Genomic DNA, 121896 nt, shown 5'->3' with positions numbered 1-121896 from the left:
ATGCGCACACGCACACAGAGTCTCGGCGCCGGGAGGAGAGACGTGCGGCTGGAATCCATCGCAACAGTTTCAGAACCGCACGTCTCATTCACAGGTCAGACATCACAATAATAACGAGCGTGAACATCTTATTTATGGTTATTATGTTGTTAAAAGTAGCAGCTGCGGCTCGCCTTCCGTTCTCGCGCTCGCTCCGCACAGCGTCAAGGTTCCCGCGCTGATGACGTGCGATTGTCTGCGCGAACCAGTTGCGCGGCGGTATGCAAATATAGATTGACAGACAGGAAGGACAACCTATCATTACATTCGGACCGAATGCAATGATTGGTCGATCCTTTTTTAGTCCTGTCCCTTCCACAGAAGATGTGTGTGTATATATATATATATTTACATTTAGACCACTTAATTTTCCATTTTCACCATTTCCACCATTTTCAACCAGTATAACAAAAAATGTTTCTGGAAAAGATTGCAGACCCTACCTTTAATTGTATTCATGTATTCACACAACTTTATTTTTAAGAGTTTATTTGTTTCTGCTGTATTCTTCTGTGGGTTCAATCACTCTTGTTTTACTACCGGCGCTGTCCCTGAGAGTGGGTCCTGACGAGCTTGCTCCCTGAGAAGTGGCAGCAGTGTGTTTGGCAGCCGCGCACTTCTCCACAGGAGGGTCGTCTCTGTGTTTGTGTGTGTGGTCTTGTGTTTTCACGGGGCTCGGTGGAGGGTCTGGCCCTGGATTCGGTGCAGGTTTAGGGACGGGATATACAGTACTGTGCTGTTAAGTAAGAATGCTTTCAAAATAGACATGTTAATAGATTATATTTATCAATTAACAAAATGCAAAGTCAGTGAACAGAAGAAAAATCTACATCAAATCCATATTTGGTGTGTCCACCCTTTGCCTTCAAAACAGCATCAATTCTTCTAGGTTCACTTGCACACAGTTTTTGAAGGAACTCGGCAGGTAGGTTGGCCCAAACATCTTGGAGAACTAACCACAGTTCTTCTGTGGATTTAGGCAGCCTCAGTTGCTTCTCTCTCTTCATGTAATCCCAGACAGACTCGACTGCCAATTCTGAGCTGATGTCACTGCTGGACATCTTCCGATTGCGAAGGGAATTAAGCATGATGTGTCTTTCATCTGCTGCAGTAAGTTTCCTTGGCCGACCACTGCATCTACGGCCCTCAACGTTGCCCGTTTCTTTGTGCTTCTTCAAAAGAGCTTGTTTTCATTTTTGTCCCTCTTGTCTGTTGCCTTAGAGAAGGCTTAAAGGTACTTTACTGTACTGAAATTCACTGTGTTGTGAATATGTTGTACTGCATTGTGTACACTATACTGTAATATATTATTCTGTACTGTAATTAATCTTTAAATGTATTGAACTCTGCTGTGCTGCACTACACTATAACCTCACAAGAACTCCGATAGTCTTTGGATAGATAGATTTCTTTAATTAATTTGAAGCAGATTTATATATATATATATATATATATATATATATATATACACTCACCTAAAGGATTATTAGGAACACCTGTTCAATTTCTCATTAATGCAATTATCTAACCAACCAATCACATGGCAGTTGCTTCAATGCATTTAGGGGTGTGGTCCTGGTCAAGACAATCTCCTGAACTCCAAACTGAATGTCTGAATGGGAAAGAAAGGTGATTTAAGCAATTTTGAGCGTGGCATGGTTGTTGGTGCCAGACAGGCCGGTCTGAGTATTTCACAATCTGCTCAGTTACTGGGATTTTCACGCACAACCATTTCTAGGGTTTACAAAGAATGGTGTGAAAAGGGAAAAACATCCAGTATGCGGCAGTCCTGTGGGCGAAAATACCTTGTTGATGCTAGAGGTCAGAGGAGAATGGGCCGACTGATTCAAGCTGATAGAAGAGCAACTTTGACTGAAATAACCACTCGTTACAACCGAGGTATGCAGCAAAGCATTTGTGAAGCCACAACACGTACAACCTTGAGGCGGATGGGCTACAACAGCAGAAGACCCCACCGGGTACCACTCATCTCCACTACAAATAGGAAAAAGAGGCTACAATTTGAACAAGCTCACCAAAATTGGACAGTTGAAGACTGGAAAAATGTTGCCTGGTCTGATGAGTCTCGATTTCTGTTGAGACATTCAGATGGTAGAGTCAGAATTTGGCGTAAACAGAATGAGAACATGGATCCATCATGCCTTGTTACCACTGTGCAGGCTGGTGGTGGTGGTGTAATGGTGTGGGGGATGTTTTCTTGGCACACTTTAGGCCCCTTAGTGCCAATTGGGCATCGTTTAAATGCCACGGCCTACCTGAGCATTGTTTCTGACCATGTCCATCCCTTTATGACCACCATGTACCCATCCTCTGATGGCTACTTCCAGCAGGATAATGCACCATGTCACAAAGGTCGAATCATTTCAAATTGGTTTCTTGAACATGACAATGAGTTCACTGTACTAAACTGGCCCCCACAGTCACCAGATCTCAACCCAATAGAGCATCTTTGGGATGTGGTGTAACGGGAGCTTCGTGCCCTGGATGTGCATCCCACAAATCTCCATCAACTGCAAGATGCTATCCTATCAATATGGGCCAACATTTCTAAAGAATGCTTTCAGCACCTTGTTGAATCAATGCCACGTAGAATTAAGGCAGTTCTGAAGGCGAAAGGGGGTCAAGCACAGTATTAGTATGGTGTTCCTAATAATCCTTTAGGTGTGTGTATATAAACTTATGTAAACAATAAAAACAACAAACACACCCACTGGTTGTGTGTGTGTGTGCGCCTCGGTGCTGGTCAGTAAGGGTGTGTGTTCCGCCTAGTAGTGCACTGCCAAAAGCACAGAGAGAGCACAACAGCGCAACTTAGTGGTGCTTCGGAGACTTTACACTACTTTTTTAATCCGATGGTTGTAAATGTATAGGCTAATCCTTTGAGTTGCTACATTTTTTCAGATTCATATTGTCGTAAAAGACACCTATTAAATCTGAAACACTTTCACAATAGACATGACCAATTAGCTAATTATATTGGTCTTGTATTGATCATGTCAAATACGGAGCCCTGGAGGGGGCATGAAGAAAAAAAAAAATATATATATATATATATATATATATATATATATATATATATATATATATATATATATATATAAGTATATTGGGTAAGTATATTGTGGGAACGATTTAATTATATCGTATGCACGATTTAAATAGTATATAACGATATAGGAAACTATGTCATCACAGCGCATGTACAATCTACAGTGCAGTGTAGAGTAGGAGCAGCACAGCTATGTTTGAGGTAAGAAGCTTGATTATGAATTTCAAGAAAGCTTTACACTGTGATTCAAATATGTTTTGTTATATTACACAATAAAACAATCGCTGCCGAATTAAATCATGATTAGTAATTAATCAATCAGAAAAAAGAGCGCTACGTGTGAAAAAATCTTCAGCAACTAATATAGTTTCCTTTATGCAATTAAAGTACGCTTAAACGCATTATTATTTTTGGAGGTATTCATTGCTACTTATCTATGAATATGAGGTTGAACATAACTTTGATTTACCAGAATATACAAAATTAAAGTAATTTGCAGGTAAATTAACACTGGTATTGGCCGCTACATTAACACCAGTAATGATAATGCACATGTGTCGTATATCTAATATATGTTCATGTATGTTCAGTGATTGTAAACCTTAACATTGTAATATTTAGCCCACTATATTTACCCACCAAGGCGTCATGTTTTATTACATTTGAAATGCGAGTTTGTCCATTTCTGATGCACTAACTCACAACAGTGGGACAGATAATTAAAAATGATCAGATACTTATGTAACTTAAGTAATTATAATAATAAAATAGAATTTCAACAATGCTGTAAATACGAGGTTGTTTTATTAACTCGTATTTAGTGTGCATAGTGTACATACGTATTGCATATATTGATATATATTTGAATAAATACAGTAATACCTGACTGATTGCGTCCTCAGACAAACATTAACAGTCTTGGGTTCGTATCTGGCGTATTTAGTAGCATTAGTCAATAGGTAAGATTTCGATTTATTGGGTTAGGACTGTCCCAGCTAACACACAACTTGTGTAAATTACGTTGCTAAAATGTTGTGGCAACGTTGTGTTTGCAGGGGTACAACTAGAAATGTTCTTAATTATTAACGACGTGCTTCCGAAAACTTGACTGTACAGACTATTGACCCAGCCAGCACTGCTGCTGCTCCCAGATTGCTCCACTTAAAAGACATAGTTGCGCACCTCCGTGAAGTTGGCACCCCATATAATTAAATAATCACCAATTTTATTACATTAATTTGTGATGTGTTTGTGCTGTTAAAATGAACACTTTATCTATTTCCATGCCTTAGAAATAACAAATATGATTCGGGGCTGTGACGTCACTCTCCACCCCATCTCGCTCAAATCGCTCCAAACCGGTGCCATTCGTTTGTGCTCGATTTGTGCTGTTTTGTGCCGTTAAAAGAAACAATCGGACTAATTCCCTTATATAGAAATAACACAATTATCTCCCGGATCTGTGACGTCACTCATGCATTTACCTCATCTCGTCCAACGCACTCATTTTCTGACTCGTTCGTCTGTGCTCTCGGTGCGGGTTTCTTACCGTTGCTGTCATAGTTTATTTTTTATATATTTCTTATATTGACAGTTTGATCATTGGCAGTAACTTCAAGCCTCAAATCCAAATCACATTTGCCCTGTATCTGTGCTCGTGTAGCACAGTTTGAATTCACCTCGTGTATATTGGTACTGAATATAATGTTGTTTGTGTTCTGGTCCATCGCTAAACCAAGTATCTCGTTCATTACCATTATGTTTTAGGAGTTTATTCAAAGTAAAAAGTAGACTAACTTTACCTCAGTGAATATATCGTTAAGGCCACTGCGTTACTTATAATGACCGTTTGCTCAATTAGTTAGTGTGTGACTTGATACAAGTGCAGCTTATGTTCACAATGGTTATTGCATTATGCAAGGACGATGATGGAATGATTGGATAGGATAACAGTTTCATATGCGCTTTCACTGCCGTTCTTCAGTGCATGTAATCAAGCAATCGCGCACCCAGAGGGCTGTACTACAAAGGAAGTTTAACCTACTCATATTTAACTCGGGGTTATCAAGGAAAGTCAGGGCTGACAAACTCTGATTGCCTAAATTTATGGCAAGCCGTTGTGACATTTAATCCATAATTGCTGATAACTGCATAATTGCAATACAATTGCTGATATCAGAAATACAATTCTTGATATCAAGAATACAATTGCTGATATCAAGAATTAACTGCCAATTGTTGATATCAACAATTGTATTTTTGATATCAGAAATTGTATTTTGGATATCAGAAATTGTATTTTGGATATCAGAAATTGAATTTTGATATCAGAAATGCATACTAAATAGCATCCGGTTTTGGCTGCTTTCCGTGTTATAGTTACTCCCCTTCTTGGGAAAAGCCCCCAGTAGATGTGAGTAACTCAGCTCTCAGACTGGCCTCCTGTCATTGTTAATGTCTGACACTGTTCACTGTGAACACCTCAGCAGTATTGCCATTCTCTGCTGGCAATTTTGTCTGTTTATTTGTGTGGTTCTCCTTGATAGTTTGTAGAAAAAAGATTACACACACGCACATCTGAATACCAGGTCAAAAATGATCATATCAAAATAAAAAGAAATGAATGTGTTAAAAACCTGAGAAGCATGGGCTAAATAAATACTTTTTATGTTTTTTTTTTTGAGCTATAAGTAAGTGTGCGGGTATTCTTTTCTTTTCCGTTGATAGTTTGTTCCATGTGCATTTATCGTATATCAAATGAAAGAACAAGTTGTGGCCTTTCGTATTATAACAGAAACTCGAGCAGATGCACATTAGTCCTGCACACTGTGAGAAATGGCCGATTTCACAAGCCTGCAGCTCAGGCCAGGGAGACCCGACATACGAGTCAGACATCGTTTGAAGGTTCTATGTTCTATGTTTCTATGTTGTATTTTATTTTATTATTTATATTTTGATAAACGTATTTGATACATGTATTTATACTGATCTGAAAATAATGTGGCGGAGTGTAAAAGCTTAAGTTACACGTCAACTGATGTTAATTAGTATGCACGTTTGATATCAAAAATAGAACCGGATGCTATTTAGTATGCATTTCTGATATCAAGACTTCAATTTCTGATATCCAAAATACAATTTCTGATATCAAAAATACAATTGTTGATATCAAAAATACCAGATCATTCTTGATATCAGAAATTGAATTCGTGATATGAAGAATTGTATTCTTGATATCAGCAATTATGGATTGCCATATACGACTTGCCATATAAACTGGTGTTAAACGGTGATTAAGATGCCGGTTAGTTGATTCGGGCGCAGTGTGTGCGCAGTGTCTGTGCGCTGTATAGTGCCGGAATAATGCAGGTTATAATGTCACGATATGAGGGTTTAAAGAAAGGTTAGCGGCTAAATGTAACACCGTGGCGCCAACAAAGACAGGGAGGCTTGTTAGCAGCATGCAAGTGCCACCTTGAGAGCTGCGCGGCACACCGTATTCCTGCTCACAGGTTCAGCATCACCGATGGGACACGCTGGCAAAATCCCGCACAGCAAGACACCCTGTCTGTTCACAGTGAGGGCATCACTCCGGCGACTGGCATTGACACGTCTGGCCCTATAGCGGCAAAGACACTGAATTCCCTCGGATGAGAGTCGATATCTTCCATAGGGAGCATCCTCGGGGTGAGCTGGAGGAGCTGCCGGTCTCTACACACCCTCGCCCTGCGGAGGGAGCCTCTCACAGCCGGGCCCAGTGTCGACTGCGTCTTCCAAATGTCCCGGCATTTTTCCCGAAAAGACTGTGGGCGGATGGGCGGTGCTTATATAGGGTAGCATCGTATATTCCCATGACAGCATAGCTCGGGTAAAACTTATCCACCTTTCGCAGTATGGGTTACACAAAGTTACTGCTGGAGTAACCTGGAAAAGCCAGTAACCTCGCCTCGTAGTACAGCTCGCAGGAGAAAGGTACCATGAAATGTCCCTGCCAGGACTCAGACACCGCTGCACTCTGATGGGCCAGGAGGAACTGAATTACGATTGGCTCTCATTGCCGCCCGGCCATTGGCTGCTGAGTCACCTTCTGTTTTAAATGTTTTTGGTGCATTCTACATCATTAGACTGCTAGCGAGTAGAAGATTATAAACACCAACATACACTTTGAATATTATCCTTCATTAAAGTGCAACATACTCATTCCCACATTATAATAAAACGTTCCCATGATTTACATAGTGGGGGAAACAAGTATTTGATCCCCTGCTGATTTTGTACGTTTGCCCACTGACAAAGAAATGATCAGTCTGTAATTTTAATGGTAGGTGTATTTTAACAGTGAGAGACAGAATAACAACAAAAAAATCCAGAAAAACACATTTCAAAAAAGTTATGAATTGATGTGCATGTTAATGAGGGAAATAAGTATTTGTCATAACACACAGGTCATAACACACACACACACACATATATATATATATACATGATCAGCCATAACATTATGACCACTGACAGGTGAAGTGAATAACACTGATAATCTCGTTATCATGGCACCTGTCAGTGGATGGGATATATTAGGCAGCAAGTGAACATTTTGTCCTCAAAGTTGATGTGTTAGAAGCAGGAAAAACGGGCAAGCGTAAGGATCTGAGCCACTTTGACAAGGGCCAAATTGTGATGGCTAGACGACTGGGTCAGAGCATCTCCAAAACTGCAGCTCTTGTGGGGTGTTCCCAGTCTGCAGTGGTCAGTACCTATCAAAAGTGGTCCAAGGAAGGAAAAGCGGTGAACCGGCGACAGGGTCATGGGCAGTCAAGGCTCATTGATGCACGTGGGGAGCGAAGGCTGGCCCGTGTGGTCCAATCCAACAGACGAGCTACTGTAGCTCAGATTGCTGACAAAGTTAATGCTGGTTCTGATAGAAAGGTGTCAGAACACACAGTGCATCGCAGTTTGTTGCGTCTGGGGCTGCGTAGCCGCAGACCAGTCAGGGTGCCCATGCTGACCCCTGTCCACTGCCGAAAGCACCTACAATGGACACGTGAGCATCAGAACTGGACCACGGAGCAATGGAAGAAGGTGGCCTGGTCTGATGAATCATGAGTTCAAGGTGTTGACTTGGCCTCCAAATTCCCCAGATCTCAATCCAATCGAGCATCTGTGGGATGTGCTGGACAAACAAGTCCGATCCATTGAGGCCCCACCTCGCAGCTTACAGGACTTAAAGGATCTGCTGGTAACGTCTTGGTGCCAGATCCCACAGCACACCTTCAGAGGTCTAGTGGAGTCCATGCCTCGACGGGTCTGGGCTGTTTTGGCGGCAAAAGGGGGACCTACACAATATTAGGCAGGCGGTCATAATGTTATGGCTGATCGGTGTATATGTGTATATGTGTATATATTTCATGTCCCCTCCAGGGCTCTGCATGTCAATTAAATTGCAGCTATAACACAGAATATACGGTAAATGTCGAACGACCGCCTTCTCTCTAGTTGTGTTATTATTTTTCCACTGCAGCTATTATACAGTGTTTACGGTAGACCTGAGCGGCGGCCTTTTCTGGAACAATCACCCAGGCTGGCGGCTGCAGGAGGAGGCGGTGCCAGCAGGACGGGACTCGTATCCGCCACCGCACCACACAGGGCAGCGCAACCAAGATGGCGGCGGCTGTGGCAGTGTCCTCGGCGGGGCGGCAGAGCTACGACAACAACAACACCAGCGGCTCCGACGAGCGGATGGAGGCCGACCCCGACCACCGGGCCTGCGGGGAGAGAGCCGAGAGCGAGAGCGGGGCCCGGGCGGCCTCCTCGTCCAACGGCAGCGGCGGGGAGGAGGACTACGGCGACCTGCGGGACAGGACCGACCCCCATCGGCCGGGGGACGGCGGGAGGGAGCAGGAGGTGTCGGTGGAGATCGGGGAGACCTACTTGTGCCAGCGGGCCGACAAAACGTGGCGTAAGGCAGCCCTGTAGTTGCCGTCCTGATTAGCTTTATTATGATCATTATGACTGCGGCTGTTTCACTGGTTGCGAGTCAGTGTTTACACGCGTTGGTGTCACAGTAAGCTGTACCTGTCGGTGTGTATGATGTTACTGCTGGTGTTTTATAGTTTATTTTTCCTTTGACATCATTGTGACAAAGTGCGCACTCATGTGCTGCTTGTCCTCTTTACTGAATTAGCGGATGAACGTGTTATTGTAACCCGCTCTCACAGCTGCGCATCCCTGCTGTCTGTGCGGATGTTTAAGTGCATAGCGGTCGGGTTCGGGTAGCGCAGACGTCCGCAGCTCTGCGCAGATCTGCGCTGCTCCTCCAATGGCATCGCTGGGATTGTGCGGATTGTGCAGAACTGCGGACATCTGCGCCACAAGATGCGTTTGTTTTGGTAGTAGTGCAGTTATTCCAGATTGGCTGATTTAAGGGTTTCACACAGTTTTGCAGGGTTCATGTCAGAAGGTTGCATGAGATGAGTTGCCGCACAAGGAAATGTAACACTGATAAAATCGAAATATGTCCCAAATCATAACTTTTGTATATCCTGTACAATTGTATATTTAAATTAGCAATGTATATTATTACCACTAGCAATACCAGCTTTGAAATATATTCGTATTTTTTTTCTGCAATTACAATCAGTCGCTGTTTACCTCCCTACTAGCTACTATACAATATCCTATAATTTTATTCAGACATTGTACAAACAAGTAATGTACTAACAGTAACACTTGTGAATAGGATCCAGATACTGTTACTACAGTAGAACTTCCCCCAACAAATGATTCAAGTTGAACACCAAAAACTGCTGTACATAGAGCATTTTCCTGATGTATTGAAGCTAAATAGTTTTACTCTTAAAATAATAAAATTAAATATACAGCAGATAAAGTGCCTGTATATTGAAATACTGTTTTATTGTTTGAAGTATTTTACATTACAATAAAAACATTCATTCAAATTTTAATACTTATGATAAAAAAAAAAAAAATCAATTCTTAAAATCACTTAAAAAAAATTAAATCTTTGTGATTTAACAAAACAAAATACTAAACTTCAAATAAACAAGTGCACAAAACAAACGTGATTAAAGCAAACTGCTAACCAACATAAAAGTCAAATACATTGAAAATAACTGAAAATGCACTGGACAAAATAAAGAAACAATTAAAAAGGAAAAAATAAAAAACAAACCAAAACAGTCCAATGCATTTAAAATTAAATCCAAAACGGTCAATGTATTTGACAAATAAATAGAACAAAACTAAACCAATAAAAAAAAAAAAAAACTAGTGTTTTTAAAAACAACTAAATCTTTAAAAACAATTAAAATTCATTTTTAAAATTCAATTTAAAATATAATCTTTTATAAAAGAATTAAAAGATCTTGGCTCGGGCTCCAGCAGGGGGAGATGGTCGTCCCCGGAGGTGGGTGCCTGTATATTGAGCTGTAAAGTTTCTTGCAGTTACCCTGTTATAGAGGCGCCATTATTTTTAAAGGGACAGTACACATGGGGGGCCATACCAAACATCCTCATGGGCCGCAATATGGGAACCCCTACCTTAATGGTACACAACAGTTAAATAGCTGGAGTGTGAAATAGAAGTCACATAACAGAGCTGTAGTAAAAGTATAATGTATGTAGTATAATTGCTTTACCCAGGTTGAGTGCTGGCAGGCAGGCTGACCCACCTCCTGAGACCGGCTGATGTTGACATGGGTCGACCTGTTTCCTTGCTGTGTCTGGACTTTCACACTTAGGAGCCCCAAAGTAGTTTGGAGTCTTAAGAATATATTCAGGATGTTCTGCTCAGTTTCTCTCTCTCTCTCTCTCTCTGTCTCAGACTCTGCGGAGGTGATCCAATCCAGACTGAATGAACAGGAGGGCCGAGAGGAATTCTACGTTCACTATGTGGGCTGTGAGTGTCACCTACAAGAACATACTGTACAGTTTACCGTTTACACCAGGCTACTGTCCCACCCCCACTTTTCCACCTCACCTTCTCTTCTCTCTCCCTGCTATCACCCCTCCATCTGTCCACCTCCCGTTCTCTCCCCTTCTCAGTTAACCGGCGCCTGGACGAGTGGGTGGGGAAGAACCGGCTGGCGCTGACGAAGACGGTGAAGGATGCGGTGAGGAAGAGTGTGGAGTGTGGGGGGGAGCTGGGGGAGCAGCCCGAGAGGAAGATCACCCGCAACCAGAAACGCAAGCACGACGAGATCAACCACGTGCAGAAGGTGAGCGCGCCTCTGCTGTGTACGTGTCTGCGCCTTGGACTCTTGTCTCCATACTCAACTAAACTGTTAGTTTGCGTCTTAACTCTTGGGGTTTAACACACTGTACTTGTTTCTTCTGTTCCAGACATACGCAGAAATGGACCCAACCACGGCAGCACTAGAGAAGGAGCACGAAGCGGTGAGGGAAAGAATGTGTCTGTGTCTTGCTATGTGTATGTTAGGGCTGGGCAATATGATGATGTATATCGTGTAACGATAGAAAAACTTCTGTCGTTTCATATTATGCTCTATCATTTATTTAGTTGTCGCAAATCCCACTTTTCGTCATTTGGATGACGCTTTGCGTTCTTCCCGGTTCTTCTACACGTGCTGGATGCGGCAAGAAATGTGCATTAGAAACGCAAACAGACATGGAGGAGAGTGAACTTGACACAGAATAATCAAAATAACTGAAAGGTACTTAATGCATAAGCGCACATGTTGCGCACCGGGCTAAACTCAATCTGCAAGCACCTCCCCACCCCCGCTAATTTAGATGTATATAATTTGTATAAAATTAAAGAATAATAAAGTTTGTTTGCATTTTAATAAATTGGATAGCAATGCAAACAGATGCAGAAAGTTTTCTTTTTATTAAGATGATGAAGTGGTACAACAGCAAAGGGCGTCTGCCAAGAAAAAAATATAATAATTATAACAATTTTGTATTAACACATGCTGTACCGGTAAGCAGAATCTAAACGTGACAGTTTGAGAAGAAATGTACCTCTCAGCAGGTGTTAAATGCACCACTATAAACGCGGATGTGGTAAATCTACCTGAATCTATACCATTTTACAGCGCATGTGTTGCGTGATTACTATTACTTGTGTTATTGTTGTTATGTGACAGTAAATCATACTGTGTATATATATATATATATCCCATAACAACATAACACACGTAATAGTAATCACACACCACTTGTGGTGTAATTTGTTGCATTCTGTATATATTTACCATGACAGCCTGCATGTGGTATTTGTTAGCATATTTAATGATTAACAGAATACTTGTAGTTTGAATGTCGTGGGTCTTATTTTGAAGCTTGAATGGATAAAACCAAGAAATATCGAGAGATATACCGTGTATCACCCAGCCATAGTGTATGTGTGTTTGTGTTTGTTTCCATGTGTGTCTATCACAGACAGATTTCTTTGGTTTTAGTTATTTTCTTGTGCCAATCTGTATCGGCGTATTTCTATCTCACTCAAGCTCTCTCTCACTCAGATTACAAAGGTGAAGTACGTGGATAAGATCCAGATTGGCAATTTCGAGATCGATGCCTGGTACTTCTCCCCGTTTCCCGAGGACTACGGCAAGCAGCCCAAACTGTGGATCTGCGAGTATTGCCTGAAGTACATGAAGTACGAGAAGACCTTCAGATACCACCTGGTGAGCAAGAGAGGACAGCTGGGAGAGGGAGAATTTGAGAGAGGGAGTGGGAAGCAGGGAGGTGATTAATCTGACCGATCTGCTCCTTCCCCCTGCCAGACCCAGTGTCAGTGGAGACAGCCCCCCGGCAAGGAAATCTACAGGAAGAGCAACATCTCGGTGTACGAGGTGGATGGCCGTGACCACAAGGTAACGCCACTCTCTGTGTTTCTCTGGTGAGGTGTGTGTGTGTGGGTGCGGGTGTGCGCGCACAGCTTGTGTTAATTTAGTGTGTGTCTGTGTCTCTCTGGACAGATCTACTGCCAGAACCTGTGTCTGCTGGCCAAGCTGTTCCTGGACCACAAGACGCTGTACTTTGATGTTGAGCCCTTTGTCTTCTACATCCTGACTGAGGTTGACCAGCAGGGGGCGCACATCGTCGGCTACTTCTCCAAGGTACCGGGAGCACAGTTATAATAATGATAATAGAGAAAAAAGTATCAGTATCTGATAATATGGGGGTATTTATAAATGAATAGAAGTATAGATTGGCACTTGAGCAAAATAATGATATAAATATAATGGTAATACTAATGAAAATTATGATGATGATTATTATTAATGAGAGGACTACTCGTCAAAAGATTTACCACCAAAAGGTAAATCGTTTTAGTAATGAGAGGACACACATAATTGGCTACGTTTATATGACACCGGGGTACTGAGAATTATGATATTGGTAACAATGAGAATCATCATCTTCATTAGAGTAATATTCATAATAATGAGCTACACCTCACTGGGTCACTAAATCTCATCTCAATTAATCAATCCTAGTTAGTGAGGAGGACATGGGAGTATGATAACGATGATAATTGGCCAGAGGGTGCTCAGATCGCTGGGCACTGCCTAGGGTGCCGAGACTCAAATGCCCAGGTCGCATGAGTGTTGTGGCCCAGCTTTGGTGTTGAATAGAGGCGTTTTAGACAGCGTTGTCAGATTTACTGTTGTACTGAGGAATGTGTGTAACAGTGTTCTAGTGGGACTGTAGTGTAACTTTGTTTGGGATACTTGCAGTAACGGAGAGGGACTGGCTGTGTGACTAGGTTTTAACCCCTGATTCATGAATTTACATTTATAATATTTTCTTTAGGAAAAGGAATCGCCAGATGGGAACAATGTTGCCTGTATCCTCACTTTACCCCCCTACCAGAGGAGGGGCTATGGAAAGTTCCTCATTGCTTTCAGTGAGTATGGGGTGGGGGGGGGGGGGAATTGTGATATTGCGAATAGCCTTTCACCTCTCTCTCTCTCTCTCTCTCTCTCATATCTCCTCATCCCTTACTCCATCTTGTTTCTCAGCTATGGTATAGACGTAAATTAACAGGGTCTCGTCATTCTATGTAGCTCAAATTAACCTCACCCTCTCTCTTCCTCCCATGCTTCCCTCTCTCTCTCCCCTCACCCTCCCAGGCTATGAGCTGTCGAAGCTGGAGAGCACGGTGGGCTCACCAGAGAAGCCCCTGTCTGACCTGGGGAAGCTGAGCTACCGCAGCTACTGGTCCTGGGTCCTCCTGGAGATCCTGCGAGACTTCAGAGGGACACTGTCCATCAAGGACCTCAGGTCAGCACAAACCCACGCACTCACACCACCACCATACACTGAGACGCATACCGATAGCGCTTTTCCACCAACATGGTGCCCGTGCTGGTTCAGAGCCGGTGCCTATTTTGGAACCACTCCACATGTTGTTTGTTAATGAACTGCTCATTAACTGGTCCTTTACTGGGCAGAAATGCGGTGTTACGCCAAATCCAGTGCCCCTACGAGTCATGTGTCCCTGGTTGGTTTACGCATGATTCATAATTTATGAATACATTCATTTTCTTAACACATATTTTACAGTAAGAGAAGATCAAATACACAATAACTTCTGTGTTGATGAGTGCAACTTTAACTACGTATGCATATACAGATTGATAATCACAATGTACATAGAATTACATCCTAAAAGTTTAAACACATGAAGAAACACAATTTACATTGTTGTTGCTGCTGTATTTCAACAATTGCACAAACAGTCACTGCTGTGCAAAGCACTAAACTCGCTGTTTGCAGCAACGCTGTTGACAGTGATGCGCTTTGCAAGCGATCACATGCCAGCACAGTGCTGACAATGTATTATTATTATTGTGTATTTCTTAGCAGACGCCCTTATCCAGGGCGACTTTCAAAACATAAGAGCACTGCTGCGTGTCTGACAACAGGGCCAATGCAACAATGATTTGGGACCATCATCCCAGACTTCATCAATAAGCACAATTTCCCATCAAATCATGATGGCATTAACATCACTTGAGATCGTCCAACAGTTTATTGATCTGCCCACGACTGCGCCACAAATACTCCCAAAACAACCGCATTCATAATCAATAGGCTAGCCTATAGTCATTGTTTTTAAACAAGAATAAAAGTAAAATGAAAATGTATGGACTCATACAAAGTATATTCATATTAAACTGTATGTGCGGTGATGAATGCATGTTAACTCCAACTGGTATTTTATTCAATAGTGTCTGAAATAGCGAATCGGTGTAAATCCCTTAATACATAAACCGCTGTCAGGTTCTCCACAGAAACATTGTTTGTGGTCGACAATTATGAAATACTGTAAAAACACCATCCCGAAGTGGAAAAAAAAATCCACAAGTGAGTCAGAGGGGGTAAAAAACGAAAAAAAGAAAAACCCTAGTCTGGATCGTAGAGGAGCCCATGAGAGAGAGAGAGAGAGATGAATACAGACCCTCACATTGGCCCTAGAAAACCCCCTAATTTCTCCCTTAATACAGGCTCCCCTTCCCCCCCCACTCTGCTGTGCTGAATCTGCTTCAGTGTTCTGACCGTCTCTCTCCCGCTCCCTCTGTCAGTCAGATGACCAGCATCACGCAGAATGACATCATCAGCACGCTGCAGTCTCTCAACATGGTGAAGTACTGGAAGGGGCAGCACGTGATCTGCGTCACCCCCAAACTGGTGGAGGAGCACCTGAGGTCGGCGCAGTACAAGAGGCCGCCCATCACAGGTAAACTTCACTCTGTCTGTCTCTCTGTGTCTTTGTACACCACTACCTCGCTCTCCCACCCACTATCACAGGTACACTTGTCTGTCTCTGTCTGTCTTGGGAACACCACTACCTCTCTCTCCTGTTAGAAACCTCAGCTACTCCTTATTTTTGGAATGAGCTTTAAAAAGATACAAAAGAAAAATGCTTAATCAACTTTCTTATTGGTCCAGCCAAGCAGGCCATTTACAAACCGAAAGTAGACCGGAAAGGTTGTGATGTTGGGTGTTTTCCAGATGCCCAGATTGAGGGCTGACTATACGTGTTACTGTATGCTGTGAGATATTGGGACTTTCCCCACTAGCAGGATAAAGGTGTGGGTGTGTGGAATTGGGGTTTGGTACGTATTTAATAGATCCTGTCATTTTCTAAACAAAAACATGTTTGTAAAATAGCTAAAGCATATTTTAAAAGTCAGGTCTCCCTTCCTCATCTACCTGCTTTTGTTTCTCTCACTGTCACAATCTCTTCCTCTCAGATGTCTCTCTCTCTATATATATATTCCTGAGTTTCTTCCTTTCTCTGTCTTGCTGTCAGTTTGAAATTGTTTTGCTCTTTCAATCTTTCCTTATGTCTCTACATTTGTGTTTTGTGTCTGTTTCCACCCTCCCCTCTGGCTCTCTCTTCAGTGTTTGATGGTCATTTTTTCACTCCCGTTTAATTCTTTCTTTCTCTCTTCTCCCAGTGGACAGTGTCTGTCTGAAATGGGCTCCCCCGAAACACAAACAGGCCAAGTTTTCAAAGAAATAACGGAGAAGAAGAAAGGGGGAGGGGGAGCGAGAGAACGAATGAGAAGAGAAATGGGTGGAGAGGGGTCAGATGGATGTGTATTACTTTGGTTGTCTGTTGTAAAAACTATTTTCCTGTACATAACGTTCACTTTTGCATCTTCTGTGTATTTTTAATAAAAAAAAAAAAAAAAAAGTCAAACCAACCATCCAGCATTGTCTCCCTTCATTTTATATTAAAAACTGACAATTTTAGTTTAAGTCAGTCCTGCCAATATGAATACCAAGTCTGGGTCAGTGGAGGCTTGTGGGCCCTGATGTGCAAGAGCTCAGTGTGTGCCAACGCTAATGATAACTGACTCCACTTCAACTCACACCAGTAAGACTACCTTAATAACCTATTATGATTTTCATTAAGGGAGAGAGAGAGTAGAATAGGAAGGATAGGACGAGAGAGTCAAGTCAAGACAAGTTTATTTGTATATCACATTTTCATACACAAGGCAACTCAATGTGCTTTACATGAGATTTAAAAAAAAAGTAAGTGATATATCAGGCAGGAGGAATGAAAGCATAAGAGAGTGTGAGGAAGGGGAGAAAGAGAAACAATCGGAAAGAGGAAGCTGAGAGAGAGAGGGTGAGTCGTGTTTTGGTTAGTATCGGGGCGTTTAGTCACCGGAGCGGTCTGTCCAGTCTGTATATAAATAGAGCACAGAACAAAGAGCGCACACTGACGCAACAATAGCATCCCTTGCAGCCGTCTGTGTTTGCGTTCGGGTAGCGCACATGGCCGCAGTTCTGCGCGGCTCCACCAATGGGAGCGGTGGGATTCTGCAGATCTGCGCAGGACTGCGGAAATCTGCGCAACACGAACGTGTTCTTGGCGCAGACCGACGCTTGCGATCAACACAAATGCGTCCTGAGTCGAGGCAGCAATAAAAAAACAAGTTGAGTTTAAATAATTGTGTACAGTAATACTTAATTTCGGGATCACTTCATGTAGACACCGCAAGGCTCCTAAAGAGGGGGACCTGATATAAACGACAAGACTTTGACCCCCCAAAAGGCATAATTCATCCCTGTTGAAAGTCTTATGGGGAGAGTGGGATGGGAGCGTGGATTTCATTACTTGTGGTATACAAAGCCTCATTGATATCTGGTGTATGCGCAGTTCATGACTGATTTATACAAGCGCATATTCGGTTACAGGTTGAACAGGAGAAATGGCATACCGTGAGATTGGGCGGCTCTTTGACGTGATATATCGTACAGATGTTTGTGGTTTAAGAATCCTAATTGCCGTTTGTTTGCTGAATGTAACCTTATATTTTTGTTTGTGTTGGCTATAGGCCAACAGAAAGAATAATATAAGGTTACAGTCAGGTTACATCCTCTTTCTGAATAGTCCGTTCATTAACAATAAATATGCAGAAATAAAGCGGAAAATTCGGCGCATGGTTAAATAATAAACTAGATATTTGGTACATGAAGAACATTTTAAGGCATATATTGGTTTGTACTTTGTCTATTTCTATTCTTTCTTTTGTGGGGGACAAATTCATCTGCTTAAAAACGATGTTTCTGCAAACCAGAGTTAGGCCTAAACTATGAAGTACATTAGACGGGATTAAAGTTACTATTTGGTGAATAAATATGGGCATAAACTTAAGAAATTGCGTTTTGCGTCAAGGTCAAGTCAAGGTTGTTATGGATGTTTCATGGAGGGGAACTGCCCCGACGTATTGCAAAATCGAAAACTATTTTAAAATAAGGTTAAAAGACACAACATATTTCACTTTATAACGTTTTATAATGTTTGTATCTACTTTTTTTATAGACTTTGCCTGATAATAAAATTTATTATGTAATTACCTTTTTTTAATGGTTTTATTGATCTGCATGTATAGTCCTCTCCTGTGATTTTGTGGTGAGACTGCGAGACAGCTGTTGCAGTTAATTGGGCACCACATATAGACTTTAACCACAATTCGGTGATGTCACCTGGGGCATCCGATTAATAAAAAAATGCGACCAGTGAGATCGCTTATCCTTATCTCTGAGGGCTTTAACGTGAAAACATCAACTGCAACAGGATAAGGGATGCACTTTGCTCTGCTGACTGTATAACAGAAAGTGCACCCCACATGATCATGCTTCGTTACTTCTACAAAAGTTTAATATCACCGAAGCAGCCAACACGTTTTTATACCGAACACATTTAAAGTGCTAACAAAGATCAAGTACAAACCAGCATTTAGGCTACCTTATTTTGTTTATTGATCAGTTTTACTGTAGCCTACAGCATGCAAATATGCGCAAGTTAGTTTTATTAGCCCCATGAAAATGCGTAGTTGTTTTGATGGTGAAGGATGCACTCAGAGACCAGATTCTTACTTGAACTTGCAAAATATCTAGATTACAGTCAGTGAATAAACATAAGATTTAGCACACAGCTGACAAACATCATTGTGGCGCACATCCTCTGGGATCACCTTGCACACTGCCCCGTCATTACACAGCAGACCGCCGCTACACGGGATCCCATATTTGAGTCTCGTTCATGTAAACAACGTGACGTTTCTGTGAATCTCTCTGAACCGGGGAGGCGGGTCGAAAGGGCCGTCTGGCGTCTCTCATTGGTTAGCGAGCTTACCTGGCGCAGGTAATTGAGGTGTATATGTGCAATGTGGGGGGTGCGCTATCAGTTTACTGGTCTGACCGCATTTTTGCGCCGCTGCTGTGCGCCACTGACTGAAATATAAAGAGCAGATTCAGTTCTCAAGAAGCTCTGGGATTACTGGTTTCCCGTTTTCTTTGTGCGGTATTTTCTGCGTTGTCGGAATTTGTGCTCAAACTACCGAGGGAAACCGAGGGTAGGCGATGCTTTGTTTTGAAAACCGTGTGTGTGCGTGTGTATGTATATATATATATATATATATATATATATATATATATATATATTGTAGGCTATGGATCTGGAACCTGTTGGACTGTAGTGTTCAATGGCTGCTTTGTGTCGGGGGTCTGTGTGTTAAATGGGGGATTATGGTGTCCGTGTCTCCGCCGAAAGACTTGAAAGAGACTGGGAGCAGTCCCGTGTGACAGTAGCCTATACATTAAAGTGATTCGTGGATAGACTTTTATAGATAATCACAGTTATCAGCCAAACGTAAACCCTATCATGCCTTTCCAGACACTATCAGCTGTGTCCAAGAATAATCACTTATTACGAATAATTATTTTAATGTATTAGCTGCCTCTGATTGCAGAGAAACCAGAGAGGTATCCCACCATGCCCTGGACATTGGAAATGACTCTCACTCTGCTACTGTTCACACTTGGTGAGAGATTATTATTATTATTATTATTATTATTATTATTATTATTATTATTATTATTATTATTATTATTAATAATAATAATACTTTCTATACAGTATGGTCTGTCTTTACTGCAGTGTGGTGCCTGTCTGGAATTAACCCCTCTAGTCTCCCAACCCTCTTCCTCTCTTGGTCTCTCTCACTCTCTCCCCCTTTTCTCTTCTCCACAATCTAGTGTTTCAGGAATGAGTTGAACTGGTCAGGCACTGTGGCGTAAGAAGGGGAAAGTAGATTTGCGTGCTAGACCGATACTCTGAGATGCCTACCAGCACAACACACAAACCAGTTTATTACCTCTGTAAACCCACAGCTGATTCTGACATGCACTATGTTTGGTATTTGGAGTAGATCTGATTACCTGATTTTAAAAGGTCACGCCCCCCCTCTGCCTGCAATTAAATCATGTATGTGTATTTTGTATGTAGTACATTGTGCTCTTTTTTTTTATAGGTCTAAAGGTGTGTTGTATTTTCTTGATCTCACTGTGTTGTGATTTCTCAAGCATGTATATCTAAGGCAGTGGCTCTCATCCCTGGCCCACTATTCATCTGGCCTCTGTTTCAACCAAGCTCTGGATTTCTTAATTGACTGTATTATTAACTTAATTTGGGTTCTTGAATTGTTCAACCAACAAAACGTTTGAGATTTCAGTGCCCGATATGATTTTCAATTTCCTGTGTCAAATAAATAAGGAAGCTCAGATTAGTGCTTGCATTTATTCTTCAGTTAAAGTGCCAGTCAAGTAATTGAGAGTATCGCTGAAACAAACACAAAGTAGGACAGCGGGGCCCCAGAAGCAGGGCTGAGAACCACTGAGGTAGTGACAGCTGAAAGGCATCTTGGGATAGTGGGTCTGCCGAGAAATTAAAATGTATTATTATTATTATTACTAATCATATACCTATACCATAGGAAACTCTGGAGCCCTGTACTGCTTGTCCTTAAATAGAAAGACCGACATACTTTAAATGGATAGGATCGGGCAGTAACAATGGGGTTGGGGTCCTATGTACAGGATCTGTATGGCAACATTGGTTTAATTTTAAAATGTTTTCGTTTCTGTCCACTCCACTCTTCTTTTTCCACTATCTCTCTCTCCACTCTCCCTCTTCCCTTCTTGCTCAATCTCTTCCTCCCCTGGCCACATTGCATCATTAATCCACACGGTGGGAGTGCAAACTTTGACGCAGGTGAAACTTTTAGTGCTTAATGACTGATTTAAGCGCTCATTAGACCGGTATAAAAATTATGTTGGTTTCCTAAGAGCCCTGTTACGGCATTTTGACATTTGAGTGCAGAACCATATTGACTTCTCCCTCTGCCCCGTGTGTTTCTCAGTCAAACCAGTTGTCTCTTTCACAGAATCCAGTCAGTGTCTGGTTGGTAGCCATTGTCTCATGTGTTCTTTTCATTGTTTTCCTTGTAGGACTGTGGACATGTGAAGCACAAGGTAACTGAATCTGTAATTGTTGTGGCTTTGGTGATCGGAAAGGGTTTTACATTTACATCTGTCTTTGTTTTACTGTAGTGTATGTTACTGTTTGAATTAATGTCTCCTCTCCTCCTCCCTCTCTCAGGGTGTGGGCAACCACCCCTAAACAACCGTATCGTGGGGGGTCAGAATGCACCGGAGGGGGCGTGGCCATGGAACGTGGACATCCAGCAGCAAGGCGTGGGGCACGTGTGTGGGGGCTCCCTCATAGATAACAGCTGGGTGCTGTCTGCTGCTCACTGCTTCCCCAGGTTAGTACTGTGGTGACCTCTGGTCTAGTCTTGTTTACTTATTTAGCGGTTTGTTTAATTGTTTACAGTGAATTGTTCTGTTCATTCTGTACTTTACTGGAGTGGATTATAGTTTTGTGGTCTGTAGTGTACTCAGTGTCGGAGTTAATGAATCGGGGGCCCGGTGCAGACTGCGTTAGTGGGGCCCCCCACTCCAACCATTTAGAGCCAAAACTGATTTGTTTAGGCAATAGTGTCCTCATTTTTGTTTGAAAAGAAATGTTAATAAATACAAATTGCTAGCTCCAACAAACTTATTTATAAACAGAAAATCTACAAATAAAAGTTTATCAAAGAATAAATCTAATGTTAAAGTTACACATTATTAAAGTTAGGATAGGAAAGAAATGTTCCACTGACACACATTACAAAATAACAAGTGCAATTCAATGTAACTGGCTTAGCAAGCTGTTGATGTCAACCAAACACATGAAAAAACAACAACTTTAATGCAACTGTTATGAAGCATTATAAGGGTTAAAATTAAATCTTTACTTCATAAATGAATTTGTCAATTTGTAAATGAATTCAATTAATTTATTTAGCTGTTTGCCAAGTGGTCTTTCAATTATATTTTAAATAGGAGTTTGTATACTTTGTACTAGTAGTTTATCTAGCTGTAAATTTTTGATTTGTTTTTTAAATATAAATTTCAATGTTGATTTTTCCTAATATACACCGATCAGCCGTAACATTATGACCACCTGCCTAATATTGTGTAGGTCCCCCTTTTGCCACCAAACAGCCCTGACCCGTCGAGGCATGGACTCCACTGGACCTCTGAAGGTGTGCTGTGGTATCTGGCACCAAGACGTTAGCAGCAGATCCTTTAAGTCCTGTAAGTTGCGAGGTGGGGCCTCCATGGATCGGACTTGTTTGTCCAGCACATCCCACAGATGCTCGATTGGATTGAGATCTGGGGAATTTGGAGGCCAAGTCAACACCTTGAACTCGTGATTCATCAGACCAGGCCACCTTCTTCTATTGCTCCGTGGTCCAGTTCTGATGCCCACATGCCAATTGTAGGCGCTTTTGGCAGTGGACAGGGGTCAGCATGGGCACCCTGACTGGTCTGCGGCTACGCAGCCCCATACGCAACAAACTGCGATGCACTGTGTGTTCTGACACCTTTCTATCAGAACCAGCATTCACTTTTTCAGCAATTTGAGCTACAGTAGCTCGTCTGTTGGATCGGACCACACGGGCCAGCCTTCGCTCCCCACATGCATCAATGAGCCTTGGACGCTCATGACCCTGTCGCCGGTTCACCGCTTTTCCTTCCTTGGACCACTTTTGATAGGTACTGACCACTGCAGACTGGGAACACCCCACAGGAGCTGCAGTTTTGGAGATGCTCTGACCCAGTCGTCTAGCCATTACAATTTGGCCCTTGTCAAAGTCGCTCGGATCCTTACGCTTGCCCATTTTTCCTGCTTCTAACACATCAACTTTGAGGACAAAATGTTCACTTGCTGCCTAATATATCCCACCCACTGACAGGTGCCATGATAACAAGATTATCAGTGTTATTCACTTCACCTGTCAGTGGTCATAATGTTATGGCTGATCTGTGTATATCAATCAGGATGGTGTGACCACCCTTTGCCTTCAAAACAGCATCAATTCTTCTAGGTACAGTTGCACACAGTTTTTGAAGGAACTCATAAGAACATAAGAAAGCTTACAATCGAGAGGAGGCCATTTGACCCATCGTACTCGTTTGGTGTCCAAGGATCCTATCCAGTCTATTTTTAAATGTTCCCAAAGTTTCAGCTTCAGCCACATCGCTGGGGAGTTTGTTCCAGATTGTGACGGCTCTCTGTGTGAAGAAGTGTCTCCTGTTTTCCGTTTTGAATGCCTTGAAGCCCAATTTCCATTTGTGTCCCCGGGTGCGTGTGTCCCTGCTGATCTGGAAAAGCTCCTCTGGTTTGATGTGGTCAATGTCTTTCATGATTTTGAAGACTTGGATCGGGTCCCCACGTAGTCTCCTCTGTTCCAGGGTGAAAAGGTTCAGGTCCCTCAGTCTCTCAGTAGGACATTCCCTTCAGACCTGGAATAAGTCAGGTTGCTCTCCTCTGAACTGCCTCTAGAGCAGCGATATCTTTCTTGAAGTGTGGAGCCAAATTTGGGGCCAATCGGATGCCTCCCTGATGGTATTGCATGATGGATGAGTATCTGCCTGTACTTCTCAGCATTGAGGAGACCATTAATTCTGACCAAATCCCCAACTCCATTTGCAGAAATGCAGCCCCAAACTTGCAAGGAACCTCCACCATGCTTCACTGTTGCCTGCAGGCACTCATTCGTGTACCGCTCTCCAGCTCTTCGGCGAACAAACTGCCTTCTGGTACAACAACATATTTCAGATTGTGACTCATCAGTCCAGAGCACCTGCTATAATTTTTCTGCACCCCAGTTCCTGTGTTTTCGTGCATAGTGCATAGAGTCGCTTGGGGAGGTATGGCTTTATGGCCGCAAGTCTTCCATGAAGGCCACTTCTGACCAGACTCCTCCGGACAGTAGATGGGTGTACCAGGGTCCCACTGTTTTCTGTCAATTCTGAGCTGATGTCACTGATGGACGTCTTCCGATTGCGAAGGGAAGTAAGCATGATGTGTCTTTCATCTGCTGCAGTAAGTTTCCTTGGCCGACCACTGCGTCTACCTCATCTGGATACTGTGGACAGTTCTGGGCTCCACACTTCAAGAAAGATATCGCTGCTCTTGAGGCAGTTCAGAGGAGAGCAACCTGACTTATTCCAGGTCTGAAGGGAATGTCCTACTGAGAGACTGAGGGACCTGAACCTTTTCACCCTGGAACAGAGGAGACTACGTGGGGACCCGATCCAAGTCTTCAAAATCATGAAAGACATCGACCACATCAAACCAGAGGAGCTTTTCCAGATCAGCAGGGACACACGCACCCGGGGACACAAATGGAAATTGGGCTTCAAGGCATTCAAAACGGAAAACGGGAGACACTTCTTCACACAGAGAGTCGTCACAATCTGGAACAAACTCCCCAGCGATGTGGCTGAAGCTGAAACTTTGGGAACATTTAAAAATAGACTGGATAGGATCCTTGGACACCAAATGAGTATGATGGGTGAAATGGCCTCCTCTCGATTTCAAGCTTTCTTATGTTCTTATGTGTTCCTTCAAAAACTGTGTGCAAGCGTACCTAGAAGAATTGATGCTGTTTTGAAGGCAAAGGGTGGTCACACCAAATATTGATTTGATGTAGATTTTTCTTCCGTTCACTCACTTTGCATTTTGTTAATTGATAAATATAATCTATTAACATGTCTATTTTTGAAAGCATTCTTACTTTACAGCATTTGCTCACACCTGCACAGTACTAATTATATATATATATATATATATATAATTTTTTTTTTTTAACCATACTTGGTCAGGGCCCTTTGGATTTGTACTACTTGCACCCCCTTAAAGCCGTCACTGTTATCTAGAGTTATGTACTGTACTGTCATTGACTATAGTATTCTGTACTATCGTATACAGTCTGTCTGTGGGTCTTTTTTTTTCCTCTGTCTGCCAAACATCTGGAATCAACCCCCTTCTCTCTGCCCTTCTCCCCCCAAGCTCAGTGGACAGCTCGATCTACATCCTGTACTTGGGCCGCTACCAGCTGAATGGCATCAACAGCAACGAGGTGAGCCGGCGTGTGCAGCAAGTGGTGGTTTACCCTGGATACATGGAGCCGCAGCAGGGGTCCGATGTGGCGCTTGTGCAGCTGGATAGCCCAGTCGAATACACCGACTTCATCTTGCCCGTCTGTCTGCCAGACCCCAGCGTGCTCTTCTCCGATACCATGGACTGCTACGTCACAGGCTGGGGACAAACCACACAGGGCGGTGAGGCGGGGGCGGGTGCACAAGGGGAAGGAGTTAGGGAGTGAGTGAGTGTCTGTCTGTTTTTGTACGTCTGTCCGTCCTTCTCTGTCAGGATCTAAGCAGTGATGATGCTTAAAAAGATTAAGCGGGTTGGTGTGTCTGCATCAATTTGTCGGTCTCTGCATTTCCCTGCATTTTTTTCCCTGCATTTCACTACAGTCACCTGTAGTGTCCAGTTAGTCAGGGTATGTATTAATCTCTCTCCTTCCTTCCTCAGGTTCTTTAGCCAACATAATACAGGAGGTTCAGTTGCCCATCATCAGCCTCTCCACCTGCCAACAGATGTACCAAACCCCAGTTGCAGGGTATGATACCATGAGTATTCTGAGCGACATGATCTGTGCAGGGTTCCAAGATGGCGGCAAGGACGCCTGCCAGGTATAGATGATTTTATACATATATAATATATATTTTCTTCATCCAAGCATTTCAGTTTCTTATAAAGTTAAACAAAATGGACACGCCTCATTACTGATTTAACCAGCAGTGCCAGCACACATGGGACACACAGTCCTCAAGGCCAAATGCATTCGATATGTCGTCCACTGTGCCAAACGACACGCCCAAGGTGAATAATGAAATTCCACAGGACTGCGGGCAAAGTTTCTGCGGAGACGCAACACTGCTCTCGCTCCATTGTCTCAGATTGTTACCCGGGCACGGACTACAGCTGATCACTGTGTCCTGGTACAGCTGCTTTCAGAGACTGCAAGAAAAATGAACCGGCAACTGAAATGGTTTAATGCATAAAATAATTAAATGAAACCAAATCACCCCATATTAACACTGAGAGGTGACAAATGAGAGGCTCTTAAGCCCCCACAATCCTCTGCTCACAACATTCATTGGTTAAATTTGAAGAGTGGCTGACACTCCCCAGGGTCCTAAACTTTATATGAATAGAGCTCCAGGTTTTGACATTTCGCTGCAGACAGCTATGATGCCTTTGGAACACGGAGGAATGGTATTAGGGGTCTAATTCGGGGGTCTTGTGGGAGAGGAGGCGGGAAGGCGAAATGGAGATAGGGAAGTTGGGAGGATTGGACTAACTAGGCCTTTGTTTAGGATTCAGTGCAGCATTTTTGCTCTAATGTCCTGTATTAACTCTTTCATCCTTCCCATCTTTTCTCTCTCCTTTTTGTCCCCCAACATGTCTCGACCCTCCCCCTTTTGATCTCCCTTTCCATCTTCCTCCCATCCTCCCCCTCTCACTCAGGGAGACTCGGGCGGCCCCCTGGTGTGCTCCATGGTGAACAACACCTGGGTGCAGGCGGGGGTGGTGAGCTTCGGCGAAGGCTGTGCCATCGCTAACCGTCCAGGTGTCTACGCCAGGGTGACATCCTTCTCCAGCTGGGTACAAAGCTATCTGACCGATATCACGCTGGTGGGCCGTGCGGCCCCCACTGCCTTTGCTCAGCCTGCCATCGTCATCCTCGCCCACGGCCTAGCCTCTGCACTCATCGCCACGCTGCTCAGATAGAGAGAAATTATGGGTGGAGGTATGGTGGGAGGGTGGAAACTAAATTAAGGGAGAGAGGGAATGGGGAGATGGAGGGATGGAAAGAAGATGAGAGAATGGTGGGAAGCTAATTCTTCAATTCACCGGACCAATGGAAATCTAACCTGCATCTGAGCTCTGACTACACACAACTGGACTCGTGTACTTTTTGAAGGGCTAAGAGGTGTCCCAAGGCACCGGGTCTTATTTACAGGGTACTTCTAATTTTTACGAATTATCACTTTAATTATGATTTTGTTTTTATATATGTCCTTGTCACAGTTGAATTTGTAGTCATGTATTGGTAAATTAAAGAAACAAACATGGAGTCTGTGTGGTGATTTATGAGGGAAGAAATTTTGATTTTTCAAAATATATGTATTTATTGAAAAGCCACCTAGTTCTCTTTTTACATCCTGTATCCATTTAAAGAAAGGGTTCCCAAATGTAACCCTTAATGATGTTTGGTATGGCCCCACCAAAGCCAACCCTTTTCTGAACCTTTACAATATTTTTTTTACACGTTATGAAAAAAGTTACAAATTGCACATGTAATTTGGGGGAAAATAATAAAACCACAATTCAAGTTCATAAATATTCTGTAAAAAAAAAAGTGTAGGAACTAAAACGGTAAAATTTAGGATCTAGTCTGTTTTCATAAATGGTTCATTTTCTAGTGTAGGCCCCCCATTCCATGCAACCTCCAGAAATTGGCCCTCCATCACCAGACATTGGGAACCCCTGATTTAAAGTATACCTTGCCTGAAACCCAAGTTTCTCAACTCTAACCAGGTAAGACTCCAACAACTAGGCAACTTGTCTTGAGCTGCTGGAGTCAAGCTCCATGAAACACTGCCCCTTGCTGTCAGGGGGGTGCAGCCTGTGAACCCAGCAGTGTCAATCTTGGAGCTGTAGTTTTGCAGACTCCCCTTCTTCAGAGGTGATTTATGAAGGTGAGGTTATTCCTCTGTTGCTGTAAGATGTCAACCAGGCCCGAGGAGCAGCTCTTCAAATATCAGGTATAGAAAGAAAAATAAAAGTATGCTTGCTTTGAAAACATTTGCATATGTAAACTTTAAACAAATTGAACTGGGTTTGCTTTCTGGACATGCAATGTAGTGTAAATGACAATCACATCATTCTCTCTCTCAAGGACCACCAGTTAGCAAGGAAATTATTAAACAATATCTTTATTTAAAAAAAAAAAGGGTTCAAAGGAAGAATACAAAAAAAAGACAACCTAAAAATAATATAAATCTAGTGAATAGTCACTAAGTCGGGCAGAAACACTGATCACAGCCTTTACTGTCTGCTGGGAAAGTGTGGGTGGAGGAAGGGAGGGAGAGAGCCAGGATGAGGGAAAAGGAGTGGGGGAAAGAATGTTGGAAGGAGGAAAAGGGATGGATAGAAATAGAATGGCAGAGAGAGAAATTGAAAGGGACAGAGCGCTGCAGACCCTGTACTTAATACAGAGAAATAGTGACATAGGGAAGGAAGGAGTGAGATGGGCTAGAGAAGTCTTGAAGCGAGAGTGAGGAGATGGAGTTAGAGATGAACGAGTAGATCTACCCTGTAGAGAGAGAGCAGGTAGCTTCATTACAGTAAGATGTTGTACTTTTAACAGCTACAAGTCAGTCTTTTTCTTGTCACAGATTGATTTATCTTTATTTCAAGGCTCAAATCGTGAGCCTGCGTAGATGTATGCAAGCAATTTCGAGGAACAGCCAATCAAGGGTCAGGAAGGGTGGGCGTGTCAGAGAGGATCATGGGAGACCCCAACTGCAGCTCCTGCTGAAGTGATTCCAGGTCAGCCGGGGTCATCTTGTGTACCTCCAGCCAATCGGAGAGCAGGGAAGCAGAGAGGGGGGCGGAGTCACTGTGACTGGCGAGAGAGAGCGAGACATTAACACAAAGATACAGGCTGGAAACAACAGTGTTAAAATTACGGTACATTTTAACCTTTGAAGGTTCTGAAAACATGACCGAACAAAGGTTTGAAGCTTCGTTTGGTGCTAATTTGCATAATGTATTCAATGACGTCACATTAGATACTAGTGTGTAGATTTGAATGAACCGCCTACTTTTTTTTTTTTTTCAGGTAATCCACTGAAACAAAATAAAACATCCCCCTTTAGTTTAAAATGCATTTTTGAACAGTAATCATGTTGGTATTTGTTTTTTTACAAGAACATTTTTATATTGATTTTACTTGCATGAAACATGTTAACCTTCCAGTAAAGGCATCTTACTCATAATAAACTGTATGCGCGGTGATGTATGTTAACTTTAATTTGTATTTTATTAATTTCTTTTATTATTATTGTCAGAAATACCAAATCGGTGTGAACCCCTTGATGAATATACCCCAGTGTTCAGTACTATACTGAAAGTAGTAAATACTAAAGACACTAAGTAACCTTAACATTTGGGTTAACTATAATAAGAGTTCAGAGTTTGTGTCAACATTATATATTGTTAATATTATTATACATAATAATAATGGGTCAATTGCAACGACCTTGCAGAGTTAGTATGAAGCTGTGTACTAAACACGGGATCATCTCCAGTGCACTGCTTTCAGTTCTATGCAGTTGACGTATTAAGCCTAATAAATAACACATAATCATTTCAACTTAGGTTGGTGATCCCTGAAAATGCTTGTTCCTCTGTGATATACAAACTTTCAATTGCAAATTTACATTAAGCTTTTAGGGGGTCTTCTTTGCATTTAGCAAAAAATCCAACAGCAAATGTTTGTCGAAACATCCGTTTTACATTTCCATTATATTGTACAACACTGTGCTGTAAAGATCACGGATAAAGAAACAACAAAGCAGGATAACAGTGGTCCACAGGCATGCTGGCAGGTGAGGCATAGACCAAACTCATCATTCCAGGTGCAACAACACATTGTTTTATTACTGCAGCACACAAAGGTCTCAATGACTGAACACACACAGATGACTCGTTCTGCCGCCTCCCTTCACATTTTATCCCCTCTCTCTATGCACTTTGTATTGCACTTATGTTGTAAGTTTCCCTGGATAAGGGCGTCTGCCAAGAAATAAAAATAATAATAATAATAATAATAATGCTCCTCCCGACCGCACCTCATTAATCCTTTATTGGGTGCGGTGGCATGCTTCAGTATTCAAACATTGTCAATTTCTATCACAGAAAGAGACCATCATGACAGACAGACAGAGTGAAATGTCCAGTGATACAGATCAAGACGGTAGAGAGACAGGGAGCGAAAGAGAGGAGACGGACACAGAGGGAGAGGGAGGCAGAGTTCTCTGCAGCAGCATACCTGTCTCTGCTCTCTACTGGCAGGTCGAAGGACTGGTTGAGGAACTCCTCCAGGTCAAAGCCCACGCCGTACCCAGCGCCACTGCCCTTTGGTGTGACCGAGAACACCGGGGGCAACATGTCCTCCACCTGGGGGCGAGAGAGGGAGAGGTTAAAGAGCACTGACTGGACACTAAGGTGTATTAACAGTCACTCACTATAGAGCTGTTAACAGTGACTGACTGGACACTATAGAGTCGATATTGCTTGGACGCTACAGCACTGTAAGTCTGACTGATTGGGCCCACAGACCTGAGACTTGGACAGCTGTAAGGTGACGGTATGTATGTCAGGGATGCTGGTGGAGGGCTGTCCTGGCATGGGAAGCTCATGGCCGGGTGCAGGGATCACCGGGGTCCCAGAGTCAGGGCCATGGGCCTGGGAAGTGGGCCGCAGGGCAGGGAGGGCAGCAGACGCCGGGCCTTTATGCAGGTCTGTGTTGGCTGTACTGGTGGCGGAGTCGGTGTGGTTGCTGGTGGGGCGAGAGCTGCCGCCTCCTTGATCATCCCTGCCACAGTTCCTGTTCTCAGCTATGAGGGCGGCTTCCGAGGAGAGGCCTTCCCCTTGTGAGAATCCTGGGCCTTTCCTGAGGTAGGCACCCACAGGCAGGAGCTCGGGATGGGGCTGGCTGCTGGGGTTGGAGTTGGGGTGCGTGGCAGGATGGATGAGATTTTGGGAGGGCTGTTGCTGACTTACCTCTCCTATTCCTCTTTCCCCTCTCCCCCCCAGGTCCCCTGCCCCATCTGGGCGACGCCATGTGTGTAGTGGGGGGAACACTGGTGTCCCAAACTGACACTTGGCTTTGGGGGTGCCATCCTCACTCAGGGAGCCAGTGCCCAATGTGTTCATGCTCTCCCCGGTCTGGGCTGGGTACGATGTGGACGGGGTAGCCTGCTGGTAGAACTGGGCAAAGTTCTGGGGGGCTTTGGGACCCGAGCACTCCGCTACTTCCCGTTTCCCCCGAGGTGGCTCGGGTTTAGCCAAAGGCAGCCCGTTGACAAGCTCCTGTAGCTCCCGATTGGCTTGGCTGGCTGGAGGGAGGCCCTTCTCCCCTAGCTCCTTAAGCCCGCCCCCAACAGCACCCCCTTCCCTGATTGGCTGCCCCCTGCCATCCATCATCCTCCTCCAGCGCTCCAACAGGCTCTTGTCGTTGTCGCTCAGCAGCACCCCTCTCAAGGACTCCCCCTTCTTGCCCTCTCTCTTCTCCTTCTCTCGCAGCCTCCTCTCACGCTCTTTGGCCCGCTCCTGCCGTCGCCGCCTCTTCTCCTCCCTCTCCCTCTGTCGCTCCTGCGCCGTCACGGGTCTCCGTGGCTCTGAGCTGCTCCCCCCGGACCCCAGCATGGAGACGGCACCCCCAGATGCCCCCCCGAAACCTCCCTCTGCCCCAACCCCACCCAGGACTGCAGAACTGCCATCTACAGAGAGAAAGAGAGAGGCAGGGGGAGTTAGAGAGAACGGATAAACAGATCAGTAAAGTCATTACAATGTTAAAGGAAAAAAAGGCAACGACACAGAGATGACAGAGACATTGAAGCCACAGTTGCTGACCTTTTGCCCGCTGTCTCAGTGCGGATTTCAGCAGCGCGGCTTTCAGAGCAGCCTTGGTGTCGTCTGATATCGCCCCCTCCCTGCGTGGGACCCCCCCGCTGCCAACCCCAGGGTCCCCCTCGCATGGCCGCCCACCCTTGCCCCGCTGGGAGCTGCCCTGAGCCAGGGAGCGAGACAGAGACTGTGAGAGGGACTGCACCTGGGCCAGGGAGAGAGAGAGGACGGGGGGAGCGGCAAGGGTAGGGGCAGGGGCAGAACAAGGGGGCGGTCCCAGCTGGCTCCGCTCCCCTTCCCCCTCTGGTCTCCCGGCGAGAGTGGAAGGGGCCGGAGTGGCGGGAGGAGGCGGTGGCGGGGCCGGAGGAGGGGTTGGGACAGGCGGCGTGTCTGGGTCGCCGAGCGGCGTGGTCAGGTCGATGGTCTCAGGCTGGCCGGGGTCAGAGCTGGCGCTGGGCATGTCGACATCGTGGCAGCTGTCGCTGGGAGGGGGCAGGGCGGTGGCGGAGCAGACGGGAGTCACTGGGGTCAGGTGGACGACGGGGGAGGGGGTGGAGGCGGTGACGGGGCGCAGCTGGGGGCGGAAGGAGATTTTGCGGCGGATGCCCTCACGGCGGGTGTGGAAGTCCTGAATCTCCTCCAAGATGGCGTCCTTGATCTGCTCCCGGGAGAGGGGCAGCTGATCAAACTCAAAATCGAAGGCCGGAACGCAGACGGGCTCGTCGTCGGGGTCGTGGTACTTAGCCAGGTAGGGGTGGCGCAGGGCCTCGGTCACCGACATGCGCTCCTGGGGGTCAAACCTCAGCATGGCAGCCAGCAGATCCAGGGCGGATGATTCAGCCTCGGGGAACAGGGAGGTCAGGGGAATGGGGTCACGGCAGGGCAGGCTCTGCACGTAGGCACGCACCCTCTCGGCCCCGATCGCCCCGATGACGCCAGCAGGTGGGGTGCCCAGCACGGACAAGATGAGCTGCAGCTGGTGCACGTAGTTCTTGCCCGGGAACAGCTGTCGGCGGCCCAGCATCTCGGCGAAGATGCATCCCACGGACCACATGTCAATGGCCAGGCTGTAGTGTTGGAGGGACAGCAGAAGCTCTGGGGCGCGGTACCACCGTGTGGCCACGTATTCTGTCATGAAGGACCGTGCCGTCGCCCCACTGCCGCCATCCGCCCGCCCACTCAGGCCCCGTGCCATGCCGAAGTCGCCGATCTTGAGCTCGCACGTCTCATTCACCAGCAGGTTGGAGGGCTTCAGGTCGCGGTGGATGACGTTGGCCGAGTGCACGTACTTGAGGCCGCGCAGCAACTGGTACAGGAAGTAGCGTGCATGCTCCGGGGTCAGCGGCTGCCGTGAGTGGATGATCTGGTGCAGGTCGCTCTCCATCAGGTCTAGCACTACGTAGCTGGAGAGAGGGAATGAGAGGGATAGAAGGGGAAGAGAGAGAGAGAGAGAAGGGAGTGAATCAAAGAGGGAGAAGAGGAGCCTTGGTAAATACCTGCAAAGACTGTTATAAAACTGTTATAAGACTGTTATAAAAAAAAAAAAAAAAATGCGAGAGAGAGAGAGAGAGAGAGAGAGAGACTAGGGGATGGGGTGGAGGGGGAAGAGAGAGAGAGAGGGAGGGACAGAGAGAGAAAGAGGGAGAGGGAGGGGGCGGGGCCACTCACACAGACTTGAAGGTGCAGTGGGGCTGCGAGGGCTGCAGGATGTCCTTGATGGCGATGATGTTGTCATGTTTGAAGTGCTTGAGGATCTTGAGCTCGCGCAGCGTGCGCTTGGCGTTGGTCAGCATGTCAAAGGCATTGGGAATCTTCTTTATCGCCACCCGCTGGCCTGGAGGAGCAAGGAGGATAATGAATCAGAAACCTTTTAATAACTGACTGACTGCCGCACACTGGTGCTGACTGACTGCCTGCCTGACTGACGCACTGACTGACGCACTGACTAATTAATTGACTTGACTGACACTGACTGATCAATATCCTGAGTGACTGGAGTGGTGGACAGTCAAGAGAGGTTTTTAAGGTCACTTTAATTAAACCTAACCGGTTTGCAAACTTAATAATTTTAATTGGTTTAATTTTTAATGCTTAATTGGTTTAATAAATGAATGATTTCGTTAAGTAATTGAGATCTCAGGAAGAAGACAAATCACTGGTCTGACTGACCTATTGACTGTTTAAGTAAGTTGCTAGTAAATTATTCCGCTCCGTAGATAATTAGGAGGACATTCAGAGATGAGAAAGCAATTTGCCCCACCTGTGTCCCGCCTCTTGGCTGAGGAGACAACGCCATAGGCTCCCGTGCCGATGGTCTCGATGATGTCATACTCATCGCCCACCTCAAACTTCACGTCCAGCGAATGGGCTTTCAGCAGCGCCAGGTTCCTAGCAACTGTGCTGGTTGCCGCGGTCTCTCCTTGCTCGGGTTCTGCCCCACCTCCCTGGGCAACCGCAGGTTTCTCCTCCACTTCTGACATCATTGACTGAAAAAGAGAGTTTGACTCACTGAGAAAGGCAGGGAGGTTAACACACAGACACTGACTGAACAGTGGGCTGAGAAACATAGTAAAAAACAAAAGGATTTACAGAAACAGAAGGATTTACAAGTAGACAGACAGCCACAGGACAGTACAGGTGAGAGGCAGCCATCTTGCCGTCTTCCTAATTTCAGCCAGTCTTAGCATTCCTGTTTTTTTTTAACTGCCTTAATTGTATGTAGTTTGCCTTAATTTAAGTCAATTCAGTACAGCTGCTGAGTTGGTGAAAGTAAACAGGTTGAAGAAAAGGTGATTTAGACTAGGACTAGCAGGATTTCAATTAAGTGAGTTGTGCCAGGTGGATCCAGTTGGATCCAGTTAGGTGTGAATTGGGGGCAGGTAGCAGTGGTGCCGCTAAGGGGTGGGGCCACCCAGATACAATCACTGCCATGAATACATGTTGATACTTGATGAATACAAGTTGAAAGGATACACACAATTTAGGAGAGACAGGCAAAATCGAAGAGGTGGTGGGGTAGCATTATATGTGAAAAATGACATTGAGGCAGAAGAACTCAAATTAGATCATAGTAACAAAACAGATTTGTGTGGGTTAAATTGTGGAATAAAAAGGATTAGCTTTGAGGCATACTTTCAAAAAACAAGGACCAAGTCTACAATTTTAGAAAAGCAAACCTTGAAAGAGGTAGACTGGAGCACACTGAATACAAATTCAGTTGAAAATTGATGGTTATATTTTAAGAATATACTACTTGAGGCTCAGGAGAAATTTGTACCAAAAAACATTGACCAAAATGTATAGAAGTATTCAAAAAAATATCAAGACAAAGAAAATGTTGTATAGCGCATACAAAATGGATGGAAACAAAACAAACTACAAAGAATATGTTGAGCTGCAAAGAGATCTTAAAAAAGTGATCAGGAAGGGAAAGAGGGAAATAGAAAAAACATAGCTCTTGGAGCTAAAACTAATGCAAAGAGCTTTTTTCAATATTACAGCAAGAGGTCAATAAAGGAGGAAGTGAAACAGATAAAGGGCAAAAATGGAGGTATCTTGGAAAATTTACAAGATGTAGCAAATGTTCTAAATGAGTATTTCACAGAGGTTTTCACAAAAGAAAAAATGGATAACATGCTACGGGTTAACAACCAGTCCAGTCAAACCCTAAGAGAGATCAGGATAAATGAGGAGGAGGTACTAAAGGGACTAGCAGAATTAAAAACAAACAATTCACCTGGGCCAGATGGGATATTTCCAACAGTACTTAAAGAAATGAGGGAAATTATTTATAGGCCGCTAACTCAATTATTCCAAATGACACTTAGAACAGGGGATGTGCCAACTGACTGGAAGACAGCAAATATCATACCAATCCACAAGAAAGGGACAAAACTGAGTCAGGAAATTACAGACCAATCAGTCTCACCTGCATCACCTGTAAAATGTTGGAAAAAATGATTAGACAGAAAATAGAGGAGCATCTTAATGAAAACCAAATTCTTGGAGACAGTCAACATGGACATGTTTAGACGAGGCAGATCATGTCTTACTAATTTATTTTAGTTTGTTTCTAAACTATATTAATGATCTGGACTCCGGGATACTTAAAAAAACTTGTCAAATTTGCAGATGATGCTAAAATAGGTGGCTCAGCAGATACAATCTTTGCAGCACAGGCTACTCAAAGGGACTTAGATAATATTCAGTTGTGGGCCGACACCTGGCAGATGAAATTCAATGTGGACGAGTGCAAGGTAATACATGCAGGTAATAAAAATGTCCACTATAATTACACTATGGAAGAAATAGAAATAGATGAAGTAACACATGAGACAGACCTAGGAGTCTATGTGGACTCCTTACTTTCCCAATCCAACAGTGTGGGGAAGCAATAAAAAAGGCAAACACAATGTTAGGGTATATTGTCAAAAGTGTAGAATTGAGAACAAGGGCAGTGATGTTCAGACTGTACAATGCACTAGTTAGAGCTCATCTGGATACTGTGGACAGTTCTGGGCTCCACACTTCAAGAAAGATATCGCTGCTCTAGAGGCAGTTCAGAGGAGAGCAACCAGACTTATTCCAGGTCTGAAGGGAACGTCCTACTGAGAGACTGAGGACCTGAACCTTTTCACCCTGGAACAGAGGAGACTACGTGGGGACTTGATCCAAGTCTTCAAAATCATGAAAGGCATCGACCACATCAAACCAGAGGAGCTTTTCCAGATCAGCAGGGACACACGCACCCGGGGACACAAATGGAAATTGGTCTTCAAGGCATTCAAGACAGAAAACAGGAGACACTTCTTCACACGGAGAGTTGTCACAATCTGAACAAACTCCCCAGCGATGTGGTTGAAGCTGAAAATTTGGGACCATTTAAAAAATAAACTGAATGGACACCAAATGAGCACAATGGGTCGAATGGCATCCTCTCCTTTGTAAACTGTCTTATGTTGTTATGTTCCTAAATGTGGATACAGAGATAGGAGGGGCCACACAAGATAACCCTGGAGAAATCTAGATAGTTGAATAATAAAAATTACACTGCGGATAATAATACCACCATCCGCATTTAATATCAAGAGCATACAATTACCACTACTACTACTACCAATAGTAGCAACAACCAAAATGTTGATCATATAACCATTACTGCTATTTCTACATAAGTGGTCGTACTTCTGATTAATAATATACAAATAGTTATTAGACAAGCACGACACAATAATAATAATAATAATAAATACATACATAATATCAGCAGCAACAATCTCTCTAGGTAGTGCATGCCATTCGCTGACAACTTCCACGTACGAGTTTTAAAGGTGAATGCTTTGGTGACTGTAATAATATTATTATTATTATTATTATTATTAATAATAATAATAATCACTAATATTACAGCTACTACAGGCTCTAGCCTACTCCTTTATTACTCAGTCACCAATTAACAACTTTCAATCACATTGTGGCAGCGATACGGGATAATAACTCGCCCACAATACCTCTAATAACAACAACAACAATAGGTTTGGTGCCGGGGGTGTTAAACAGCGGATATTATGTTACACATTACGTCTGTGCGGTGTTATGTTCGTCAAACCCGTAATGTCAAAGGCAGAAACCCCAGTAACTAAACTATTGTAATTATATCTGATAATGCCTCGTCCCCCACCCTCCACCTACCCCATCTCCCAGTCTGTAGAAAACTAGTATCGGACTGAAATGAACTGGGAGGATAATATGACATGTGTATCCAAAATGAATTAACTCCGTACACATAACGTAAGCAGTTCAGTAATGTACGTTAACATGTTCATTGTCTAATCAGAAACAACAGTTATTTACTCACAGGCTCGGCGGTACCATGCCGCAGCCGACTGCGTCTCTCTTTCTCACACTCACTCACTCACACACACTGCTTTTTACACTTTCACTTCCTGGTGTACTTCCTTGTTCTCCGTGACTGGCACCAGTGGTAGCCAATAGCAGTTGGCCCGCCCTGCAAGTTGACCAATGGAAGGACACCGGGGGGAGGGACGGGGGGCGGGGCGTAGGCCGGCTGCCAGGATCACTGCGCCAGGGCGGGGTCAGGTGTAGAGGCTGTGTTTGTGGTGAGGCTGGGTCAATCCCTCTCCTTCACTCATTTTTATTCTCTGTGTCTGTCTATTGGTATTATTATAACTAGTAGCATACTAGCATACTAGTTATTAAAGCAACAACAACAATAATATTAATAAACAGTTTGAATGAAAATAATAGTTACATTTAGTGTTCTGGGTTCATGCATGGACTTCGGTCATAACTTTATTGTTTGGTGCCAGTAATAATGGTGCTAATAATACAGACGTGTTTTGAGACAAGTCCAGTAAGCATTACAATGCAATATCAGTTCAGAACAGAGATTTGTAACAGTTTAACACTAACAGTGATTTTTTTTTCAACTGCAGTATTATCTGCAAATGCAAGTTTTGAAAAAGTGTCACATTAAAAAATCACAAATAAAAAATAAGAATTGTATATAGCTGTAAAATGTATGAGAACATAAGAAAGTTTAGAAATGAGAGGAGGCCATTCGACCCATCGTGCTCGTTTGGTGTCCATTAATATCTAAGTGATCCCAGGATCCTGTCCAGTCTATTTTTAAATGTTCCCAAATTTTCAGCTTCTACCACATCGCTGGGGAGTTTGTTCAGATTGTGATGCCTCTCTGTGTGAAGAAGTGTCTCCTGTTTTCTGTCTTGAATGCCTTGAAGCCCAATTTCCATCTGTGTCCCGGGTCCGTGTGTCCCTGCTGATCTGGAAAAGCTCCTCTGGTTTGATGCGGTCGATGCCTATAATGATTTTGAAGACTTGAATCCCTATGTAGAATGCACATTCATAACACATGATTTCAACTGCTTTGCTACCTGGCCTGGATTCACCATTTCACTTAAAACAATAAATAATCAGAGGAGAGTCAGTGTAGAGCAACAGCTTTATTAACAGGGATGCAGTTTTAACTGGCACAACACACATCTCTCTCACTACATTTCACTCAGTCTGAATCTCAATGTGAATCGAATCCGAATTTGACCGTGGGGACAAATTTATCCCCTCAAGCCCATCTCCCCAATCACTGTTCCCCACTATTCGTATGTGCGGTTAACCTTTGACCCTGGTATCCACAGGTTCTTGCTCAATACTCAGATCCCCAAACGATCCTGCCACACATATACCTGACAGACACACACGTTGCAGTCCTTCATGCCACACAAAAGTCCCAGATTTCTACAATATAATTGATTTCACAAGTGAAGTGGGGGTTGGAGGGGATTTGATAGTGAAGGTGAGATTTGTGTTTCCAAATATTTAGTTTAGATAACAAACAAAGAGCAAGGTCCATTGGTACTTTGTCTTGTGTAATTCTCAAACAAATAAACCACACTTCCCAGAATGCTCTGCGCCCAGGAAGCATGTCCCGCCCCTTCTGGCGGGGGCGACCAATCAGCAGGCGGACTGAGCCGGCGAGAGGGGAAGGGGCAGCCAATAGGCGAAGAGACTGAAGCCTTTAACACGTCGCCTGTATTATTTCCCCCTGAATTAGTTCTTTCATAAGACGAAGAGTGTAGTTGGTGGAAAGAAAGCAATAGATTATGTAAAAGAAACTAATAAATTGAAAAACATACCGGGGGAAAGAGAAAAGGGAAAGCAAGGCAAACCAGGAAACTGATAGGTGCACAGACAGAAAGAGGGACAAAGACAGACCGGCATTCGCACGCATTTGGAGGCGCCAGGCAGGACTGACCGAGAGGCGCTGCAGGGTCACGCCGCGCTGCGGGCATGTCTGGGCGGCAGGTCGCGTCGGCGCTGCCCCGCTGGGAGAGGGGGGTCCGGCTCCTGCTCTGCGCCGCCGGGCTGGTGCTGTCAGTGTACGCCTACCATGTGGAGACGTCCCGGGAGAGGGACGCCAGCTACCGGGCCATGTGCGACTTCAGCAGCTCCGTGAGCTGCTCCAAAGTGTTCACGTCCCGGTGAGACGCACAGACGACACCCCCCTCTCTCTCTCTCTCTCTCTCTCTCCACCTCCCTGTCACTTTCGATTTTGCATGTTTTTTTGCATTGCATTTGTTTTTTTGTCTTGTATTTGTAAGTTATTGTAAACAACAGCAGCAGTGTTGGTTGTAGTAGTAGTAGCAGCTGCAGTGTTATGCATTTGCTTATTTATTTGTCAATTGCAACTCTTGTTCAATAACACCATTCTGTTGGAAATGTCAAAGCAGAAATCATTGTGTTCTGCATTTTAACTCCACACTAATGCACATCAAAAACCTATGAACTGCAGCGGATTATAATAATTGAATACGCCATTCAGGTTTAACCTATCTCTGTCTATTAGCAGTTAGTTTTGCGCGGTGGTGTATGTATGTATATATCGCACTGGTCAGTTGGAATTTGCCAACGTTCCACAACTCCTGATTGGCTGCGCGGCAGATCAAAGGTCTGACTTCCCAAAACTGCCACGTTCATGGTGCCTGTAGCAAATGCAGGCCACTAGCATGGGAGAGCTTCAGGCTGTGCTGCCATTGGGGGAGTCTGTTACTAATGCACTTAATAGCTAATGAATGAACTGGCCCCTTTAACAAAATGTGAGGCAGTCATTTGTACAAAGACTGATGTGGCTTGCTATTCAACACTGTAGCAGTATGTTCTGTTATACACAGTGTCACTGTATTGCTAAATGCAGGTTAGCTTCGCTCAGTTAGGGCTTCAATATGATTTTCTGCGTATTATTTCCAGTTTAGTGTCCGAGCCCATGTGAAATGGCACTGCAATAGCATTTAGTGCAGGAGATCAATGGGGAGAGGTTGTCTCTGTTTTTGATATGAGTGTGTGTTTGATTTGTGAGATCTTATTTGGGTCTAAACAGTGTGAGGTTTGCTGATGGTGTAATTCCCTCTTCTCTCCAGGTGGGGGCGTGGTTTTGGCCTTGTGGCACCTCTGCTGGGGAGTGACACTGTGTTAAACCAGCCCAACAGCGTGCTGGGAGTCCTCTTTTACCTGCTGCAGCTGGGCCTTGGTAAGACTACCTATAGGTCTTGGACGACTGTTTGACAACAATGGCCGTCTAGTTGTGTATGTGTGTCTGTAGGCTGCAGCTCTGCCACAGTATTGTTTGTCTGTCTGCTAGAGGAAGGACTTGGCATTATTTATTCTATCTTTTTTATTTATTTATTAGCAGACACACTTATCATATTGTGTGTGTTCGCTCTCTGCCACATCCGAGCCTCAGTAAAACTCTGTTTACCTGCCTGCCTCATGTATAGTGCACCTCTCAATCTGCAGGTCAATCATTGTCCAGCAGGGCAGCGCTCTGCCTGGTTCTGTCGTCCTGGTTGTCCGTGGTGGGCTCTCTGTACCTGGCCTGGATCCTGACCTTTGTGCTGCAGGATTTCTGCGTGGTGTGTGTCAGCACCTATCTGCTCAACTTTGTGCTGCTCTACATCAACTTACGCAGGCGGGTGGCACTGCAGCCCAAAAAGGACAAACGGAGCTGAGCCGGACAAGCTGACACAGGGAGTCTATTCTCCTGCTGACTGCCAGAGAATCTGTACTCCTGCAGTCTGACACTGAGCATATACACACCTATTGTAGTGTAACCGCACGTACACTGTAACAAAGTGTACCGTGGCCCAAACAAAGTCAATAGACCCCTAAGAAGAGTGTGAGCCCATTGCTGAATACACATTATGCCCTCTATTCAATTAAATTAAATTCAAAGTGCTTTATTGGTATGACTGATTTAAGCATTTATTCAAGCAATAATGACCATTGTCAAACAATTACACACTGGGGTGAACAGGCGCACAGTGTGAAGGAAAACTATACCAGCTATGAAACTGGTAACAATCCCATCTCTGGGATAACAGAGATACACAAACACAACATCTACCCCATAACAAACCTGTGAAGAGGTATGTAAAGGGAAAGCTGTAGTGCATACCTTTAAAACATTACAAGAATTTATAAAAGCCTGCTCAATGTCTTCAAAGACTGCTGGGACAGATTATTTTAGAAAAGCTTTGTAAACAGTGTCTACAGTACATTCACTTAAAACAATCCTTTCTCTTAAAACTCTTGGAACCAGTTTTAGATGGGTTGGGGGAGTGTCTGTGTCAATTAGTTTGATCTTGTTACGTGGAAAAAAAATCAGTGTTACTTTACTTTTATTCTTTCACCCCCTGTTCCTCCCATCCCCCAAAAATAAAATATTTTTTACAGTCTTTAAAGGGTGAGCGATTATTTTGGTCTGTTTCATATACTGATTTGTACAGCTGGATTTTAACTGGGTAAAGTGCCTAGCTCAAGGGTACAACAGCAGTGTCCCTCCCCTGGGATTCAACCCCCAACCTTCTGCTCAGGACCTTCTGCTCTCTTCCACACTGCTGTTGTGAAAATACCTCCAAAGGCAAATTAAGTGGCATTTGCATCACAATGTGCCAAAGATGTGGGAAAAGTGAGTGAAGGAAAAGCATTACTTCACAGTAAAAGAAAAATGCATGTGTGGTATGATACAACTTTGATTATTTTGAATGCCTTCCTTTCATATCTATTATATACCATGTTTTGCATTCAGACTCTCAGCACAGCTGTCTAATGCAACCATGTCATTTTAAGAAGGGTTTTACTGCCTTTCCTCTGAATAATGGACCACAAACATTTTGATATAGATTATGTACCCAACACTGTAATGTAGAACATATACATATGTCACACAATGAATGCTTGTTTTCTTACACACTGAGGGCTCATTTCACAGACCCAGATTAGCACTAGCTCTGGTATGGTTATCCGAAATTAATAATATGGCTCTGTGAAGCAGGTTTTTCCTGCACGGTTGAGGCCCGACCCCATTTGTGACCACAGCTTTGCTGCAGATTATACTACTTTACCGTGAACATCAAGGGGTGTTCAAACATACATTCAAATATTTTAAAAATATATTCATTCTTAGTAAGTTATTAAACATTATGTTATCCTCTTTATAAAGCTAAACATGTAGTTTCAATGCATGTATTGGTACATATTACACCTTTTACAAATGTATGTATTGTACCGCCGAAGCAGTCCCCCCCGTTTGGAGAGCCAGTGGGCCGGCCCGAGCCTAGGTTTTAAAGTGCTGCACAAAGAGCCGGGTGGCGCAGTTTGTCCTGGAGCGGCAGGCTGTGGGAATCTGTCTGCCCCGTTTGCGCATTCACCTTATTTATTATTATTATTTTCCCCCCCCCGTTTCATTTTAAAGACAGCATTTAACCCAAAGTTTGTTTTTTAAAAACAGCAAGAGACACGATCCCGGACATGGCGTCGAACGGTAAGTTATTCATAGTAAACTGATGCATTTATATTGGTTTTACTGAAGAAAAGAACCGCAACAGTGTTTAGGCCTTTAATAGTAGATTCAAGGTTGGATTTTAACGGTCAAATAAACAATCCAACAAATGAACAAATTAAATGCATTCTACCGTTAAAAAAAGGAAGTTGTCTGTTAAACTAATTGCTTTACATGTATTACAAATACTACACTATAGTTGGCGGATTCAAGGATACAGTATACAAAAAATGTTTTATTGTATGAATTCTTCCCACGTTTTATTTCGGGTTTGGTTTTGAAAATGGCTCATGTAGACTTCCCTTTGTTACTTTGTCTACACAACACTCGTGATTGTATATACAACTTGCCTAGTTTTATTGTGGTCTGCTTGCTATATTCCGGTGTTTTGTTGGGGATCCGGATGAGTATCTGGAAGTTAAACTGGCGCATTTTGCAGACAAAGGATTTCTCATTCTCTACTGGCCGCCATTTTGTCAGTTTGTATGTACGGAGAGCGTCGAGCCAGTAACCGTGTCGTGTTTGTGTCGGTATCTGCCGTGGGTCGTATTAATAACGACCAACGCCGGGCCACCTCGACTCGCTGACCTCGTTTCGTTGTGTTTTTTATTATTAATCCCCGAATCCTCCGGCGATGGAGTCGGATGGAGTGATTGGGTCCACGGCTGCACGCCTGCGTCTATGGCGCACTTCTGTCATCCGGGTGTTTTCAGCGTCTCATTCATTCGTGCAAGATGGACTCTGTTCAACCAGGCTTTCAGTTCACCAGTGCGACCCCGTTTCCCTTCACGTTAAAGTGCGCTACTGCGGTGACTGAAGGCCGCTGCCAAACGCTTTGTGTTTTGTAATGAAATGCTTATTAAAACCAATCCACGCAGTCTGTTTTGCGATGTGAAGGGTTTTTTTATTCAGAGAAGGGTCTTTGTACACTTGGGTGTTTCTTCTGTGTAAAAACTACAACCTGTGTAACTTTAGACACAACATCTGACCACTTTCTGCTTTTCTTTTCAGATTATTCCCAGACTGCTGCCCAGGGGTGAGTATTGTACAGGATCTGCCTCTACACTTAAATGCAATTCAGTTTGTGCCTAGAATATAACGTTTCTGCGCTCTTCTGTGGTATTTGGCACCCTTGTTGTGCTTTTGGTGTCTGACCTCTGTTGCGTTCTCAGGTACGGCTCCTACGGTGGGCAGGCCAGCCAGGGCTACAGCCAGCCGGCTACTCAAGCCTACAGCCAGCAGGGCTATGGAGGCTACGGCCAGGGCACAGAGAGCAACGCTGCCCCGTACAGCCAGGGAGGATATGGCTCCACCTATGGCCAGTCTCAGACAGGTACGCATCGCCAGGGTGTGCATGCACTGCCCCCCCTGCGGTTTCCCAACACTGCTCTAGTTTTTAGGCCATGACTTCCTGTTTTGAATTGGCGAGTGAGTCGGACCTCTCTGGTCCATGGTCTATAGTCCCTCCCCTCCTCTTCCATTCGTACAGCTTCCTTACTGCTGTGTCCGTGTGATCTAGGGCCTGCCCTGTTTATTCCTGCTATATTAGTTTTACACTACCAGTCTGAGCACTGAGGTCTGTGATCAGTGTGTATTAACACTCTGCCCTGCTTTCTTCCTCCAGGTGGCTATGGAGCCCAGCCCCCATCACAGGGCTATAACCAGTCCAGCCAATCCTACGGCTCAGGGGGCTACAGCAGCAACCAGCCACCCCAGAGCAGCTACAATCAGCAGTCCTCTTACCCGGGCTATGGCCAGCAGCCTTCCACAGCCACCTCTACTGCCAGGTAACTTGCTGCACAGTATACACACTGGCACTCCTGCACAATAGTAATTTAGTTTCTATAGTCACACTAGTGCCCATCAAGCATGAGTTATCAGTGATGGGTGTCTTGGTGCTCCAATATAAAGATCTCCACTGAACAGTAATGTGACCTGACTAATTAACTGAATTGCAGCACCAAGATGGATGAGGAATGAAGATGGGACTTTGTGTGTAGGCTGTTCTATTCCAGCACCTGTAAAGGTCTGCAATAAATGTCAGGAGTGGATTTATTGCATGCTGTGTTACAAGAAACTGCTGTTGTCAACTACTTCCTGCTCGATAAGGAATTAGTCGGCTTAAAAATACACAAGCTCTCTCACAAACATACAGAGAGGAGTAATGTAAGCAGCTGGTGGACACTGGGCATGTGCAGCAGAAGCAAGTACTGGAAAATTGTGGCCCTTTGCCCATTTAGAGGTCAAGGAACTGGGGGAGACCCTGGGGAGCTGCACGTTTGTACTCCTTTTGAATGGAGGTGGAAAGTTGCTTGCAATTGGCTGTGATTAAAATTCCCTCCCTCTTTCTCCAGCTATGGTAGCAGCTCCCAGACGGCGACTTATGGGCAGCCCCAGAGCGGGGGAGGCTATGGTGGGCAGCAGGGGGGCTACGGCAGTGGCAGTCAGCAGCAGCCGCCGCAGCAGCAGCAGCAGCAACAGAGCCAACATGGTGGGGCACCCTACAGCCAGCAGCCCAGTTACAACTCTCCGCCACCCCAGAGCTACAGCCAGCAGGGCCAGTATGGTCAGGGAGGAGGTGAGTGCCACACACTACTACAATCAGTCCTGGTCACCCCAGATCCCGGAGAGTTGTCTTTCCTGCAGTTTTTCATAGGTCTCCATAAAGCAATTGCTAGTTTTCATTAGGCCTGCTTTGAATAAACTGCTTAGAGGATTTTGAAAGCCATTTGGAAGATACTCTCTCTCCAGGACCTGGGCTGGCCAGTCCTGCGGTACAGGAGGTAAAAATATTGGCACTACACAGATTGGGATGCTCCGCAACTCCAATGGTGTATGCCTTTTGTTATAAAAGAAACCTGGGCTTTTAGTCTTCCGAAATAGGGTTGGACGAATGCTGTTTTTCTGTGCAGATATTGTTAGTCTCGGATTTGTTTTGTGACTCGGTGTGGTAAATGTCCTGGTGAGTCTTTGATTGAAAGAGTCCCCTTTTTGCTCGTATGCAAATTTGCCACAGTCCAGTACTTTCCATCATCTACATTCATCCTATTCCTCTTTCAGGATACGGACAGGATGCTCCCCCGATGGGCGGAGGTGGTGGCTATGGGGGACAGGAAGGAGGCTTTGGTCAGGATGGGCGCGGCCGGGGCCGTGGGGGCGGTGGTTTCGGAGGACGTGGAGGGGGATTTGACAGAGGCAGCCGGGGCGGGCCTAGGGGCCGAGGAGGAATGGGGTAGGTCCACCCGCCGGTCCATCGAGCAGTCGCCAAGGCAAATGTATTGCAATGCTGTACTAACACTTCTCAGCCAATCATGTTGCACAGAGACTGCATAACAGCCATTCGTCTACAGACTTTGGTTGGTTGAGGGGTGGGAGTAATCATGGGCTGAAGCCACTTGATGGAAGTGATGGTTGAACCAGCTGTCACCCAGGAGCTGTTCAGCCTTTCATATTAACATGTTACACAGTGTGACAGAAATGCACACCGTGTTAACTTGTTAAGAGATTGTACTTCATGATGCATACTTTCTGACCAAGAATATTAGTGTCTAGTCTTTTTTTTTTTTTTTTTTGGTCAAGGGCCAAAGTTACTGTAAAACTAATCTAAAGGTGTTAACTGGTTACGGGAAGTATCTTAATTACTCAGTGTGGAGATTGTGAAGAAGGGACAGGTGGAGTCCCTCCTTGTATCAAGTGATTACCAAAACAAAAAGTGGTTCTTGTCACTCGGTGTTTGACTATAACTTGCAAACCTAATTTACACAGGGAACCTCAATGGTGTTTGTCTTAAGATTCAAGTTTCAATACACATTCAAATCACTGGTTAATTCCTGCTACATTTTTTTTTTATATTCTTGAAGTGTATGAGACTAAAGTACATTTTAAATGCCACATATGGGCTATAACATAATGTTTGACCTTCTCCAGACACCTTTATTCTGGGTACAGGTTTGGTATTTATATCCATTTGTTGTTCAGGCCACAGAGGTAAACTTTTTTCTTTTTTTTATTAAACCTTTGAAGAATTGAAACTACTTGGTTTCACATCTGTGTTTGTGGTGAGCGGTGAGTTTCACATTTTTCAGCAGGGGTTTGAGTAAACTCTCATGGCTGAAGGTTATAAACTTAACACTCATTGAGCGTCTCATCGCAGGCTAATTTTAAAAGGAGGGAGGGGGAGGAAAACAGTATGTTGAAAATGAGTTTCTCATTGCCTGTTTGGGTCAGTCCTCACAACTGTTCCAAAACTAAATGACAGTCTTCACCAATGTGTAAGAGTGAAACCAGTGAGGGTACCTCTTAAACCTCTGCTATGTACAGGTGCTCCAGCCTGCTTTCAGAGTTAAGCACAGGTTAATGTTTAGCACTTCCTGTCTGCTTGTCTTGTCATGTGTTCACCTGATTTTTATACACTATTTGGTCAAACCTACAGGGAACTATTTGTGCTTCACCATAGTACATAGAAGGTATTATGTCCGTAAATGTATACTAAAACTATTCTAAACTACTACAGGTCACTTGCTGGTCGATGCTGTGTGATTTTGGGTTATTGATCCCTTCTAATCTACTTTGTTTTTGCAGGCTGTTTTTTGTTCTGTTGCTGTTGTACCTGCCTTTTAAATGAATGCTACACTCTACATTTCACTCTACAGAGTTGAAATTGGGTTGGTGTGAGACTGACAGATAAATTCTGTAGGTTACTTTACTCCCAATTAAAACTTGTGCTAAATTCATACTCAGATTTTAATGGATCCTCTTCAGATGTAAGAATCATACTGGCTCAGTATTAAAAGGCAGGTAGATTAGCAGAACAGTGTTTGTACACACACTGACTGGCCAACTTAGGATCAGTGTCCTATTGGGTTAATTAGTTGCAAACCAAAATGTCAAGGTACTTTTATATTTAATAAAACCACTGTTCATGCAAATTTGATCACCGGTTAAGCTCCTGGTATTTCACAATGTGTTCATTAGCATGGTTACAAAACTACCTAGTTTTAACAAGGGAGAAGCTTACTGATCAGTGGTGCTTTGTGAGACGTGGCTCCAGTGAGACTTTCCTTTATCAAGTGGCCAAGCAGTGAGTGTTTCTCTATGGTAAGGGGCTGAAATCCCTGGTCCTGGAGTACCTCATCTTCCAAGGCTTTCATTCCAGCAGAACTCAATTTAAACTATTCATATAGTTTCAGACATTTAACTTTTGCAGATTTCCTGTTACGTGCACAGTATGAAAATACTTCAATTCTGAGTTTAAAGGTTTTTCTTTTTATCAATTGGAGTTCTGTTGGAAAGAATCTAACTTGCTGCAGTAATCCAGGACCAGGACTGAAGAGCTCTGCTCTGTAGAAATTATCTATTTAACCCCCCTCCCTCCCCTTCACCTTTATCCCACAGTTCCAGTGCAGTTGTTGACTTGCTTTTCTCTTGTATGTTTAATGAATCTCTACATCTCTTGTCGCAGGGGTTTTTCAAAAGCTTTACTGCAACAAGCAGCGCCATTAACCCAAAAACCACACCAACAACACACTTATCCTATTCTGTGTATGGGGATGTCAGGGTGTATTAGGAATGGAGAAGGAGAGTTAGACAGAGGGAGGTTTAAGTTCCAATTTTGAAGTGGCACAATTTAAATCGGTTTGCCGCCAGAACTTCTAGCCAGAACCTATGACTTAATCGAATACGCTACACCCTGTAAGAACTGAGAAACTAAAGGAACAGAGCCGTCATGTTTTTTTTCTATATATAAATCTGAACTGGTCCATTCCTTTACCCTGCTGAAAAAACCAATCGTTCTACCCAGTGGTTTTCATAATGCACTCAGTTTTACAAGTGTCCATTTCAGTGTTTTGAGAAAGGGGGATTGTATTTCAAATTCCTAGGTAGGCAGGTGGGTGTTTCAAATCAGACTTTGAAACTTAACACATCCAGTTTCTTTAGCAAAGTTGCTGTTTGGGGACCAATGTGATCCTTAAAATGTTTTAGGGGGTTTTGGTTCTAGTGAAGTGTCTGGTTTCAGAACATTGATGCACTAAGGTGCCTGAATCCCAAAATGTAAAGTACGATGGGAAATGTGGTTAACTTGTTTAGACCACACTGGCTTAAATGACCAGCCAGTGTAAGGGAGGGGGAGGTGACCAACTGAAGTGAGTGACAGGGAGAGAGTGACAGAAAAGGTGAAGGAAAAAGATGGGAGGGAGGGAGGTGTGGAAAGACCTGTGTGTTTAAGATAAAAAAAAAAAAAAAAAGGCGATGAGAAACCGGCCCCGTCTTCAATACGTCTCGCTTTTCTCTTCATCAGAATGGGGGATCGAGGAGGATTCAATAAGTATGGTGGTAAGTCCAACAACCAACGCAATAGTTTGCATTTCACAATTTGGGGGGTGGTGAGGGTGGAGCAAGGGCTGTGGTTCTGTGGGAGGGGATTGTGGGGTTGGGGGGTGGTGATTTCAATCTGGACAGCCCATTTATTGATGTATTCAGTCCCAGGTCTCTTGTACAGTTTTCTGAAACATGTTCTACATTGCCAACTGAGACTTTCACCAACTCGCATGCACTTCCATGTTTTATTCATGATCGGAGGTTGTGCTGGTTCTAGTACAGCTCTCGAACCAACCAGTGTCATTCAGGAATGCATTATCATGGTATTCTATCGCATCTTGTAGGTTTTTGCTCTGGTAAGGGTCATAGTTCTGAACTGCACAAAACCTACAAACGATCTCTGTAGTTGTTGCCTGTGAGGGTTCAAACAGTTCGTGGTTTACCTGCTTACTGCTAAAGGTGGAGAGGAGTAAAGCTGCTCAGCCTCGTGCCTGGGTTCATGGGGGAGCTGAAAGAGCAACTTGAGGTTGCAGACTGTCTTGCCAGACTTGTGGTCTGAGTGCTGTGGTTGTTCTCAAATATAAATAAGCAAATGTGTGGTGCTACTCAATCACGTTCTGATTTAAATTGCAATCATTTAAAATATAAATGGTTCTAGTCTTTAACTTTTGAGATTCAATCAGCCAAGGACACTTGACATAACCTTGTGAACATCCAATAAAATGCCACATTATAATAGCTGGAAGGTTAGTGTTCTCCGTGATAGAGGAAGTAAGTTGAATTAAATCTCCATGGTAAAGGCTTTTTAATGAAGCTTGCCAAAAGGTCTTCACCCTTGAGTTAAAGGGAAGGGGAGTGTTCTGGTTTTAATTTTAATGTCTGGCACAATATTTTATCTTCAATATTTATAATGTGAATGTAGGTTTAAAGTTAAAGGATTCAATGAGAAATGTTCCTTTCTACACAAGTACAGCTCATCCAGTGAATTGATTCTGGGTGGAGTGGGTGGGTGTTTACTGGGTGTTTTGTCAAATAAGGTTGCCGGAATTGGAACCAAATTTCAGTCAAGTTGGTGTGGATTAATCAATTTTAAATTTAAAGCACGTACACTTACATTTTGGTTTCAGATTTAAAGTAGAGGGCAGTTTTATTATTTTTTTTTTTGAAAAGGTGTACAGTTCAATATAATGCTAATCTGTATAGGCTCCAAGACCATAATATGTAGCTCTGTGACTTAAAGCTATAGGGTTTATTGTAAAGATGCAACTTTTAATATCTAAGTGAATGTTTTAAGGATGGTCTTGTCCTGTAAGAACAAACAAACTCTCTAGGTGGTTTGTCTCGAAGTATTGTCAATCTCTCCGTAAGTCTTTTAAGAACAGGCCATTGTCGGGTGCGTTACTTAATGGTGTGGTTTCTGAGTGGATAAATCACGTACATTGGTAACTTTCAAGTTGTGCACTGACCTGAAAATAGATCTGTATAGGAGTTGGGTCCTTAAAACCCTGTGGTGGTTTTGTATCTGTAAAATGAAAGTCATATTGGAAAGTTGCTCTCCTTCTAGATGGCTGTATACTGAACATTCCCAAATGTAGGTGTGCTTCACGAATGTGCATCTTAAACATTTGCTCAAGGTGATCACTTCAAGGGGAACAATACTTGTGTACATGTTTTGCAAAAATCTAACATTACACAGTGTGTAAGTGTAGAAGGATGGATTCAAGATTCTCAATGTTTGGGTGTGTGAACCACCAGTGTTTCTGGTGTTTTGGTTTTGAGGTAAGAAGTTCAGGCTGTATACTTTGAAATGGTGGTATAAGCCTGCAAGGCTTAATTTCATTGTGTGGGAGGGGTGGGGAATTGTGTGGTTTCATATTGAAACTCCAGTATCTCCCAGTGTGTTTTGCAAGTGACTCTGAGAATGGGTCCAGTACCCAGACTGGGGTGGTTGTAACAAATGTATGTAAAGGTTTAGATTTGAGAGAGGCAGGGGTTAAAAAATGTTGGGGTTCTCAAACATTCAAGTTTACAAGGGTGGTTATTAAAACGCATGGTTTCACTTTGGTTCCAGAAAACTTAAAGCTGTAAAAAGTGATGGTTTTTAATTTTACATTCACCGGTATTGAACAGTCAACTTGTATAGTCCTTTGTCAGGGGTGTATTGCATGTTACTTGATTTTTTTTTTAAGGACCTTGGTGTAGAACTTAAGAGGAGGGGGGGGAACAAATCCAAATGGTTTCCTTGGAGTGTTAAATGGAGAAATTAAGTTTCATAGTCCTGTTTGTAATGGAAAAATGCATGTTGCTCACTAGGTGTTGTGACCTTGGTAATACTGTTGTCGCAGGTTTCTTTAAAACCATATTTGAAACAAATGGACTGTGGCTTTATCAGTGGATACAGCTGAACATGTCTGAAATCTCATGAAATGCTATGTTCAAAAATGGTCTACCTATTCCCTGGGTTCAGAGTTTATAAAAGCAAATGGTTACTTTGTACTTCATACTTATTTAAAGGGGACTAATGCATGTCTTATTGGGAATTAACAGAAGAGTTGAAATTGTAATCTTTTAATGGTATCATGTAGTGTAAACCTAATGTGCCATTATGTGATTGTATAGAAACGCGCACGTTTTTTTTTTTTAGGGCATCTTTTTATTAAGGGACCACTGCATGATCCCGGTGTGGCTGTACTACTGTTAACGGGTGTGTGGATGGGTTTCTGTTCCTGGGACAATGCCCATGTTCATGGCAAAAGGCAATGTGTGGAAGACTATGTTGCTCAGTCATCAGTCTCTCTGTACTTAAGTCTTCTCTCCCTCTCTTTCCCTCTCCTTAAGGACCTAGAGACCAGGGACCTGGGGGCCCCAATCCCAGTAAGTACTCTTGGAGTTGGTAATTACATTACTTTTATGGTGTAATGCATTGCTTGAGCCTTGTACGGTCTTGCTTTTTTGCTGTGGCACTTGTTTCCCTGTAGTTTCAGTTCTGCTGCTCCAATGAAGTTTCTTATGGGGGGGTTGCAGCCTTCCCACACTAATGCTGCGCTATAAATGCACAAATCCATGTGTGCTCATTGACACCCAGTTATAATGTTAACATCCTGTGGTTATACTTCTGGCTGATTTAAATCACTATTGGTGTAACGGACCTCTCCCTCTGTCCACTACAGTGCAAGAGCAGGATAACTCGGATAACAACACCATCTTTGTCCAGGGTCTGGGAGACAGCTGCACCGTGGACTCGGTGGCTGACTTCTTCAAGCAGATTGGTATCATTAAGGTACAGCACACCCAGATCGTTCTCATCAAGTGTTCCGAGTTTCTGCAATAAACCCCCTTGCTTGTGCCGCTAACCTGCTATGGTGTCCCATAGTGTCTGCTTCAACTGTGTCCCATTTCTGCTCCCAGATCAACAAGAAAACCGGCCTGCCTATGATCAACCTGTACACTGATCGGGAGACGGGGAAGCTGAAGGGAGAAGCCACGGTCTCCTTCGATGACCCCCCCTCCGCCAAGGCAGCCATCGACTGGTTTGATGGTGAGGGTATTGAACATTTTCCTTATTCTACTATGGGTGGGTGAATGGCAAATTAGGGGTTCAGTGAATTTGCCTTATATCTAAACATTCCACAAACACCGCTGATGGTGGTGTTGGTTGCCCCCCCCCGAATAGGTCTTAATTGAATGTCTCTCCTCAGGTAAGGAGTTCAATGGAAATCCTATCAAGGTGTCCTTCGCTACACGCAGGGCGGACTTCGGACGAGGCGGCGGCAACATGAGGGGCGGACGAGGCCGGGGAGGTGAGTCCTGTACGTTGGTCCAGCCGCCCGTCCTCTCTCCTATCCTGCAGTTTCTTTGCTGTATTTCCCGTTTGATCTGTTAAAGCTTCACATCTGTGGCATCTGTACTGCCTGCTGTGTGAAACCCTTGTGAACCACACCAAGTAACCATGGTCTAGTTGATCTGCATTTACTGTCCACTCAGTCTTTATTGCAAAGCTTGGTGCAGGGTCCACCTACACAGTTGGCAGTTACGTTTAATGGTACCTGTATTAACCCCCCTGCTCTACGTCTTCATCTCGTCTCAGGGCCCATGGGTAGAGGAGGAGGTGGGTTTGGAGGTGGCCGGGGAGGCGGCTATCCCAGCAACAATGGAGGTGGTGGCGGCGGCGGTGGAGGAGGAGGAGGACAGCAGAGGGCCGGAGACTGGAAGTGCTCAAACCCGTGAGTTGTTGGACCATTACCTCTGAGACCGATGCCCTTTGGTTTGTGTTTGTGCATCTAGAACTTGGTTGTCTTGCACTAATTGAAGCATTGTCTATTTTTAACCTACCTTTTATAGTATTTGTTTTGTTTAAGTGGATGTTAAGCAGTGTCTTTACCTCTTCCAGGGTACAGATCCTCTCAAGTGCATCTCTACCAGTTAGACCTGTAGTCCCCATTATCAATATTAACCTTTTGCTCTTCCATGCAGGGTGTGTGGTAATCTGAACTTCTCCTGGAGGAATGAGTGTAATCAGTGCAAAGCCCCCAAGCCAGAAGGGGCAGGAGGGCTCCCCCCAATGGGAGGTGAGTGTCAATGCAAGGACTTCTCAAATGTTTCTCCTCTTTCCCCCCCCCCATATTTTGCTTCCTTGCTCTACAGTGGGTTAGTCCGTCTTTTGATCACCATTTAACACAATAGTATTCCTATGCATACCCCTCCCTTTAGCACACAGCAAGGGCTTAACGGATATCTGCACTTGGCAACTCACTGTACTTGGATTTATGTGTTATGTACAAAACGCATTGCCTACTGTGCTTTGAAATGACTGTGTAAACGGTCGCCTTTGAGGGTGTCTGAAAAATCTTAACCCTGCCCTCTCTCACCCAGGTGGATATGGCGGTGACAGAGGTGGCCGTGGTGGATTTGACCGAGGTGGCTTCCGTGGCCGAGGGGGAGACCGTGGGGGCTTCCGAGGGGGCCGTGGAGGAGACCGCGGCGGCTTTGGTCCGGGCAAAATGGACGGCAGGTAAGGCCAACCTTCCCTGTACAGCAGTGCTCAAACTAACATTGTTTCTCAGACCTCAAATATCTCTAAATACCAGATGACCAAAATGTAATGTTGATTAACAGGAAATGAACGCTTATTTGAGGCATAGATCTTTACCCACAATAACCTACAACCCTGAAACCTGCACATGCACTACAGACCCCGTCCTCTCCAGTTTTCCATCCTAATGGGATGAAGGGTGTTGCATCGCCAGTAAGAAATTTTGGATGAGTTTTGGTTTTATTTAATTGTGGAAAGTTTATCCAATTAACTTAATGACTGAAATGCAAGGTATGAACTGAACGGTCAGAATTTCCATATCAAACTCTGCATCGGTCTGGGAATTGCACTGAGAACCGCCGGTCTGAATGAACCCTGAATTTTAGAAACCTCCGTCACGAGGTTCTTGCCTCAAGCTTGCATAATGCAGACTATGTTGAATATTAAGAGATGTCTTGCTTAACACAGTTACTATAGACTTCACATTGTTTACAGGGGCATTCCTGCTCTAAACTCTGTTTGCTTTTTCTTGCAGAGGAGAGCACAGACAGGATCGCAGAGACAGGCCGTACTAATCTCCTCTGTCGATCACTGGGACCAGTATTCCACCTCCTACCCTCACCCCTCTGACGTCCTCTGTAAAATCCCCTCCACCCACCCCGGTTTCTTTTTGTTTTGTTTTTTATATACATTGTGTTTTTAAGTTGTTGCTCAGTTTGTCCATGTCTGCCCAGCCTTTGGGAGTCCTGTTGAGTTTTTTGTAAACTTGCTTGTTTTTAAAATCTTGCCATTTTGAATAACTGTTGGGTTTGAAGAAAACTACATGAAAATCAAAATTAAAAATTTAAAAATGACATGACTTGCTGGTGTCCTAGCCTTTTATTTCCTTAACTTTGTACTGGTACTGTACTGCTCCCCTGAAACCAGAATGGGTATTCAGTTTACAAATGCCCTGACTTAGCAGTTTAGTAAAGGTAATCTAAACCCTTTACATCTTTCTACCCAGACGTTACATTTCCTGTAGCACAGGGTAGGCTCTCAATGACTATGTTCACATGCTCAATATTTGGTCATTCAGAATCAATGCCGAATGGACATTCATGAGGTATATTGTGGGTACTTGTTTGTGTCAATCGTATAACCTGAAGAAGCTAATCTGTGACCGGTGTTTTGCCATGCAGTTTGCCTTTTCTCTCCTGAGAGTCGTGATGCTTTGCATTATGTGTATCTTGCTGGCTTTAGTCATTTTCTTGTACTTGAGATGAAGCAATTGGAAACTCATCCTACTATTCAGATGGCGATGAAGTAGAGGTATTGACTTCAAATGTCTTGACTGTGTACAGCAATAAATCTACCTCTACCCCAAAGTCATGTTTCCAGTGGGTGAAAAGGCATAATAAGGACTGGTGGGGAAGAGTTGTCATTCAGAATTTAAATTTGGTCAATGAATACTAATGCAATTTTAAAACTACACAATTACCAGTCTTCAGTATTTAACAAGGATTTCCAAATGATGGAAATATGTACAAGTTGTAAACATTGCTCAAATGATCTAAAGTGAAGGTCAATTCTGCATTAGCAGATGGACCTAGTCTTAATTCAGTTTGGTAGTTTGACAACACTGATGTGTGGGAGTAGGGGAATGTGATTTAATTTGGCTTATTCTCTTTACTTCCGGAATGACTGGTCTGGAGCCCAGTCAAGCCTGTCAAACTGCTAAAAGTGTGAGATGGCTCCCTGTATCACCTGCACAGAGTTTTAGGTGCAACGTCTAGTGTCCGCTAGTTGGATGTCGGATCGGATGAAGGTTTTGTATGCTTCAGATGACCAACGGCCGAGAGACTTAATCAGGTGATCTGGTATTTCTTTGTGTGCAGCGGATGAGACTGCTGCGATACAAATTAAGTGGCCAGAAAATTGTTTGGTGGGGAACATCGGTTTGTGTCCTAGCCTGCCGGAGATGAAAGAGGAACAAGTGCCATGTAATGACCTGTCCTTTCTTGTTTATGAATAACGGGTCGCTGTGTGTGGATCCTTAGCAGTGCTGGAGTTGTTGGAAGGAGGTGAGAGGTTCCTAGGGGCAGAATTGTGTCTGAACAAATACATGAAGGCACCATTTCATAGCTTAACTGTTTTGCTTCGTTTAAGATGAAAAATGAAGGAGTCTGTGGAAAGGATGCTGTCCAGTGAGTAAGCGAGCAAGGGGTACAGAGGATGATTTATGGGAATATTATGTTGGGAGGTATTGTCGCTGGGAGCGGAGTCAATGTTCTGAATTTCTGAAATTGTAAATGACTGAGAGAGTCAGCAATGGTGTTTAAATTTGCTCGCAGATTTGAACTTGGTTTGTGATGGACAGCCATGAGAGGTGTTTAAACAGTTTCATTACGTGTAGTGATTGTGAACGTCCTTTATTGATGATGTGTACGATTGCTAATCTGTATGAATCTACAAGAAGAAGCGAGGGTGAACAGATGGGAAATGAAGGCGTGACCCTGGAGAATGATGCGCATGGCCTAGTGTAAATGGCCAAGGAGGGATAGCAGCTCTTGTTTGGTGCAGTGGCGAGACCGAGAGTAAGTGGACAGGTATAGAGAGATATGATTGATATTCTCGTGGGGGAGGGAGGCGCTGGAGGTATGTAAATCCAGGCTGATGCCCAAGAATTCCAGGCATCGACGGAAGGGGAGCGTGGGGTCTGAGTTGGAGAAGTAGTAGTCCAGGATTGAGAACGAGAATTGTCGAGGGAGGCCAGAACCGAGCGGCTGAGGCGAGGTTCAGGAGACAGGCTTGAATCGCCGATGGATCCAGAAGCGGAGCCGCGCCGGGCAGCCAGAGGCGCGGAGAGTGTGGACCAGAGCCGTGGCAGAGGAAACACTGAGGTGCGCCGTTGATGAGAGGAAGAGCAGGGGCTGCGGCTTGGCGAGCTGGAGAATCAGCAGGAGCACTGGGTTCCAGAATGGAGGATCCATTGCTTAAGACAGTGGCTCTCTTACTGTGGTACCATTGGAGGTACGCCAGACTACCCTGTAATTTATTGTGTGCACAGAAAAATTTGTAATTAAAAATTAAATTAAAAAAAAATCTATGTAAATTCTTAATTTGTAATGTATTGAATTAGTTTAACAAAGCTTGAGACGGGTTTTCATATTTTCTATTTTAATGAAAATTGTTTATTACGTCTGTGACGTTCCTGTTAGCTACGTCGGTACTGCATGCACTAATACTTGAATGTTTATACCTCTCTCGAGCTCTCAGAGAGATAGTGTAGCGCCAAATTTGCCAATAGAACAATCGAAAATGAATACTTCGCAAAAATCAACTATTATATCATGGCTGAAAGGACAAGACTAAGAGGACTGAGCCCAGCTCTGATAGATCAGACACACATGTTGAGAACGAGGAGAATAATAAATCGGTCACCGACACTAGTTCTGCTGCTGAACCAGATACAGACAACACTGCTGTTGTTTGCAAGCATCAAAAAATGGTAACAAGGCGGTAAGATCCAAATTATCTAAGTTTGGGATTTACTTACACTGGGAAGGAGGAAGAGCCAAGACCACAGTGTGTTGTGTGCTGTGAGATGCTCAGCAATGAGAGCATGAAGCCGCGCATCTGAGGCGCTACTTCACCACAAAACATGCACTCTTGAAGGATAAGCCTGTTGATTTTTTTTAAACTTAAAGATCTGAAGCAGCGCAAGGAACAGTGCTACTCCAGTTCCCAAAGCCCAAAAAGCATCTTACCAAGCTAATCTGCACATTGCTAAAGCAGGTAAGTCCACACTATATTGGTGAAGAACTTTGTTTACATTGGCAAAAGAGCTGAACCATATTATGTGTGGAGAAAAAGCTTCTAAACAGCTCGACCTGGTGCCCCTTTCCAATGACAGTCACTCGCAGAGTTATTGATATGGCAGTTGATGTCAGAAGTTCACTGATAGAGCGCATTAAGATGAGCAGATGCTTTTCACTGCAATTAGATGAGTCTACTGATGTTGCCGATTTGGCTCGTTTATGTTAGATATGAGTTTGAGGGCATGTCCCATGAGGACTTTCTGTTCTGTAAGCCACTCCCAACAAGAACTATACAGGGGAGCATATGTTTCTGCTTCTGAATGAATATATCAAAGAGAATGGCATCGACAGGAGAAAATGTGTTGGAGTTTTTACAAACGGTGCCAGAGCGATGACAGGCCGGCACAGCGGTGTAGTTGCATAGATTCGAGAGGTCGCTCTGGATGTGAAGTGGACGCACTGCAGCATCCACTGCGGCGAGGCACTGGCAGTCAACAAAATGCCTGATGATTTAAAATCTGCGCTAGACTCTGCTGTCAAAATTGTGAATTTTATCAAAGCCCGGCCAATGACTTCACGTCTGTTCAGTGTGCTCTGTAATTAAATGGGCAGTGAACATGTACAGCTTTTGCTACATACTGAAGTGAGATGGTTATCAAGGGGCAGAGGCTCACAGGGCTCTTTGAACTGCACTCCGAGGAACACATTTCTACATGACCAGAAATCTCCTTTGACAAGTCTATTTGATGATCCAGTATGGCTGGTACAATTAGCCTACCTGGCTGATATATTCTCACATTTGAATGAGATGAATATGGGACTGCAGGGGCTCTCTACAATTTTTGATGTGTCTGACAAGATCACTGCTATGAAGAAAAAGTTGCAGCTTTTAGTTAATAAAATCAAGGCAGGCAATGTCTCTGTTTTCCTAACTGGAGAACACACATGGTGTGGCACTTGATTGTTGAGCACCTCTTGTCATTGGAAGAACAGTTATCAGAGTATTTTCCAGTAGAGGCCACACCACAGTGGATCAGGAACCCCTTTACTGTTGATGTCATGGGAATACCCGAGGATCTGTCCTGTGCTGAACAGGAGAACTTGCTGGAGTTAACATCTGATGATACTTTGATGTCAGAATTGAAACAACTGTCACTGTTGAACGTCTGGATCCAAAGACAGAGTGACTACCCAGCCCTCTCATTAAAGGCTGCGGTTTTTGAAGCCTTTTGCTACTACCTATCTTTGCGAGAAAGGTTTCTCTGCTCTCACTGCAATCAAGACAAAGTATCGCAACAAAATGAATGCTGACCCAGATCTGTGTTTGAAACTCACTGCCCTCGTCCCTGACATTGCAAGGCTTTCCTCGGCTAAACAGGCTCACCCCTCTCGCTAAAATGGTAAGAGCTCAGTGCTCTTTATTTGTGCATGTGTGTGCGTGCGCTCATGTTGGTCATTGAGATTTTCTGTGGTTCCTATGAGAAGGTGACTTGTAGGTGGTACTTGGATGCTTTGGTTTGATCAGGGGTGGTAGCTGGTTCAGAAGGTTTGAGAACCACTGGCTTAAGGAATCAGACGAGCCGAGGTGAAGCATGGGTAGGTGGCGATCACTGAGTCAGGGGTGCAGCGCTGAAGCAGGGCAACAAGTTGATGCCAAACAATTCAAAACAACGAACGCTAGGGGTGTGTGTTGATGATGGGGTATTTATACTCTTTGACCGGAAGTGAGAGTGATGACATCTGAGTTGTCTTACTCCTGGAAAGGAATGAATAAATTCCACTAGTTAAATAGACTGTTGTCATTTCTACTGACCGCTCAGTTTGCTTCAAGACGGGAAGCGGAGTGAGTGAAAGTGCTGTTTTTAAATCTCAAACTGCAGCAGCGCCTGATCCGTGATTGTGTGCAGTTGAACCTGTGGTCTACCTGGCATTTGGTAAATGAATTGTGGTTTGTGAGACCATGGTTAAGAACTCAAGCTCTTGCCCCACCTTGGATTAAGATGTGGCCAGACTTTCTTGCTCATGCCCTTAATGGCCAAGGCCCTGAGAAGGTAAAGTTGTCCAGTTCTAAGAGATTTAGGAGGAGGGTTGGGTGTGTTGCAGTGGGTGTCCTGGGTGTTTGACATATTCTATCAATGTCTTCAGATACCATTGACTGTCTGCTTTTCTAGCTACTGCTGAATTTGCCGAACAAAATTGGGTAAGCACACTTCTGTTCTTTTAGGGGTTTTCTCTGTCAATCCATTTGTGTTGCTGTTCACTATCTTTTCTACCTAGATAAATTGTTCTCACCTCTGGTACTGGACTCTCCCCATGTCTATTCATGGAGCTGTTAATTGTAATGCTAGGTATATTTCTTCTAACAAAGTGTAATGTTGATATAATAGTTTTAACTTGGAAAATCCACAGCAGTTTTTTTAAATAATTGATCAAATCAAGAAATTTAACTTAAATGCGTGTGTCTACATCAATTAAATTCACGCAATAATGCCCTTCACAACAAATCCGCACAATGCATGCCTGCACCGCTACAATAGTCACTGACCATATGAGTCAATAAAAAATATGACATAAACAAACAGATCTATGATTTTATTTGTGTGTTCTGTTTTCTAAGGCAAGAATTCATAGTTGGTGGTGTTCAGACTGTCCTTCCTAATGCAAAAATGAATTTTCAGATTGTGTGTGAGCTGTTTGACAGTTTTTCAGTCCACCTATGAAGAGTGCATCAAGTCTAGTACTAGTTGCTTGTTGGTGGGTGTATGAATGCATTACGATGCAAGTGTTTCTGAGTGGGTATCTGTCTGAATATGTATGTACATCAGTGTCTTGTGCAATAGTGCACTCCCTCTGTAATGGTAACAGCTGCTGTGTGCGTTTCCTCCAGGAAACCTCCTCCCATGGCGATCATCGGAGAGGAGAGAGCAGCTCTCATCACACTCTCTCTCCTGTGGCTGTCCCACGGTGAGCCCTTTACTCTCTCTCTCTCTCTCTCTCTCTCTCTCTCTCTCTCTCTCTCAAATTCAGTTGCACACACATACATACACCCTAACACACTCCCATCCAGTCAGAGATCCCTCCTGCACAGACTCCTAAGAGTGAGTTTGGTCTGAAAATGGATGGCCACTAACGACAAACCCATATGTGACAGCCCGAATACATGGAGGGGAAGGAGAGGGTGATGCACTTTAAAATAGAGGGAGGGACATGAGAGAGAGGAGAAGAGGGAAAGAGGGAGTTTGTCCGTTTCTCTGTCTTGGCGTAATTTCTTTCCTTGTGTTCGTCCATCGATTAATCGTCTCTGTTCTCCACAGGTGTTGAGGGGACAGAGAAAGGTGAGTCTGTGTGTCTTGTCTGTCACCAGCGCTAAACCTCGGTGGAGTTTTATGGCATTGCTCTAGCTGCACTTTGTGTTTGTCTTCTGGATTTGCAGTGCCATGACTGTATTATGCTTGTAATTAATGTTTGTATTACAATGCTGTGATTAAGGTGGTTGTTTTATTACTTTTTGTTTGCTGTATTATTATTATTATTTTTTTAATGTTACTTGTTTCTTTATTATTATGAAAGTGTCTTGACTGAATGCTATATTATTAGTGTTACTAATAGCAATCTATAGCGTAGTTACACTGTCAAGTGCTTTTTACAGTGTTATTCCTTTGTCATGGTGTTACTGTTGGTATGTTGTTGCAGTGTGTGGGCAGCGCATGACAGGCAGGGTGGTGGGGGGGGTGGATGCCCCGAGGGGGAGCTGGCCCTGGCAGCTCAGTGTGGAGGTGGGCGGAGAACATTACTGCGGAGCCACTCTGATACACTCACACTGGGCCCTGACTGCAGCACATTGTGTACAGTGAGTCCTGACACACACCATCGCACACACACACACATACACATACATGCACACACACTCTCATACACTCACACTGGGCCCTGACTGCAGCACACTGCACAATGAGACATACACATTTATACAGCCGCTAGACACTCAAAACCACACAGTGAAACACAGTCAGTGTCCCTGTATTAATTTATATCTCCTCTTTCTGTCTCTCCTCTTCTCTACAATTTTCTCTCCCCCTCTTCTGTGACTCCATCTCTCTCTCTCTCTCTCTCTGTCCCTCAGTGGTCTCTCTCCCCGTTCTCTGATGGTGGTGGCTGGCCGTTGGCGTCTGTCTGAGCAGGGGGTGTTTGTCAGTGGTGTGTCCCAGGTCATCACCCCACCATCCTACTCCTCCCCTGAGCTGGGCAGCGATGTGGCTCTTCTGGCCCTGTCCCCCCCCATGCCCTCCAACCTGCCCACCGTCACCCCTGCTTGTCTGCCTCCCCCTGGGTACTCACCTCCGAGCGGCGCCAAGTGTTGGGTCACTGGCTGGGGGGCTGTGCAAGAGGGGGGTGAGTCTGATTGTCTGTTTGTCAATGTTACTATTACCCTTATCCAGGGCGACTTACAAAACATAAGAGCATTATAAAAGTGCAATACAGTATAAAATGACAGATTAAAACATAGTACAAATTACAAGTTCAGAATTATATAAGTGCATGAGAAAATATACAGTTAATACAAGTCCTACATCCTAAATTTGTGAGCTAATAAATGCAGACAAGATGTGAAGTCATAGTTAAAAGCTCATAGGGGACATAGGGGAAATCAATGCAAAGCAAAAGCAAGTTGTACGATGAAAACTAGATATAAAGTGCAATTTAACAGGAGAACTGAGCCACACAGGGGAGTAACAGATAACTTACAGGTACAGTCTGAATAGGTGTGTCGTGAGTAATCTCCGGAAGGTGGTCAGGGACTCTGCTGTCCTGATTTCAGTGAAAAGGTCGTTCCACAACTAAGGGGCCAGGGATGAAAAGGAGCGGCTGCAAAGGAAGGAATGTTTGTGTGCCTGTGTCTCATGGTTGTGTGTGTCTCTGTGTTCGACTGTTTCTCTCAATCTTTGTGTCTCCTTGTTCCAGTCATCTGCCTCTCTCTGTCGCTGTGTCTGTTTGTCTAAATTTTTCGTTCTCCTTTTATGTCTGCTTGTCTATAGATTAGTGTTCGTCTTGTCACACCTCCCTCTCTCTTTTTCTCCCTCCCTCTTCGTCTCTCACACGGCTTCTCTCTTTCTTAATGATACTCTCTCTCACTTCCTGTCTCTTTCTTTCTCTCTCAGTGCCCCTGCCTGCTCCTGGCACCCTCCAGCAGGTGGCAGTGTGGCCCATGAGTGCCAGGCAGTGCCAGTGTCTGTATGATCTGCCCAGCACCGGTTACCCCCTACAATACAGCATTGAGCCGGGCATGATGTGTGCTGGGTATCAAGATGGGGAGAGAGATGCCTGCCAGGTAACATTAACAACTGCCAGTGTTGGAACTGTCGGAAGTATCTAAATAAAGAGAATTGCATTCATCTCTGTCAGGAGTGCCTCCATTTCCTATATTGGGGTCTGTACTGGTCCCTTTGCATCAGGTGTGTCTCTAGGGTTTATATCAGGGTTTGTATTTGTCTCTTTTTTGAGATCAAACTGTGGTTGCATTTTAGCTACTCATTTCGTCAGTCCTCTCTGCATGGAACTCTCTCTCTCTCCTCTCTCTTTCTCTCAGGGTGACTCAGGGGGTCCTCTGCTGTGCAGTGAAGGGGATGTGTGGCTTGTCGTCGGGGTAACTAGTTTCGGTGATGGCTGCGGACGTCCCAATCGGCCGGGCGTGTTCTCGGATGTGCCGCACTTCTCCGCCTGGGTCACTGAGAACACAGGGAGCAGCGTGGGCCCCACACTGCCCCTCCCCACGCACAACCACTCCAACACTCAGAGTGAGACCTGCCCAAATGCCACTGTACTGCACACAGGTACCAAGAGCAAGAGGCCGATGGAGAAACACACACTGACTGCCTGACTGACACACAGATACATCCGCGCCCTCAGTGTCTACCCTTTGCTCTCCCTTTCTCTTACAGATTGTGGTCGCTTGCCAGGGGCAACAGGAGGCCCCAGGCTTGAGTCTGGTTCTGGAGATGCCTATTGGCCCTGGCAGGTCAGCGTGAGGCAGTTTGGCCTCCACATCTGTGGGGGTGCTGTGGTGTCAGAGAGATGGGTGCTCACAGCTGCTCACTGCTTTAGCAACAGGTCTGAGTTAATGTGTCCCTCTGTCCCTCTCTGTCTTTGTCTCTCTGCTACTTCTCTATATAGTTCTATGTGTTGTTGGGGTTTCTGTTAATTTATTAATTTGTCTGTCTGGTATCTCAGTTAATTTCTCTGTGTGAGGTGTGCTTCTAGGATGTATATTAGAGTCTATATCAGTCTTCCTGTTGTATTATTTATTTATTTATTTATTTATTAGCAGACACCCTTATCCGGGGCGACTGTAATGTAAGAACATTATAAAAGTGCAATACAGTCCAGAATTACAGATCAGAGCATAGTACAAATGACAAGTTCAAAATTACATAAGTGCATGAGAAATATACAGTTAAAGTTAATTAGATTTGTGAGCTAGTAATTGCAGACAAGATGTGAAGTCATAGTTAATAGCTCAGGGGAAGGGGACATAGATATAAACAACAATGTAAGAGCAAAATGTACGACAAAAACTAGATAAAGTGAAATTTAACAGGAGAGCTGATCCCCGTAGGGGTAAAACAGCTAAATTACAGGTACAGTCTGAATAGGTTTGTCTTGAGTAATCGCTGGAAGGTGATCAGAGACTCTGCTGTCCTGACTTCAGTGGGAAGGTTGTTCCACCACTTAGGGTTCAGGGATGAGAAGGAGTAACTCTGGAGGAAGGAGAGTGGAGAGGAGGCAGAGTTAGTCTTCTGGCACCGTTAGACCAGAGAGGTTTGGAGGGGATGTACGGAGAGGTCAGGGTCTGCAAGTAACTCGGTGCAGTGTGGTGAGACAGCAGTAGGTGAGGGTCTGTGTCTTAAACTGAATGTGTGCCGGTATCGGGAGCCAGCGGAGGGAGCGGAGCAGTGGAGTAACGTGTGTGAATCGGGGCAGAGAGAGAGTTTTACGTGTGTCCATTGGGGCTATGTTAGGGTGTCAGTTAGTCTCCCTGTGTTATCTCTCTCTCTGTAAACTATCTACTTATACATTTTTTCCCAATCTATAGACCCATAAACTTGTCGGATTGGCGTGTTGTGCCAGGGAGGTGGGATCAGTCTGCAGCCAGCCAATGGGAAAACGAGATAGGCTTGAAGATGATGGTGCTTCACCCTGATTACATGCCTGATTGGAGGAGCAGTGATCTGGCCCTGCTGGAGCTCCGTCATAGGCTGGACTGGAGCCAATCAGTGCGGCCCGTCTGTCTGTCTGTCAACAGCTCCGTCTCACTGTCCAGGGCTGAGTGTTGGGCAACTGGGGGTGAGGACCTGTGTGTCTTTATTTTTGCCTTTGTGAGTCAGTGTGTTTCTATGAGTCTGTTCTTGTGAATGTATTAATGCTGCTTGACCCCCCCCCCAAGTACATTATCATTACTGTACATTAGTTGAGTTTAGTCAGCCAGTCAGTGAAACACTCAAGCATTGCATTAGTGTGTCTGTATTACTTACCCTCCCCTCTCTCTCTCTCTCTCTCTCTCTCTCTCTCGCTCTCTCTGTGCAGCTGCTGACCCAGCCTTAGGGCTCCCCCTGGCGGTGACAGTGAGTGTTACAGATCGGACACGCTGTCAGTGTGTGCAGAGTGCCACTGCCCCCACCACACTAACCCTCCAGAACCACACCTGCACACAGCTGACTGCCTCGCACTGCTACCCCGTGAGTCACCCTCACACACACACACGCACGCACACACATATGCACACACACTGGTGTTAACCTTCTCTCTCTCTTTCTGCCTCGCAGGGGGACTCCAGTATGTTGTTAGTGTGTGACATTGAAGGCGTCTGGCTATTGGCTGGCGTGGGCCGGTCGGTGGTTGGCTGCAGCCAGTCAGAGGGGCTGGCTGTCTTCACCAACATCGGGTCACTCTTGGGCTGGGTGGGGGTGCTCCTCCCAGACCTCTTTCTGACACCTGCACCCCCAGACCCCAGCCAGTCGGAACTGAAGATGATACCTGAAGAATGCCCAGAAATCACCCTCCCATTTCCCCACAATCACAGTCCTGTGGCTTTGAGAGGCACATTTTGGGCATGGCTACTATTGCCTATTGTGTCTGTCTGCCTGCCTGACTGACTGACTACACAACACAAAGTACACTAGCAGAGTCAGTTTCATAGTCCCCTATTGTAATTGGATTACTGTACTGTAATTGTTCTATAGCTCTATTGGAACATGACTACTGTAAATTGTATAGAGAGGTAGGCTTGCCAGATTCTGTTCTTAGAAACAAAACATATAGAGAAAATGACTGACATTTTGAGTGAATGAGTGAGTGAGAAAGGGGAAGAAAGAGACAAAAAATAATAATACCATAAATACACACAAACAAATGCATATGGACCCCCCAGGCAGTTCACACTGACTCACAGCTAGTTGTGAGGTTTTTTTTATTCACAGAGTCCAGGAGAGCAGTATAGAACCACTATCATTTCCCAGCCCTGCTCAGATCGCCAACCACAAGCATACACACAGAGTACCTCTGGGATCAACTGGCCTGGAGACTATGGAAAGTCACCAGCAGGAGCCTGGAAACCTTCACTGTGCTGTACCTTATAACACAGTACAGTCATTAAGGCAAAGCTTAGGAGTTCTATTCAATACATGTGAACAAATGTCTTTTGTATTTCATGTGTTGCATACAATAGGACAACAGTACACTCTGTTTGTCCCATGGTTTCAGTCTGTGGTGTGCAACAATCATATGGTTTCACATTAACTAAAAAAAAACAACAACAAAAAAAAGAAATAAATCATATGATTGACAAACACACATATACTGGAAAAATCAATCATGCAGTTCATATAGTTAAAGCGTTTTTATTATTATGATTTATTTTACTTGTTCAAAACAAGACAACACAAAATAAATGAATCTATTGAGAGAGAGAGAATAGTTTAAGATCAAGTACTTTCACTGCCAGGGCAGTGGCGGTTCCAGACCATTTCAACTGGGGGGGCCAGGCTGGGGCCAGTTGTACTGTTAGAGGGGCCAGTTACATTAGACATTAGTCCTCCTAGTTTTCTTCACTGCATTGCAGTCATTAATAGTTTAAAATCATTCAACAGTTTATTCTTTACATTTTCATTATATGTTCATGACTGGCTGCACTGGTGGGTCCTCTTGGGATTTGCCAATATCTGTGGAAGAAAAAAAAAAAATCATTAAAAAGTATCTATTTGGGTAATTTGAGACACATATCATCGGAATCAGACAACTTCTGAAATCAATCAGATATATTTATCAAAAGCCCAATAGCATCTTAAATGAGATCATTCATTTAAATCATAAACCTACACATGTATATACACCATAAGAACGGACTAATTACACCGCTTTACAAGTAACCACAGATTTATTCAACACCACAAACCTGATGGTCCAGTGCTTGTGGACGCACAGTGCTCCTCTGTTGGGGTCTCACTCTCGGCCTCTCTCTCTCCCCATCTTCCTGCTCTACTATGCCTTCACTCTCAGACTGTCCAATGGACAAGTCTTCCTGCCCTCTCTGCAGGCTCTTGGCTCTCTCTGGCTCTTTCCACACCTGAATCAGCTGGCTCTGTCTGACTTTCTGCCTTGTCTTTTCTTTGGAAGAAGGACATTATGTCCTTTTTTCTCTTCATTTTGGTGAGAACTATATAGCAAAAGCAATGGGGACCCAACCCATTAATTAATTTACTGAAAATAACTGACTTGCTAGGGAGTTATCTATCAAGTTAAACCGTTTAACGTTACAATGCGAATACTAAGTGTGGTTTAAGTCAAAGTACTCCAGGCACCATGCGTTTTTTGGAAAAAATAATATACACTTTTTCATATTGCCATATATTTTCGATGCCCGACTGTTAGAATTAGCTACACAACTCAAAGCAAAAAAACACTGCAAACGAATACATAGCCCAGGATTCCAGCCTATTAATTAATCAAAAAGAAAATAAACGGCAAGGTTAACATTAGCTGATCTAACGTTACACTTCTGCAATGCATTTAATAGCTAACTATGTTACAATTAAAACATATTAAACATTTTGCTCACCTTGCTTTATTTCCTTCTTCTTGGTCGCGATCGCTGTCTTGCTTGAATGGTATTATTCGCGCTGAATTTCTTCAACTTCTGCCTAGAAAGAAACGTGCAGATCCATGTGTTGCGTGTTGGGATACTTTTGTGTTGCGCTTTGTATAATCACTGTATAATAACGAATGTAAAAAAAAACAACATGATCGCAAAAATGTATTATGTGATAATTATTTCAAACTCCGCATTTAGGGAGGCCACAAGGGAGGGCAAGCTTGTTGTCACAGGGGCACTGGCCCCTCCTGGCCCCCCCTTAGAACCGCCAGTGTGCCAGGGTAGTGCGTCAAAATCATTATTCAAATTAAACCATTATTTTATATTTAGAGCTGCTGTAGACTCACCAGTATCTCCCACCCCCACCCTTTACACCAATGTAAATGTCTTCAAATCCAGTCCTCCCGGAGTCTCCAACCCAGTGGCTCTCTTTTAAATCAGGAACAGGCAACTTCAGTCCTTGAGGGCTGGCCTCCTGCAGTACCTTTCTATGTGCATCTGATTAAAACCTGGCAGGCAAATTCTCAAAAAATTGCCTCAAGCAATTAACTTGGGAGAACAACAAAAAACTAGAGGACACCGTTATCCTGCGATTCAATTAACCAATTAACAGCTCAGGTGGAACAGAGGCAGGAAATAGGCTGGATTTGAAGACTACTCCCTCCCAACCCCCATCACCAGACATGAGTCCAAGTCATTGTTCTGCAAGACCAAAGTAATGATGGAAAATATAAGTTACAGGGTTTACATCAAGTCAGGTCAAGTTCTGAATTGAGGTTTTTCAACCTCCTTGAAGTTGGCACCCCAAATAAATAAATACATCACCAAAACTATTCCATTAATTTGTGCTGAGTTGTGCCACAAAAATGAACATTTCTGCTGGTTTGGTGTTCGAGATATTAAGCATTATTTTATGGGCTGTATGACGTCACTCTCCACCCCATCTCGCTCAAATCGCTCCAAACCGGTGTCATTCGTTTGTGCTCGATTTGTGCCGGTTTGTGCCGTTAAAAGAAACCCTGTAACTATGATCGTTTCTTAAATATAACTGAAAAACTTTTTTTAAGAACAGTGACGTCACTCTCCACCCCATGTTGTCCAAATCGCTCCAAACCGGTGCCATTCGTTTGTGCTCGATTTGTGCTGTTTTGTGCCGTTAAAAGAAACAATCGGACTAATTCCCTTATATAGAAATAACACAATTATCTCCCGGATCTGTGACGTCACTCATGCATTTACCTCATCTCGTCCAACGCACTCATTTTCTGACTCGTTCGTCTGTGCTCTCGGTGCGGGTTTCTTACCGTTGCTGTCATAGTTTATTTTTTATATATTTCTTATATTGACAGTTTGATCATTGGCAGTAACTTCAAGCCTCAAATCCAAATCACATTTGCCCTGTATCTGTGCTCGTGTAGCACAGTTTGAATTCACCTCGTGTATATTGGTACTGAATATAATGTTGTTTGTGTTCTGGTCCATCGCTAAACCAAGTATCTCGTTCATTACCATTATGTTTTAGGAGTTTATTCAAAGTAAAAAGTAGACTAACTTTACCTCAGTGAATATATCGTTAAGGCCACTGCGTTACTTATAATGACCGTTTGCTCAATTAGTTAGTGTGTGACTTGATACAAGTGCAGCTTATGTTCACAATGGTTATTGCATTATGCAAGGACGATGATGGAATGATTGGATAGGATAACAGTTTCATAAGAAATGGAGATAGTTGAAGCTTTTTAATCTTCAGATTTGGCTCATATCTGCTTGCAGTTCTCAGAGAAAGCTGTATTAACAGTGAAGCAAGGACAGGTAAGCTGTGTGTTTTATTATGTTTCAAATATTGTACAGTGGAGACCGGTATAGCGATCACTGTTATATTGATACACCGCTTATATGGATCAAAACGCTTGGGACTGTTTAAATAATTTGCTTATAGTGATCAAGTACTCCGCTTATAGTGTTCATTTGGGTCTGTTCGTACATTTCGACATATGGAGAAAAATAAATAAAATGACGAATGTGATCGTTATAAGGGGTCTCCACTGTACTAAAAAAGTATAAACATAGATTAGTCTCAGTTTGATAGCTAGACTAATCTCATGCAAGTTAGCAAAAAGTGAACTTGGTTTTGGACAAACCCATGATCCATCAATTGACAAGTTTTTGAATGGACTTTTCCAGGCGGACTCATTTTGTTTGTATGCTAGTTATTGTTATGGCCTAATTGGCATTTGGCATTGATAGTCTACAGTTTATTTATTGTGTTTGAAATGCACTGAAACCACCGGCAAGCTGTGTCTTAGCCTATGTGCACTACCGACGTATTTTGAAAGTATATCAAATTCAGGTAATAGTGAAGCTTTCAGTTTCATTACTTTATATTCATGTAATAAATATATAAATGCGAATTACATGGTAATCTGCATGAGAAATAAAAAAATAAAAATAAAAATCGGTTATAACGATCATCCGCTTATAGTCATCAATTTGACCCGGACGGACGTGTAACGCAATTGGCCGGGAACCTGTGTCACCCTTGGGACTTGCACGTTTTGTTGATTTATTATGAATTGTTTTTCATTATTGCGTTTTGAGCACTTTATTTTGGCTCTCGCTCTTTTATTGTGTTTTCTGTTTTTATTTTGAGCGCTCTTTTATAAATTTGTTTCTCACGCCAAGGGCCCAGTGAGACGGACGGTAATAGAGATTTGGGGCCCCTGTGTTGCTGGCGGTGGGAGCTGCTGTTCTACACGAGAGCAGCAGAGCCTCCAGGGGGGAGCAGAGCAGCAAGGGGCCGCAGGCGCAGGCGGGACACTGCAGATCAGGGCCCCTGTCCGAGGGCCAGCCACGGGACTGGAGGCTGCTGCGCCGCCTGTGCTGTTGCAATTATGTTGCAGCTGCTCTTACTCGACTGGCTGTTTCTTTTCTCTCGGTTCTGCTCCTGTTGTTCTTGAGGAATTGCGGATGAAGGCGGGATTTCTATCAAGAGGCTCGCCTGCCGCTCCAGTGGAAGACGGTCCGAGAGCCCTGGTGGACGAGTCCAGTATTTTATTTGTTGTGTTTTAATTCTTTTTAACCTTTGTATGAAACGTGGGAAGTAATTGTATTAAATGATTGAAACCCATCCCTTTGTACTGTTCTGCTGCAACTGGTGTGTGGACCCCTGGATAAGAGACTCTTTAGGAAGAGGGATTATTGTAGTTGGTTGTGGCTGCTCGGGGGTGTTGCAGTCCTCATACTCAACAGCTGAAATTCAGGTGGCTAGTGCGGCTACTTTTATAAATTTGCCTCGTCTTGCGCCCCTCCCCGGGTGATGCGTTTTAGTTACCGGCCAAAAGTAATAGTTTGATGAAATAACGCCAAACATTTGAAACCAACATATGCTGATTTTCTAGTCCTGGCTGGTTTAATCTGGTTTCCCAGTCTGACCACTTGAAAAGTGCACAAACCCCTTTAAACCCAGCCAAAGACAAGGCTGGTAGACCAGTTAAGACCAAAAAATACATCTTATGCTGTTATAAGTTTCTTTTTCTTTTTTTCAGCACAGTATCATCTGAAATATCATCAATGTCAAATAAGTTGGTAATTAGTTATGTTTAAATTTCAACAGGTAATCAATATTGAGGATTAAAGTATCAAGCAGAATGCAGCTTTCAGCATTGCTATTTAAAGATGGAACAAAGAACAGACAACACCCAATGCTTGCGTATACTTTCAAATGCAAAGATTAAAAAGCTTCAACTATCTCCATTTCTTATGAAACTGTTATCCTATCCAATCATTCCATCGTCGTCCTTGCATAATGCAATAACCATTGTGAACATAAGCTGCACTTGTATCAAGTCACACACTAACTAATTGAGCAAACGGTCATTATAAGTAACGCAGTGGCCTTAACGATATTTTCACTGAGGTAAAGTTAGTCTACTTTTTACTTTGAATAAACTCCTAAAACATAATGGTAACGAACGAGATACTTGGTTTAGCGATGGACCAGAACACAAACAACATTATATTAAGTACCAATATACACGAGGTGAATTCAAACTGTGCTACACGAGCACAGATACAGGGTAAAACAACAAGATGGCTGCCTCTCACCTCTACTGTCCTGTGTCTGTCTGTGGCAACCTGTAAATCCTTCTATTTCCTACTTCTCCTACTTGTAAAGACTGCTGTTGGCTACAATTCAGCATCTACAAGAGGACTGAAGGTACCCCCCTTGCCCTTCAACCAGCTGCCCACGGGCACATGGAATAAAAATACTGCCAGGTTACTAAATGCAACAGAAACAGACCTGTTGCATTTTCTACATTGATGTACACAAGCTGTAATAGACAGATGGAGCCATTTCAAAGCGCTTCACGTTGTATACAGTAAAAAGTAAAATATACTGTTATGTTCAAGCAGTGAGAAACACGCAATAGTAGTTTGAATGCCTCACTTTATTTAACAAAACAAAACACACTCCACTCAAATAGAAGTGTTTGGGAGTTACCCAAGTCAGACACAGGACAGGTGAGAGAGGAAGCTCTTTTGTTGTATTTCTACTTTGAGATAGTCTTAGCATTCCTTATATTGTTTTTAGTTTTGCCATAATTGAAGTGAATCTTATTCCTAGTTTGCCAGCTGCTGTGTTGGTTATAGTAACTAAAAGTCTAAAACAATGGTCTATAATTTTAGAAAAGCAAACCTTGAAGGTATGAGGCAGCACTTACACTGGAGCACATTGGATACAGAGTCAGTTGAAAATGGATGGTTATATTTTAAAAATATACTACCAGGCCAAGTTAGAAGTTTTTGTCTGTGCATCTGTGATTTTTGTTCCACAGGTTTTGCAGACAGCAACTTTGTTTTTCAATCTGTCTCAATTTCACATCTCTGCCCATCAAACACTGCTGCACACACACACACACACAAGACAGCGCTCTGGTGCTACATCAGTGTTTTGACACCGACTACCACAGTGAGCATCACAATGAGCAGTCTGCCATTTCCTGCAGCCCGCCAAGCTGTCCCAGTGCACAAGTCGCTGTCCGTGCCGGGGGAGGTGAAGCTGAAGAAGCCTGGTTGGGAGGTGGCGGAGGTCAGCTCAGAGTTGATCCAGTCCTGGTACTGCGACACCCGTGTGTACACGCCTGGTAAGTTGGGGCGCCCAAAACTCACAATCCCAGTCAGGATCCATACAGAGTTCTGCTTGCACACCAGAGGTCCCCCTGTGTCACCCTGGACAGAGAGAGAGAGAGAGAGAGAGAGAGACAGAGACAGAGACAGAGACAGAGACAGAGACAGAGACAGAGACATTACAAACACAGCTTTCAGGGAGCAGGAACTGGAGAAATGGTCAGAAACACCTTCCGAGGAGTGATTAAATTGGCTCCTAATTAGACCCTGGTGGCACACCTAACACATATTGAATAAAATAGACCAGGAGTTCTTGGAAGGCCTATATTAACCTCACAGGGTCTGTGTTAATCTCCCTGTGTCTATATTAGGGTCTATATTAGAGAGGGACAGGATCAGTGTTACCTGGCTTGAATCCTTGCCCCCCTGTAACAATCCAGCACAGATCATGTTACTGAGCATAGTGCTGGTCATTTCGTAGAGACAGCTGCATTGCTTGTTCCCTATGATGGGCAGCTCCACCTCCTGCAGGGTCTTGTTCCCAGGGAGAGACACTGCAAGAGAACACAGAGTGTCCCAGGTCACAGATACAGAAAGATACAGACAGTCTGAGAGATGGATAGATAGGGAGATAGTTTCAAACTCCTGACCCCATCCCACATTATATATACTCTCTCTCCTTCTTGTTTTTCTTCTGATCTAACCCCCCCAACCCCCAATTCCCCTCATTCAACCTACATCCAGCCTACCTTCCCCCCTGGCCTTCCATGCTTTCATACACCCCCCAACTCACCCCCAGTCACTTATCCTATTCTCTCTCTGGGAAGCCTCTGGTACCAGGCACTCACCGCCTTGCCCGATGTTCCCATAGCCGGTGACCCAGCAGTTGGTGCCAGTATAGAAGGTGCTGCTTTTTTCTGCCAGATAGATGGGCATAATGAAGCTGCTGAAGGAGACAGTAGCGTTCAATCTCATGAGGGCAATGTCATTGTTTTGGGTCCAAGGGTCAAAAGCAGAGTGGACAATGATTTTCTGGACGTTCATGGTCATTGCGTTGGGGTCGCTGACCAGGAGGTTCAGCCGGCCCAGGACCACCGTCCACTGAGTAGGATTAGTGGAGCTGCAGAGACAAAGCCAGACCAGTGGTCAGCATTGCTACCGAAAAGGTCACAATTTGACAATTCTTCTCTACAGCCTGTCAGTGTCAATGTCACTGTGTAAAATCAGTGCTGTTGCTCTTGACAGTCAACGCTGCCATTGTCTGACACCATCACTGCGGCTACCAACCTAAAAGTCACCCACTGTCACTCCAGCGGATTCCTCTCGTGTATATAGCACATTAGAGATCTACAGTCCCCAAAAGAGCAGACAGTAGTGTGAATCTGTTTAGGTTACTGTACTACACCCCTAGATGTCTATTTTGAAGTACTATGATGGGAAATAGTTACTTTGTATGTGATAGGAGTGTGTGTTTTAATATACTGGGCTGAAAAGAGAGGAGAGAGGAGACCGACCATAAAGATGCTCATGACTTTCATTCTGAGTATCACTGCTGTGTAGTCTCACTGCACTATAGGTGAAAAAACACTAGTCTGGGACTATGAATGTACAGTTTGGTCAAATCATCCACATTACAGAGTCTAAAGTGACCACTGTTACACTCGAATGAACTCATCAATCAGTTTGGGCATTCAGTTCAACATGGCCCCAAATGTCATCAGAGCTAATAGTGCCAACTCACCCAGAGTCTGAAACTTCTCAGCTCATTACTGTTGTTCAGTCTATACAGAGTAATCAGTGTTGCTCAGTCTGATCCTCACACGGCCCCTTAGTCCTGACCATAAAGACTGCGTTCTCTCCTTACCTGTAGAAGCAGTAGGCAGCCGTCAGCACCCACTGGTTGTTGATCAGGGAACCCCCGCAGATGTGTAACTGGTTCATCTGCAGACTGGCTTGCCAGGGCCAGGCCCCACTTCTGGCATTTTGTCCCCCCACAATGCGTTTGTTGCGGTGGGGGTGGCCGCACACTGCGAACAACAATGGTCAGGTTGATCAAGAGTTTAGAAGGAAAGTTTTGTGCCATTAAAAGAAACGCTGTAACTATGCTTGTTTATTAAATATAACTGAAAAACTTTTTTTAAGAACAGTGACGTCACTCTCCACCCCATGTCGTCCGAATCGCTTCAAACCGGTGTCATTCGTTTGTGCTCGATTTGTGCTGTTTTGTGCCGTTAAAAGAAACAATCGGACTAATTCCCTTACATAGAAATAATGAAACTGTTATCCTATCCAATCATTCCATCGTCGTCCTTGCATAATGCAATAACCATTGTGAACATAAGCTGCACTTGTATCAAGTCACACACTAACTAATTGAGCAAACGGTCATTATAAGTAACGCAGTGGCCTTAACGATATATTCACTGAGGTAAAGTTAGTCTACTTTTTACTTTGAATAAACTCCTAAAACATAATGGTAATGAACGAGATACTTGGTTTAGCGATGGACCAGAACACAAACAACATTATATTCAGTACCAATATACACGAGGTGAATTCAAACTGTGCTACACGAGCACAGATACAGGGCAAATGTGATTTGGATTTGAGGCTTGAAGTTACTGCCAATGATCAAACTGTCAATATAAGAAATATATAAAAAATAAACTATGACAGCAACGGTAAGAAACCCGCACCGAGAGCACAGACGAACGAGTCAGAAAATGAGTGCGTTGGACGAGATGAGGTAAATGCATGAGTGACGTCACAGATCCGGGAGATAATTGTGTTATTTCTATGTAAGGGAATTAGTCCGATTGTTTCTTTTAACGGCACAAAACAGCACAAATCGAGCACAAACGAATGGCACCGGTTTGGGTGCCAACTTCAAGGAGGTTGAAAAACGCTGTGGTTTTCAAAAAATAAGTAATGGTTTCTCATTCCTTATTTCAGATTTTTAGAAAAATTTGTAATGATTACCTATTTTTACATTTTGCCCTGTTTTTGTAACAAATAAGTAATGGATACTTTTTTCTGTTTCCCTGTTTTGTATTAAATAAGGAGGTTATTGTTTCTCATTTCTTATTTCCCTGTTTCTTAATTTTAGGATTTATAGGACAACACCATTACATACACAACGATACAACTTAGAAGAGGTAGACTGGAGCACATTGGATACAGAGTCAGTTGAAAATGGATGGTTATATTTTAAAAATATACTACCAGGCCAAGGAGAAATTTGTACCCAAACTCAGCAAATTGAGGACCAAAAAACATTTGCCATAATGGTTTAATAGAAGTATGCAAAAAAATATCAAGAGAACGAAAATGTTGTATAGAGCATACAATCAATCAATTTTTATTTGAATAGCGCCCTTCGCAGGGTAGCCACGGAGCGCTTTACAGGGATGGTAAACATACAACAAACGTACAGCAAAATAAAATACATAAATACAATAAAATAAAATATAGACCTGTAAACATTTTACATGATCTAGAATAAAGTGAGTGAACATTTAAGTAAATAAATCATTTAGGCACGGAGGAGAGAAAAACTAAAAACTCCTATGGATGGCATGTAGGAGAAAATGAATCTCTGGGGATCCACGGCTTAGGGCCTAGGCCTAATGGTTGCCTCCCCTCCAGGCAGAATAGTTATTACAGCAGCAAGGAGATCAGAAAGTTCTTTATCGGTGCTGCTGGCTGTGGTCATTTCTCTGGAGGAGGCCTATAACTGAAAGCTCTACCACCTGCGTTTTTCTTGTGTATTTTAGGGAGCACTAAGTAACCGGCCTCCTGTGATCTCAATGGCCGACCTGGAGTGTATTCCATAAGGAGATCTTTTAAATAGGGAGGTACCAGTCCCTTTAGTGCTTTAAATGTTAATAAGAGCACTTTAAAGTCTATCCTGTAGTGCACAGGCAGCCAGTGAAGAGAAGCCAATACTGGAGTGATGTGTTCATGTTTTTTTGTTTTTGTTAGGATTCTTGCAGCAGCATTTTGGACGAACTGAAGTGCAGAAATAGCTCTGTTTGTGCTGCCTGACATAATGGCATTGCAGTAATCCAATCTAGATGTAACAAATGCGTCTATCAGTTTCTCAGTGTCCTGTAATGAGAGGAATTGTCTTAGTCTAGCAATGTTTCTAAGCTGGAGGAAAGAAGATCTCAACACATTCTGAATGTGTGATTCAAAGGATAGATTATGATCACAGATGACACCCACGTTTCGTGCCATCTCCTTAGGGGAGAAATTAAAGTTATCATTACTCAGTTTTGTCAGTGCATGATGAACAGTTCGATTTTTGTCTCCTAAAATTAGGACTTCTATTTTGTCAGAGTTAAGCATAAGAAAATGTTTTGTCATCCATGTTTTAATCTCAGACAGACAGCAAATTAGTTTTTCTAGGTCTATGGTATTGTTAGGATTTACTGACAAATACTATGTCATTGAATGATATCACCTAAAGGGAGCATGTACAATGAAAAAAGTATAGGTCCAAGGACTGAGCCCTGTGGGACTCTGTACTTAACCTCAGTTAAATTTGAGTGGTTCTCGTTAATCTGTACATATTGGAGTCTGTTTGACAGATATGATTTAAACCATGTCAGCACATTGCGAGATAGGCCAATACGGTTTTCTAAGCGCTGTATCAGGATTTTGTGGTCAATTGTGTCAAAAGCTGCACTTAAGTCTAATAAAACTGTCAACAACCCCCGCAAACTCTTCTCCACCTCCTCCTCCTCCTCCCCCCATCTCTCACTGCTGATGATTTCGCCTCCTTCTTGCAGACATCCACAGGCTCTTCAATACTCCACCCTCATCTCCCATCACACCGAAACCTCCCACCGATCAAGCTTCCTTTTCTTCATTCTCACCTCTCTCAGATGCTGAAGTTTCTGCTCTCCTCCTATGTCACAAACCCACAACGTGTACCCTGGACCCTCTCCCTTCTCGTCTCTTCCAAGCAACCGCACCTGATCTTCTCCCCTTCTTCTCCTCCCTCCTCAACTCCTCCCTCCTCTCTGGCTGTTTCCCCTCTGCAATTAAACAAGCTGCTGTCATCCCACTACTCAAGAAACCAAACCTTGATGCCACCTCTCCTCAGAACTACCGCCCTGTCTCCCTACTCCCCTTCCTCTCCAAGACTCTTGAGCGGGCGGTCCACCGTCAGCTCTCGGACTTTCTGTCCCAACACTCACTCCTTGATCCTCTGCAATCCGACTTCTGCACAGCTCACTCCACTGAGATGGCTCTCCTGGCTGTCACTGACTCCCTCAGCTGTGCTTGGGCAGCCTCCCTCTCCTCAATCCTCATCCTCCTTGACCTCTCCGCAGCATTTGACACCGTTGATCACTCCATCCTCCTCTCCTGCCTCGCTGACCTTGGGATCTCTGGGACTGCTCTCACCTGGTTCGCCTCCTACCTCAGCGACAGGTGCTACCAAGTGACATGGCGATGCTCCTCATCCACCCCCCAACCTCTCCTCACAGGCGTTCCCCAAGGCTCCCTCTCATCCCCTATCGCATCTCTTCCTGCTTGTCTGCTATTTCCACCTGGATGCACTCGCACCACCTCAAGCTCAACCTCTCCAAATCTTTTTCCCCCACTCTTCCTCACCTTCTGCTAACCTCCCCATCTCGATCCCCTTGGAATCCAGCACACTCTCTCCTTCTTCTTCCGCTAAAAATCTAGGAGTCACCCTCGATCCTGCGCTCTCCTACACCCAGCACATCACCATGCTGACACGCACCTGCAGATTCTTCCTGAGCAACATACGCCGAATCCGTCCCTTCCTCACCGACTACTCGACTCAGCTGCTCGTCCAGTCACAGGTCCTCTCCCGCCTGGACTACTGCAACTCCCTCCTGGCTGGCCTGCCTGCATCTACTACCCGCTGCTCCAGCTCATCCAGAACTCTGCGGCTCGTCTGGTATTCTCTCTGCCCCGATTCACACACGCTACTCCACTGCTCTGCTCCCTCCACTGGCTCCCGATACCGGCACGCATTCAGTTCAAGACACTGACCCTCACCTACTGCTGTCTCACCACACTGCACCGAGTTACCTTCAGTCACTCGTCTCTCCATACATCCCCTCCAGACCACTGCGCTCCTCCAGTGCCAGAAGACTAACTCTGCCTCCTCTCCACTCTCCTTCCTCCAGAGCCGCTCCTTCTCATCCATGCCCCTAAATGGTGGAACGACCTGCCCACCACAGTCAAAACAGCAGAGTCCTTAACCTCATTCCGGCACTTACTCAAGACGCATCTTTTCCGACAGCACTTGTAATATTAGTCCTCTATCCCTGCTAGATAGCACTGTTTTCCTCCTTGCTCCCATTCCCGTAGCCCTTGTCTGTGACCCTACATCTTGACAGCACTTCGCTTTCACCGTCCAGGATGTAGGACCTCACTTACTGTACTTGTGTAAATTGTAAATTGGAATTTGTAAAATGCATTATTTTGAATGGCTGTTTTAGCTAAATTGTATTTGTAATGATTGATGCCTTGTACTTCACTGTATTTTTGCACTTACATTGAGGGAAAAAAGTATTTGATCCCCTGCTGATTTTGTACGTCTGCCCACTGACAAAGAAATGATCAGTCTATAATTTTAATGGTAGGTATATTTAAACAGTGAGAGAGATTAACAACAAAAAAATCCAGAAAAATACATTTCAAAAAAGTTATAAATTGATTTGCATTTTAAAGAGGGAAATAAGTATTTGACCCCTTCGATTTAGTACTTGGTGGCAAAACCCTTGTTGGCAATCACAGAGGTCAGACGTTTCTTGTAGTTGGCCACCAGGTTTGCACACATCTCAGGAGGGATTTTGTCCTACTCCTCTTTGCAGATCCTCTCCAAGTTATTAAGGTTTCGAAGGCTGACGTTTGGCAACTCGAACCTTCAGCTCCCTCCACAGATTTTCTATGGGATTAAGGTCTGGAGGCTGGCTAGGCCACTCCAGGACCTTAATGTGCTTCTTCTTGAGCCACTCCTTTGTTGCCTTGGCTGTGTGTTTTGGGTCATTTTCATGCTGGAATACCCATCCACGACCCATTTTCAATGCCCTGGCTGAGGGAAGGAGGTTCTCACCCAAGATTTGACGGTACATGGCCCCGTCCATCGTCCCTTTGATGCGGTGAAGTTGTCCTGTCCCCTTAGCAGAAAAACACCCCCAAAACATAAGGTTTCCACCTCCATGTTTGACGGTGGGGATGGTGTTCTTGGGGTCATTCCTCTTCCTCCAAACACAGTGAGTTGAGTTGATGCCAATAAGCTTGATTTTGGTCTCATCTGACCACAACATTTTCACCCAGTTCTCCTCTGAATCATTCAGATGTTCATTGGCAAACTTCAGACGGGCCTGTACATGTGCTTTCAGGCGCTGCAGGATTTCAGTCCTTCACTGCGTAGTGCGTTACCAATTGTTTTCTTGGTGACTATGGTCCCAGCTGCCTTGAGATCATTAACAAAATCCTCCCATGTAGTTCTGGGCTGATTCCTCACCGTTCTCATGAGCATTGAAACTCCACGAGGTGAGATCTTGCATGGAGCCCCAGACCGAGGGAGACTGACAGTAATCGCACCAACTGTTGTCACCTTCTCACCAAGCTGCTTGGCGATGGTCTTGTAGTCCATTCCAGCCATGTGTAGGTCTACAATCTTATCCCTGACATCCTTGGACAGCTCTTTGGTCTTGGCCATGGTGGAGAGTTTGGAATCTGATTGATTGATTGCTTCTGTGGACAGGTGTCTTTTATACAGGTAACGAGCTGAGATCCCTTTAAAAGAGTGCTCCTAATCTCAGCTCGTTACCTGTATAAAAGACACCTGGGAGCCAGAAATCTTGCTGATTAATAGGGGATCAAATACTTATTTCCCTCATTAACATGCAAATCAATTTATAACTTTTTTGAAATGCGTTTTTCTGGATTTGTTTGTTGTTATTCTGTCTCTCACTGCTAAAATACACCTACCATTAAAATTATAGACTGATCATTCCTTTGTCAGTGGGCAAATGTACAAAATCAGCAGGGGATCAAATACTTTTTTCCCTCACTGTATGTTGTAAGTCGCCCTGAATAAGAGTGTCTGCCAAGAAATAAAGAAATAATAAATAATAGTAATAATAAGACAATAATAACACTGCCGTGCCCTATGTCGGAGGACTGAACATGACATTCTATCCCACACAAGAGGGATAGAGACTAAACAGAATACAAAGAATATGTTGAACTGCATATGATATGATATACTTAAATTTTCAAAAAGCTTTTGATAAGGTTCCACACCAAAGACTGATCCTCAAATTGGAAGCTGTAGGCATTCAGGGTAATGTAAGTAGATGGATTATGAACAGGTTGATGTATAGGAAACAGAGGGTGTCGATAAGAGGAGTCACTTCTAACTGGAGTGAGGTTGTTAGTGGAGTTCCACAGGGATCAGTACTAGGGCCTTTGCTTTTTCTAATCTATATTAATGATCTGGACTCTTGGATAGTTAGCAAACTTGTCAAATTTGCAGATTATACTAAAATAGGTGGCTCAGCAGATACAATCTCAGCAGCACAGGCTATTCAAAGGTATTTGATAATATTCAGTTGTGGGCCGACACCTGGCAGATGAAATTCAATGTGAGGTAATACGTGCAAGTAACAAAAATGTCCACTATAATTACAATATGGGAGGAATAGAACTAGATGAAGTATCGCATGAGAAAGACCTAGGAGTCTATGTGGACTCCTCACTTTCTCCATCCCAACAATGTGGGGAAGCAATAAAAAAGGCAAACAGGATGTTAGGGTATATTGTCAAAAGTGTAGAGTTTAAAACAAGGGCAGTAATGTTCAGACTGTACAATGCACTAGTTAGAGCTCATCTGGATACTGTGTACAGTTCTGGGCTCCACACTTCAAGAAAGATATCGCTGCTCTAGAGGCAGTTCAGAGGAGAGCAACCAGGCTTATTCCAGGTCTGAAGGGAACGTCCTACTGAGAGACTGAGGGAACTGAACCTTTTCACCCTGGAACAGAGGAGACTATGTGGGTACTTGATCCAAGTCTTCAAAATCATGAAAGGCATCGACCACATCAAACCAGTTAGCTTTTCCAGATTCGAGACAGAAAACAGGAGACACTTCTTCACACAGAGTTGTCAGAATCTGGAACAAACTCCCCAGCGATGTGGTTGAAGCTGAAAATTTGGGAACATTTAAAAATAGACTGGATAGGATCCTTGGATAACTTATGAATTGTTATTAATGGACACCAAACAAGCACGATGGGTCGAATGGCCTCCTCTCGTTTGCAAACTTTCTTATGTTCCATGTTCTTATGTGTGTACACTGTTAAGAAAACTCATGGACATGGAGTGGGACTTCATATAGGTCTATTTTGTTTTTAGTTTTTTATTTTGTGTGGAATTCATTTTCTTTTTTTGAGCTGATGGGGTAGGGGGGATTACGTGGGCCCCAAACCCTAAATATGACCCTACCCTACAGAACAGTCAATTGCTTGACACTTTTACTCTTGGGCACAGTGGTCCGCGGAGTGGTCCAGATCACGTAGCGTAAACTGGGATGTTTTTTTTTTTTCTTTTCTTGGACATATCGTCTAAAACCCATTTACTGTAAAATATGTGGTCGACATATGGAAACTACAAACATCATAATACAAAACATAATAATCATAAACATATAATATTATAGTTATCAACCCTACAGTTTAATATAATAATAATAATAATAATAATAATAATAATAATAATAATAATAATCACAAAGTGTTCATATGCACACAGTTTCCGGTCCGGAGCGCAGAGAGCTCTAGTGCTGCAGCCCCGACACTGTCACTGCGCTGCCATTGCTTTACTTTTCTAAACTCCTAAAAACTATCCAGACTACAGCGATAATAATCACACATGTTCATGTTCAAGTGGGATTGTGTCTGTTAACCACAGAGTATAGCTGTGCTGCTTGAAAATGTATATGTTATGCCTTCGTCTGCGTACAATTTCCGAGGTCCGGACCACTGCACTGCACTGCGGCCTGGTCCGGACCACTGCACAGTACTGCTTTTTGATATGCTTGAAATTGTTTTGTATGGCTTTATGCAGTTTACACTGTTACATATAAACCATACAGCCTCCTTCTGGTACAGTAGTTTCAGTTTGCTCGGGGCGTTTCCAGACGTGATCTTTGTGTTACGTTTTTACAGTGATTTACAGTAAGAAATTACATTTCAATGTGTTGCCACATATGAAAATGTTAGTCATTCCTAGAGCGACTAAAAAGCAAGGTACACTGTGAGGTGTGTATCAACACTTAGGCTGCCGTTTCCGTATTATAATTGTAATTACATTACCACGTTGCTATAATTGATTAAGTACATTGTGTATTGTTCAATCTATTACTTTTAAACATTTTTTTCCTTTTAAATAGCGGCCTCTGGTTCTCAGTTTTCCTCACTTAGTTTCACATGTTTCTGATTCGAACTACATACCCAGACTGCGATTTATTTGATATGGGCTAATTTAAAAATATATAATTCAAGGTTACCATGGAAACATTGCGTTACAAATAACCCCATATGGAATAAACCTTTACATTATACCTACTGTAGTTTTCTGTAAACTTTGACAGAATATTATACAATCAACTGTAGTAACTGTGACGTACTGGTCCGGACCAGGCCGCAGAGCAGTGCAGTGCAGTGGTCCGGACCTACAACCCCTTCTCCAAAGTATCCAAACAAGGTACTGCAAACAGCTGGGGCCTCTACAAGGTCACTTCAGTTTATACAAATGATCAATACATAATAACTACGTAAATAAAGAATAATGCAGTGTAACTGAGTTTGTGTTTAATTTCAGCTCCACATAAAATACAGACACAAGAAGGCGTTTATTATTTTACTTACTTAGTATTACCGTGTTGAGATGGCCAGGGGTTATAGTTTAATAAATACAATAAGGGGGAGGAAAACTAAGATTTCAGGAGTTCAGTAAACTAATACATTTTATGTGTGGGGAGGCTGCGCCTGAAAGCGCTGTATAATCGCATTTGAGACAGAGAGAGAGAGAGAAGTGCCATCGGAAGAGTTTACAGTGAGCTTTGTGTTTTTTATTTACTTATTTTTGTTTCCATATTGCTTATTTTTCCTATTTATATGCCTATTAAATAATTTGTCACCAAGTCTGGGTGCCCCGGGCACCCCCAGGTTTATACATTTAAAACTCCAAAAACCGGTGCAGGACGTTAAGATGCCACATGGAATTAAAATGCTAGTGTAACACTTTACTGTGGATAAAAATTGTAGCCGACTGCGCCATTGGAGAATCCTCCAAACTAACAGATAAGGACACGCAAGTTCTTTGAATTGGGGGTTTCACAATGAGTCACTTTTCACAATGAGTCCAACATCAAGTGTCTCATAACCAGCAGCATAAGTAACCTATGATAAAGTGCCACTGCAGATAAATACCCCTATTAAAAACAACCAACACAACCAAAAAGAAGAAAATATATAAAAACCAATCAGAACACTCCAGTAATGAAAATATCCAAAGGACAAATCTTCAATCAACATACATGTAAACATTCCTCATTAAAACCGGAGGAAATAACGTGCAAGAAAAACCCATTCATTACTCTACAATACTCCCAGGGTATATTACTAATAAAAGCCACGTATGACACACACTAATATGGGCTGCACAAGCGATACAACAAACAATCATAGACTTCAATTCAATACACTCTTAAAATACAATTGCCGGCCATATAAACAGATTAAAAGATTTAAATTGAATACAAACACCATTAAAACAAACTGGAGGCGCCTGGCGAATAGAGCAAGAGCACAGCGAGACTTCAATGGATATCGTACTAATAAATTAAACTACTCATTTGCATCCGCAGGGTCTCTCGTCACTGTCTTACCCCAACCACAGTAGTGACCATACCAATCTCCGAGATCACTAGTTTCCCTTCAATCGAGGTTCTTTCTGTTTTGTTCTCGGCCGGCTGGCCGGCTGGCCGGCCGGCTGGCCATCCATCCATCCATCCATCCGTCCATCCATCCATCCATCCATCCATCTGCTCGCTCATTCACAGAAAATCTGCCTCTAAAAGCTTTTTACAGAATTGCCAATCACCAGCAGGTGACCTAATTGATCCCTTTACCATTCCTGGCTCCAATTAATCAGATTAACTAGAGGGAGAAAGTTCAAATCTAAAACACCCGTGTTACACTACATTAATTTCACATTCATAATCACAATCTTAATCTAATCTTAATCACTGGGGTATATTATTCAAGGGTTTTACACTGATTTGCTATTTCAGACACTTTTACCAGCGCTCTGTATTGAATAAAATACAAATTAAAGTTTGCATGCATTTGTCACCATGTATAGTTTATTATGAATATGCTTTGTGTTAGTTGATCATTTTTCATTCATTTTGCTGCTTATTTTTTACTATAAAATATAGTTGGATAAAGAATTGGTTTAATGTAAAACCCTTTGATGAATATAGGCTAGCACTGATTATAATTTGATTAGGCTAGCATTGATTAAATAGGCATAATCATTGATTATGAAGGCGCCTTGTTTTGGGGATATTTGCATGCAGTAATGGAGAAATCAAAAACCTGGACGATCTCAGATGCTGTTAATGCCATTATGGTTTGATGTAATATTCTGCTTATTGAAGGCTGTGATGATGGTCCTAAATCATGCCAGACACCGCAACATTGTCACCACCTTTATCTCTGCTGACAGTGCCGCATTACTTAAAGTAGAGGAAGAAACTGCATTTCTGACTTGGTAACAAACAATATTCAGTTTCTGGAGAGAGAGACTCAAAGAAAAATAAATTACTTTCACTGTGTCAAGGTAGTGTAATTGGCTTCCTTTCTATTATGTTCCCTTGTATTATCTTCTATCCCCATTCCTGCTGTCGGTGCACAGAAGACTCAGAGGCAGGTGGTTCAATAAAGGGTATGATTATATTCTTGTGTAAATTGTAAATTGGAATTTGTAAAATGTATTATTTTGACTTGCTGTTTTAGCTAAATTGAATTTGTAATGATTGATGCCTTGTACTTCACTGCATTTTTGCACTTTGTTTGCACTTATGTTGTAAGTCGTCCTGGATAAGAGAAAAAAAATAAAAAAATAATAATAATAATAATAATAATAATAATTCTTGAAAGAGAAGAACATACAGTCAGCAGAGTGGCATAATGTAAGCTGAACAGGAACACACTAGCGCTCACACACTAACAAGCTGTCATGGAGTCTCTTCCTTTTTCCTCTCCTCTAAAAGGACACAACCACAGTATAAACCTAGAAAACCTGCAAGTGGGCAGTGTTTAACTAAGAATAGTAATTAACTAAACATTAATCTTACAGTAGTGTCAACATTTAAACTATTATGCCTGGATAAAAAAGTGGCTGTGTGTGTCTGTACAGTGTTTCAGTACAGATTCTGTGTGTCTGTATAATACCAGTTTCCTAGCAGTTTACCAGTTCTGGATTCAGTGTGACTGTGTCTGTACAGTGTCAGTGTTAGTGGACTGTGCCAGTGTATCCCTACAGCCTGGCTGTACACTGTAAGTGTGCGAGAGTCTACTGTATCAATACAGCGCCAGTGTGACTGTACAGTCTACTGGTACAGCAGCAGTAGGTGAGTGCTCTGGATTAATCAGTATAGAAGGGAATATAGAGTATACTGGGAATCCCTGGTCCTCAGGGGGGGCGCATATCCCTGCAGATGCTCTGCAGATGCTCTAGTTTTCACAAGCCTGTAGACAAATAAGTTTACCAAATAAAGTGGTTCAATTACATAATTGAGCTGTTGAAGTGGAACAAAAAACTACAAATATCACGGTTGAGAAAATGCTGATCACATACCTGACAGAGAGGGAAGCCTGAAACTGTGTTAATTGCAAATCATGTAATACCCTTTGGCATTGCAGAATGGATCACAGCAAAAAAAAAGATGTGTTGACAGGCCGTGGTGTAGCTATGGTTCGGGTAGTTGGACTGGGAACTGATTGAGCGAGTGTGATGGTGGGTCGCAAAGCCGGAGCTGCCCAACAGCTGTGACAGAATGACTGACCCTACCTCATAAACATTCACTGTGCTGCGCACAGAATGGCACTGGCTGCCCATGATGCCTCCAAGGCTGTGCGTGAAATAAGTGCATACGTCACCACTATTAATAACATATACACATACTACAAGAATTCCCCCTTTTGAACACACAGATTAAATTAACTCCAAAACGAAATGGAGGAACACGACATGTTGAGCCTAAAACAACCATCAGCTATGTGCTGGCTGTCATTGGAGAGGGCGGTTAAGGGCATACATGCCAACTGGGTTTCTCTGGTGTTGGAGTTGGAGGAGGAGGAAGCTGCGAGAGACTGCCCAGTAGCTAAGGGTATTAGAAAGCACCTCCAAAAATACACATTCCCTGCCTTAACTCACCTGCTGACTGACGTCTTGTCCATGGTGAACCGCATGAATCTTACGTTCCAAAAAGAAGATGTTAACATCTCCTCCGTCCAACCTATCGTGAACATGACCCTTGCTATCCTAGAGGACTTGATGAATGGGCCAGGTGAGGCAGAGACTAAATTCAATGAGGCTTTACAAGACGGCAAGTTCTGTGGCATAACGCTGACGAAGGCAGACACGCAGAGCTTTTCAGTTTTGCGCAGAGTACATCGCGGAGGTCACCAAATCTATCAGAAAAAGATTCCCTTCGGAGCATGTGGGCCTCATCGCTGACCTCGACACCGTACTCAATGCATCTTGCTATCCACGTGCTGAGAACGCATTGAAGAGCTATGGGCTGGATGCTTTGGAGCGTGTCTGTGACCACTACGGGTCACAGAGGGGTGCGGCTGCACCACTGGTGCAGAAGGAGCACATGCTGCAGGATTTCCTCCTGGTGAAGCGAGTGCTTGCAGGTCTGGGAAATCCCACATTCAGAGAGTCCTGCAAACTTTTGATCGCTTCCCTGGGAGAAATGTTTCCCGATTTCAAAACTTTGGCTGAAGTAACGCTGGTAATTCCAGTCTCCAGTGTGGCAGCAGAGCGCGGGTTCAGCCTCCAGAACCAAATTAAAACTGCAACGAGATGTTGTCTGTCCGAGGCAAAGACGCAAAATCTAATGACAATTGCCTCAGCATCAGACTCCCTTGATGCATTTGATTACACACAGGCGAGCACCCAGTTTAATTCGATGCGGACCAGAAGGAAGGTTTGAGTTGTCGATTGAGTTTTGTTCAGTTCATTATATACGTGTTTTGTTCATATTTTAATTGTATTTGTTTTTTGTAATATTGCGTTGTTCATATGTCGTGTTTTGGTGGCCTCCGCTGTCACTAAAAAAAAACATTAATCTGCTCTGTGTGGTGTCTCTGTTCATCTGTTCTCTTCATAAATAAATAAATGCACAATCTGCTATATGCTCGTCCTGTAAGTTCATGATTAAAAATGAAAATGTGAATGAAAATAAAAGCTATTAAATGTCTTATTATCATTAAAATATGAAAATGAAAATGACGGGTAATAATAGATTATGACGGAATTTTTACAACCCTGTCTGTCAAAATGACAGACGATGAGAAAGTCTAATGCAACCACTGCTCCAGTCGTCTTCAAATCCAGTCCTCCAGGAGTCTCCAACCCAGTTGCTCGCTTTTAAATCAGGAATGGGTAACTTCAGTCCCTAAGACTCCTGCAAGTTCTCAATCCATCTATACAATTTCTATGAGCATCTGATTAACATCTGGAGATAACAGGTGATTTAATTATTTGAAACAATTGTCTCAATTAAGGAATTCAATTGTGGGGATAAAATGAAAAATTAGAGGACTCTGAGTTGCCCATCCCAGTGGTTAGACCTGGGAAAGAGCTAATATTTAATTTTTCATATAGTTAAATTAACCAATTAATAGCTCAGGGGGAACAGAAGAAGGAGGCGGGCTAGATTTGAATACCACTCCCCCCAACACACACACACACACTGCCCCCCACACAGAAACAAACAAGACAGCACACTGGTGCTACATCAGTGTCTTGGCACTGACTGCTACTGTGAGCATAATGGTGAGCAGCCTGCCATTCCCTGCAGCCCGCCAAGCTGTGCCATTGCATGAGTCGCTCTCCGTGCCGGGGGAGGTGAAGGTGACGAAGCCTGGCTGGGAGGTGGCGGAGGTCAGCTGAGAGTTTATCCAGTCCTGGTACTGGGACACACGCGTGTACACGCCAGGGAAGTTCTGCTTGCACACCAGGGGTCGTCCTGAGTCACCCTGGATAGGTAGGGAAGGAGACATGGAGACAGGGAGAAAGAGGGAGAGAGACAGTTTTTGTTGGAAACACAGCTTCCATGGAGTAGGAACAGGATAAATAGTTAGACACACCTACAATTGAGAGATTACCATGTCTCCTAATTTAGACCCCATCACAGATTGATTAATATAGACCAGGACTGGGCTTGGAGGCCATTGCTTTCAATAGGGTATTTTTTAATATGTCTATGTTAGGAGTGCCTTTTGTGTCTATGTTACAGTGTGTATTGGACTTTACAGTACATGCACACTGAGCAAATAGGGAGGGAGAGAGAGAGAGAGAGAGATGGGATCAGTGTTACCTGGTATGAATTTTTGCCCCCCAGCGGCATTCCAGCACAGATCATGTTGTTGGTGATTTTGATCAGCTTTCTAAAGAGACAGCTGCATTGCTTGTTCCCTATGATGGGCAACTCCAACTCCTGCAGGGTCTTGTTCCCAGAGAGAGAGACTGCAAGAGAACACACAATTTCCCAGGTCACCTCTGCAACAGTGGAGCACTTAGCAGCACAATAGATGACAGATAACACTCCAGCACAGCCAGTGCAGCCAATGAAATATTGATAGCTACAGACAGATTGAGAGAGTAGTACCGATAGATAGATAGATAGATAGATAGATAGATAGGTTCAAACCACCCTGCACCACCGACTCCCACATTTAGTCTCCCAGCCTAGTGATTATCTTACTTGTTCTTTTATCCAATCCCACCATTCTAATCCCCCACTAACCCTAATTCATCCTACACCTTCCCTACCTTCCCCTCCTTGCCCTTCCATCCCTACCCATCTCCCCCTCACCTACAGTCCTATTCATTCCCTCTCTTTGACCCACCCCTATAGCGGATCTACAATGTTCTCCTACCAGTGGCAACCATAGTACCAGCCACTCACCACCAAACCCAATGTTGCCATAGCCGGTGACCCAGCAGTCGGTGCCATTGTAGAAGGTGCTGCCCTGGGCTGCCAAACAGATGGGCTGGATGTAGTTGGTATACGTGACAGCACTGCTCAAGTGTAAAAGGTTGATGTCATTGATGAGGGTTGTAGAGTTGTAGCCAGAGTGCGGGATAATGTTCAGGACACTTCTGGTCACTTCATTGGAGTTATTGACCAGGAGGCTCAGCCTGCCCAGGACCACCTTCCACTCAGTAACATTAATGGGGCTGCAGAGACCGAGCAACACCATTCGTCAGCATTGCCACTAAAATGGTCACAACTTAACAACTCTTCCCTACAGTCTGTCAGTGTCAACTGTTGCTCTTGACAATCAACACTGCCATTGTCTAACGTCATCACTGGGGGACCTCATCCTAAAAGTCACCCACAGCAACTCTGTCGTCTTACTTTGGCACTCTCACTCCAGTCTGGTTCCTCTCGTGTGTATAGCAGGGACCACATTAGAGATCTACAGTCCCCAAAAGAGTCTGTGTCACACAACTCCCCACCAAGCATGTTTACCTGTGTGGGTACGGGCCGACAGGTTCTCCAAGGAAAAAAAATACAGGGATGTCCGGAGTCCAAAAGTAGGGTAAAAATAAGGTGTTTTTTATTTACAGTGTCCTGCACACCCTTTGAGCAGATTACTATAACTAACCATTGTGTGAAATATATATATTTACAGTGAACATCCAACAAAACAGCATGTGTTCACCAACCAAAAAAACCCAAAACAAAAACAAAATAAAACAAACAAAGACAAAAAGTAAGTTTCCACTAATAAGAGGAAACAGTACACAAAAACAAGGGGGGAAAACAACAAACAAAACTCTCCCAGCACTACAATAACTCTCCTTCTAAATATCGCTCTGCCTCCTCTCTCTAAAACACTCCTACTACTCTCTCCTTTGCTGTAGTCAAGAGGCTCCATTTATCCATTAGGCCTCGCCTACCGCTCAAACCAACTATCACTTGTACAGGTAATTAATACATCCATCCAAATAGCACTGATAGATCTATCTGTTATGTTTATACCTTCTTCGTTAATCTTTCTACCAATAACAATGAAACAGAGATGAACAAGACCGTTTCCTACGCAATAAAAATACTAAGTTTAATCATAATCATGTAACAGGCATCTTCCCCCTTCTCATGAAAGACGTGTATTTGACCAAGAGCCAGCTCGGATAATGGTGGTTATTTCAAATGCCAACGAAACCTTCTCCTGCCTTGCTGTTAGCAAGAGAAAAGTTTGTTAGTGGGTTTTCCCCTCCATGTGTGCACCCATGAAGTGGAGTGTTGGAGTAAAATTATTTTCCAGTAAGATACTAGTTAAAACTTGCTCTTATAAGGGTTTCCTTGTTCTTATTAGGATTTCTCTGCTCAGACTTATCTGTGTGGCAGATAGAGATCATTTCTACTGCTGTGGACATTCTTTAGTTAACGAACCAAAACTATATAACATGTTCTTATCAGTATAGTGTATACTGTGTCCTTGGTACCAGTGCTTCCATGCCTGGATGAAATATTGTTTCCCCAATGCTTCCCATGTCTCGGAACTGCCCCGGGACATATGCCAAGAAAATATCATCCAGGTTCGGGACGGCCCTGAACCTCCTTTGAAATATTGCTTGTAGATGTATAAAAGGCTGTGTGAAACGTTCAAGGTAAACAAACAGACATTGTGTCAGTGACTTTACTTCCCGGGCATGTCTCCTGCTGAGAGTCTACACTGTTACTGGAAGTGCTCACTGGGGTGCCTGATTCACTGGGACCCGAAGGGTTGCTTCATCTGAAGCATTGTACCTTAACATGGAGCATCCACAAACAACACAGACCTCTGGCGTACTGGATTATTATTACCGGAGAGAAAAGTGCAGACCCAGCTATGGCGCAGTAAGTAAACAGGGTTGTATACTGATGTGCGTTATGACGGGTATTTGTGTGTCTGGTGTTGTAACCGTGACAACTCGTTTTGTCACAGTCTGTAGTACTGTAGTACCACACTCCTAGATATCTATTTTGAAGTGGTATAATGGGAAACATTTACTTATGTATGTGATAGAAGTGCGAGTTTTAATATTCTGGGCTGTAAAGAGACGTAGGAGACAGACCCTAAAGAGACACTACTGGCTCATGAATGTCAGTCTGAGTATCACTGCCATGTAGTTTTACTGCTTTATAGGTGGAAAAACACTAGTTTGGGACTATGAATGTAACATAGTCTAAAACCACACTCTACTGAACTCGTCAATCAGTTTGGGTATTCAGTTCAACACGGCCCCAAATGTCATCAGAGCGCTACTCTTTGCCAACTCACCCAGAATCTGAAACATCTCATCACTGTTAAGAATATAAGAACATAAAGATTACAAACAAAAGGAGGACATTTGACCCATCACACTAATTTGGTGTCCATTAATAACTAAGTGATCCAAGGATCACATCCAGCCTTTTTTTTAATGTTTCTAAATTCACTAGGGAGTTTTTTCCAGAGTGTAATGACTCTCTGTGTGAGGAAGTGTCTCCTGTTTTCCGTCTTGAATGCCTTAAGCCCAATTTCCATTTGTGTACCATTGTCCGTGTGTCCCTGCTGATCTGGAAAAGCTCCTCTGGTTTGATGTGGTCAATGCCTTTCATGATTTTGATTACTTGAATCAAGTCCCCACCAGTGTTGTTTTTGCCAACTAAAATTATGATGAAAATATTCGTCAACAACTTGTTTTTTGATGACAATGACAAAGTTGAAATTTGCAGTACAGGGACGATAATGATGACGAATCAATTTGGCATTTTAGTCTGACTAAAATAAGACGAGACTAAACTATGTCAAGACTTAAATTTATTTGATTGGATAATAGGGATGTGCTAGTTGGTGCATGTTTTGTATGGACTGCTCCACAGGAACCATAATTGTAGTTTTTTTGGACAATTAAACAGTAAACAGTTTAATTAACAATATTAAACAGGTATTAGAGTGCAGATGATTTTGATACAGTGCTGACTACAGAATGAAGTCCCACTCACCTGCTCAGTGCAATGTTGCAGATTTAAGACGAGATGACATAAGTCAGGTGATGATTGAAATCAGTGATTCTGTTAATCTACAATCTCTGTTAAATTTTGTATGCTTTCCCAGTGCGTCCTGCCCCAATTCTCATCATAAAACAGGTCCATATTTGTAGTAAACATTTAGTTTAATGCAGCACTAAATACATTGTCCTGTGCAGTTAAAAAATACATAATTGCTGCTGTTTCTTAAATTTGACTAATCTAATATGAACTGCCTGCAAAGCCCCCATGTCAGGAGATGAGCGCTTCATCAACACAGTATGAGAAAAACACGACAGCTCTGAAGAGGCACATAAGGAATCGCTACCCAGACATTTTCTCCAAGGTAACGCAACCAGCAATTAAGATGTATGTATAGGCTAACTATCACTAGCTGATTTGTTTTACCATATTTGTTGTAAGATGTATATACTCTACAGGTTTCCGTGTAATCATTATTATTGATAGTTCACCTTGTTAACTAGTCAGCTGTTAACAAGCAGAGCATGTTTCACATTACCTTTCAAGCAAGTAAAAGGTTTGAAATAGCAAATGTTAACAGAAACCATCACTGGGTTTTGAGCCTTCATTTCTAAAGCTTTCTGTCATCCATCTTTAGGCTACTACCGTCTGAGCTCACATAAATGTTAATGTACAGTAACATTGTGAATATATTTAGAAAATTGCCCTCAAAAAAGAAAATGTATCTATCACCAAGAATATGGTTTTCATTAAGATGCTCCTCGATTTTACAGGTAATATATGTGACACTGATTTGTCTGGTCTGATTGGACTGATTTCCTGTCTCAGTTTTGATCCCTTTGTTGTGGATAGGTATGACATTTGCAGTTTTCCAATCACAGAGCACATCCCCTGATCTAAGTCTCAATTGCATAGGCATAGGTTTAGGTGGGGATGCGTCCAACCAGTGTTAAGAGAATGTTACATTGTCCCCCCAATAATGTATGCCTGGCTTCATAGGCATAGGGGACACGCCCCCCCAATTCTGAAACCAAACCTACACCACTGGTCAATTGGAATATTGTAGTTAGCAGCCTATAGAGAGTCATCAATGTTACTCAATCTCAGACTGCTTACCGCTGGAAGCAGTGGGCAGCTGTCAACACCCACTGGTTGTTGATCAGAGAGCCCCCGCAGACGTGGAACTCGCCGATCTACAGACTGGCTTGCCAGGGCCAGGCCCCCGTGCTGGTGTTCTGTCCCCCTATGATGCGTGTATTGAGGGGGGGGCGCCCGCACACTGTGAACAACATTGGTCAAGTTGATCAGGAGTTTACAAGGAAAGTGTCCTGATTTAGATTCCAGCTGTAACTAACCTAGTTATATAAGACAGCAATAGTTTATGTTGTATTGAATTCATTGACGAAAACAAGGATCACAATCTCATCACTACTCACCATCACTCACCCATCAGCGCCTGAAAAACACAAAGAATTTAGTTCAAAATAGCCTAATCCATTAAGTAATTAAGTAATACATTGTTAGGTTGTGTACAGTATGGTTATCGGCAATGCCAATGACCATGGATACCTATCGAAAGCATTCTTCTATCAATGCTGTGTATAGGCCCCTGTGTGTGTCACTCAAACAGACCCCTTCCTGTTTCCTGTTTGTATATAACGTGACACACACACAGGAAATTCGTCTTTGATTCGGAGACCGAGCTCCTGAGGGACCTTGCAACTTCTGGATAGTACACTCTTCTCAGATAACCAGGGTTGCATTCACAACCTATTGTTATCTATCAAATCGGAAGTACTGCCCTAAGGATGAGGGATTACTGTATACACACAAGGGAGGATGGCAGTGAACTGTTAAGAAAGTCCCCCCGAGTCCACGCCTGCTAGGGTACAGGGGGTAATCCAGTGTGACACTAATGCAAACAAGACATTGTAAAGAATGAGGGAACAGAGGGATATACAGCTCTGGAAAAACATAAGAGACCACTAAACATTGATTTCTGAACTGGAGTGGTCTCTTAATTTTTTCCAGAGCTGTATATATACACAGGACTGAGTGAGCAGATAGCATAAGAGTGAAGTGCTAGACCAATGGGGAGGAAGAGGGTAAATTAAACTAAATGCAATGTACAAGCTTGGGCGATAAGAGCTCAATTCATACACCCTCCACCACACACAGGAGCAAAAGCCTGCTCAATCAACCTACATCTATGATGCTTGGTATAGCTCCAAAGGCATCCTTACCAGACAGATGTGTCCTTAGATACACTGTTAATTATTGTAACACATTATATAAATGTTAGGAAAATCATAATTACATGATTCTTAGGAGTAACTAACATGTAGTTACTGAGTTCCTGCTATGTTAATACACTGTAACTAGGGAGACCTATTGTAAAGTGTTACCCAACCCCACATATAAGTCTACCCCAGCACTATGGAAACACCATCCCCCAACAGTGTTACACTTGTGACGGTTCAAGGCTTAAAAGATGCATTGATTGGTATCACTTGTACTCCCTCCTGTTTATCACTGTTAGTTAAGCTACCCAGGAATTGGGTTGGCAGGAACAAAGGTCACAAGATACTTTGACCACCTGCTGAGGAGCACACATGGGCTCTCCATGAGAGATTCTGCACCGCACAGTTAGAATGACTGCCTCTGCTCCCTACACAGCACTGAGTGCCAGAGCAGTCTATTAACGCCCATGAGCCCATGATATTGTGCCAGTAATGTGTCTGCAGTTCAGCAACAATGAACTGGATCTATGCAGGTGGGGCACTGGTTTGCTGATGACCTCTTTGTACACACAAGGAATCAGGACTCTCTGATTCTCTTTATACACACACACACACACACACACACACTCACAGATGCAGCTATACCCAGACACACGCATTCTCATACACAATTAAAAAAATGGTCAATATTATTAACGCCCTTCAGATGATGCACTGCAGAAGAGGTAGCACTTATGCACCTGTCTTACCACCCCCATCTCTCAGTGTGTGATTATTATCATGAAACTCCACGAGCCCACCCCCTCTCATGCCACCCCATGACCATTATTTTCTGCCTTTACTCAGATGGACCTTGAACAGCACATTCCTAGCAATGAAAGTCTTGCTGGTGACCTGATCCACTCCATCTCAGCTCTGATCTACTAAGAATCAAATCCTAGCATCAAGGCACAGAGGTCACACAAAGTTATTGCTAAACAATCTTCAGCAGGAAGCTTGGCGAATTTACCTTGAAGAAAGTCATGGCCAAACTGTAGAGCTTTACAACACATCTGTAGTTTGTCACAAACCTGGTACGCTTGGGATTGACTGTTTCCATTTACAGACATACATATACACATATAGAGAAACTGGTGTATATTATTATTATTATTATTATTATTATTATTATTATTATTATTATTATTATTATTATTATATATTTAAAGCAACTCTTGATATAATCAGTACACAATGGTACACTGTCTTAACAAGGTGAAAGGACTTTGCTCACAGTGCTGCCCACAGTGGTGCTGTGCTCATGGAGAGCCACAGTATCTTCTGTTCATGTTTGTTTGATTGTCTTTGTTTGTGAGGAGTTCCATTAATGGGCTTTATGAGTCAAAATGACCAAATGTTGAAGTTGATTGATGATTTCGAGAGGACTATGAGAAGACAGTAGGAACAGGGTAGACGACCACTGGTTTCACTGTTTCTGTTCATAATAATACAAAATGAAAACAATTTGCACTTACACTGTACACAGACATACATATACACATATAGAGACTCTGGTGTATATTATTATTATTATCATCATCATCATCATCATCATCATCATCATCATCATCATCATCATTATCATTATTATTATTATTATTATTATTATTATTATTATTATTATTATATATTTAAAGCAACTCTTGATATAATCAGTACACAATGCCACACATTATACTATATTACCAAAGAGGAAAGAAAGAATACACACATACATTCATACATACACAAATAGCTCCAGTCCTTATTTGACAGAGAAAGCAAAAGTCCAGCAATGACCCACACAGGGCTCCTCATTGTACAGCAGTTGACCTGCATGTTTCTGTGTCTCAGTGGAGCAGGACTTTGTATTTATAGTGTCTCAATCAGTCTGTCAGTTGGGCTCCTGTTCCGAACTTTTCACTTCCTATTATACCCACTTCCCCCCCCCCCCCTCTCTCTCTTTCTCTCTCTCTCTCTCTCTCTCTCTCTCTCTCTCTCTCTCTCTCTCGGTATCGCTGCTGTGTTAGTGACCTGTTGTGATCTACACACTTCATCTCAGGTGTTCTTTATGATGTATGTGTTGCTATTGCCAAGGCCAGATTAAAGTTTTGTCACATACAGGGGGGTTTACCACATAAATCAGCTTAAGGAGTTGGAGGCATGGTGACAGGGAGATGAAGGGGTTATCAATACTCACTTGTAATTGCATAACATTTGGGTCTTGTAATCTTACATTGTGTTAGTGTCACGGGCGGTGCGTGATGGGCAATTTAAGCACTAATTTGTTAATTACTGTATTTGCTTCTTTCACTTTTATATTGTTGTGTGCACTTTAAATTCATTAGTTTATTTTCATTTATGAAAATACTTCCTTATTTTGGTTATATTATTTTCCGCGTTAATTGGGAAATTGGGTTTTTAATTGTTTTATTGTTTGTTCAGCTCAGCACACACCACTACATACATTCTCACCTGGACCTACCTGCATAATCTCTCCCACTCACCTTCACCTGCACCCTGGGTCTCTGCTTGGACATATAAGCTGAGAGGGATCCTCCAGCAGGATACAGACACAGAGGTTCACAGATGGTGTGGCTTGTGAGGTGGTGAACAGCGGGACGTGGAAACAAAGCTGGTGCTGGAGAGGGGAGCAGAGGAGACTTGCGGGGCTGATGAACTCGTTGTCTTCCAGTGGTTACAAATAGTACAACGGAGACTCTGAATCCGGAGATGGCGATGAGATGCATTAAGGACTTGGAGAGCTTCGAGCAGCGAAGTCCATGGGTTTTGTTGACTGTATGTGTAACAGAGTGGAAATTGGCGAGAGCACGAGTGAAGCGGCTTGAACACGGAAATGAAGAGCCACACGCATTAGTACTGTTGAACTCTGCTTTATTTGGAACTGGGTACATCCCCTCTGCCCTGGTATTCGCCACGTTCAGCTAGATCTAGAGAAAAGCGCATATCATTGTGGGTTATATTGGCGAGGAATGGACTGTGAACATTCTTTTTCTCCTTACCTGAGGTCTTTCACTTCCAGTCTGTGGCTGGCTGTCTGGCCAGCGGGGTGCTGTTGGGCTGTGAGAGAGGATGAGGAGTTGGAAACCCTTACCTGTGTTACTGGAATCATATCTGCGAGAGGAAGAAGTTATTTAGTGTCTTTTGTACAGGAGATCTATTTGTATAGAAATGGTAGCTTTATAGGATTTTACTAGCTTCCTTTTCCATATTTTTGGTCATGTTTGGATGGGGTTTTTAGTGTTTTATTGCCCCTATTATTAAAGGTGGTTTTTAGCTAGGTTTTACATAGTTATTTTTACATAGATATTCCTGTACATTTACCCAGGACAGTCTTCATGCCCTGCCTGGAGCTTGTTGAATAAATATTGTTATATCTTACCTGCCTGTGTGAGTGTCTTGGGATCTGTCAAGACTGCCGGGGAAAGCATTGGAGTGGGTAGACAAGCTCCTCCCTCGTATATCAAAGGAGGTGGTGTGGTCGGGCAGAGTAGTTGCCCCTAAGCACCCACTAGGGTGTGACATTAATGTTTATTGTCCATACACAATGATTGGAGGAGCAGTGATCTGGCCCTGCTGGAGCTGAGTGTTGGGCAACGGGGGATTTTGTATTTGTGAGTTTCTATGAGTCTCTGCTTGTGAATGTGTTCACGCCGCTTACCCCCCCTGTACATTGTCACTTCTGTACATTAGTTGAGTTTAGTCAGCCAGTCAGTGGCATTAGAGTTTCTGTATTACCGCTCTCGCTCTCCTTACCAAGTGATTATACCATAACATTGAGTCAGGCATCCAGCCAGTGTCTCTGTATGAACATCTGTCTCTCTCTGGCCTACACACAGCTGACTGCCTCACACTCGCACTGCTACCCTGTGGTACATCACACATACACACCTATACGCGCGCACACATGCATGTGCACACATTGGTGTTAACCTTTTCTGTCTTGCAGAGGGACTCCCAGTATGTTGTTAGTGTGTAACATTGAAGGCATCTGACTATTGTCCAGCATGGGGCGGTTGGAGGTCAGCTGCAGCCAGCTGTCTTAATCGACATCGGGGCAGTCCAGGACCCAACCAATCTGAGCTAAAGACAATATCCAAAGAATGGCCAGAAACAACCCTCCAATTCCCCCAAAATCTCAGTCCTGTGGCTTTGAGAGGCACATTTTGCACATGGCTACTGTTGCCCATGGTGTGTCTGTCTGTCTGACTGAGTGGATTGCAACATAACTCTTCTAGTGTACTTTTTCTGTAGCCCACTGTTGCAACTGGATTACTGTACTGTAATTGATCTATAGCCCTATTGTAACGTGACTCTTGTAAATTGCATAGAGAGGTAGGCTTGCCAGATTCAGTTCTTAAAAACAAAACGCATAGAAAAAACAGGCCCGGCGGCAGGATTAACTCGGCATGGGGGCCTAAGAAATGACTAAGTTGGCACAATTATTTTCACTAGATAATAACACAGGATGGATAATAATTGATAATACAATTACATACAATATATTTGCAGCCACACATGGCTTTCTTGCCAGAATAAAAAATGCTACTGCACCACTTTACAGCATGGACAAGTCATAACCGTGTCAATGAAATGCAAGTTCGGACAACGCTGCACAGCTGCATACACACAAATACCCATGTAATGTGGAAGAACAATCATCTTCAATCAGGTTGGAACGTTAGTTGCAATGCCTTTAATACACGCAGCGTGGAGAGGAACAGTGAATCAAGAAGATCCCAAAGTCGCTCTGCCTTCATTTTAAAAGTCAGAGGCTTTTATACACAAAAAACAAAGATCTGGTTACAATCACAAAGTCATTACTATATTATCTTAGAGAGTTAGCTAAGCAGAATATATATCATTATAGGACAGAGTTCATAGGTCAACACATGGATTAGGGAGCAGGCACTTCAATCATACTGTTTGACATTGTCTCCAAGATTCTCATCGTAAATAACAAACAGAAATCAAGCTTCCTTCTGGCTTGACCTTATCTTTCTTAAGTATACAAGAGAGTAAAACAGGTATGAGAGAGAATTTCCAACTTTCCTTCCACACTATGCAATGCACAGCAGTTGCTAATTAAAATAATAACACTTCCCCATGCCAATACAATGCATTTCCAATCTCAGAAAGCTAACAATACTGTACAATACAGTACCATGACTTTTCGGTACAATGATGTTTTGATGAAGCTCCGCGTATTCTTTCAGATCACTAGTCAAAACTCTTTGCTGTTTGCCTGAGCGGGGATATCCGTTGAACTCACTGTCACATCTTAGTTTTTCCACACAATTGTGAGCACTGCTGAAGTATTCATTTCACCAGCTGAATGGTTATGTTATTTGTAGGTATACGTAACTTTGAAAGTAAACCTAAATGGTCAGATTGACCCCACCCTTACATTATGTGAAAGCTAATCAAAATGAAAAAGGACCATAAATACACACAGACAAATGCATATGGACCCCCAGGCAGTACACACTGACTCACTGAGCATGCAAGATGAGATTATTTAAAAACAAATCATAGTGTGTAAGTATTACAAACAGCCCCAGACACAGAGTCCAGGAGAGAGCAATACAGAACCATTATCATTTCAGAGCAGAATCCTGACCATGATCTCACACACACACCACCTCTGGGATCAACTGGAAAGATGTCAACAGGAGCCAAATACTCTCCCTGCACTGGAAACCTGTATCCACCATATTCCAAACCATATTCCTCTGGCTGTCGATCAATTTCACTGCAGTACAGAAGAACACAGTACAGTACAGTCATTAAGGCAAGGTGAGGGGTTAGGACAATGGTTTTAACATTACTGTGTCTGTTGTTTGTCCCATAGTTTTAGACTGCAGTGTTATTTCAGTTATATTACTATTATTGCGACATCAAGTTTTGCAGTTAATATCTCTATAGAAAAATTATAATCAAATGAAATTGTATTGTATCTTTGAGTATTCACAGATCCTTATACCAAGCATCCCAGTTTCTTTGTGGGTTCTATCAGTGTCTGTCTGGCTGTCTGCCTGTTTTCCTCTCTGTCCAATGCAGTGGTTGCTACCCTGGTCTAGGAGAACCACAGTTCTGCACTGCGTGGTAGAAGGTTAGCAAGTTCACTTGATTACTTGAGTCAGTAGGCACCTGTTCTGGCTCCTGGAAGGCTGCAGGATGGTGATTGTGAGGGGTCTTCAGAATGGCCTAATGGAGCCCCAAAATGAGTGCACTGCCCTTTGTCCTTTTCTGCACTTGCTTAAGCTTTGTGTATGTTAAAGGACCAGCTACACTGGTGCTCTTCGAAGGGCAGGGCTGGATATAACATGTCTATCTACGCCTATGTGATGCATCTCCCCATTGCAATACAGTGCATCCTGTCTTTCTAGGTAAGTTGCACTGAAGAATGCGTCGACACCCAGACAGATTTGGATGTAGAGCGGAGATGGACAGAGTTGAGTTATGTTTCTCAGATTAAGTGCAATCTAAAAAAGAATCAGATCAGGGTTGCAAACTGCGAGATACTTTACCTTCTTTACATGAAGAATGCAGACACAGAATGCAGCCATTGTAAACAAGGATGGAGTGGGTTTCCAATACTCCTTGCAGAAGCAAATGGAAATGCAAGGCATGGTGGGAAATCAAGCAGTGCTTTGTGTGCAACAATAAGACATGGTTCCACTTTTTTTTCTTTTAAAGAAAGAATCTCACAGAAAACAAGGAAATGTACTGGAATCTAGTCCGTTTGGATGAGTTCAGAATATGTATGGATGTGAATGGGAATCATTCTCAGATGTTGCATTTATAAAGGTGTTGGAGTCCATTGGTTAAGTCCAATATTTTTGTATCAAACAAGGTCCTTTCAGGGTTCTAGAATCTTCTTGATGTGACACTACAAGTATGTTTTATTAATCAGGCAGGGTTAAGATGGCAGAAGTCATTGCTGTTCTCTCAGTATCTGGAAGGTCAAGAGTAGCAACAGTTACTTAACAGTTTCCATCTGGTAAACATGATACCATTTTAAAGCATCTTTGCCTTTTTCCTGAATTATATCTTTATATACGGCTGGACTTAGTTTGTCCACAATGAGGAATGGTCCATACCAATCAGTCTTAAAGGTATGGCATTTGTGTTTGTAATTTCAAACCATATATCTGTCAAGTGCCAAGCCTGCAAGGAAAAGTCTCAATCCATTTTGTAAATTTGTCAGGGATGAAATGAAAAATGACCACTTACTGTTGAGTTGTGAAATAGGTCACACATATCAGGGGCTACTTGAGAAGGACACAGACCACAGGGTACTCAGACTGTGGAATGTTTACCATAAGGACTTTGTCAGAATCACCGGCACCCAGTGGAATAGTCTTGTGAGACCAAAACGTAGGCTGTGGAAGCTGTTTATCCTGCAAATACCAGTGAATATTAGTCTGGATATCTGCTAAAACGCTGGGTAAACTACCACAAGCTACACCCAGCAAGACACAAATACCACCCACTGACAGTGACCACGGCATGCTGGCAGGCACTGTCCTGGTGGAGAATCCGGAGCAATCTGTGCCTTGGCTCCCCACTCGGATGCCCGCACAGACGGGAAGTCATCACTACAGACGCCTCCGGAACAGGCTGGGGTGCTGTCTGGAATGGGATGGGAGTCAAAGGAGTGTGTAGAGGCCTCTGGTCAGCCGCACACATCAATGTACAGGAGCTGTAAGTGGTGCAACTGGCACTGCACCACTTTCGCCACGGTCTGGCAGACACACACGTCCTGGTTTGGACTGACAACACGTCGATGGTGGCTTATATCAGCCACCAGGGGGGCCTATACCCCCCCAGACTACGTCATGTGGCGTGCAGACTTCTCCTGTGGGCGCAAGACAATCTCCGCTCCATACGGGCGATACACCTGCTGGACGTGCCCAGTACAGCGGCAGACATTCTTTCCAGAGGAGGTCCGGACAGCTCGGAGTGGAGACTGAATCCTCAGGTGGTGGAGCAGATCTAGAAGAGGCCGGGACGAGCTCAGGTCGACCTCTTTGCTAAACAGGCAACCCACTGTCCTCTGTGGTTCTCCCTGAAGAACCGGCGGCCAGCTGAGCGTGGACACTGTTGCTCACCCATGGCTGCAGGAACTGCTGTATGCCTTCCCCCCACTGCCACTTCTTCCACTGATATTGGAGAGGATTTGCCAGGACGGAGCTCGAGATCTGCTGATCGCCCCCCGGTGGCTGAGACAATTGTGGTTCATAACTCTGGCACAGATGATCAGCACGGATCCATGGCAGCTCCTGCTTCGACCGGGTTTACTGAGTAAGACAGAGGGACTCTTGTGGCACCCCAACCCAGCACAGCTGCAGTTGTGGTTTTGGCCCCTGAAAGGCACCGTCTGATGTCTCTGGGGCTGCCTGTGAATGTATACTTACAAGTGGTCAGTTTTTCAGAACTGGTGTCTAGAGAGACGTGTGGATCCTGTGTCATGCCCCATATCGACAATCCTGTGCTTCTTGCAACAGCTGCTTGAAGACTGGAAATCTGCATCCACGTTGAAAGTTTATCTGGCTGCTATCTTGGCATGTCACGATAAAATTGACAATGTCTCCCCATGAGCGCATTTCCTGGCGATCCAGTTTCTGAAAGGTGCGAGATGCTTGAGACCACCGATGAAGGACACAATTCCAGCCTGGGACATGGAATTAATCCTGCAAGGACAGAGCGGTGATCCCTTTGAGCCCATCTCCACAACGGAGCTCCGCTTCCTCTCGCTCAAGGTAGCTATTCTTGTAGCGATAACATCGGCAAGGAGAATTAGTGAAATTCCCGCCTTGTCTGTGGTTAAAGCCTGTCTGATCTTCTCGGGAAGCAACGACAGAGTCACTCTCAGGATGAACCCAGCCTTCCTGCCCAAAGTCGTGTTGGCATTCCACATAAACCAACTTATTGTCCTGGAGTCTTTCCATCCCCCTCCACATACATGCTTTGTATAAGTGGATCACTTTTCATTCATTTTGCGGCTTATTTTTACTTTTGTTCATTTGAGAAAAATTATCAGTTATAGGGAATTGGTGTAATGTAAAACCATTAATAATATTAATAACTTTTATTTCATATAGCACTGTCACAAATCAAGGTGTTTCAAAGCGCTTTACAAGTTAAAAGCAAGACACAAATGCAAAGGATACAAGAAATGAACAATACATACAATAGATAAATGCATAGATACATAAGAGTAAAATAACACAAGGACAAGAATAAAATACAATATTCTAAGAAGCAAATAAAATACATTACAGAGTTCCAAATGCAGTAGAAAGTACAAATGTTTTCAGGGCAATTTTAAAATGAACAGCTGTGTTGGAATCTCTAATAAAAATGATGAATATAGTCTAATATTGATGATGTTTGTGGGATATTTGTGGCACAGTAGTGGAGAAACCAATAAACTGTCGAGCGATCTTGGGTGCTGTTAATGCCAATATGTATTGATGTGCAATTCTGCTTATTGAAGGCTGTCATGGTCCCAAATCATGGTCATAATTCATACTGCTGTAACAAGTCTTTCTTTTCATGGAAGGTGTGCTGACATCGTCTTCTCATTGCTGAAATCTGCCAATTCCTAACTAGTTTAGGGGACCTCAATATTGATTGAGTTAGGAGTACTTTTAATTCTAAAGAGTCTGTACGAATAGCTTGATTTATTGTAAACTCTTAATTGGGCACATTGATTAGTTTGCAGACAGTTATGACAGCTATTTGGAAGAGGGGGAGGCAGACATTTGTCACAAGGATGTAGATGGGATCAAGGTACAGATTACCGTTTTTGGTCTATTTCAGCTGGTCAACCTTAATGTCAGAATCACCTTTTCAACCCAAATTACAGAATTGACACAAAAGGGTTGACAGATTTCCAAGCACCTTCTTTCACCAATTCCTGTGCTGTAACAAATCTGCCCAATCACCGGTCGCATCAATTGAGATTCCTGGGATTGCTTTCAAATCAGGGTGTAATCCATGTAAAAAGGATTTCTTAAACTGTTTGTCATACATGTCCTCTTCAGTTTAATCTAGAAACACATAGAGAGTGTGTTTTCACAGAGCATATGCCCTTACGTGATTGCCGTTTCTTTGTGTTACCGAATAAAATGTATTTCAATATGCCCAATCTGCGGCATTCTGACCACAAGCTTTTGTCACTAATCCTAAAATCTCATTCCATGTACTTGCACGACTGAAGGTGTCAACCTGTGAATATCCGTCCTCGTAATGACCACCACTTGTAAGGGGATTTTTTTCTATGCTTGGTTTTCAGCCAATCTACACAACAGTTTAACTGAAACTCATAGGCCAATTATTATTACCTCAATATGATTATTTTCAGAGGGAAGAGTCATAGGTGTGCAATAATAATTTATTTGTGACAGAATTCACATAAAACTAATATCATTTGTTTATATTTCTAAAACAATTAATATTAAGCTTCTGTTGAGTTATAGGAAAGAAACAGACACTACTCGATTTCTCTCACAGAGAGCAGCTGTGCTCAGTCTGGTCAGCAGCCGGCAGCCTGGTGTGTCTCTCTCTCTTCTTCCCTCCTCATGTACTTCTTCTCCTCATCTTTCTCCTTTGTTCAGTTTGCAAGTTAATAGTATATACCAACCAATCATAGTGGAGCACCTCTATAGCATGAGATCCATGTGATGAGCTCATGCATTACCATGACCCCCTCTTCTGTGCCCATGCCTTAGGAACACAAGAATGTACTGGAATCTAGTCAGTTTGGATGAGTTCAGACTATGTATGCATGTGAATAGTCAAACTGCAGGCTGTTAGGACACACAGGCTCTCGTGGAGAAATTCTTAGGAGAAATATGCCGTATCTTAGAATATTTTACAATCATCAAAGATTAACACAATCATACATATATTGCAAAATCATGATTGGTTTAAGATAAACCCTCTTGAAATTCATATTCTCAAATTTTGCATGCTAAAAACACGTCTATTGAGAGAGAGAGTAGTTTCACTGTGTCGAGGTAGTGTCAACATTTAAACCATTACGTTAAATTTAGAAAATTGGAATTCCAAATTCAGTGTGCATAGAAAAAGTGCTTCAGGGTGTCTATACAGTGTTTCAGTACAGATTGTGTGTGTCTGTATAATACCAGTTTCATAGCAGTTTACAGTTCTGGATTTCATGTGTCTGTGCCGGAACAGCAGCAGTAACTCTGGATTAGTGCAGGGGGGGGAGGGGGTGTCAGATGCCAGTAGACAAAACTCTCAGTTTAGCAAATAAGAAGGTTCAATTACGTTGTTGAGGTGGAACAAAAACACTGCAGTGGCCCCCCAGGACCAGGTTTCACTACTATCAACTCGTCAGTATCTCCCAGCCCCAAGCACCCCCATGCAACCTTTGCTCCAGTGGTCTTCAAATCCAGTCCTCCAGGAGCCTACAACCCATTCACTTATTTTTAAATCAGGAATGGGCAACTTCAGTCCCTAAGTGTTGGACTCCACCAGAAACTCAATTGGCTCAATTAAGGAATTAAGTTGTGGGGATGAATTGAAAAACTAGAGGATTCTGTGATCCCTGGAACCCCCCAGAGTTGCCCATCCCTGTGATTAGACCTGGGAAAGAGTTAATTTAAGAGTTAAATTAAGCAATTAATAGCTGAGGGGGAACATAAGCAGGAAGTGGGCTAAATTTGTTACCACTCCCCACCCCCAACACACACACACACTGCCCCCCACACAGAAACAAACAAGACAGCACACTGGTGCTACATCAGTGTCTTGGCACTGACTGCTACTGTGAGCATAATGGTGAGCAGCCTGCCATTCCCTGCAGCCCGCCAAGCTGTGCCATTGCATGAGTCGCTCTCCGTGCCGGGGGAGGTGAAGGTGACGAAACCTGGCTGGGAGGTGGCGGAGGTCAGCTGAGAGTTGATCCAGTCCTGGTACTGGGACACACGCGTGTACACGTCTGAATAGTTGTGGCGCGCGCAGCCCACCCCAAAACTCACGATCCCAGCCTGGGACCACACAGAGTTTTGCTTGCACACCAGGGGGCCCCCTGAGTCACCCTGGACAGGGAGACAGTTTTAATTGGAAATACAGCTTTCAGGGAGCAGGAACAAGAGAAATAGTTTGATGTGCCTACCATGGAGAGATTACCATGGCTCCTAATTTAGACACTGTAGGCACCAAACACAGATTGATTGATTGATTGATTAGTATAGATCAGGACTGGGCTCGGAGGCCATTGCTTTCAATAGGGTCAATTTTAACAATATTGGAAACAGGCTCGTCAAACCCGGAAGCACAGCACCAGTGCACACTTGATTTTCCATGGGGTCAAAAACAGCACACAATGCACTTGGCCTCACCACTTGGCCTTACAACTAGATCCAAGTTCACACTCACAGCCAGCTTCTTCTCCAACAGTTCTATTTCAGTTTCTACCTTCCTCAGAACTAGAGTTCAAAAGGCTGTAAGCAAGATCAAACACAGTACATGTTCCAACAGCCTAGAAATAATATAGGTGGCTAAATGATGAATATGTATTTCTATACAGTATACTGTTGGCCAGCACAGAGCTATATGTAATGTCTGCATAAGTTTGGGATAAATAATATTGATCACCACTGCATTTTGGGGTCATTGACACTGATGCAATTAAGAAACAATAAACTTAATAATTTAACTTATTTGTAATTGTTTGTCAGGCTTCGTCCCTGACTTTTGCAAATGCAGTAGTATTGGCTTTAGTCAATATAATGTCCTTTGCCTCCTCATACCCTTCCATAATAAGCTGTTGTTCAGCAGCACTGAAATAGACAGCACGCTCTTTTGCCATCACCAAATCATACTTTCAGCACCACTGAGCGTCCTTTCGTAATCAAATGAGAATGTGCAGTTATCCTCTATGAGCGAACTCTGGCTAATGCTAACGAGCTAATTAACTCAGAGATAAGTGTTGGAAGAACCGATAATAAGTATCAGTTAGCTCAATCTGGGATTAGTCAATTTAGCTTGACTTTGTTAAACCACATACATAGACTAGACCCCATGTCATCTTTGCTTTGCTTTGATTTGTGTTTAAGAAAATCTGTAACTTGTACTTAAAGTGCAGGCTTAATTAATGCAGAAATTATGGCTACTGTTTATACTTCATGTAATTATTATTATTATTATTATTATTATTAATATTATTATTATGCAGTAAAATAACCTTAATTCAAAAGGCAAATCATCTTGGTTTTAATGTGTTGATATGGTCCATAGTTTTGTTTTGTTTAGCTTGTTTGTTTCTTGTTGTTTTTTTCAAATAGGGAGAGAGAGAGAGGATCAGTGTTACCTGGCATGAACCTTTGCCCCCGAGTGGCATTAAAGCACAGATCATGTTGTTGGTGATGTTGACCAGCTTTGTATATTGACAGCTGCAGCACGTGTTCCCTATGATGGGCAGCTCCACCTCCTGCAGGGTCTTGTTCCCATCGAGATAGACTGCAAGAGAACACAGCATTTCCCAGGTCAGCTCTGCAACAGTGGAGCACTTCGAAACACAATAGATGACAGATAACACTCCATCACAGCCATGCAAATAGCAATACTGTAGATACAGACAGACTGAGAGAGTAATATCCATAGATATAGATAGATAGATACATAGGTTCAAACCCACCTTGCACCACCTATTCTCAAATTATTTACTCTCCCAGCCCAGTAATTTTCTTTCTCCTCGTTTTATCCAATCCCACCTCCCTAATCCTCCACTAACCCTCATTCATCCTACACCTTCCCTACCTTCCCCTCCTTGATCTTCCATCCCCACCCATCTCCCCCTCACCCCCAGTCCTATTCATTACATCTCTCTCTCTCCCACCCCTTTAGCCGATCTCCTAGCAGTCTTCCCAGTGGCAACCATAGTACCAGCCACTCACCATCTTCCCTGATGTTGCCATAGCCGGTGACCCAGCAGTTGGTGCCAGCGTAGAAGGTGCTGCCCTGGGCTGCCAAACAGATGGGCTGGATGTAGTTGGTAAATGTGACAGTGCTGCTCAGTTGTAGCAGGGCGATGTCATTGTTGAAATTTGGTGAGTTGTAGCTAGAGTGCGGGATGACGTTCAGGACACTTCTGGTCACTTCATTGGAGTCGGTGACCAGGAGGCTCAGCCTGCCCAGGACCACCGTCCACTGAGTGACATTAATGGGCCTGCTGAGAACGAGCCAGAACATTGGTCAGCATTGCCACTAAAATGGTCACAAATTGACAACTCTTCTCCACAGTCTGTCAGTGACAACCAATGCTAAAATTGTCTAACACCATCACTGGGGCTACTCGACCAAAAAGTCACTCTGTTTGCCTTAATTTAACACAGTTCAGTACAGCTGTTGAGTTGGTGAAAGTAAATAAGTTGAAGGAAAGGTGATTTAGTCAAGGACTAGCAGGAATTCTGTTCCAGGTGGAACCAGGTGGAGCCAGATAGGTGTGAATTGGTAGCATGTAGACAAATGGTACTTACAACTGCTGCTGAGAAAGAGCTGCCCTGTTTCTTGGTAACAAAATGCCAAGGAGGTGACTAGGGAACAGAAACCAAGAGACTGAAATCTGTAACATTTAGAAGCATGTGGCCACTACAGTGTCAGGTCTGCAAGATTATTGCTTTTCTGGATTAACTAATCCAGGAAGATTTCATCTGTGAACGTTGTCGGCATGTTGAAGTCCTAGAAATCAATGTCCGTGATCTTGAGGCTCAGCTTGTTGATCTGCGCTGTATTAGTGATATGGAAGAACTGGTCAATCAGCCCATCAGAGAGATGGTGTGCATGCCAAAACCTAGGAGAGTTGAGACCTTAGAGCAGGAACGTGTAGAGAACTGCTTGGTTACAGAAGGTTGTAACCACAGAAAAAGGGTGAACATACATCATAGAAGAGACAACCTAAGAGCTAGAAATGCCCAACAGGTTCCAACTGCTGGACACTGATGGCTCAGAGGGTGATGCGAGGGCAGCTGAGTGCCAGAGCACAATGGTGCCCAATAAACCCCAGAACAAGTGGATAGTAATAGTAGGAGACTTGATTCTTAGGGGCGTAGATCACAAAGTTACTTGCATGGTATCTTGCCTGCCTGGTACTCAGGTTGCAGATCTCCCTAAACTAGTAGATGGGCTACTGGCCAAAGCCAGGGGGAATCCACTGGTCATGGTCCACATTGAAACCAATGACATGAAAAAAGGTAGGGCAGAGGTTCTGCAAGACACATTTATAGGAGTTATGACAGAAACCAAAGAACAGAACCTCCATGGTAGTTTTCTCTGAAATACTTCTGGTACCACGTGTATGGCCAGGGAGACGGGCAGAGATTAGAAAGTTCAACATGTAGTTGAAATCCTGGTGTAGGGAAGAGGGTTTTAGGTTTATGGGGCATTAGTCTTTCTTCTGGTATAGATGGGATCTGTACAAAATGGACGGTCTACATCTAAACAGAAAGGGGGGCTAATGCATTGGGAGAGTGTATGTGCAGAAAAATTTAGAATAATTTAAACTAGGGACCGTGGGGCAGGGAGTTGTGACAAAGGGACATGTTCTTCTAAGGAAAGAAAACAAAGGGAAACTGCTAGTAGCAAAGTCCTGAAGTGTTTATACCTCAATGCCAGGAGTATAAGGAAAAAGATGTTAGACCTAGAAGCCACAGTGCTGGCGTGTGACTATGATGTTGTAGGAGTGACAGAAACATGGCTTACAGAAAATTATGTGGATGAATACAAGTTGAAAGGACACACACAGTTTAGGAGAGACAGGCAAAATCGAAGAGGTGGTGGGGTAGCATTATATGTGAAAAATTACATTGAGGCAGAAGAACTCAAATTAGATCCCAGTAACGCAACAGAATCTTTGTGGGTCAAACCTTTGAACAAGAAATCTGGAAGATTAGTGGTAGGAGTGTGTTACAGACCACCCAACTCAGATATTCAGCAAGATGTTGCATTGTACAGTGTAATCAGGACTGCATGTAGCAAGGATGTGGCTGTTATAATGGGTGATTTCAATTTCCCAAACATAGACTGGGAAAGCCCAGTTGGGACTATAGAAGCAGAAATAGAAATGGTTATTTTTTCAGGGAACCAACCATAGAGAGTGCATGCATTGACTTGATATTTTCAAATGATCAAGATAGAGTCAGAGGGACACTAGTTAGAGAACCAATGGTGAACTGTTACCACGATATGGATAGCTTTGAGGCATACTTTCAAAAAACAAGGACCGAGTCTAAAACAATGCTCTACAATTTTGTAGGCAGCACTTAGAAGAGTTAGACTGGGTCACAAGAAGAATACTTGAGGCTCAGGAGAAATTTGCTCGAAAACTCAGCAAATTGAGGACCAAAAAACACTGGTCAATATGGTTTAATAGACGTATGCAAAAAATATCAAGAGAAAGAAAACAAAATAAAAATAATATATTGAACTGCAAAGAGATGTTAAGAGAGGTACCAGGAACGCAAAGAGGGAGATAGAAAGAAACATAGCTCTTGGAACTAAAACTAATCCAAATAACTTTTTTCAATACCGTAACAGCAAGAGGTCAATAATGGAAGAAGTGAAACAGATAAAGGCTAAAAATTGAAGTATCTTAGAAAATTAACAAGATGTGGCAAATGATCTAAACAGAGGTGGAAAGAGTACTGAAAAATCCTACTCAAGTAGAAGTACTGTTACTTTGATGAAATTTTACTCAAGTAGAAGTAAAAGTACTGGAATAAAAAACTAAGTAAAAGTAAAAAGAAGCTCATTTAAAAAATATTACAAGTTACTTAGTTAGTTAGTTACTTAGTTACTTTTATCAAAGCCTTGTCACATGATCTCCAAGTGAACACCTCCTCTAAATATATATATATATATATATACACAGATGGGTGACAAATTAAAGGAAAAACCAACATAAAGTGTCTCAGTAAGGTGTTGGGCACCACAAGCCACCAGAACAGCTTCAATGCTCTTGGCACAGATTCTATTAGTCTCTGGACTCCCAAAAGATATTCCCTCATTTGGTATTTTGATGATGGTGGTGGAGAGCGCTGTCTAACATGTCGGTCCAAAATATCCCATAGGTGTTCAATTGGGTTGAGATCTGGTGACTGCGAAGGCCATAGCATATGATTCACATCATTTTCATACTCATCAAACCATTCAGTGACCCTCGTGCCTGTGGATGGGGGCATTGTCATCCTGGAAGAGACCACTCCCATCAGGATAGAAATGTTTCACCATAGGATAAAGGTGATCACTATATGCAAATCATTATAATGTCAGTGACCCCTCCCTCTAAGGGGACAAGTGGACCCAAACCATGCCAGGAAAATGCCCCCCACAGCATAACAGAGCCTTTGGACCCCCTCACTGTAGGGGTCAAGCAGTCAGGCCTGTACTGTTCTCTTGGTGTCCCACACATGCACTCGCCCACTTCTCGAGAACACTAGCCAGTTGAGCATCTTTGTGACTGACGCTCCTGCCTTAATGACCCCTCTTTCAAAGTCAATTAGATATTTTCCTCTTGACATCTTGATCCAAAATCGAGGTCAGCTGGGCCTGTTCAGCATTTGTATACATGCCACAGAGCATGATAGGATGTTAATTGCTTAATTGTATCCTGCAGTACACCTGTTTGGAGGCATCTGTATTCGTTATGTTCCTCCACTCATTTATTCAAGTTTTTCTTTAAATATGTCACCCGTCTGAATATGTATTTATTTAATTAAATATCAGCAACAGCCATTTAGAAATAATAATAATAATACAAACTTATAATCAATTGAACATTTACTTTATTGCTACATGTATGTGCGCTCATAATTTAGAATATATATATATATATATATATATATATATATATATATATATATATATATATATATATATATATTTTATTATTTTTTTTTTTTCTCAATCATGGCCAGAGTGCAAAGATATATTATTATTATTTATTTTTTAGCAGATGCCCTTATCCAGGGCGACTTACAAAATATATAACAACAAAGTAACTGTTCTATAATAAGTTTATATTATGTCTAAATGGCTGTTGCTGATATTTAAATAAATAAATATTAATAAAATCATAATGCTAACTTACATAGAACCCTAACAACTGTTGATATAACTTTATTGTTAGTTTATTGTGGGGGACATCACTGGTCAGGACAGGAGGCTGTATTTTCCAAAAGAAAGTACGGGTTTGTAATATGTGATGTTGTCTGATATTTCGTCAACATTGCTGAATGATGTATTCACTGTGATTGTGTGAATGTTCACCGTTTCAGAGATCAGTGCTATTTTGAAACCAAGCATGATGCTGATTGACTAAAATGGATATATTGCCATTTGACATAAATCAATAAAGTCAAATGTTGTGTTTTGAAAAAAAACCAAAACAGTTGTTAGCTTTGGGAATACCTCTGGAAGCAGTGGGCAGCTGTCAACACCCACTGGTTGTTGATCAGAGAGCCCCCGCAGACGTGGAACTTGCCGATCTGCAGACTGGCTTGCCAGGGCCAGGCCCCCCTGCTGGCGTTCTGCCCCCCAACGATGCGTGTGTTGAGGGGGGGACGCCCGCACACTGTGAACAACAATGGTCAAATTGATCAAGGGTTTACAAGGGATGTGCCCCGATTTAGATTCCAGCTGTAAGTATGATGATATAGTTTATGTTGGATTGAATTGAATTAATTGAAACAAATGATGATCACAATCTCATCGCTACTCACCATCACTCTGCCCATCAGCACCTGGAAAACACAAATAATTTTATTAACAATAGCCTAATGCATTAAGTTATTAAGTAATAATCAATAGATTTTGAACAGTTATCTGTGAAAGGAAGTACTGCCCAAAGGGGGAGGGGCTATGTCAGTCACCATAGATACATACATGATATATACATAGCATGGTATCAGGGCAACACACCTGCTCATCTTTGCAGAAAGAATCAAGTACAGTGAGCTAGCTCAACTGAGTAGCTTCAGCTAATCAATGAACAAACTATATACAGGGCAGCCTAGCAAGGCAAAAGCTCCTAGCTGGCTGCATGACATCTACTTCCCTGGCTGTTTGTCATGACAGTCATTACAATAGGACACAAACAGTTGGTCTGAGTGGTAACATTTTCTAGAGTGCTCCTCCGAAGAGAAGGATAGAGGAGGAGAAGGCCTTTTCACATGGAACAAGGATAGCACTTTTCAAAGGAATGCAGGGTTGGGCCTGAGCATGACCCTGGATCCATCTCCTGTGAAATGCACACGTGAAGGGTGTACAGACAGGGCATGAAGCTCGCTTATGCATTTGACAGATGTGATCGGTGACACTACCATCAGGTCAGCTGATTGCAGTGGTTCAAACGGGGCCTTAGAAAGCTCATCCAGCACTACATCAAGGCGCCATGTCGGTAAGGAAGGGGTGAGAGGAGGCCGTAGCCTATGCACACCCTTCAGGAATGGTGAGGCCCGGTGAGACCCAGGTGGCTCACCATCAATTTGGTCATGGCACGCAGAAATGGCCACCAGCTACACTTTGAGCATAGACAAAGACTTGCCATCATCTAACATCTCTTCCAGGAACTACAGAATGACCCCAGTATGACAATTGATTGCATCATGATCCCTGTCCTGGCACCACATCTGGAACATCTGCCAGCGGTAGGAGTACTGCGACCTCATGGAGGGAGCTCTTGCTGACTGAATAGTGGCAACTACTGTATCTGACAGACCACAGTCCCAGAGCTGGAGCAGGCTGACATCAGGATTGGCCAGAATGTGCCATGCACCTGAGACAGGAGGAAGAGCAGGTCTACAACCCACAGTCTGTGGGGCCACCTGGGGACCACCAGCAGAACTGTGACTTGTTCTTACCTGATCTTCCCCAGGACCACTGGGAGAAGGGGAAATGGTGGGAAGGTGAAGACAGCACAGCCACCTGTGGTCTAGCAAGTCGATCCCCAGCATTCTGGATTGGTCTAGGATGGAAAACCAAAATGGGCCATGAGTGGACTCTTCTGAGGCAAAGAGGTCCACCTCTGCCCTGCCGAAGAAGTTCCACCAGTGAGTGAAGGTGCCAATGGCGGGGGGATGTGAAAGTAAGCATCTTTCAGATGCACCGTGGTGAACCAGTTTCCAGGCTTGAGTGCCTGCAACATGGTGCGCATGTTGAGCATCTGAGGTGCAACACTTTGAGGTGTCAGTTCAAGTGTCTCAGATCCAAGATGGGACTGAAACTGATGTCTTACTTGGGCACTAAGAAGTATTGGGAATAGAATCCCTTGTGCTGCTCCCGATAACGACTCAAAGCACCGCACCCAGGAACAGGTCCCTCACTCCACCCCTCTGAGGTGGGTTGGATGGGTCTAGAACTGTAGGGAGTAGCCAGCTGTTATATTTTGGAGCACCCAGGAGTCTTGGGTGAAGCCTTAACAATTGTCGAGTTGCTGGGGCGTGTAGGGGTGGGCTAGAGACTTTTGGAATGTGTCAGGGTCAGGGCGTGGCAGGCAGAGTGGTCCACGACCTGTCTGTCTCATCCATTGCTGACTGCAGTGGTTCTCGGTCTGGGGCCTGGGGCGTGACTTGGGAGTAAGCCTGTGCCAGATGCCGTGAGTGCTCCCTCTCCTCAATAGAATGGTGCATGACAGTCACCAGCTGTTCAGCCACCACCCCTATCTCCCGAATAGGTGACGGGGCCTCTGGCGTCACGAGACTTGCAGGGGGGTTCTCATGTTAATTAATGCATACTTACTATATTCTTATGTTAGTTAAGCTACCCAGGAACTGTGTTGGCTGTAACAAAGGTCAAAAGATACTTCGTCCCCCTACTGAGGAGCACACATAGGCTCTCCATGGCTGCTTGTGCTCCCTAAGCAGCACAGAGCGCCAGGGCAGTCTATGAATGCTATGAATATTGTGTCAGTGTTGTGTTTGCAGGTCAGCAACAAAGAACTGGATCTATCCAGAGGGTTGTACTACGAAGGGAGTTTTACCTACTCAGATTTAACTCAGGGTTATCAAGGAAAGTCATGGTTGACAAACTCTGATTGCCTAAACTGGTGTTAAACGGTACTACGACGGTGGTTAAGATGTCGGTTAGTTGACTTGTGTGACTGAACTGGAGTTTCTGCGCGTGAAAGGGGCGCGTCCAGTAGCACAGGCTCAGTTTGTGCGCATGTCTGTGCGCTGTATTGTCCCTGGATCAATACATGTTAATAATGTCAGGATTTGAGGAGATTAAAGAAAGGTTAACGGCTAAATCTAACACCATGGCAACAATGCCAGGGAGGCTTGTGACAGTGTAAATTCGTAAAAACAGTGTTCTTGTCATATGTTCATGTGTTACGGATTCTTCTTTTATTTGTAATATGATTGAGATGTAAGGACACGTAAAATAGTCTATCTAAATATATGAAAACAATTAGGATAATTCAATTATAGCCTATACATGGGCTACATCTCTGAAATTGTCCCGTTACTCACTGTTATTATCTAAGATACTATGAATTAAGATCTACTCTCTAAAGCACCTAGGCTGTAGGGTTACCTGTATGAACTTAATGCTGTTGTGTTCAGAATAACTTCATTCTAATAATCATTTCAGCAGCAGCCCCAGTGGAAAGAGCACCTACAACAGGTCCAGATGTAATATAAAAATATTCTATCAAGTTGTGTGTATTAATAATACTCATCATTAATACACAGTACAGATATGGTGTGTAGCATACACTTATAATAGCCTATTCATGTGTTCACAGCAAACAGAAAAAGGCAGAGATAGTGAAAACTAGAGGAGGGCATGATTCACGCATATTTCGGGAATCCACTCTTGGTCGTGGCTCACCACCTAATGTGTCTTTAATTGTCTTGAATATAAGTAGAAGTTTTAAAAACAAAATAATGTAGGCTAGCCTACATGTCAAATCAAATATGATATGATCAAATACCTGAACACTGATGCTGTGAAATGACTTCCTATTCACATAATCCCCCTCATGTTCTCCCACAGGTGCTCTAATGGGGATATGCGCACAGCCAATCGCACCAATCCCCCTCGGGATTCCTATGGAAAAAGGTGTTCTGTATATAGGCCCAACCTATGCATATTAAAAATAGACCAAGTATTTCTATATTGCGAATTACCTGCGATCGCATAAAAAGCCTATTTGATCTTTAGAGGCTTAAACAGCCAGGGACACAACAAAGGCATCCAGCAGTTCAGTGAGAGCAAGTGCCACCTTGCGAGCTGCATGGCAGACAGTATTCCTGCTCAGAGGTTCAGCATCACCGATGGGATACATGAAGTGTCCGCTGGCAAAATACAGCACAGCAAGACTGTCTGTCCAACACTGAGGGCATCACTCCGGCGAGTGGCATTGAGACGTCTAGCCCTAGAAGCGATGAGAATCAATGTCTTTCATAGAGAGCATCATAGGGGTGAACTAGAGGAGTTGCCCGGTCTCTAAACACCCTAGCCCTGCAGAGTGAGCCTCTCACAACCCGGGCCCAATGTTGATTGGGTCCCGACAAGACTGTGGCGGAGAGGCGGTGCTTATATAGGGTGACAGCGAGTTAAGCAGCAGATACCCTGCTGGAGCAGTGTAGAGATGTGCATATATTGCCATGACAGCATACCTCGGGTAAAACTTATCCACCTTTCGTAGTGCGGGTTAATCGGGAAGTTACACCCGACCTCGCAAACTTACTCCTGAAGTTACCTGGATAAGCCAGTTACCTCGCTTCGTAGTACAGCCGTCAGGTGGGGCACTGGTTTGCTTATAATCTCTGTGTGCACACAAAGAAGCAGGCCTCTCTGACTCTCTATACACACTCACACAGACACTCACACAGACACATGTAAAACCAAGGTCAATATTATTAATGCCCTCAGATGATGCACTGCAGAAGAGGTAGCACTTATGCACCTGTCTTACCACCCAGTGTGTGATTATTATCATGAAACTCCAAGAACACTCCCCCCCCCATACCCAAGACCATTTGTTTTCGCCTCTACCGGCACAAACTCAGATGGACCTTGAACAGCACATTCCTAGCAATGAAAGTCTTGCTGGTGACCTGATCCACTCCATCTCAGCTCTGATCTACTAAGAATCAAATCCTAGCATCAAGGCACAGAGGTCACACAAAGTTATTGCTAAACAGGCTTCAGCAGGAAGCTTGGCGAATTTACCTTGAAGAAAGCCATGGCCAAACTGTAGAGCTTTACAACACATCTGTAGTTTGTCACAAACCTGGTACGCTTGGGATTGACTGTTTCCATTTACAGACATACATATACACATATAGAGAAACTGGTGTATATTATTATTATTATTATTATTATTATTATTATTATTATTATTATTATTATATATTTAAAGCAACTCTTGATATAATCAGTACACAATGGTACACTGTCTTAACAAGGTGAAAGGACTTTGCTCACAGTGCTGCCCACAGTGGTGCTGAGCTCATGGAGAGCCACAGTATCTTCTGTTCATGTTTGTTTGATTGTCTTTGTTGGTGAGGAGTTCCATTAATGGGCTTTATGAGTCAAAATGACCAAATGTTGAAGTTGATTGATGATTTCGAGAGGACTATGAGAAGACAGTAGGAACAGGGTAGACGACCACTGGTTTCACTGTTTCTGTTCATATTAATACAAAATACAAACAATTTGCTTGGGATTGAATGTTTCCGCTTACAGACATACATATGCACATATAGAGAAACTGGTGTATATTGTTATTATTATTATTATTATTATTATTATTATTATTATTATTATTATATATTTAATGCAACTCTTGATATAATCAGTACACAATGCCACACATTACACTATATTACCAAAGAGGAAAGAAACAATACACACATACATTCATACATACACAAATAGCTCCAGTCCTTACCTGACAGAGAAAGCAAAAGTCCAGCAATGACCCACACAGGGCTCCTCATTGTACAGCAGTTGACCTGCATGGTTCTGTGTCTCAGTGGAGCAGGACTTTGGCTTTATAGTGTCTCAGTCAGTCTGTCAGTTGGGCTCCTGTCCCGAACTTTTCACTTCCTATTATACCCACTCCCCCTCTCTCTCTCTCTTTCTCTCTCTCTCTCTCTCTCTCTCTCTCTCTCTCTCTCTCTCTCTCTCTCTCTCTCTCTCTCGGTATCACTGCTGTGTTAGTGACCTGTTGTGATCAACTTCACTCTTCATCTCAGATATCCTTTATGATGTATGTGTTGCTATTGCAAAGGCCAGATTACAGCTTTGTCACATACAGGGGGATTTATCACATAAACCATCTTAAGGAGTTTGAGACATGGTGACAGGGAGATGAAGGGGTAATCAATACTCACTTGTAATTGCATAACATTTGGGTCTTGTAATCTTACATTGTGTTAATGTTTATTGTCCACACACACACACACACACAATCCTCCTGATTGGAGGAGCAGTGATCTGGCCCTGCTGGAACTGAGTCCTGGGCAACGGAGGATTTTGTCTTTGTGAGTTTCTATGAGTCTCTGCTTGTGAATGTATTCATGCCGCTTACCCCTCCTGTACATTGTTACTTCTGTACATTAGTTGAGTTTAGTCAGCCAGTCAGTGGCATTAGAGTTTCTGTATTACCTACCCCATTTTCTTTCTCTCTCTCTCTCTCTCTGTCCATCTCTTTTCCTCTCTCTCACTGTTTTTTCTGTCTCTCCTTCTCATTACAAAGTGATTATACCATAACATTGAGTCAGTCAATGCACAGCTGACTGCCTCACACTCGCACTGCTACCCTGTGGTACGTCACACATACACACATATACGCACGCATACACTGTTGTTAACCTTTTCTCTCTCTTTCTCTCTCGCAGAGGGACTCCAGTATGTTGTTAATGTGTGACATTGAAGGCGTCTGACTATTGTCCAGCATGGGGCGGTTGGAGGTCGGCTGCAGCCAGCTGTCTTAACCGACATCGGGGCAGTCCTGGGCTGGGTGGGGGGGCTCATCCCAGATCTCCCACTGACCCCTGCACGCCCAGGACCCAACCAATCTGAGCTAAAGATACCCAAAGAATGGCCAGAAACAACCCTCCAATTCCCCCAAAATCTCAGTCCTGTGGCTTTGAGAGGCACATTTTGCACATGGCTACTGTTGCCCATGGTGTGTCTGTCTGTCTGACTGAGTGGATTGCAACATAACTCTTCTAGTGTACTTTTTCTGTAGCCCACTCTTGTAACTGGATTACTGGTCTGTAATTGATCTATAGCCCTATTGTAACGTGACTCTTGTAAATTGCATAGAGAGGTAGGCTTGCCAGATTCAGTTCTTAAAAACAAAACACATAGAAAAAACAGGCCGGGCTGGAGGATTAACTCGGCATGGGGGCCTAAGAAATGACTAA

The 121896-nt window shown here is 43.5% G+C and overlaps 9 protein-coding genes and 1 long non-coding RNA gene across 14 annotated transcripts; 5 read left to right on the top strand and 5 right to left on the bottom strand.

The window, feature by feature from the left end:
- Positions 1 to 8679: 8679 nt before the first annotated feature.
- Positions 8680 to 16811, top strand: kat8 (K(lysine) acetyltransferase 8). The gene is made up of 11 exons (XM_066723192.1): positions 8680 to 9065; positions 10950 to 11024; positions 11171 to 11343; positions 11468 to 11521; positions 12613 to 12777; positions 12877 to 12966; positions 13072 to 13212; positions 13910 to 14003; positions 14230 to 14380; positions 15685 to 15839; positions 16564 to 16811. Exons 1-11 carry the CDS (start codon positions 8768 to 8770, stop codon positions 16626 to 16628), a joined length of 1461 nt encoding a protein of 486 aa, XP_066579289.1. The 5' UTR covers positions 8680 to 8767; the 3' UTR covers positions 16629 to 16811.
- A 2479-nt stretch (positions 16812 to 19290) lies between these two features.
- LOC136768814 (serine protease 27) lies at positions 19291 to 27507 on the top strand. 2 transcript variants are annotated; one of them, XM_066723193.1, is made up of 7 exons: positions 19291 to 19479; positions 19876 to 19947; positions 21413 to 21436; positions 21564 to 21729; positions 25371 to 25642; positions 25899 to 26059; positions 26898 to 27507. In XM_066723193.1, exons 2-7 carry the CDS (start codon positions 19899 to 19901, stop codon positions 27159 to 27161), a joined length of 936 nt encoding a protein of 311 aa, XP_066579290.1. In that variant the 5' UTR covers positions 19291 to 19479; positions 19876 to 19898; the 3' UTR covers positions 27162 to 27507. The 2 variants fall into 2 exon arrangements, with proteins under 2 accessions (XP_066579290.1, XP_066579291.1); XM_066723194.1 differs by having other exon boundaries at positions 19860 to 19947.
- Positions 27508 to 28353: 846 nt separating this feature from the next.
- On the bottom strand, positions 28354 to 37993 carry mapk7 (mitogen-activated protein kinase 7). Its single transcript, XM_066723217.1, has 7 exons — positions 37927 to 37993; positions 34330 to 34555; positions 33738 to 33903; positions 32076 to 33472; positions 30780 to 31942; positions 30490 to 30617; positions 28354 to 29061 (listed from the first exon to the last, which is right to left on the bottom strand). The coding sequence occupies exons 2-7, from the start codon at positions 34550 to 34552 to the stop codon at positions 28908 to 28910; spliced, it is 3231 nt and encodes a 1076-aa protein (XP_066579314.1). The 5' UTR covers positions 34553 to 34555; positions 37927 to 37993; the 3' UTR covers positions 28354 to 28907.
- A 1600-nt stretch (positions 37994 to 39593) lies between these two features.
- Positions 39594 to 42337, top strand: vkorc1 (vitamin K epoxide reductase complex, subunit 1). Its single transcript, XM_066723216.1, has 3 exons — positions 39594 to 40087; positions 41024 to 41133; positions 41400 to 42337. The coding sequence occupies exons 1-3, from the start codon at positions 39897 to 39899 to the stop codon at positions 41609 to 41611; spliced, it is 513 nt and encodes a 170-aa protein (XP_066579313.1). The 5' UTR covers positions 39594 to 39896; the 3' UTR covers positions 41612 to 42337.
- A 913-nt stretch (positions 42338 to 43250) lies between these two features.
- fus (FUS RNA binding protein) lies at positions 43251 to 55652 on the top strand. 4 transcript variants are annotated; one of them, XM_066723188.1, is made up of 15 exons: positions 43251 to 43425; positions 44455 to 44479; positions 44616 to 44776; positions 45068 to 45230; positions 45798 to 46021; positions 46504 to 46675; positions 49742 to 49776; positions 52600 to 52635; positions 52932 to 53041; positions 53170 to 53299; positions 53460 to 53570; positions 53849 to 53984; positions 54235 to 54329; positions 54634 to 54772; positions 55329 to 55652. In XM_066723188.1, exons 1-15 carry the CDS (start codon positions 43413 to 43415, stop codon positions 55366 to 55368), a joined length of 1590 nt encoding a protein of 529 aa, XP_066579285.1. In that variant the 5' UTR covers positions 43251 to 43412; the 3' UTR covers positions 55369 to 55652. The 4 variants fall into 4 exon arrangements, with proteins under 4 accessions (XP_066579285.1, XP_066579284.1, XP_066579286.1 ...); XM_066723187.1 differs by having other exon boundaries at positions 53170 to 53305; XM_066723189.1 differs by lacking the exon at positions 49742 to 49776 and having other exon boundaries at positions 53170 to 53305.
- A 4972-nt stretch (positions 55653 to 60624) lies between these two features.
- Positions 60625 to 64619, top strand: LOC136767302 (serine protease 33-like). Its single transcript, XM_066721076.1, has 8 exons — positions 60625 to 60644; positions 61481 to 61557; positions 61908 to 61928; positions 62287 to 62369; positions 62775 to 62985; positions 63753 to 63922; positions 64181 to 64411; positions 64533 to 64619. Exons 1-8 carry the CDS (start codon positions 60625 to 60627, stop codon positions 64617 to 64619), a joined length of 900 nt encoding a protein of 299 aa, XP_066577173.1.
- Positions 64620 to 67477: 2858 nt separating this feature from the next.
- On the bottom strand, positions 67478 to 69255 carry LOC136768835 (uncharacterized). Its single transcript, XR_010822038.1, has 3 exons — positions 69085 to 69255; positions 68705 to 68786; positions 67478 to 67808 (listed from the first exon to the last, which is right to left on the bottom strand). It is a non-coding gene; the product is annotated as an uncharacterized LOC136768835 (long non-coding RNA).
- A 4420-nt stretch (positions 69256 to 73675) lies between these two features.
- On the bottom strand, positions 73676 to 85195 carry LOC136767301 (serine protease 33-like). The gene is made up of 5 exons (XM_066721075.1): positions 85165 to 85195; positions 75729 to 75891; positions 74713 to 74984; positions 74270 to 74418; positions 73676 to 73966 (listed from the first exon to the last, which is right to left on the bottom strand). Exons 1-5 carry the CDS (start codon positions 85193 to 85195, stop codon positions 73676 to 73678), a joined length of 906 nt encoding a protein of 301 aa, XP_066577172.1.
- A 4751-nt stretch (positions 85196 to 89946) lies between these two features.
- Positions 89947 to 99000, bottom strand: LOC136767300 (testisin-like). Its single transcript, XM_066721074.1, is given in 6 exon segments — positions 89947 to 90192; positions 90534 to 90682; positions 91125 to 91396; positions 95319 to 95481; positions 95649 to 95658; positions 98968 to 99000. Coding segments are annotated over 6 exon segments (873 nt in total).
- Positions 99001 to 107756: 8756 nt separating this feature from the next.
- LOC136767299 (serine protease 33-like) lies at positions 107757 to 120547 on the bottom strand. The gene is made up of 6 exons (XM_066721073.1): positions 120414 to 120547; positions 115237 to 115257; positions 114926 to 115088; positions 110416 to 110690; positions 109830 to 109978; positions 107757 to 108555 (listed from the first exon to the last, which is right to left on the bottom strand). The coding sequence occupies exons 1-6, from the start codon at positions 120481 to 120483 to the stop codon at positions 108253 to 108255; spliced, it is 981 nt and encodes a 326-aa protein (XP_066577170.1). The 5' UTR covers positions 120484 to 120547; the 3' UTR covers positions 107757 to 108252.
- Between the last annotated feature and the right edge of the window lie 1349 nt (positions 120548 to 121896).

The sequence above is a fragment of the Amia ocellicauda genome, chromosome 14 (assembly GCF_036373705.1).
Source record: "Amia ocellicauda isolate fAmiCal2 chromosome 14, fAmiCal2.hap1, whole genome shotgun sequence".
Taxonomy (NCBI): Eukaryota; Metazoa; Chordata; class Actinopteri; order Amiiformes; family Amiidae; genus Amia; species Amia ocellicauda.
The sequence above is the reverse complement of the archived record's forward strand: the minus strand, read 5'-3'. Positions and strand labels throughout refer to the sequence as shown.

Bases quoted from the DNA above. Each gene is read 5' to 3' on its own strand.
- LOC136767301 (XM_066721075.1), bottom strand. From the start codon at position 85,195: ATGGCGCAGTCGGCTACAATTTTTATCCACA. The intron at 74,985-75,728 runs GTAAGGAGAGAA...TTGTCTCTGCAG, and splicing joins GCTGCCTACTGCTTCTACAG to CTCCACTAATCCTACTCAGT. The intron at 74,419-74,712 runs GTGAGTGCCTGG...GTTCTCTTGCAG, and splicing joins TGGGAACATCGGGCAAGGCG to TGTCTCTCCCTGGGAACAAG.
- LOC136767302 (XM_066721076.1), top strand. From the start codon at position 60,625: ATGGCCAAGGCCCTGAGAAG. The intron at 61,558-61,907 runs GTGAGCCCTTTA...TGTTCTCCACAG, and splicing joins TCTCCTGTGGCTGTCCCACG to GTGTTGAGGGGACAGAGAAA. The intron at 63,923-64,180 runs GTAACATTAACA...TCTTTCTCTCAG, and splicing joins GGGAGAGAGATGCCTGCCAG to GGTGACTCAGGGGGTCCTCT.
- kat8 (XM_066723192.1), top strand. From the start codon at position 8,768: ATGGCGGCGGCTGTGGCAGTGTCCTCGGCGGGGCGGCAGAGCTACGAC. The intron at 13,213-13,909 runs GTACCGGGAGCA...TATTTTCTTTAG, and splicing joins TCGTCGGCTACTTCTCCAAG to GAAAAGGAATCGCCAGATGG. The intron at 14,381-15,684 runs GTCAGCACAAAC...TCCCTCTGTCAG, and splicing joins CTGTCCATCAAGGACCTCAG to TCAGATGACCAGCATCACGC.
- mapk7 (XM_066723217.1), bottom strand. From the start codon at position 34,552: ATGATGTCAGAAGTGGAGGAGAAACCTGCGGTTGCCCAGGGAGGTGGG. The intron at 31,943-32,075 runs GTCAGCAACTGT...TTCTCTCTGTAG, and splicing joins ACTGAGACAGCGGGCAAAAG to ATGGCAGTTCTGCAGTCCTG. The intron at 30,618-30,779 runs GTCTGTGGGCCC...TCTCGCCCCCAG, and splicing joins TACAGCTGTCCAAGTCTCAG to GTGGAGGACATGTTGCCCCC.
- LOC136768814 (XM_066723193.1), top strand. From the start codon at position 19,899: ATGCCCTGGACATTGGAAATGACTCTCACTCTGCTACTGTTCACACTT. The intron at 21,437-21,563 runs GTAACTGAATCT...TCCCTCTCTCAG, and splicing joins GTGGACATGTGAAGCACAAG to GGTGTGGGCAACCACCCCTA. The intron at 21,730-25,370 runs GTTAGTACTGTG...TCTCCCCCCAAG, and splicing joins GCTGCTCACTGCTTCCCCAG to CTCAGTGGACAGCTCGATCT.
- fus (XM_066723187.1), top strand. The intron at 46,676-49,741 runs GTAGGTCCACCC...TCTCTTCATCAG, and splicing joins AGGGGCCGAGGAGGAATGGG to AATGGGGGATCGAGGAGGAT. The intron at 52,636-52,931 runs GTAAGTACTCTT...TGTCCACTACAG, and splicing joins ACCTGGGGGCCCCAATCCCA to TGCAAGAGCAGGATAACTCG.
- LOC136767299 (XM_066721073.1), bottom strand. From the start codon at position 120,483: ATGCAGGTCAACTGCTGTACAATGAGGAGCCCTGTGTGGGTCATTGCT. The intron at 109,979-110,415 runs GTGAGTGGCTGG...GTTCTCTTGCAG, and splicing joins TGGCAACATCAGGGAAGATG to TCTATCTCGATGGGAACAAG. The intron at 108,556-109,829 runs GTAACACTGATC...CTCCCTGTCCAG, and splicing joins GGGGCAAAGGTTCATGCCAG to GGTGACTCAGGGGGCCCCCT.
- vkorc1 (XM_066723216.1), top strand. From the start codon at position 39,897: ATGTCTGGGCGGCAGGTCGCGTCGGCGCTGCCCCGCTGGGAGAGGGGG. The intron at 40,088-41,023 runs GTGAGACGCACA...TCTTCTCTCCAG, and splicing joins TCCAAAGTGTTCACGTCCCG to GTGGGGGCGTGGTTTTGGCC. The intron at 41,134-41,399 runs GTAAGACTACCT...CTCAATCTGCAG, and splicing joins CCTGCTGCAGCTGGGCCTTG to GTCAATCATTGTCCAGCAGG.